Raw genomic sequence first — 144179 nt, 5'->3', positions numbered from 1 at the left:
AGGGGTTTTCCAGGGAGTTCATATTTAATTCCGATCTCATAATTATCATTCTTCATTGTGATTTTTGTTGTTATATTCGAATTGTTTACTCAAAATAAATCACTCAATTGAAAAAAAAAAGCGGTATGTAATATTTAGCACATTTTCCCCTCAAATTTGAGTTTTTTGCGTTTGAGATGATACCAGAAAATTTGGCAAAAAGTACTTCGCATGAAAAAAATCCATTTAAAGGTGGATACCGTTTTATTAATAATCAATTTTAAAAGTGTTATACGGGCATTATATGAGGAGGCTACATGTATGTATTGATCGGTTTATCGGATGTCAGTAAATTCTTTGGATATATGGAATCCTCAAAGTTGAATGATGAAATGTACGTTTCCCCACCCACCAGGGTGACTTTTCTGACGCCGAGCTGAGGAAGATGAAGGGAGCGTTGGGTTCCCTGGAGCCGGAGGACATCGACAAAATCCCGGACGCCTCCTTCACCCTGGACGTCCTCAAGGACTTTGAGGAGGCCTTCTCCTCGGAGGACAACCCCAAGAAGTCCCTCAAGAGTAAAATCGTCGACAAAGTAAGTCAGTGGTTCAGCCAGATCAGCAGATAAATTATCAGTAGATAAACTAAACTGAAAACGTAACGATATTCAGTGGAGCGATGAGTTAATGGTTCCACTAGATTTGACATATATAGCGACACGTTAATCGTTCGGCTAGACTATATCTGTAGCATTAAGCCATTGGTTCATCTAGACAGGCTATGTAGCAATTGGTCTGTTATCATAAAATCTATTTAGGTAAAGAAACAGGCGGGTGGTATCGCCAAGTTGATTGAGAACGGCCTGGGTAAGGAGCTGTCCCCCGCGGATCTAGAGGACGCCCCCCTGTCCAGCTTCCCCGACCTGACGGGAGAGAATGGAGAGAGCACTATCAAGTGTAACCGAAAACAGGTACTTTTACAATGAAAAGAACTTGTTTATCAAGTGTTAGCAGGTACTTAAGTTTTGTCTTTATTTAAAAGGAAATATCATTATCATGTGTTACAACCAACAACAGGTACATGTAGTTATTCAAAACGTAGAAAGAGCACCATAGAGTGTAATCGAAAACAAGTACACATACGCAAGAAAACTGAAACCAAGTGTAACATTGTACTTATTTTTAAAATCGGAGAAGGTACAACCGCATAAAAAAAACGCAGTATCAAGTGAAATCGAAAATGGGTATTTCAGAAAAACTTTAAAGGAAGCAATTTATTACGGATGTAATTAAAAGTCAATTACCCATAAAAACTTTAAGAATGTGCAATCAAATGTATCGGGAAAATGACCAAAACATTTTTTAAATTGAAAACAAGTACTTAATTATCTGCAATATTTTCAAAATCCGGCTTATTTCAACCGTGTCTGTCGTCACATCATAATCATATTTAATTATTGATATAACAAAAAATATGAGGTGCCGGTTGCATGTCTGTTAATGTGAGGTTCCAATACCTATACAATAGTTCAGTCCATCGATTATCAATGTACTTCAGGTAAAAACGATTTGTTTTCCTTAGGCCCGTGTTTTGATGAAGAAAATCAAGAGCACGCTAGGGGACATTAACGGCACGGACTCCAACTTCACCCTGAAGAGACTGGTCAACATGAAGCCCCTGCTGAGTGGCCTGGAAGACTCTGATATCAAGAAGATCGAGCAGGACGGAACCTTCTCCGACAAACTCCACACCATCGCCAAGGCTCCCGACATGTCCCGTGAACAGGTAAACCAACGGGCGCTTAATAATCATAACACAGGTATCAAGTGTCTTATTGGGAGCCTTTGACCGTTGGGTGGTATCTCTTTGACAGCTGAAGACCCTGGCTGATATGTTCAAGTCCTACTCCAAGATAGAGTCCACGGACGAGGCGTCCTTCTCCGCCTCCATGGACAGTACGACAGTGGACAACATGGCGCCGCAGATCCTCGGGATGATGAGGTAAAACAGTACTCACTCTTTTAGTACAGGTAGTGTAGTTATCACAATGGACAGACACTGGGTAGGGGACAGCGGCAGGTCAACGGCGTTTGATGTTAGAGTTTGAATTGATCTTAGCGTTAAACTTGTTGATTTCGGGAACGTTTCAACCTGTGGCGAGGTATTGTCATGCGAGTGAAGTACAAGCACTGAGTTTGATTGTGGTTGATCCAAGGGCAAAGAAGCAGAGAAACAGATGCAGGGCTTTAACCCTGCATTTGAATCTTTATCCTAGAAGGCCTTTTGCGTAGAAGTTGTCGAATGAATGTTTAATTAAGTAAAATAAGTTTTTATTTACTCCTTTCAGTCATGTAAGAATATATATTGTTTTTAATTATTCGTTTCTAAAATTACCAAAAGTAAATAACCCTTAACAACTTAAATACATGTATGTATTTTTAGTTATGAATTAAGTTTACGGCGGTCATGGTTAATTCCAAATGTCCTTTTTCTCGTAAACGCAAAAATTATTTAAAATCCTGAATACAGTTATGATTTATATGATAAAAAAGTCATTTTTATCACAACAAAATGATATCGAGGATAATTTTTATTGTAGCAAAGCCATGCTGAAAAAATTCGGAACTGCTAACTGTGAAGCTGTGGTGCAGCGCTTGGCGGAGGTTGATAACAAAAAACTTACTAGGGACGAATTAAAAGAGAAATTCGAGTTCGTCAAGGAGTGCAAGGTATGGATACCGTTTAATACCTGTCCATTGAGTTTTCATCGCTTCAAACTTAATACTTAATAAAAATTCTTGGGTTTTTTAAGAGTAAAACTTCCGGTACGTTGACCTCTGATGACCTTTTGGAAGCCGGAAATGTATTGTGTGGAATAGACTCGGCCGCACCGGACAGAATGGATGCCGATGCTTTTGAGAAAATGGCGCCAAATCTCCAGAAGTGTAATCTTGACCCTACCACAAGAAAGAAGATTGCTTCTAACATTGTCAGCAAGATGTCGCTGTAAGTTGAATTTCAAAAGAATTAAATACTAGCTAGAATAGGGCATACACATACATGTCGAAAACAGAAATACATGTATTTGGAATATCGGTATAAAGAATTTATAGGACTTTCTATTGTCTTATAGGACAGACACGAGCACAATCACTTCCTCCGGCTTCATGGTCCTCGGTAACTTTTTGACGGAGCTCGGTGACAGTCAGCTAGCGTCCATGGATAAGGTATGTGGGCAGATGTATACAAAACTCACCATCAACTCAAACGTTCCTTTCTGTCTCGTGCTTTTGAATTACATGTTTCAGAATTTTTTTTATGAGAACATGAACCAAGCATCAGAATGTTAACCTCTCTGAATAAATGGCGTTTTTGTTTCTTATTTAGGAAACGGTGAGCGATGTAACAGACAAAATAATGGAATCCGTCAAAGACAGTGAGGAGACGAGGAAGGAGAGGAAGAAGTCCGCCGTGTCTAAAGAGGCCGAGTCCTCAGAGGAGGAGACCTTCAAACAAGGAAAGAAACGATTGGCTGAGTTTGTCATTGGCGTTAAAGAGAGTCTGGGAGGGCAGCAGGCGTCCGGCCGACGACGAAGATCTACATGTAAGTTCATTAGTCCCGACTCAAGTACGAGGGCAGACCGATGACACGTTTCGGGATTATTGTTTAAATGTTTAATATTTAGGTACTTGAGTAAATAAAATCAATTTAGAGATATACAGTGATACCTAATAGGTATAACTGTATATCTCTAAATTGATTTTAATGATTTCTCATTTATCAGCTTCCTTGACCTGCACTGATATGACGTCAATAGGAGCTTCCGGTCTGTCCGCTCTGACCACCACACAGATCAGCAACATACAGGATCAGGATTTCCTGGACTGCGCTGAGCTGTTGGGGTCCGTCACAGACTGGACTGTTGCCCAGAAAGAGGCTCTGGTGGCGGTCGCCAAGAGATCCACGGTAAGTTTTTACATACACTAGTACATGTTATTGATGCTTTATACCATTGCCCGTGCCGAGCGGCTTTGTAGTTCAGTGTTTACTATCACTAGGTTTGGAACACGCCCTCCACTTGGGCCACGTCCAGCGTATACTCGGCTGGGTCTTTCGTCGCTGGCCTGACCACCTCTGAAATCAACACCTTAGCCATAAATCTGGACGCTGTGTCCCGCATGGGAACGTTCAGTGATTGGACTGACAGCAAGGTAACGCGGCGGAAATCCAACCAAGCTCTATAAAAAGAATTATCGAGCCGTAGAAAATATATGCAATAACTTAATTTCTGTTTTTAGAAACAAGCGGTATTCGATAGATGGCTATCATACGAAAAGTCTTCAAATGCCGCAACAATCACCTCCAGTGAACTGCGCTCTCTTGGTCACCTGACCTGTGGGGCTAGTACCAGTCACATTGCCAGCATACAGTCTACTGTTTACAGGTAGTGTATCTACAGTATTATTCGTTAACAAAAAACGGCAGTTTTAAGGAATCGAAGATTGTGTTAAAGTGGAGTTGTGTTCTTTTGATTGATACAAACTCTGTCTTTGTTATTCCAGAGCATCAGCTGATACGGTTGGTGAAGTTACCACTTGTTCCGAATTCCAGCTGCAACAGTGGGTCGCACATGCAAAAACCGAATACGGAAGTGACGTCACTCTTTGGGACAGCGCCACTATTACCAGTGTTGGAATCGTTATCGGTATGATTGCTTTGTTAGACTCAGTACCTTAATAGTATTCCTGATGGAACATTGTTAAACATTCTCCCTTAATCTCCTTGTATCAGGTGGTCTGACGTCAACAGAAGTCTCCACGCTGACAGAGTCCCAGATTGACAGCATCGCCGCCTCCGACATATCATACATTCCACCAACGGCTTTTGCAGTAAGTCATATCGAGGTTGACATGGCTATAACTTAATGAATTCAATATAATATCAGCATTGAGACAATGAGCATGTATCATGGTTCTGTATGTTTGTCCTTCAGGGATTTACCACTGCCCAGATCAACACCTTTGACCCTGCCCAGGCCCAGGCCTCCACTACCTCCCAGCGGGCCGCCCTGAGCGCTGATCAGCTATCGGCTCTGTCCTCTGTAGCTGGAGTCAGCTACAGCAACACCGCCGGTACGTTCACATCTCACAGTATTACATACAGTGAAAACATAATCAATATGTTCACACCTGTCAGTAGTAAAAACAGTAAGCACAGTTAATATATTTAAAATGAATTTACACTTACAGCGAAGTTAGTTTGATTTGTCAAGTCATGTAACTTAATATAAAAACGTATCAGATGTAACGAACTATGTGTATAACGAAATACGCATTCGGCCACTTTTTTGACTCTGGACCCTAACGTTCTGTATTTCTCTGTTTCAGCCGGAATCCAGGGGTCCGTATTGTTTGCCGTCCTGTTGTCGGCCCTGGCCCACTTCCTGCGCTCCTTGTAGACCGTCCAAGGTGTAACTACTCTCTTTCCTATCAACGAATGTGACCGCTGTCCAAAAGTGATTGTTGTTTTCATGTGACTGTTATCTCAAGTGTCTTTTCAATGTGACTATGTCATCTCAATGTAACTATGTCTCAAACGAGTTTATCTTTATAAATATACTGTTTACAGTTAACCTTTTGTAGAAGGCTAGGTACTTCTCTGTTACGTATGCTTTATAAGTAACGCTATTTCTGCTTATATCTTGATTAAAACAATTTGTTAAAGAGTTATCTTTCTTTATTTAATGCTACACGCAGTCATTTCGATACACATAACTCTTCAGATATAAGAACTTTATCTCGTCCTAAGTCAGAACTTTCTAAGTCGACCTAAGTCAGAATTCTCTAAGCCGTCCTAAGTCAGATAGAAGAATTCTATGTCAGATAAAAGAATTTTATGTCGTTCCAAGTCAGAATTCTCTATCTGTTTCTTGGTCAGAATTGTCTAAGATGTCCTAAGTCAGATAGAAGAATTTTTTGTCGTCTCCTAAGTCACAAAGAGAAATTAAGATATCGCCCTTAGTCAGAAAGAATAAACCTATGCCGTCCTAAGACAGATATAAGAATTCTATGTCCTCTTTTTGTCGTTCTATGTTGGGTGAAAGACTACTCAGAAATGTTTTAAGTTACATAGACGACCCCTACATCATTTTCGTCTGATTAAAGCCATTTCATCTATATAGTGTCATCATAGAGAGTCCTTCATTTATCATACAGTGTTCTTGATGAAGTAATGATATTGTTTACAGACAAGTCATTCAATTGACTAAGCAATATAATGGGAATATTAGGCTAAATTACTATATAGCGTCTATTTAGAAATACATGGTAGATGTCAGTGCACAAAAATGCATGTATACTCATCAATTTTAAATTCAAAGAACTCAAAAGATGCCAAATCATTTTTAAGCATCACATAACCCGCTCTTAGTTGTGTGAACGGGAACGTTGTAAATTTCAATTATTAAAGATGCTCAAAATAAATGCGATGTTATTTTTGGTTGAACGTTTTCACATCAATGGTGAGAAAAGATAGAGAAAATGAGATTTCTTCAGCTTTTCCACCTCCTTAATTAAACCGCATCTACGTATACTCCAAGAGCAAATTAGTGTAGGTAGGTAACCTTGGCGATTACATCATCACTTCCTCGTCAAAGGATAGAAAGAAGAACCAGATGTGGCGACACGGTCTTCTATCACCTGACCTTTGCCCTCTGCACTGCTTTTTCCTTCTATTTGTGTCGGGTTGCCTCCTGATAGGAAAATACAGTTAGGCCATTAGGCCATGCTAATCTCGTTCAATTGATGAAAAAATCTCATTGTGTGCGCGCTCTCTCTCTCTCTCTCTCTCTCTCTCTCTCTCTCTCTCTCTCTCTCTCTCTCTCTCTCTCTCAGATGCAAACATTTTTTATCAAACTGATAAGAGATAGCATGTCCATAATTTAAGTCATCTCAATTTTTTTTAAATGATAATTTCGGAAGATATTGGTTTAAAGTTTCGTTAACTGTTGATAATCAGATGGCGACTATTATAAAAATACAGAATTATTCGCACACAATGAGAAAAATATGTTTTATGTTTTAATATAATATCATAGTAAGCATAATGATTAATATGCATAAATGTAGACATTGTAGAAAGCCTTTCTGGTCATAATGCAGTCAATATCGGTCGATATCCCCTTTTGATGGCGTATCTTGGGATCCAAGGGCTTTTTGTGACTTTGTCAAATAGTGATAATTTTCTCTTGAAGAGAAAAGAAAAACGCAGTGAAAATTGTTTTCTCTATCAGTCTCTCCTACAAAATCAGGATAGACATTTCTAAATAATTACATAATATATCTATAATAATTACATTCTACTGTGTTTTTCCATTAAATTCTGTGATCTTTAAATGCCTCTAGATGCAACATCCGAGTCACTACCTATGAATTTACATGTAATTCACATAAGTAGTTCCCAAAATCTGATTTCCATGTTATCGGTGATTAAAACGACAATTATTCAACACTAAAGTTAATTATATTGTTAAATGCAAAATTTTAAGTGTTATATTCTTCATGAATTTTTTCAAGGCTCATCTCAACAGTCTCTGTGATAACCAGTTTTAACCGGTTTTGGGTGAACAGCTGTTCTTGCTATTACTAATTTACTCCCTCTGTGATCTGCAATCTATACCAATTTATTTAATAAAATGTTGATTTCATCAATAAAGAAATGTACATAATTTAAATATAAGCAATATATGATTTATTTTTGACCCCGTCGTGTGAATAACTTCCATTATTGGAGCAGACAAATTATCATAACGCACGTTATTCAATTTGTCTGCTCACCTGACGGCAGTAATTCACACGCCGACGTCAAAAATAATTCATTCACTGTTACAGCGTCCCTATAGTCTGTCCCAAGATATTAATGCAACACATTTGGACGATTTTTAACATGTGACAGAAGTGCAATTAAAATCGATGAAAGGGATAATTTCCAAGACATCTTCATTGACACATTATCATTTTTCACTCGAAAAAATAATCATATGAACGACAACAGATTTCTAAGGAAATTTATAAAGGGGGATGTTTACAGCTTTTCTCCATTCGGAAGTCACTTGGAATACCTCGCGCAATTTTTCTACAATATCAACCGGGCTACTGCAATACAAAGGCATCGGAGATACCACGTTTTATAGCCGTGTATTGAAATTTGATAAGCTAACGGGGGCGTTTCAACTGAGAAATCTTTGAAATTTTTCATACTTTTGAATGAACATCCTATAAAACCCTAAGGTGTTTGTAAATATCGAGTACTTAAGCAAAATGTGTGTCGAGGATGACTTGGGACAGAGTTTAATTAACTTCTATAGAGCGAAGTGTCAAACCACCAAAATGTGGACGAGTCTGGAGCATACATGTAGCAAAAATCTTAAATGATGTTTTATAAAAATATCCGTCTTTAAGGTAGATCACTTTATCGAGACTTTTTAGGATACAATGTCTTAAGGAAGGAGTCTTCTCGTTATCAAACATACTTCTATTATAAGAAATTCATGAAATTTTGACACAGTCAAACGGATCATATTACCGAATGATTCTATCAGTTTAATCAAATTTGACCTTTTAGTTTTTGCATAAATGTCAGGTCAAGGTCACTACCCTTTTCCTCAACGTAAAGGATGATAAAAATAAGTGTAGCTCTTTGTAGTTCTTTAGACATTTGTTTAAGATTTGAAGATTCTATTCTTCAATGAAATTATAGAATATTAGAATGTCTATCAGCTTATACTACTAAATTGGAATAAATATTTATACTTAAATTGATATTGCCTTAGCCCGAATTTCCTCTAATTTTCTTAAATTTTGAAGATTTTGATTATTTTTTTATGCTTTCAATGATGAAATATTTCTGATTTTTTTGTATAATGAAGACTTTATATAAATATATAATTTGACAGAAAAGCTAATATATTGACCATTTAATAAGAGAGAAAAACTGATTTTAGTGATTTTTTCACAAAAATCAATGTATATAATGTGCGCTTTAAAAAGCTTATAAAAATGTCATTTGATGGGCAAATCATATTTTAAAAACTGATTCTGAAACCCAAGTATCATATCATTAGTTCATATTAGTAAAAAAATCCAACATTAATGTTATTGTTTTTAAAATGCTAAAACAGACTCACTAATCTGCAGCAATTCTGAATTGCGAAACGTGATATTTTCCCACGCCAATATTACGCCAAAAATATAGTCCTTGTTAAATTCTAAACATTGATTACTTTTTCTATCCCAAGTTGTATGATAATGAAAAAGAAAGAAACAATATACTATTTTAATTTCCTTTCATCTTGATTTAATGAAAAATTAATCAAATTTACGTTTGACAAGTCGAAAACTAAAAAATGACTCCTTCCTTAAGATGGCGATTTAAATGTTTTGTTAAAGTGTTTGTATCAATCAATTTATCACAATTTATATTTAAGTGATTACAGTATCGGGCTTGTGAACCGCAAATCACAAGTTTAAAAAAATCATAATTTCTTTATCCAAATTTATATATTTTCTTATGCATCATACTATCTTTCATGATCCAGTAATTTTCTGCGGATTTGTGAAACTATTTCAAGGTGTAAAGAGCCACCTTAATTTAATAGAAAGAACTTCAATATATCACAGTTAACATTCTTAAACAAAAATAAATCATAAAACGACATTCTGATATTGAAAGATCCAAGCTTCGGTTTCAATTCTATGGTTTATTGACATCGCCAGGTTGGCATACAGTCAAAATGAAATCAAATGACAGACAAAAGAATATTATAACATAAAGGCTATAGCATGCAAGACAGTTTCATACAATAACTTTGGTTTACACACCGTAAATTACTGGTTATGGAGGCTGGGTGGTCAAATAATACCAGCTGATACATGTATTCCTATAAATTTTAGATAATATTTTTCAGCAATAAAATGTTAAGTAAAGAATTGATTTTTTAATCTTTTTATATTAAAATTTGAATATTAACTTAATATATCTTTATACAAAACTCTCCTTCTATAGGAGATTATGTAGTCTAAAATTCCCATGACCATCCAGCTCTCTTGATTTCCGGCCGTGTTACCCAATCAGGTCCCGCGCACAAATTCTGCCCGAGATTAAACATAGAATTTCGTGGTCAAAATAGCGAGTGATCTGTAGTCCAAAATCTTAAATGCTTTTCACGAGCGCATTCGTAACAGGTTTCACTTAAGATTTCAATTACGAGTTATCCTTTACCTAGAAAGAGTCTCAATTCTCCAAATAATTCTTATGAAGAGGAGAAACATATAAATAAATCACTAACAGGACGCACAACGGAAATTATACACCACTTGCATCGAATAAATTTTATTTTGTGATAGAATTCAGAATATAACGTCACCATCTTTGCCGTAAGATTTTTTTTGATCGGATTTGGCCGATCACAGTAGTTTTTTTTTGTTTAAGTACTGTGCTACTGAATGTTAGGGATGTGTTTTTCTATAAACTTACTTTGACGGGGAGCGCCTATGAGCAGCACACGAATCCCAAGGAATTGAATGTCCCCTGTAATAAAATTATTGTGATCTGAGCTGATAAAGTCAATTGCTTAATTGCGAGAATTTCTGGGGAAAAAATGATACAGATATTTATCGCAGAAACTCGGAAATTTGAGTGCACCATGGAGATGTCGGATGACATATGTGGTCCTTCAGTATACGGACTCTGCTGAACTCTTGGTTCATTGAAACTCGTGGGAAGACTGGGTTATTGGATTAAACAGAAAGCGAATCTCTGGCCCAAAATCCATTCATGGTGCTTTTAGTTTTGCACACCAAAGCCAGGACGGACGGTAAAGAACTAAGATAGGTTATATTCTACATGATCAAATTAAAGCTGTATGTATACTAACCAACCTATAAAGAATTGAACAAATAGTTTAGCATCCAGAAAAAAGAAAGCAAGACAATTATAACCCCCTCTCCCAAAGTAGCCAAAAGAAATACAAAAAAAAAAACCCACACAAGATAACTGGATGGTTCGATGTTATGAAGTATTACGTCAATTGGTAAATTTTGAAGGAAAAATTGGGCCCAGAACAAACAATTGTGATGATGGTTGTTATCACTGGGAACACAAGCTGTTGTACTTTTGTTTTATCGGTATCCTGGATAAATTTCTTGATTAATTGATATAGCTGGATGTTCAAGTGACAATTTACTATTTGCACAGACGAGGAAATTCTTTCCAAGCTTAAAATTTGTTCAAGTACCAAGAATTTGCTCCATGCTTTCAGTCTATTCTGCCGACATGTCTTACATATTTTATCAATTTTCAAGAAATTTTTTAATGAGTTTTAGCACTCTGTTAACCTTTATGTCCTTAACATGTCTCTTTAACTGGAACCGCGCGAACTATAATTGAAATTTCCTAAGAAATATTTTTCATGCAATATTTTTATTCATCACTTTGCCTTATTTGCTAACAATTTTTATACGTATCGTTTCGTTGAGTGCAGAAACTTGTAAGAATTTATTTAAAAACTATTCTATAGTAATGTAATAATCATGGCATCTGCCAATAGAACATGCCTAGTTTTTATGAATAACAACTCGAAAATGAACACACAAATAAAAATCAGTGCTAAATCTAGACGGTCGCTTAAAAGATTTTTTGGTTCGCTGGGGAAATTCGTTTCTCCGCGATTTACTATGGTCTTTGATTGTTGTAGTCAGGATACTGATCGCTTGCCTTTTATTGTTTATGGCCATAATATACATGTCAAGTCCAAGCAAGACAATCGTAATGTAGATAAAATGATTTTCCAATAGCTATTTTCTCGTTTTGCAGTCTCTGAGACATTACCTCAATAAATAGCTTTCCTTTTTTGCTTCTTAAATAGGTTTCTGTTGATCATTCTTTGTAGATATTCGTCCCTTTCTTATTATTTCTTTAACGTTTATTACAAGAAAGCCATTTACTGTAAACTAGAAGAACCATCCGATGCAATTTCTCCATTGATTTACTCATTATCTGCTAGATAGCGCGAGCTGGGGTCGCCATTGCACCCCGTCACCGAGTTGCGCTCTTTGATCGGGTGTTGCTCGGAGTCCGTACCCGATCGTAAACACGATACAGCCTCATCTTCTTCCTGGCCTCGGGTCAGAAGTTAATTCAATTTGCTGCGAAGATTCTATTTTCATATATCATGAACGTATTATTCAAAAATAAATTAATGTGTATCAATTGATACACAAAGGCGGGTTATTGCTTTAGATCAGCCGATTTTGTAGATAAGGCTTAATTCTATTTCGATTACACCATGTATATGAGTGTAACGTTTTCCGGGTTCGAAGATTCGGTTGCTCTGCCTGAGCAATTATAATACAAATCAAATTTCTCAATCAAAGCTTTAAATCAGTAATATATACAATTCACTTTCTACTAGAGCGCACGCGCTTCCTCAACAGAACTTATTCTGTTATCAGCCGACACAACACATACAATAAAACCTCGAAAGCCTTATGCAGGCACGTAAGGTATTTATTTGTGTTCTAGGTTTCACCCTAATTACTGCTTCCTTTACAGCTTCTTCTCACCTCGGCTGTCTGTTCAGAAGTTCGACTGAGAGCTCAGAAACTCTCCTTATATACCCTAAGTCACGTGATACTTGGGGATCTAGAAACAGGAAGTAGTACTCTAGTATGAGAAGGGAATATGATTTTGATTCCGACTTTCGTTTCATTACCCACGCCTCCAGGAATGCGTCCCGCATTTAAAATAACAATATGATCTGGTAATGCGCGTGGAACATATAAAACTAACAACAAAACAACTTGATTCAATAGAGGGTCATGATCAACAAAAATAATTCAAAGACAGTGCGCTCATTACAAAAATCAGTGAAAAGATCTATTAGTATGAGTAAAAATATGCAATCAGCAGATGATCTAGGAGCAGTCCGCATGCCTTACAAATAATGAAAAATTAGCCAATAAGGAATCTGCCTTAATCAAAGAAAAACACATCAACTTAAATTTATCTAAAACCAACTCTCGTCTTCACGCGATGTGCCAGTGGTCTTCCTCCTAGCTGCGACCATAAATCGGCTATGATTTACAACAGGTCAACTATATCTAACCTGTTCCCGTACAAACAAAAGTCAAGATATCGCTTGCACTCTGAACAACTATTCAAGTTTAGTATCTAGCCGCTATAGTCGACTTCATAGTCTTGTAACCACTTTGGCGCATTTCTATCGCGTCTCGGTCGGCAGTTTCCGCTCGCGCCAGTTTCCGCAACGGAACTGAATGGCTCCGTTTCTTCAATGTGAACATCGTCATGAGGTGAACTGTCACCTATCTGTAAGTCACCTTTGTTTTCAGGCTCGTGGTCAGAATTGTCCTCTCCCCTTAATGTCTGAGCATGGCTCTTTCTCATTCGGTCACAATGAATGACAGTGCTCTTTTCTCGAAAACCACATGCAACTGTGTACAATACATCTGACAGCTTATTCTCTACTTTATAAGGACCCCTCCAAAATGAAGTTAGCTTGGGAGAGCATCCGCTTTTCCTTACTGGGAAGTATACATATACCATATCGCCTGGTTTAAATGACGACCAAGATACTTTAACATCATGGTACTTCTTCTGACGAAGCATCTCTCCCTTTACATTGTCTCTGACAATGGCATGCGCCTTCTCCAAACGTTCGCGCAATATCCAAACCCATTGATGAGCTGGTATTTCTTTAATTTCTGTCGGCATCTCGTACATTATATCTAAAGGCGTCGTTGCCTCTCGACCTAACATAAGCATATTAGGAGAGAAATTCGTTGTCTCATGCATCGTTGATCGATAAGCCATGAGGATATAAGGAAGACACAAGTCCCAATCCCGTTGGTTGTCTCTGACATAGGCGCTCAGCATTGAAAGCAAGGTGCGGTTGAATCGCTCAACCATTCCATCGGATTTAGGATGGTAGGGCGTTGTCCGTGTTTTTGTAATGCCCAGCAATTTGCACATTTCTGTGAACAGCTTACTCTCATACTGTCGGCCTTGATCAGAATGAATGATGGATGGAACACCAAACCTAACGATAACTTGTTCCATAATGGTTCGAGCAATGGTCTCCGCTTCCATATCTGGAAGAGCAAATGCCTCTGTCCATTTTGTAAAGTAGTCCGAAACGACGAGAATGTGACGATTTCCTCTGTCCGTCTCGGGCAACTCACACAAAATGTCAGTTGCTATTCTCTCCATAGGCACACCAGATGTTGTGATTTGCATAGGAGCGCGGCGTTTCGGAATAGGATTTTTCCGCTTAGTACACGTGACACATCCCGCTATGTACTGATGTACATCTCTCTGTAGACCTGGCCAATAGTATCGTTGTCTTATTTTTGCCAGCGTCTTTGTCACTCCTAGGTGACCTGACGTCTTATTGTCGTGACACATCTCCAAGACATTTCTCCTCTCACAGTCTGGCACTATGGCTTGATAGATCTCTCGATTTGACGGAAGCAATACCCATCGACGCACAAGCAAACCATCCTGGATGCTTAGTCTTTCAAATTGGTTCCACAACGATTTGATCACGTACCCATGCTGCGAAACATCAGAAAATGAGGGTCTTTTACCGAGGTCAATCCATTTGCGAACTAATTGAATGTCTTTGCTCTCATCTTGAGATCCTCTTAGACTAGCGCTCACCAACTCATTTTTGTTCTCCTCGACCTCAGTAGATGAGTGCAATACTCTTACTAAAGGTTTTGAATCTTTTGTCTCCCAATTTGAATCAAATCCACACTGAGTGCATGGAATTCTACTAAGAGCATCCGCGTTCCCGTGTTTTCTGCCCGGGCGATGCTCTATCTCCATATCATAAGTGCTGATGACTTCTAGCCATCGCGCTAATTGTCCTTCCGGGTTTTTGAACCTAAGAAGCCATTTCAGTGACCCATGGTCTGTCCTTAACAAAAATTGCTTTCCATAAAGATAGTGCCTAAAGTGCTTTATGAAATGGACAACAGCGAGCAATTCTTTTCTCGTCACACAATACCTTCTCTCTGTTTTAGATAGTGCACGACTGGCATACGCTATCACCCGCTCGTTTCCGTTGATTTCCTGCGAAAGCACAGCGCCTATTGAGCAGTTACTTGCGTCTGTATCAAGAATGAATCGTTTGGACACATCAGGTAACGCCAGTATTGGTGCAGATATTAACCTGTTTCGAAGATTTTCAAAAGCGCTCTGTGCTTCTTGCGTCCACTGAAACTTTCGCCCCTTTTCTGTAAGACGATGCAATGGTTTTGCCTCCGAGGCAAAATCTCGAATAAAGCGTCTATAATAACTACACAACCCTAAAAATGAGCGAATGTCAGACACATTGGAAGGAGTTGGCCACTGGGCAACTGCTGCAATCTTTTCCGGGTCTGTAGCAATGCCCTCGTGAGATATTATGTGTCCCAGGTATTTCACTTTAGTTGCAAAAAGGTTGCACTTCTTTGCCTTTAATTTCAGTCCAGCTTGCTGAAGTCTTTCAAATACCTTTCCCAAGTTGTCTAGCATGTTCTCAAAGGAATTTCCGATAACTATTATGTCGTCAAGATACACTAGGCAAATGTCCCACTGGAGACCCGCCAGAACAGTCTCCATCAGACGTTCAAACGTCGCAGGCGCACAGGTTAGACCAAAAGGCATAACCTTAAATTGAAATAAGCCTTTCCGCGTTACAAACGCTGTCTTAGCTTTATCCTTTTCTTCCATGCCAACCTGCCAATACCCACTGTTAAGGTCTAATGTGGAGAACATAGCATGACCCGAGAGATGGTCAAATGCTTCGTCAATATTTGGGAGGGGATATGCATCTTTGATAGTTACTTCATTCAAGCGGCGATAATCAATACAGAATCGCATTGTCCCGTCCCTTTTGCGCACTAGAACAACAGGCGATGCCCAAGGGCTATTGGAAGGTTCTATAACATCTCTTTCTAGCATTTCATTGACTTGTTTGTCGACTTCATGTGACAAATGCAAAGGAATCCGGCGCACGCCTTGCTTAATTGGTTTCTCAACTGTTCCAGTATTTATCTTATGCTTAACTACTGCTGTTCGTCCAAGGTCAAAATTTGAACTTGCAAACAGATGTTGATATTTGCGTAAGAATTTTTCAGCGTCTTTGGCTTGGGAGTGCGTAAGGTTATCTTTACCTCGATCTAGGAGATCGCGCAAATCCTCTCGCAGCTCGCCAGATGACTGCTTTTCAAATCTAGCCGTGCTCTTCTCTGCATCAATAGCCGTCATCTTAGCTATGGTTGTGTCCTTGTATATCGTTTGCAGTACATCTGTAATATTCATAAGTCGAACAGGTATATTCTCTCCACCTTTAACTAACGTTCGCCCAACTAGCGCACGACCCCTTTCCAGAAACTTTTCTTCTGGCTCGACAATGTAATCTATGGTACCGCATTTATTTTCTCCAGAAATTTTACCCTTTATGACTAATTCACTTCGTGGAGGAATATGAACATCGTCGGCAGCAGTGATACGATAACAGCCCATAGCTCCTTCACAAGAGACTGTGCATTCCTCATCATTTAGCCGCAAAGTATTAGTTCCGAGATTTATAATACCATTTCCCATTTTTAGGAAATCAAGGCCGAGTATTCCATCGACAGTGATATCCGTCACTATAGCTGGAATATGTGTTTCAGATTGACAAACCGCGATACCAAATATTGCTCTTCCATACTGAGGGAGCGCATCTCCGCTTGCATTTAATACTCTTTGCGAACTTGCTTCTAGAATCGGCCGCGTGTGTTGTGGCATCAAATCGTATATCTTCTTTGATATTAATGTCAACGAAGCGCCTGTGTCGATCAACATCTTTGCTTGGACTTCATTGACCTTAGTTTGTAGAAAGATACCAGCTTCATGGTTTGAAGTGTTTGCGCCTATGTTTGCGTTCATACACTTGTTTTTCCTGCGATTGCTACGAATTCGTCGAGTTTTCCCCTCACCCGGACTTTTTCTAGAAGGCTCACTTTTCTTATCCGCCCCTCTACTCTTCAAACTGGGACAATTTCTCCGAATATGGCCCTTTTCCTTACAGTAGTAGCAAACCACGCCATTGCTGAGGTTTCCGCCTGAAGTCTGTATAGGTCGTCTTTGTCGTGCCCCATTTTGAACCTGTTTTTCTAATTCATCTAATTTAGTCTGCATTGCCTTCATTAAATCCATTAGCTGCGTTGTCTGAGGTTGTGCGCTTTCATCACTCTCAATCATGCGCAAGTCTCCTCGCTTTTCTGTTTTGAAATACGCATCTAGCTCCACAGCAAGGCGAATTGCGTCATTTAGATTTCCAGGTCTGCTCTGTTTGATGCGCAGTCTCATATCCGAGTTGACTAATGCATCGATAAACGCATCTTTACCTAGCGTCTCCCTAACCTCAGACGGTGCCGTCGGATAAGCTAAACAAGTCAACCTATGAATAGCCTGACCTAATTCCGACAGGGTCTCAGACGCTTTCTGTCTTCTTTCCTTTAATTGCGCTCGATAGAGTTCCGTCTGGTTTGGCGGCGCAAAACGTTCCTCTAGAGCTTTTACCAGCACATCATACCGTTGTCCCATTTCATTAGAAACATTCCCAAGTATACCTTGAGCTGCCCCACGCAGCGAAACAGCTAAGTATAATCCTTTCTCCTTTTCTGACCAATTGTTAAGGGCAGCGCAGGCGTCAAAATGAGATTTGTAGTCCAGCCATGAATGAGAGCCATCAAATGTTGCTGGTTTGATGTTGCATCTAGTGCCCTTACTTCCTGGATCTGTGCATGCTTCAATATCTCCTCTCGGAACCGCTGACTGTCTACTTTCAGTTTGTAGCTCACGAATTGGTGCGTAATTGATTCTATTTCTCCTCATCGCATCAGCATTTCTACGCTCTAATGGCGCACGCGTCAATGTCGCACTCGACAGTATTCGCGCTCCCGCGGCTGGCGGCGCGCTCGCTGTTTCAGTGCCTAATATGTGATCACCCAGCGCATCCGCAAGCAAAGCCTCACTAGTATTACCTTCACTGTGTGCCTTTGCCCGGCGCACTGTAACATGGCTTGTGCGCTCAATATCATCAATACCATCCCTTTCTTCATTAGCCTGCAATACAACTGTATTCTCAGGGTCGTAATACTGACCTCCGCTCGCTCCATTCAGTGTAGCGATTCCAGAATCGCGCGCTTGCGTTCTTCTTTCCCTAGGTGTAGAAAACCTCTCTATTTCTTTGCGCAATCGATCGCAGCTCTGCTCTAAAAATGATATTTCTTCATCTATCATCTCATCCATGTTAATTGATCACAGCTGATTATAAAGAAATAAATAAATGATTATCTATAACCGAATCCCGACGCTGCCACCAAATTTATGTAACGTTTTCCGGGTTCGAAGATTCGGTTGCTCTGCCTGAGCAATTATAATACAAATCAAATTTCTCAATCAAAGCTTTAAATCAGTAATATATACAATTCACTTTCTACTAGAGCGCACGCGCTTCCTCAACAGAACTTATTCTGTTATCAGCCGACACAACACATACAATAAAACCTCGAAAGCCTTATGCAGGCACGTAAGGTATTTATTTGTGTTCTAGGTTTCACCCTAATTACTGCTTCCTTTACAGCTTCTTCTCACCTCGGCTGTCTGTTCAGAAGTTCGACTGAGAGCTCAGAAACTCTCCTTATATACCCTAAGTCACGTGATACTTGGGGATCTAGAAACAGGAAGTAGTACTCTAGTATGAGAAGGGAATATGATTTTGATTCCGACTTTCGTTTCATGAGTATTGCTATTAGACGTGTAATTTGATAAGAGCAGAGCGATGCGGGATGATAGCATTAATAATCAGCCTTAGATTGGACATTCTATGACTTTATTACTAAATATCGCTACATTAAGGACTCTATTGTTTCAATCCATTGATTAAAAGACACGAGAAAATTGGCACGACAATAGAATAATGTATGTATCTTAAATCCTCTATATTACGATTGTCGTAAAACACGAGAAGGGCTTTAAGCCTTGAATTTCCCGTTCACTTCTTTGAACAGATTTATCTTAGCTTTAACATTGATTTCATGTCTAAACAATGTAATTTGTGCCTCAGAATTATTACACCTACTGGTAAAATGGGACACTCGGTCTTTAACAAGATTTCTGGCCAGCAACGTTTTTCGGTAGAAATTGGGGAATTATATGACAGAGTCAGATTAATGGACTGGTTGTGTTTTGACTGATTGCTATTGATCCCTACTGTAAGTGGAGTATTATTCTGTTGTAAATCAGTACATCGGGTATTAAAAGATAACTGCCATTCTACTAACTGCGTTTTATGGAACTTTCATTCGGTTACCCTGACATTGTTATTTGCTATTCACTCACAGATAAGTTCTAACTGACGTATATGTACACTAAAATAACTTACTGGCTCCAAAATCACCAGTTGTTTCTCGTTGCAAATCTAGATAATTTGTCGTTTGTTCCTCAATTTGTAAATTTAATCTGAGCCTCTTTGTCACAATCTTTAATCAAATGACCATTGATGTATAGCGATTTACCAGTACATGTACATGTAGAATACCCACAGGCACAGTCTGTACGATGTGTGTACATGATGTTCCATATTTGAAGCGGTGTTTGTGAGCGGTCGCCATTTGTTGTTGTTTCTCAATGATGTCGTTTGTGACATCAAATAGTTTTGATGAATCAACATCTGCAACTGTGATGTTTCCCCCCATCACGTTATACTGCATAGAAATACCGTACTTGTGAGAAGAAGGCACGGTTGAGGGACGTGATGTGGTGATCAGTGACCTTGGAAATGGATTACCGGTAATCATTGACCTTGGAGACGGTGCTGAGTCAGCAAAATTACGGCAGGATTTTAACCTTCTCCTGTTCCTTAGGTTCATCTTATTAACAAGTTGTTATTAATGTACATATACATATGTTAATATCAGTTTACACAAAAGACACAGTTTCAGTTGGACGTGTCTTTTAGTGGGTTTTGGTATTTTGTTTCTCGGGAATTATTCTTCTATATGATGCACAGCTCAGTGGGCGGTTCTATTCAGCGCTTTAACTTAACTGCACACCCGTGTTGAGATTTCAATCTATTACAACATGAAGGTCTAATTCAGTTGTCGACAAAGATGTCGAAAGTCTCATCATGTCTAACTTACAATTGGACTGTATCAAATTTGCAATAAACACCATTGGAATTTGTTTGTATCTGTAATAGCCATACTTTTCCAGGACCTTTGGTTTTTCCGTTTTCTTCTTATGCAATTGTGTACATTGTGTTTAAGGTTAATAGATACGTTTAAGAGATAAGGTGAATAACCAAAACAAGATGCATGTCTGAAGAATGGGGAAGAAACACCAGGTGTGTCTCATTAGGTGTTTTCCGACAGGTGTAAGTCACACGGCATGTTACTTCTTATCACGTTTGTATTCTACTTGTATTTACAGTACATTGTATTGATGACTCCATCTTCTAGGAAAAAAAACACTTTGATTAAAATCATTGAATATTGCAATTTGTTTATTGCATGTAGGTTATATTCTTATGTACCAAAATTGAAAGTCTTGGTGAATATAAATTCAGAATTAGTTCTTTATTTCAGCAGTTCGTGGCTGAGTGGTTAATATTAAATGGACTTGCCAATGAAACCGGATAGAAGTGTGTACAAACAGCTCGACGAACCCACTGCTTGGAATGGACTAAATGACTTGCTTACAAAACATAGTCTATGTCTAAACTAAACTAAAGTTTTATTCTAAAAGATAAGAAACCGTTGAGATTTGATAAATAACAGAATATTTTTGTTTCATATTCATCAATAGAGTTTGATTGAACATAGTTTTACGGTTGTCATGGGGACAAAATTAGCAACAACAAAAATGACGACGACAACAAAAATATCATTAGAACAATTACAAAGCAAAAACAAAGAAACCTCAAGTAAAATGATAAAACAAAATTTAAAAAAATATATCAACAAAATAAAAATACTGGAAACAAAAAAAAAGGGAAAAAGTACAACATGTCACCAAAAAAAATTCAATTTCAAAATCTTAAAAAATTGGAGTGGAACAAAAATTTAAAAGCATTGATATAAAAACCAAAAGGCAAGGCCGACGAAACAAAGGTTTAAGAAAAATGTGGAACACAGTTAAGATAAATTTGACGCAAACTCCCAAAGTGATCATTTTCTGAATTAAAATGATGAACTTCCGGTTGATAGATATCCTGACATTGCACTTTTCCTCTTTTTTGTAGCAGGTAATTAAATTTTGGAAAATATATACCTTGATTATCATCATATTGGGGAACAGACCAATACTATCAGATAGAAAAGATGATTCTTCAAAACAAATTCGTATTTCAGGGTTCAAAAGAATCGCCGTTACCGTTACCATGGCGATATTGCTCTCGAATGTTGACAAAACTTAAGAAATATGAGCTTATTGTCTTGTTTTGCAATGCAAAGTTATTTTTAAAACGAATGATCAAATGTTTTTGTTTCTTAGTTTTATGGGAAAAGTTATGTAAAGATGTTTGCGTAGCATTTCAGATACTTGTCTGTCCCAGCTATATGGTGATGTTAAAACTCCATTCTCTTAAGTAATTGGCTGTTAGTCACTTTAAAAAACCTGTTACATAATGTGTTTGTAGAACAGAGATGAAAGGAAAAATAGGCTGAGTACATTATGTTTTCATTTGTGATAAGGTTTGTAGCCGTCCTGTGTGTAGATAGACAGCTACGATCCTCGCGGCTTCCCGAGGGATGTTGTCAAGATAAAAATGAACTCTCCATTACAGACTACTTAGAGTACCATCTCCTTTCCTAATTAGTATGAAATACTTACTCTCTTGTTGTTGTTGGATTTCTCCGTAAGCAAATTTTGTCTAAATGACTCGCGTTAATAAATGAAAAAATATACAGAGGAACGGTAATGCCAACCACATGTACGTTTCATTTCTTTGGAATTACTCTTGTGATGGCTGTAGAAAACTCAGATTAAGGCCACTAGAGTGCGAAGAAGAATATCTTCAAAGTCAACAAAAAATATCTACCTCATTAAATTCAAGAGCATATCTTGCTCTGTTTTTATTTTTATCATTTATTTTCGAGTTAATACTTTTTTGGGATAATTTACCGGAAGTTTCTAATCTCTATTTTTCTAGCACAGGTTCAAGAAAATAAGAATGTTTATCACAACAAACTTAATACCAGAAAATAAATTCATAATATTGTCTCTAAGAGAGAGAGAGAGAGAGAGAGAGAGAGAGAGAGAGAGATGTACAACGCCTACAAATTCCTTCAATATGGTTAAAACATTTAGGATATGAATTCGGCCTATAATTTGGTCCAGAGCGCCAGTCTCCCGGTGCTTCCTGTGACTCGGTGGCTCCCTCTGGACGGTGATTTGTGTATGTAGGTTGTGTATCGGACGAGTTATCATACCGCCGTCTCTCTGGAATAGCAATGAATTATATTTCATAGAGGATATAAGAGTACTGCAGAAATACTAACAATGTAGGCGTACACACTGCAAAAGTGCATCAACATTTATGTGTAAAAACTTAAATAGATTGCAGATGGAAACTTAAACAGAACTGATATCAAAGTATCTATTTATTTGTTGAGATGATGAGCCATGGCGTCATAGGATTTTCTGAATTAACATTTATTAATTCATTGTTGTGAAATCTTCGATCGCCATTTGGTGCTAACCCTTTCTGTCTGATTATTTCAACAAGCAACTGCTTTAGTTATATTCTCAACTACGTACTGTAGATCTTTTTGTAATAAATATAGTTTGAAGTAACAGTCTGGGGCTGACGAAATCAAATTTGCCATTTCATCCTATTTATTTGGAGAAGTTCTCTCCATCTTAATCCTATATCTAAAATAACCAAATGTATCTCCTTTAGCTGTATAAATAATGAATAGAATAGATCTGATCAAATATGCTATGACTAAGATATACAAAGACCATGAAGTAGGCATGCGCAAATAAGTGGCCTTGTGGCGTCCTTCTGGTATACTCTTACCCCTGTCCTGTCGGTGTCAGGAACTTAAAAACCTTCCATCATAGGGGCATATATTGTTATAGGACAAGGGCTTACCCCTGCCACTAAGTTTTTAAAAACCTGCATTATTTTTTTACAAAAGGTCCCGTAACAGACACATGTACAAAATGATCCCTTTTATGGTGTTCCTCGGGCGATATATCATTTTCAAAACCCCAAAATATCATTAATGACACCGTGTTTGATCACATGATAATACACAGGCAATCAAAAGTCTGGGTATTCGATGGTCTTGTGTCACGAAACCAATCATACATCAATTTTTCTTTAATTATGTATTAATTCATATAGAGAGCATCGCATGAAAACAAACATGACAATCAGATCCCGTTTGTCCTGCTGAATAGAGACTGTAGACTCTAATGATACCCAGACCAAACCGAACCCAGGTCATAGGGTACTAAATGTCTTAGATTAGTTTGAAAGGTGCTTTGATAAAGGAAATTGTTTACAAAATAATCGAGATTAACACTTACGTAATCGACAATTGTCGGCGTTTTTGCTTCTATAGAAAGATATTTTTTTTGCAAAGGAATAAATAAGTCTTTTGATCTTGGAAATATAAAAATATATAAAGGTTTGTTAATTAAAGACATAAAGAGAATGTGTTTGTCTAAAGCCATCACACAGTCGTGTACTTAATAGGACCGCTGCAGTCGAGCAGAACTATTTAATCTGGCCATGAAGATTTAGTTGTCATTATTTTAACCTCCTTGTTTTGAATAAAACATTTCCCAAACAAGCCCCATAGTCTTAATGGGTTTTTTTCATATACCCTTAAAGATTTATTTTTTGACCAAGTTCAAATAAATAAAATATGTATGCAATGGAACTCCCAATTTGTGGACAGAGCCAAATCACGTGACAATTTGATGTCGGGTATTTCCATATCAGGTGTTTTGGGGGCATTGAAGATGTCCAGTGTCTGATGAACACTGGCAAAGATCTAGCTTCTTCAGAATTTTCCTAAATTTCCTAAATTTGTATTCCTTTGATATCATATAAGGACGTTATTTTGTTTTATTCGACGATTCATACAAGGATTCATTGCAAATATGTTGTCGTTTGATACTTAACATCCCAACCCTCTCTCCCTACATATATCCGCATCCTAAGGCTCAGTCACGTATCATGGTCGGGGTGATGGGTTCCGATGAAAACCGCACCACCAGTAGAACAACTATGAACATGTTCAAAGCTTCGAATGTACACTACTGTCCCAACGTTTGGTTAGAGTAAGATAGCTATACGCTGAATGGGGTTCGTTCTGAACTCATTCGGTTCTCATGCGTTGTGCATTCGTTTTACCTGATACTTGTTCGCTATTCTAATTGTGTTACACTATTTTAATCCGTTGGACCCATTTAAGCATTATCTGATAGGTATGGCTGGCATTAAAATATGTTCTGAATGCACAGTTTGTTGATCAAAGCAGTAAAACAGTGCCTTCAGTGTGTCAGGAATATGGTACCACATTTGGGCTGTTTAGTATGGTACTGGGAAAAGATAGTATTTCAACACATTTGCCGACCTTCAGTGGCAGGATTGCATACAGGGACAGAACAGGGTAGCATTTGACTAGCTTTGAACTATAATCTGCACGTTTTGAGTGACAAATCTCTCATGCAAGACGTGACACTACTTAATCCTCATCTGTCATCATCTGTATCATCATAAGCAACATATGTGCGAATAAAAATAGACATTTTACTTTAGGCTACTTGTAGTATGATTTAAAGGGATGCTGAACTCATCGATACTCGGTAGGACAATCATGTTAACATCCAATCTATTTATAATGAAACCCGAAATATGGAACATCACAAAAACCTCGCTGGCCTTGAGCTGAATAGGTAATACTAAGTCTAGGGCTCTTATGCGTTCTCATAATTACTGGGATTTAGACACTATTAAAATGATACCAGTGTCAACCAGTTACTGCGTGGTGGTTTTGTAAACATGAAATACAAACAACAAGTTAATGATTAAAACAAAAATTTCGTTAAATTTAAACATTAATATAGATAGTCAATACTTCTTATTGTTTATGTGACGGTACTGTTCTCATATACACGGACATTACTTATCCAAACGCTGCTCGCGATGAGATCTTTATATTTGGATAACGTTCAATCTATACATATCCTCTCAATCATATTCGAAACATTTGTCAATGTTAGTAACAAATAAACAAGTGAAACTCTCTCTGTGTTCCTGTGGTAAATGAAGCGTTGATGCACACAACAAATACACCACACAATCGCTTTATAATTAGATCTTCTGTCTATATTAGTACCAAAGAGAAAAAACCCAGAAAGTTGATAGAAAATGTTTAACAAGCGATGGCCATATCTGTACTCTGTTCTTTCTCTGGATGTTGAGTCCTTGCATACGTGTTCTTTGAATGTCATTGTTGAATATTGATTGTCTTTGCCAAAGTCGTTTTCAAGTCATACTAAATATTCTATAAAGTATAAGGTTTATGTACAACTTTGAAGTTGTTGGAAACTTATAACTTATAACTTATAACTGTTGGATACTCGCTAATTTTGTTTAGCTTTGAGTTTGTTAGTTAGATGATAGTTCTGTTTTTGGGTTGTTTGTTACTTGAGAATTCTTTTAGTGTGTGTGTTGGTTACTTGAGAATTCTGTTCAGCTTTCAGTTTGTTGGTTCCGTTTTGTTTCTGTACGTCTTTAAATTTGAGTTTGAAGACTAAATGGTGTTTCTGTGCAGCTTTGAAGTTACTGGTTAATTTTTGTATTTACACAGCTTTTAGTTCGTGTTTACTTGATATTTATACAGTTTTAGTAAATACCATAGTGTTTCTTCATGTATGGCTTTAGATAATAGATTCCTGACTGTTTTATAGGTCATTAAGCTTTAATTTTAATGGTCAATTTTCTAGACTGTACAGCTTTGATTTTGTTTGTTGCCCTTCCTCTCTGTACAGCTTTACATGGGTTTATGAGTTACATTCTTATAGTGTGCTCAATGTTATTGTTCCTGAAAAGCTTTGAATTGGTTATTTACTTAATAACTTTTAGTTTGTTTGTTCTCTTTGTTTCTGTACAACTTTGAGGACTAGAGTCACAAACACACAAAAACGGCCCATTCTCAGATCTTGATTAAATTTTCTATAAATGTTGTTAAGGAAGTCTACTTTTATAATCTAGAAAGTATAATGAGTTTTGGGGGTCCGTGCAGAGGGCTATTTTGTAGAAATTGGTTTTTAATTAGTTCTTTATCGGTATTTTTGCTTTTGTGCATTTTTTTTTAGCTTTTAGATTACTTGTTGTTTCGGTACAGCTTTGATGTTGTTGATGGTTCCTGTTTAGCTGTGATCTTAATTGTTTTTAAATAGCTTTGAGATTGTTTGTCTGTACAGCTTTGAGCTTGTTTGTCTATACAGCTTAGAGCTTGTTTGTCTATAAGCTTGGAGTTTGTTTGTCTGTTGAACTTTGGGATTGTTTGTCTGTACAGCTTGGAGTTTGTTTGTCTGTACAGCTTTGAGCTTGTTTGTCTGTACAGCTTGGAGCTTGTTTGTCTGTACAGCTTGGAGCTTGTTTGTCTGTACAGCTTGCAGATTGTTTGTCTATAATCTTGGAGTTTGTTTGTCTATAAGCTTTGAGTTTGTTTGTCTGTACAGCATTGAGATTGTTTGTCTGTACAGCATTAAGATTGTTTGTCTGTACAGCATTAAGATTGTTTGTCTGTACAGCTTTGGGATTGTTTGTTTGTACAGCTTGAAGCTTATTTGTCTGTACAGCTTTGGGATTGTTTGTCTGTACAGCTTGGAGCTTGTTTGTCTGTACAGCTTTGAGCTTGTTTGTATGTACAGCTTTGGGATTGTTTGTCTGTACAGCTTGGAGCTTAATTGTCTATAATCTTGGAGTTTGTTTGTCTGTACAGCTTTGAGCTTGTTTGTCTGTACAGCTTGCAGATTGTTTGTCTATAATCTTGGAGTTTGTTTGTCTATAAGCTTTGAGTTTGTTTGTCTGTACAGCATTGAGATTGTTTGTCTGTACAGCATTAAGATTGTTTGTCTGTACAGCATTGAGATTGTTTGTCTGTACAGCTTTGGGATTGTTTGTTTGTACCGCTTGGAGCTTATTTGTCTGTACAGCTTTGGGATTATTTGTCTGTACAGCTTGGAGCTTGTTTGTCTGTACAGCTTTGAGCTTGTTTGTCTGTACAGCTTTGGGATTGTTTGTCTGTACAGCTTGGAGCTTGTTTGTCTGTACAGCTTTGGGATTGTTTGTTTGTACAGCTTTGAGTTTGTTTGTCTGTACAGCTTGGAGCATGTTTGTTTGTACAGCTTTGAGTTTGTTTGTCTATACATCTTTAAGTTTTCGGGTTCCTTGATAGATACATATTCATTGCCATAAAATTAGTCACTTTCACTGAAATTATCTGAATTCAGTTTGTCAGTGTAGTTTAAACCAATGGAAAAGTGGGATGTGACAACATAATGATCTTTTATGCGAAGGATAATTTGTGACCAGTAACCGATCCGCTTTCGTCGTTCAATATTTTCATGATTTTTTTCTGAATCCAATTGAGTAAAAGATACATGAGAAAATGAGAACATATCGAAACAAAACGTGGTGCTGTTTAATCAATGTTAAGGTTAAATTACTCTTTATTTACATGAAAAATTAAATATATATCCGGTGCTCGCGTTTCAACTTAACTCATTTAAAACCTAATGTGTTCAGCAGACTTCATCAATTTTTTATCAAGTTATTGTATTTTCCTAGAAACCTTTAAACATTTTCCAAGTATGATACAAAACTCTCTTGCTTCCGAATACATATGTTATAGTGCTTAAGAAGATCGATGAGAATTTATTTGTAAATTATATTTTGCGTGACTTCCTTATAACTTTATTATTTATGTTACCCCTTTATTGTGGAGGCTATAAGTAATAGCACCACCATGATACAAACCACATCATGTCATCACTTTGAACACTTTAGCACCACTTTGAAACTTGCAACTATCATCTCTCATCCCTATTTTTGATCACTTTATGATAAAAGTTAAAAGTGGCGACTCGTCAATCTTTGTGATAAAAGAAGGAAGAGAGGGAGAGAGAAGAAAGCGAGAAGAGATATAGATACGCCTTTTGCTGAATGACTTTTGTAGCACGTCACTCGAAGAAGTCGATTGTTTGGCCTGAGGCAACCATGTGTGTCGCTAACTTATTATGAAGCTTGTATATTAAACAGGCTTGTGTAAAAATTTGCCGCTCCGTAAACTTGACAAGGATGTTACAGATTTCAGAGCAGTGGTAAAATGCTGTGTCCGTGAATTCTTTGGACTGAGCGGCATAGAGTAACGCCGTTTGAGGTAGGTCCTTTTTCTGTCAGTCCCTCCTTCCCTCTGTCCTGATCAAGAATCGATGTAATTTTGAAAGGGTTTATGTTGCTAAGACATTGTACCATTTTGTCTCAAAGAACTCAGTGATTTTTGAATTATATTCAGAAATCTTCAAATGTGTGTCAAGGATTCTATATAAAAAGAATTAGTTGATGTATGATAAAAAATAGTCATTTTAAATGGGAAATTTAGCTCCAACTTAAGATTGGGGTACAAAGTTTATCAAATAATGTTTCGTGTTCCGCGGCATATTGTAATATGATGTATGTAATAGACGGCTATCAGATCTGTAGTCAAACTTAGCGAGGATTGAGCCACGTTAATCACTTACATAGAAAACCCGCAGGAGTGAGTTAATATAGGCGTAATCTAATGATACGATGGGAGCTTATCGCTCGGGATCGGATTGACGTGCTCCTGAAGGAACCAGATTACGTGGTATTGGAGAGGGTCACGCCATACTGATCAGATAAGTAGCCCGGGTCAGCCACCAGTTAACGGAGAGAGAGAGAAAAAAAAGACAGAAAAAATACAACTCAGACACTGCAATACTAGATGGTCGGACTCATCTTGGTTTTTAATGCCAACTTTTGAAACAGTTTGTTGCGATTTTAACGCTATCGACGTTTATATTTAAACATTTAGGCAGAATTTTAATATTTTCTTAATTTCCATGAATTTCAACACAATAATCCTATTTCCAAGGCCGTCTGTATATGATGAAAACACCCATTTTTAAGATGCTTTTTTAAAACTGGGAGAGAAAAAAAGAATAACAACTTGAAGCTTCTGTCTCCTTATTGTTGAGAACGACAGTATCATGTTTGGGTTGAGTCGGATATATGTTATTGTTAGTAAAGCAGTATTTTGTGCACAGGTCGGGTAGCTGCCTCCAGTCGGGCGTGCGGCGTAGTTCTAACCAAGGTCTTCTGCTCTCTGTGCAGGCAGTGAATTGGATGGTGTTACTTTGTATCATAATAGATTGTCGGTTTTCTTCGTAAAGTGATATAATACGGCTGCTTACAAAAATCTAACTTTGTTGCCAAGGTTTTTTTTAAGAAAAAAAATAGACAAAGTTACCGTTTTAACTCAGCTGTCATGCTCATAACACGTACATTCCAAACTTTTTGCAGAATTCAACCTGAACATTTTTGTCAGTGCAAGAAATAATTTAATGGGTTTATTTCGGAAGTAAATGCTCAGTTAACATGTACATTACTCTAATTGCCGTTAGGTGGCTGATGTAGGAGTATTTACTCACGTGACGTTACGCGCTAGGCGTCACCAGGCGACGCTCAAACACGCTAACTTTGTTATAGTTGGCTTATAAGTACTCACTTTTTCAAACACTTGCTTTTCAATTTCGCCATTCATTATAACAGGCAGTCTCTACGGCTTCATGCGAATGCTTAGTAAAGAGTTATGGCCTCAAGTAATTGGTTCATTCTCTAATCGTTCACTTAGCAGTAAAATGATGAGCGTCAGAGAAAATGGTAATACATACTGTTGAAGAGTTAAGTCAATTCTCCAGTAATTATGTCCTTTGCCAGGGTGTTGACTTTATGTTGGTGTCCTCATTCGGGGTTTAGCTTCAAACCTCACTTAAATGAATTCTAGTATATTCTCGTTGATTAAGTGATCCGGGTTATTTGGGGTAATTCGGGTTAAGTAGGTGATCGAGGGTAATGAAGTAATCTGGGTTAACTACGTGTTGTTTATTTTGTCTCTGACAGCAGATTAAGATGACGGTTACATGTCCCCACCAGGGGTGTCTAGACTATCATCTTCATTATACAACGGAAACCGGGCATGTCGGGTATTATAGGAAAGCACGGGATGAGGAGAATCGAGCGTCATTATATCAAGAATCAATCCTCATAAAACACCTTTTCGTGTCATTTGAGTTGACAGTGGTGTGTGCGGAAGAGAGTCATTTCAATGATATGAGCATTGTTTATCATTGACTGAGAGTTCGGCATGTTGACTTCTGACATTTATGTAACAATTTGTAAGTCTAAGTGTTAGTGCTGTGGCGATGTGTGATTTGTGGGATCTGTGGTCAGGTGTATCAATGTACTTATGATTTAGGGTCATAGCATGTTTAATAAACTTTAGAACAATCTGTTCTATGCCAGCTATGTGAAGGCCACTTACACTGTCCCATCCACTTCCGGTAGTCGTAAGTTCTAATTGGAAATCTTACATAACTTCACGTAGGATTCTTCTATAGCCGGTCTGTAGCCATTGTTTAGTCTTAACACAATTCAAAAACAATCAAGGCAGCAAAACGTATACACTCCCTTTCTTTCAGAAAAATTTTCAATGTTATTCGTGAATCACATCATATAATGTATGGAGCTTGGCAGGCTTGGAAACCCTGCTATTACCAAGGAAGCTGTGACGATTTATGACAAATCGGCACGAAACGTCAAAAACTCTCATTCACTAAACGGCAGAATCCACGTTGCTGTAGGGGTGTCACTAGACGGGCGTGTTATAACACGTGGCGGTGAGAGCGACGGTACTCGGTCATCGGTCATCTGTCTATTCTACTTTTTTTTTAAGAAAACGAATCTTTAAAGAAAATAAATACGAAAATGCCAGACTTAATGAAGGTCATGAAGGTGAAGGTGTACTTCCGTGAAATAAATTGTTTATATTAACACGCATCTGTTCTCTGATTAAATATCATGACGTTCTACCTATATAGCTATTCCTTGATATACATACTGCACCAAACTATCAACGAAATTCCTTAGATTTGTGAACTTATACTTATTTCCTAAAATGATGATTCGTATGCCTCTTTAAATCAGTAAATTAATGTCTCCATCAATCTATGCCGTTAATTTTCACCTGATCGCCCCATTAGATGTAAGAGTAGGTCGTCTATCTCGTGATTATCCGCAGGGTCGGTGTTTCTTGCTTGTCGATCACATGCAGTACCTTATTTCTGTCCACCGTTATTCTTAGGGTAGCAACACAGAGTCCCCTAAATCAACCAAAACAATATTTGTATTGATAATTAAGATACGCCGAGGGTGGGAGATGCTGGTTTGACTGTATATTACGGAAGCTTACCACTTGGTCGCCGGACCAATAAGTAATAAATTGTATACCTAGTTACCTCTTCAAAATGTCAAGGTTATTCTTGTCGCTTGGAGCAATGCATACTGACGAATTATAATGGTTCTTTTCTGTTTTATTTAAATTAATTCCTCAGTAATTAGATTGCTGCTGCATGCGAAAGCGACTAAAAATGTAGTAAAAATCTTCGCCGTTCATCACAGAATTTACCTGAGAATTTTGCCGAAAAATTCATCAGAGAACATAAAGAATTTTTCTATTGAGGAAATCAATGAGAAAAAATGCTCTGTGAATCTGTTATGAGATATTTTCGATGGGAGTGCTAGAGTGCAAATAACATCATTATTTTTGAAAGAGCTCAAAGTGTCCGTACATATTTTGGGGGAGGTCGTATATTAAAGTACAAACACGAGTTCCAGACGACGGCTTGAGTGTTAAAGCTTCCGTTCTGTCTGGCCCGTGACTAGTGTGGGGGAGGGGAAGGACCGCCAGCAATGTCCGTGATATGACTTTCATCTCTGTGCCCAGGGCCTTCTGCTTGCCTTTGACGGGCCTGGACAGGTATGAGAAGTCACGCTGATATTTCCTTTACTCGTGCACCCCCAGCACGCATCACTCAGCATCAAGGAGGCAGGTAATTCGTCAAATAAGGAAATATTCACTTATCAGGTTTTGTTCATGAACGCCGATATTCCAAAGAGGAAGTGTATTAGAGGGCTTTATGCGTCCTCCCATCAGTTCCTGTATCCGTTTTTCTACACTTGGTCTCTATAGGCATCTTAAGGCGGCCGTATTGTTTCATGAAGTCATGCAGGTAAACATTAACTAAATGAAATCCTGAGTATGACATTTTTATGACAAATGTACTTATAGATAGACGTGAAAGTAATTAAAAGAATTGAAACATAATGTTGCGAAATTAACGTGCATGTTTTAGGGAGAAGACAACTAAGCTGTTGTGAACGCCCAGTAATTGACAAAAAAAGCAGTGGTCGTCAGAAACAGCAAGGATGGCCTTGGATTGTGGTTAATAATCAAAAATTAGACGTTGCTAATGTCCTCATTCAGCGGAACGCCTTTCTATTAGTAACCAAAAATAAATGGTCATACCGACCCCCCCCCCCGAAACTTCGAGCCGTGTTGCTTATGTAATGGCACAATACGAAGTACATTCCGCATTAACAGCTGTGTCCGTGTTAATAGGGGCGATGTTTGATGGATTAGCCGCGGATAATACGGATAAACCCAACAGGTTACATCCATCATACTTGATGCTGTCAAAATATGACATCTGATTCTTTTCATTTTAATGACATATTTCAATGCTGGTTCCGATTAAGTCTGATATGTAAAATTATCTCTTCTAGCTCACCCATAGTGAAGTATTTGGCTAGATCTACCTTCTGCTAAATCTTCGCTTTAGGTTAGATCGAGAAAAAGTTGTAATTATTGTATACTAGTTGTCAGTTTTGTTTGGGGTTTTGATCTAATGCCTTGTACATCCGACCGGAACTCGCCCATTCAATTTACACACCATGAACATCCTTTGAACGGGGAAACTACAGTAGCTCTGAAAACTACTGGAAACTGGAGGTCAGGGCAAAGCGAGGAATGTCAACGAGTTTGGTCATTTTTAAATTAATTTTTAACGAATAACCAGATTAAAAATCTAACCGTACATGGCCTTAATTTCACAAAATGTAGTCGTTCTAATTCTGTTTCAAAATTATTTCAAATTGATTCGATCACGGTCATGCAGCTAATACTTTACTTCTGGTCAGTGGGGATACTAGTTTATAATTTTAGTCGGGTCAAGGACACGAGGTCGGGTAGATACAATATCAAGGAGAAAGGAACGGTAGGTAGGTGATACAATGCAAAGGACACGGGCTTTGGTAGATGATACACTACCAAGGACACAGGATCAGTTATAGATGAAACAAGTTAAGCGAGATTTTGTTATAGAATCGATTATATTTCAAATAAAATGAAATCAACAACTGTAACTTAAATGTATATCTCTAAATCATGGAAGATTTTTTTTACCTCGTTCTGACTTTTTTTTTTTACCAAAACTTGATAACATCCTACAAAACGAATATCATTATATCACATTATATAACAGGAAAGGTATCTTAATCTATGACTTGACAATTTACCTAGGTTACAGATGTGGAATGAGATAGGGATGACAGTTGCATTTAGGTATTTGGTATAAAAGCTTTCTACCTCTGGTCTATTTTACAGCTGTTTCCATTGGTTTGTGAGCCGGGGTTTAATTGCGGGCTGTTAGATGTTTACTCCTCGGTGTAACAATGCGGCACTGACTGATTACCTAATGGGGCATGTGTCTTTGAAGTCGAACAAAATTAACAAACCATTAAAAACATCTCATTCGTTATTCAATCTTAAAGAAAATCAGCAGTGAAAATTTTACGGATAACATTTCATTATAAACTGTTATGGGTGTATTTTGCATTAATAGGTGGTAGGTGACGTCATTATAAATACTTTGTTTTAAAGTAATTTGCATATCTAGAATCATGAATTGCAGCAAGGAATTTTTTACTATCATTGAAATTTTGTTCTTCTACGTTCTTCAGTGGAGATCACTCCATCATATGTCACTTTTATTTCTCTCCTTTTTTACCATAAATTATTTCAAAATGAGTTCCAATAAGTTTCTAACAAGGCGGAAACATCTCCCAATTATCATTAGCTCAGATCGATCGCCATTCTTTAAATCTGACAACTTCTAAATATTATTTCTTTGTATAGATGTTTTTTGTGATATCTTGTGATGTGAGGCAGAAAGTGATACAGGGCGAATACATGTCCCTGTCACATACCATCAAAGTGGCAACCCATCCATCACCGATTTCCTTATATTGACACTTACTGCAAAGAAAAGGCTCAATTAAAGTTATATATCACTTTCGTTCCCTTTCTTTTTTATGATCCTATTGTACACTGGTACACAGATATTTCAGGTCAATGTTTATCGTTTTTTAAAACAAATTGATGGCTTTAAATCTTAGAAAGGTTCTGTTTTACTTCTCACTTAAACAGTAAAGCGTTTGGTGGAGTTAAACATAGTGCTGTAAAAGTGATTATACATAGTAGGGGGAAATACACCGTGGGTCTTAGTATAGTCAATTACCGCTGTACTGTTAGACATGAACCGACGCTTTTGATTGGTGACATCTGGGTGTCCTGAGTGACCATCAATGGAGTCTGGCTGAGGAATACTTCCGGGTGTCGACAATCATACACAGATTATTTTCAGTGTGATATTGACTGTGAATTGTTTGTAAACTTTTTACTTTACCTGCTGTACGTTACTAGTATTTTGTTTCATTTTGGAGTGTTGTGAACTTGATATTTTGACTTTTTGGCGGAATTTTAACCCTGTGTTTTTAACTTAATCTCTCGCGGTTTTTGGGACTCTTGAGTAGATAAATATATCTACATATGGTAGCTTATCAAGTACTTGCCGTGAAACGCATCTTGGGGGTTCCCAAAGATAACGTCAAAACAACACTATAGTTTAGCGACTATCAACTTTCAACAAGAGGTAAGTGAGATGTTGGTTAAAACAATTCAACCAATGTAATTTCAAACGTCTCGTTTTGAATACTTTGTATAACATAATGAAACAAATACCGGCGAGTGATTAATGAAATGGTCACTTTTAGATAAGACAAATATGCATCATTTACAACTTGCTTAACTATTGTGATTTTCTAAGTTCAACGTGCAAAATTGAGCGCAAATCTTAAAAAGAACCCTCTTCATTATCTTTGATATAAATATATCTAAACCACTCACTTACATGTGTTGTGGAAGTGTAACTTTCACCTCTTTATCTAATTTTAATTCGTAGCACGAACAATAAAAACATCAATATATTTTTTTAATATGTACTATTGATCTGTGTGCAGATTCTTAGAAATCAAATGTTGTTAGATGTATAATTTGCAGTAAAGCGCGGTACATCTGTCTAGCAATCAGTCCCCGGACAAAAAATTCCCCGTGTAATCCGGTCCTGATAAGCATGTCGGCATGCAGTAACGGAAGTTTATCAGTTTCTGGGTTACGATTTCATTACAGGTTGCAATTGGCCGGCAGACGTTGGCTTTTATCGTAAGCATTCATTAAATCATCTTTATCGGTTTTAGAACGACCAATAAAGCCCCCTTAAACATCTGTTGAATTTAGTTCGATCCGGTCTCAGAATTTTCCTGCAGTTTTCCGATTAGAATAGGCACATGCTTTCAAAACAAAGATAAACTTTTTAACTTTACGAAAGATAGAGACCCTTGCTTTGAACAAAGTTTTTTTTAACTAAAGAAAATACCCTGGGCTGATTACAGCTTCCAGTTGTATATATGAGCGTACAGTTTGGTCGCAGTCAAAGGTAACACAAGGGCAGGATCCAATGAGATTGGGTATAAACAGTTAAACCTTTGTGGCGTTTGGCATCATAGAGTCTACTTGTTTAACTTTAGATATGAATGTACATGTAGCGTGAAAGTGCTAATATAATGCCAATTACACACAAATAAAATGTAGTAATTTGAAATATAAACGTTGTTAATTCATTGTTTACTGGGCTTGAAGTCCAAACTAGTTTTAGTATTGATGATTTTACTTTGTTTGAACCACATTCCTTTCCCAGGAAGTCAAACACTGAGCTAATACATCTTTGTAATGATGACGCCAGCGCTGGAGTCAATATTTGTGAATGGAGCGACAATGTGTCTCACTCTTTTTGTTTAAAAATCATACTTATTTACTTTTGGTCCTGTATATACCTAATTAGCGCATGCGTACGCTTGACTTAATAATGATATACTCTTCGGTACCTTTTTTAGAATCGACGGATATTTGATTCGATATTGAGATACGACTCTTTAATCTTTATTGTTTGTTTGTGAATCATTATTCGGTGGTCAGATCTTACTTCGTTGAATTTTTAATCATCCCAATAAGATTTCTTTTTAGCTTAAAAAGTCCAATCTGTGCCCGCAACCAAAAAGAAGTAAACTTATATTCATATACTCAGCGCAAAAGTATTTGATATCCAAAGTAATTGAAAAACATGTCATAACTCTTTTGGGATATCTTCAGTACAAGGGGATTTCTTTAATAGTTTTCGACTATCCTTGCTGTTGGACATCAATAAGTATTTCAGTGGAATAAAAAGTATTATGTAACAACCATATGACATGTACCAAATGACATTTTATCGATAAATTGTGAAATCTCGTACTGATCGGGTTCGAAATAATGTGAATAATGCTGTCTGGTGTACATCAAAATACAAAAAGTAGGGGCTGCACGGTGACTATCATTTTACTGAGAAAAACAATCAACAGGGGTTTATGCATGACATCCCGAGGACTCTGATCCTGCAAACGTCACTAATTGCCATAAACAAGCAAGCTTTGATGGGGGTGTGCCGCCATTACTCACCACATTACCAAATGACCGTAGCATCCGCCAATAGTATTCAGACATTCAAATTACAGACGCTTTGGCATCATAATCTCTATGGTCCGGAAGGTAGCGTCAGTTGTCTCAAGACTTAGTATCAGGTGAAGAGTTAGTGGTCAGTGGAGAGGGTGGTAGGCGGAACTTGGTCAATCTGTCAGAGAATGTGGTAGGCAAGGCATGGAACATGTCGGTCATTCAATGCAAGAACACACATAAGACGAGAAGATCTCACGTAAAAAAAGTTAACAGATTGTAGATATGTGAATAGATGTACGCTCTTAAAAAACTCATCCGGACAATATACTGTTCTCTCGTTAATATTTATTTTGTATAACAAGTATGATATTAAAGGTGTGATCGTAGAATAACTTTTTAAAAAATAGAATATATTTTCATGGCCCTTGTCCAGTATTTGGTTTTTATATTCATTTTGTGCATAATACAATAGTAATTGGCATTTATATTGATGGCATTTTCCTATATTTACTCTCTCTCTCTCTCTCTCTCTCTCTCTCTCTCTCTCTCTCTCTCTCTCTCTCTCTCTCTCTCTCTCTCTCTCTCTCTCTCTCTGGAGTTAGGTTCCAATATAAAAATATAAAACAATGAAATTTCTGAATGCTGTACGTGTGGTTGTTTCAATGCTTGTCAAGATGTATCAACGTTCTGACCATAATTGTTTGAACTCGCTAATTTTCCCAGAAAAACAAAGTGAAACTCGGGGGGGGGGGGGGGGGGGGTTCCGTCATCTGATCTGAGGAGCAGTGGTTAGTGGGATGACGGGCACCTGTTGTGACTCAATGGCGTCAATTCTGCAAGTCATATTTATTTACATGTCTTTCCCCATGAGACCTGGCTAATAATAATTATAACTAGTTTCCATTAGTTGATTAGTAATTAGAATTCTGTAAGAAAGGCGCCGGAGGGGTACCTTTGATGGTTCGTAACAGTAGGGGTTTAGGTTAGGGGATCGATGGCCAGGAATCGGTTACATATCACACACAAATTGATGTCAAACACGAGGCGAATCTTTTTTATCCAAACTAAAATAGAGCATATCAAATAAATGCTGGCGTCCCGACCGATATTTCTGATATACTTGTTAGTGTAGCCTGAAGCAAGAGCAACGTCCACCAGAAGACAATTATTGGAAAAGACAGTTGGATATAGTGTATGACCAATTCCCATTGGAAAAATAAAGGGAAGGTCGTTACCTTATTGCTACGAGTCAACTGGACATAAGGAGTCGGTAGTGTAAACTTTGTAACATTTCCTCTTTCTTGACATGCATTTCTAACTGTAAACTTTAATATAGTACCGGGGTATGTCCCAAGTTTTTGCTTCCATCACTTTTTGATGGTTTTCTGATAAAAATACACATACCTGTAAAAGATGAAAGAAATACAGTTGAAATCGATAAAAGGGAAAATATCCAAGATATCTTCATTGACAAATATTCATTTTTCACTCATGAAAGTAAAACAAATTTCTTACGGAGATTTATAATGGGAACTGTTTACATCTTTTCACCAACCGGAACTCACTCGGAATACCTCGCACAGTTTTTCAACGTTATCATCTGGGTTATTTAATAGCTGATGCAAAATCCTCTCTATTTTGGGTTGTTTATTGAAGTCTGAAGCGGTGTCAAAACAGATAATCTGGACAGTTTTTATATTTGTGGATAAACGTAGATTGAGCACAAAGGTATTAATGATTATCGAAATATGAAGCAAAAAGTAATGGAAGCAAAAACTCGGGACAGAGTATAGTCATGTAAACTTGTAAATATGTAAACTATGTAAACTAGATGGCGCGAATGTTACGTCATGATCAATCACAATAACAGGGTGCGTATTCTTGATGAGACAACCAGTATAAATTGTGTGTAAACGTCTCCTTACTGATTAAAAGACATTTTCAGTTCACATCAATTTGACACATAAATCAATGATGATGAAGAACAATTAGACTAGCGTGGTTTCATTAATATTTATATGGCTGCGTGTATTAATTAATAAGATTGCACAGGAAAATCACCGTTACGTCATAATACCGAGTGAAGAAGTATAAAGATAGACGGAATATCCAATTCCAACATCAGTTCACCATAAACTTTTATTGGGTTTTATTCACATAGATTTGTTCTCCGCCTAATTTTATTCAGGAGTGTGGACTTACTTTTTTATTCAATTGGTCTGTGCTGCGTTATTTTTGAGTAAGTGAATTGAAATTAGTTGTTATTCTTGTAATCATTTCCTTTTGGTTCCGTTTCGATCTCTGGTCAGGTTTGTCCTCTGTCACATTTGGTCAAACTATCAATAAATGCCGGACCCTGCATAACACATGCTGTTTAAACTGTCCGAGCTGTCAATCACCCCAAGTTGACCCTGCATGGTCACTGCCCACACTGCCTTACCTGACCAACACAGAGTGGTTTGTACATAAGTCATTTACTGTGAAACATGTATAATTCGTGCAAATATTTTCTACTTATATTTAGCAAAGATAAATGAGTATTTGTTGGAAGCTTCCGCTTCATGTATATATATTGATCATCAATCAACGGTGAAAAAAGAAGGGTTTTGTAAAATGATCTTTGTAGATGACAAGTTGATCGTTATACCGGTATATATCTCGACTCTTCCGTTTTGAAACAAATGTTATGGCATCCTCAAAGCCGGGGGACCGTGTAACAGAGGTTGACTGGGGAGGGGAGAGGTGGAGGGGTCCCGGTTGACGGGGAAGGGGAGAGGTGGAGGGGGTCCCGGTTGACGGGGAAGGGGAGAGGTGGAGGGGGTCCTGACTGACCAATGACAGAATCATCCACATAGTTGACATTTCTCTCTAAGGGGGCGGCTGCTGGAACAGCTGACGAGCAAGAAAGATCTACTGAGTACCTTCATTCATTGCGGCGCTCTCCTCTCAATGGGCCCCCAATAAACTACAAGTGCGATCTCCTTGAAAGCCCTTGTATCTTTGATAGGTGTAAATAAAGCCAATACTGAACAAAAATGATTGAGGAAAATGAAACAATTAGAACTTAATAAAATACATTGTGCATGGCGTCTCAAACTGCACTGAGTCTGAATGAAAATAGAACAGGGATTGCTTCTTATATATAGACCGACCATGTTATGTCAGTCGGTAAATCGGTTTCCTTTAAACAAGAGTCTGCTTTGTCATGCATCAGAAGGGCAGATCTTCCTCCTTGGTCGTTTATGTTTTACTTATCAGTTATTCTAGGTGGTTTTAAACCTGCTGGTAAATAAACACAATGTCTTGGGTCTCGACCCTCGTTCTGTAGCGGTAATTTTTGACCTGATATCTGAGAAAAATGTGATTTAAGAGTGAACTTTATGTAAATAGAGAAAACCCTTTATCAACAGCATTATTTCGGGGAGCTGCTGTTGTGATAGTCTGCCGCTGGTCTGTTAGAACTAATTTGCTCAAATGCTCGTGAAATCATCACGCCAACAGGACGTTGTTTTTCTTTACAGAAAGGCGGAAGCTGTTTATCTTGGAATGATTTGGAGTATACACAGAAGTGAAATTGCGATTAAATAGATAATGTAAAGATTATTTTCAACTGTTTGATGATTCTATACTGATGTCGAGAGTTGACCAAGTGCTTCAGCACTTCTTTAGTTTCACACTAGTCCACACTAATCTCGGGCAAAGTGATTAAGCTTCGAATTATACCACAAATGAATTGAATTAAAAGTTTAAAACTAAATCTTTAAACAAATATTGACCATCATTTTCGCAGGTCATTAGGCATTGTAAACAGAACTTAAGGGTTCTGGCTATATCAACATTATTTTAACAAAATCAAAAGACTTCGGCCGTCTCCTTTGACAGTTCATTTTCCGTGGTCCAGTTTGTCGATAAGCAGTGAAGTCTCCCGGCCTTCTGACGGTCCGACACCGAGTCCGTGCGAGCTCACAGGGGCTGTCAGATAAAGTCTGAATGCCCAGAATGACCTTCAAATAACCTAAATGGAAGTCTTATGATTGTCCGACCAATCAAGCAATCCAATAGTATAACAATCCTCCAGAAATATCGCCGTCAAGTTAAGAGGCAATATCTTTCTGACGCGTAGTGATACGGTCAGTGTGGTGTCACATTCCGCCATTAAAACCTTTACCACTTCCGGCGGTGTATGCACACCCCGTCTCGCTTCAAGCCAGATCGTCGCGGGTCCACTTAAAAGAAACAGAACCCAGATTAAACCCCGAATATAAGATTCATTGATTGCTAAACAATATCAGTTATTATGGTAATGTCCGAGGGACATAGAAATTTAATAGAATTAAGCATACCAGCGTACATTGCATCTCCTTGACTATCAAAGCATATTATTGTTCTGCATGTAAATCCATCTTGATGAATTGAGTGAAAAATCCGTAAAACAAATACCCAAAATAAGGTTGATTTTTCAGAGTTATTATGTATATAAGAGGTGTTAACCTCTAGTCATTTTGATTTGTGGACATAAATAAGATGTTACGAACTTTCAGTGTTTTCATTAACTCCAGGCAGTTTATATGCATGCGGTTTCTTAATTGTTCTTATTTATAATAATGTGCCACTGAAACGGAAATTTTAAAAAATATATAATTAAATAGTAATTTGAAGCGATAGTGCATGGTCTGTGTTATCGCCTGGCTACGTGGAGCAGTTCAGAGTTGTTTCTTTGCTTATCATCCTGGGTTTTTTAAAGGTAAGTCTAACTCACTCCCTCCCAGGAATGAGAGATATCAAATCTTTGCGAAATAGTCTAGAGTCGATACGCGTCTGAATTTTATTATACTCAGAAGAAAATGTCACCACAGGGATGAGCCAGAGCCCGAGGTTAAAATCGTCATTCCAGTTGGGTCGTAAATGATGCATTTCTTCAAAAGACCAGCCAATTGTGTTGATTCAAACGTTAAATCGCCCCCTCCAATCAATATCGAATGCACTGATGGAGAATGACCATTTCGTAATCGCTAGTCACTTAACTATATAAACTTTTTCTGGAAGTTTATTTTGTTTGTGGTTAATATTGGTCCCCGTGTTCGAATTCGCCGTTGCCTTTTCTATTGGAGAATATTCGCCGAATCGATAGGGTATTATAAAACAAACAAACTTTTCTCCACTTATCTCATAAGCAAAAAGCGCTCATGGTTGGATGTTGACAATTCCTGACTAATGCATGTATGAATGGAGTTCAGTCTATAGTAAACTTGTGTATTCTCAGGAGGTTAACTGGATATACAAGTAGGAAAAGGTAAGTGCGCGAACTTTACAGAACAATTTCCTTCTAATTAAGTAAAAAACTTTAACCTAAGTAACTTACTGTCCTCGCTGGAATCCGATACGGTTTTAAAGCTTAGGTAACGCCTGGAAGAAAGTAAACTCATTCGAACAATTACAGTCTATTCGATAAGCCAATGAAGTTAACAAGATCTAATTATTTTTGACCAGCTGCATAAAATGACACGTTGTGCTCCACAGCGAGTATTCTATCGGACGGGTCCCCTCTGGACGCGTCACCGCAAACTGTACCACCAGTATAAACAGTTGTGGGATCGCACGGCACAGCTTCCCGGGTTAACGAGCAGCTCTAACAATTACTCAGGAATTTACCGAATTGAGCTCCTTCAGAGTTTTAGTTGATTTTTTTTTTAAGATTTGCGGTGAATCTTATGGTAATTTTAATCGGGGAAAAGTTCCATTTTAAACAAGATAATATAAACAGAGGAATTAACTTTTCTGTTCGACCTGTAGGAAATTATCTATAGGAATGTGGACGATATATCGACACGGTAAGATTCCTATTTTATTTTATTTAAACAAACAAAAAAATATGTCTTCCTTCAAAATCTGTTGCTTGTAAATTATCTTGAACACCCAATTTCTGTTAACGAGGAGTAAATGACCAGGTCTAGACCATTAGATGATCATAACAGTGAGAATGATAGGTCTATAATTGAATCTCATTTTTCTGGCATCTTTTGAGAGGTTTCCTAAGTATTGAGTGCTAATGAAGGTAAACATTTTGGTTAAATATATTTAGCATTCATCTCGCTCGCCAGCATATCTGTACTCTATGAAATACAGGGTTCTGTTTTTTTCTTTTCATAAAGATAACTTTATCTGGACGATAAAATAAAGATTTATAAATAAGTTTTCTGATAGCTTAGAAACACAGACGAAGGCACAAGTGATAATAAAATCTCGCATTTCTTATATATTGTTTGACTTAATCTTGTCACTTTCTTGGTTTTAACCTACTGTTATTAGCTTTGCAATTTTCGCATTAAATTTCAAAATGTGTTTAAACTAAAATGTTTGAAATGTTTATTAAGGTTGTAGGTTTTTGAGGGGTTTTTATAACTCTAACTTCTATTTACTGAAATATTTTTTTATTTTGTTCACGTTTCAACATTTTCGTTTTTCACTGCGTACTTCACAAAACATATTAAAAAACTTTTAAAATAATAATATTAAAAGTACGTTAAGTTCAGTAGGAAATGATAATGAAATAAAATCACGAGCTATTTTAGATACTAGTACATGTATTTCTTTAACAAGGCCAATAGACATGCAGTATACACATAATTATCATTGCATGGATAATTTACGAGTCGTGGTTTTTATTCGTAGTCCATAATTTATCTGTGTCTCGTGAAATTAAATATTGACAAAAAGTTCAGAATAGCATGTGAAGGTTATCCTCGGTCGCTGCCCAGCCACCGGTAACCACGTGACTGGGACTGTAGATAGGGGTACTGGCCGTTAACACGGTACCCCCCCCCCCCCCCCCTCCAATAACTTTCGCTGTCTATAGAAATGGTGGTTGGTCCCGTACCGTGACATTTTATATACATGTATAAGATAATGAAAGTCCCTATTTAGACATCCGAGTCAGCAACAGACAAATTCCCTGAGCTTTGTTGGGACAATAAAAAAGCGAAATCAAAATTAATTTGGAGACGATGGTTGTGTAGGGTCTTGCAGTATGATCCTGGCTCCCCTGAGATCGTTGATTGGTTCAGTTCAGGTCTTCATCGAGTGCTGTCTTCCATCAGCTGTCCAATACACCGCGATCTCGCGTACCTACCCCACCAACGCACTGCCTGTTAAACTCCAGGGCCAGCATTTTCAATTATATTGATACAACACATGGAGAAATGAACCGAAGAAAACTTGGCGACTGTAAACTTTATCATCAGATAGTTTGATACTCAAATAAATCTTTACTTTTATATCAATAATAAATATCCTCATAAATTGCTGAGTATATGTTTTTTCCTGGATCATACATGGCCTGGATAAGGGGAGAGATCATTATCTATGACAGAAATAATCGTGTTCGATCGTAATTCTCGCCGCAGCGGTGCTTGGTGAGGTATGGCCCTACAGCGGGGGACCTGTATCTGTCTCGGTGTTTTACAACATAGGATATTAGCGCTGTAAACATCTATACTGTTTATACTTCATTGCGATAAACAATTTGATCTTGGATACAAAAACTTCCTAAAAGATAGATACCTAAATGCCGGGATTAGGCAAGAAAATCTGATCTCCCTACAAACTTACGTCCCTCGTGAAATGCGATCATAACAACCTCAGAATTCTGATTAACGCGTTTAAAATTGAAATTTTAAAACAACTTTGAATTAAACTGGAATGTTTCGGATAAACAAAAATTAGACCAGGACCAATCGATTACTAATGCTCTGGGAGACCATGATGGATTAAGGTGTTAATCTTGATCAGGTAGATAACATGTTGACGCTTACGCTGCTGACATAAACAAAGATTGGATATTTTGAAGTCTGCTAACTTTGTTTGTGTTTTTATCTATTAGAGTGTGTATTTTGGTGTTTCATAAATTTAGCCGCCTCTCGATCAGGAATAAGCCCGAAGCCAACTACGTGTAGTTTGAAGGGAAAATGAGGATTCTGTCAAAAATGATAAAGTTTGAAAGAATTGATTAAAACACGGCATGGATTCAACCCCGTTGATCGACAAGCCCAGTCCATATGATATGAACAGCTGATATGTATAAACAAATATATGCTTGTGATTTGCCACATATTCAATGTTTTAAACACTTTTAAGTTCAAAAGGGTCATACGGAATATCCAAAATGAAAACTCGTTTCATTGCGTAGAAACTGTGTGTAAATACGATAATTTGAAAAGTTGGTATTGATGCGGCAAAATAATGCTGATGAAATTGATTCCTGAATGTAAATTGATCCCACCTCCGACTTTATAATTAGTGCACCATTTCACTCCTGTCCCGGGGCAAATTCTCCAGCTGTCCTCCCAGGAATACTTCCTGCATATTTTCTTGGGAACATTGGAAATCGGCGCTCTGACGTGTTATCGCAGGCTGGAGACGCCATTCTTCCTCTAATTTTAAGTTCACACCTTCAATCTTAATTTAAGCGCCGTAGCATGTGGCCATTTTGGCATGGCAAATTAGTGGTGATTCTGTGTACAAAACCATAGTTTGCCAACAACAACCGTTGTTTTAAACATAAAGGAAGTTTCTCTTGAAGGGGCGTAGTGTCTTGTCTTGCTCTGGTCACAGTATGTGTGCCCCTATTTAGAGAATCAAATGGTACTACTACCAAGAAAACTGTTCGCTTATTCAAAGTCATGTTCTAATTAGCAATCATCATGCCTCACTAGGAAGCTCTATTTAAGTAAAAATTGCTGAACTAATGTAAACTTATTTTCTTTACAGAGACTGAGGCACCATGAGTCTTAGAACGTAACTTCCTTCTTTGAGAACCACCGTCATGGTAAGGGGTGAGATCAACTTCGCGCTGAACCTCTCCTACGGGGACGCAATCTTCCTCCAGGACAGCGCGGGAAACAACACCGCGCTGCAGAACGCGTTCTACATGCAGTACGTGGTCAACGGCATAATCCTCCCGATTCTGTCCGTGTTCGGAGTCTTTGGGAACATTCTGACAATGGTCGTACTCTGGCGACGGGAGATGCATTCGACTACCATTTTGTTCCTGCGGGCTCTCGTGTTAACGGATACCGGAATCATTGTAGTAGTCGCGCTAACTGTGACCCCGTTTACTTTGTCTTTCTTTCACCCAGGGCTGTGGTATTTTAAAGATGTGATATACCCCAATGTATTTACCCCAGTGACGTATATTGTGATGGTCATCCAGCAGTGCAATGTGTGGATAACTGTGTCGGTCAGTGTGGAGCGATATATCTCTATCTGTCATCCATTCAAAGCAGCCAAAATATGCACAAAGCGAAGGACATGGATTATTCTGTTTGCGATATGTGGAATTTCAATTATTTACAACATTCCAAGGATTTTTGCGAACAGGTCTAAATCCCCGTGTTCCCCTACAGACGACAGAGAATGCTACATGCTTGTGGATACTACATTTGGCAAAACAACATTTTACACCAAAGTGTACATGGTATGGATGTACGCTGCTTTAATTTACATTATTCCACTGACTCTTCTAGCGGTCCTTAACTGTTTGATTATCATGGAATTGATGCGCATGCGTGCAAGGAGAATCGGCACAAATATTCAAGATGACAATGAGGCAAATCTTAGTCTCATTTTGGTTTTAATTGTGATAGTCTTCATTTGTTGCCAGACTCCGGGACTATTCTCACAGTTTGACTTTCTCTTCGATCCCATTGTATTTATTCAGTGGATAGCGTTTGGGAACACTTTGTTTGTGACAAACTCGTCCGTGAACTTCCTGATCTACACGGCCGTCGGGCGGCGGTTCCGCAAGGTGTTACTGAAAATGTTTAAGAAAATTTTCGGACAATCTGTATTCTCGCGCTCAAGGAACTCTGGATCAAGCTCCGACCACGAGCTTTTGGAGACATTAAGATCTACTGTACATTACAGAGACTCGGAAGTGACGCAAGTGAACGACATACACAAACTCGAGAAAATCAGACTTACTTCTTAATACGGTGTGATCTTTTATCCGCACAAGTGTCTCGTTATGGTGACTTACCTGTCTATCTTATTGTTATTGTGATTCATTAATCAGTTGTTTTATTACGTTAAATTGTTAAAGGATGTTTATATGTATAAAGTTTCATTGACAAACGGTTCTTTAAGTTGATATAGTTAAGTCTTGTCCTTCAAGGTATGATAATGAAATGAGAAATTCCTTGCATTAGAATTTCAAATTCACTGTTGCATTATTTATATATTAAGTATTTTAGACTGGGCCGTGTGATGGCATTAGTAGGAATTCTGAATACAATTCATACTTGGAAATGTATAAGTTGTTGGCGTAAATTAATTTATTAGATATGCTCCATTCACAGTTCTCTGGGTGCACCCTCACACGGCATGAATTATGCAGTGGTTTCCTCTGGATATTTCATCACACATCAGAAACAAATATATGGAATACCCTCTAGATAAAAAAAAAATCAAGTACATTTGTATTACTCATTCGAACACCTCGTTTTATCACGATGGACCCGCAGCCAAATCTGACTACTTTTAAGTAACTACTGTTCAATATCATCCCAAGGTAGTCTTTATGTTATCGCAGGTCTCCAAACAAAAAACGAAAGACCTGTCGCAAGACCGACACCGGTGATAGCTCTGGTGCTCATCATGTTACAACAATAAGGTGATGTATACCAAAAGTAAGTCGAGCATGCATGTTTAATTAGGTAATTAGTAGTTTTCTTAGAAATAGAATCAATTTTCCCCATTTTTAGATAGATATTTTTTATAGAATTTTTACACTTTGAAACAGTGCAATACCCTGAATAATTAAAGGAACTGGATGTAAGTTGACTTTGTGGTTTGATGCGATCATTTTCAAACTTACTACATTCACTTATTAAACTATGAAATCACCAGTGACATTTTGACACTCTCATATATATTTAATATCATTCACTCTTCATCATCAAGAGGTAGAAATATACGATAAAGAGGCGACGACCATCGATCTTCATTAAGAAATTCATCGATTTGTTGTTCTGTGTAGCTTGCGCGGAGAAGTATTCCAAAAAACGGTGTTAGTAAAGGTGAAGTACGCCGCTCGCCAGGTGTTCACAGATCAGTTGGGTTTTTATAGGAAAGTCCTTGTATCGTATCATCTGATATATTTAAATTTGAGGCATAACCCATTTTTACCATTTTAACATATATAAATATATGTATATGTATAACATTCTTCAATACTAGGTAACCTTTCTACGCTCTTAGTCTAACATGTACGGTGTATTTTAGGAACAAGGAATGTTTTTAGCACAATTCAGATACAGAAGCCCTTAATCAAAGATTCTAAATTATTGGAAACGAGTCAGTATGAAATATAGACATACAATGATCAAACGCAAAACTATTTTATATCAAATATTATCAATGCTAGAAATCTTGAACTTGTCACTACTGCGTAAAACAGAATTCTGATGTCAATTTCAATTTATAAGTGTCTTATATCTGAATCAGTGAGGATATAATTTGGGTCCCTAACCCTTTAAATTTTTATTCTGAAGAAAGGATTTGAGACATGTTTCTTTTAACTTAATTGCGGGTGCTGATAAATTTTTTCCAAAAGAAAGATTTTTTTCTCCTGAGATACTATTATTTGGATAACAATAAATCAGATGATTTTGTAAATCTGCAAAATTTTTGCGTCGTTTTCTTTTTGCGAGTGTGGGAAAATATATATTATTCTAAAAATAAATTTAGACGTTCTGGGACGCCTAATTTTTATGAATTAACATCAAACCTTAAAATTGAAAACGCCGAAAATGTTAATATTACCGTATTTGTTTGCAGGTTTCAATGCGCTCAACGAGGATTTTTGTTTTATTACTTCCCTATATGAAGAAAATACCTGACACTTATATGTATACATACTATTATGCCAGTCGTTCACTCGGTTTGTGTAACAATAGCGCCAACAGACACGTGCGTATTTTCTCCTACCTTCACACCTTCTTCTATTTATATCTTCGCAACAATTGAAGCCATCAGAAAATGGCACTTTATTTTTTATATTTAATTTGAGTTCTAAGAAATGTGTTCAGATACGCAAACTTGCTATAAATATCTAATTGTTATTACAAATTTCCAGGTTTACGGTAAACATTTCGTACTACACCTGCACCAGGTACGTTAAAATTATGTGATAACACAATCTTTGAGCAAACAAAAATTCATAGGAAAAAGTTTCTTTGCTGTAGTAAAATTATTTTTCTTATTATAAGGTAAAGTTCGGTAAACGGATGTAAGGACTCTTAGCACGAAAATATTACTTACTGAATTAGTTGAAGAAAGCAATCAAACTCAATCAAACTTTTATATTTATTTCACATTAAGTTATTTGTTTAACATAGAATGCAGTCGTAGTGGATAATGTCATATTATCCCGGCAACACTAAAAACTTGCTCTCGTGAATGTCATACATATTCTTATTTCAGACTATTTCACACATAAACGCCGCACAGAATAAATGAAAATATATGCTCATAATTCAAACACTGTGGAACAAAACGTTAAAAGCATCGCCTATCACCGTAAATCTTTAAACTTAAAAAAAAAAGTTCAATACGTCGACTTTTTTGGCCCGGAGAGAGCAGACCAAACAATTGACGGCTCTTTTCGTGTTTATTGACTACTAATTAGCGACCTCGGCTCGCACTCTAGTCAGCAGGGCGGGGGAGATTGGTCTTTTATCTATAGACTGTGTCACAGCCAGCCCAGGCTTGTTAATACGTCACGGGGTCACTACCGGAGCACTGACCCAAAGTCTCCTCTCGAAAGAACACAACCTCTTGTCGAAACTAATTAAAAACATACGTTAAAGAACTCCCCCAAGTCCACGTGTTAAAATTAATCACCGTTCTTAAGCCGCCATCAATAATACATTGAGGCGGACTATTGTTTCTTACCGAATCTTAATTAATTTTTTCACTTTCTAGTGTGTATGGACACGATAGGGTCCTATTGATTACCCTTGGAATGGAACCCACCCCCCCCCCCCCCTCCTTCTTCATCCACGGACTTGTCACCAGTCAAAAGACCAGTTATTTGTTACACCGTACCGTCGCGTTCAGAAACCGACGAAAAGCGACCACTCGATTGGATTGATGCAGTAGCAGCACTCTATCACGTTTGATGAGATTTACCCACACAAAAAAAATCCATTTTCTGATATTAAAGTATAAACTAATAAACTCCCAATTTGAAAGTTTTTTCAGAGCTTTTCATTCAATTATTCTAAAGTTTTTTAGGTTCCACTATGCAATTTTCCAGATGAGATAAAATTGTTTCCATTATCAAATATTTTTAGGTGGGCTAAGATTGCTTTTCAAACGGAATTGTAAATCTCTTTGCTACACGAGTGAGTGTACACGTATTTTCAAAATCTTTTGAAAACTATATATGGTTCATTATGGTATTCATTTAGACCTCCATTATTTCCAGATAAATGAAACGTATCAACTATATATGAAATGTCTAGATCAGTCATAATCATTACTTACCTACTTAATAAATTGCACAAGAAGTTTGAAGAAGACTAATAACTCTACCTCAAATAAAATCACCAAACTTTCTGATATTTATCATGGAAATTTAATAATGCAAAACTCTATTCTTATTTTTTGGTCAAAAATGTGTTATGATACTTCGTTTGATTTTAACCGAATTGCACAAAAGAATCACTTAGATGAATTATTCTGGGATAATCAAACACTCTTTAGTGGTAATCTCTCTTACATGTACATGTATGTTCAAATCATTGTACAAACCCACGATGCATGCACAGCGTATTTGATACACACTAGGTGTAGGTTTTCTTGGAACGATGTAGCTTGGTCCTGCCAATCAAGTTCTGCAACACAAAAAACGACCGAATGAAATTATCCAATGATATCCGATTACAAGATTTGTTTTGAAATTACATAATTTTGCTAAAAATCATGGATGTTATCAATTCCCTAAAGAAAACACATCCTTGATATTTTACATGTTTTCAATCTAAAATTTCAAATCTTCATTTCAGAAAATGAGGAATATAGATTTCAAACACATTTAAGAAAACTGAGAAAAGGGTGGTTTGAAATTGTTATCATATCCCGGTAAGAAATGTTTTTAATATTTTTAGCTGTCTTGATTTACTCGGAGAAGATCTTAAATATCTGATATAAAAAGATTCAAAACACACACGCCCATAAACTTGTTTTTCCCACTGGTCAGACGTGTTCGGAGCAGAATAGTGCCCACGTGGCGTGATAGTTGTAAAGCCCGGATGTTGATTGGATTTTGTGACACTAGTCGTTAGATCGGACAGTTAACATTCAACCTCGAATTGGTTTTTCACAAAGAAAATAGTCATGTGTTTAGTAAAGTTAAAAACCATGATTAACTACATGTTCTTGCAGTCAAGGGTTTGGTGATTTGTGTATCTTTTTCGAAAATTAGCAAAACATAAAACAGTCAATCAGTGAAACAAGCAAAAAAAATGTACATAGGAGTTTTTGATTTGTCGGTTAATCGTGTAATATTCGCACTCTTATGTATCTTTTATCAACGTGGAAAAAACCACACCAATCTTTCTGCAATCTATTTTAGAGGGCCTTTCTCGGAGACTTTCATCATGTTCTCCCGGCATGCCTGTACTCTAAAGCTTAGCATGATTAATGTTTGATATCTACATCTAACCAGGTATCAGTCGGAGGTGTCAATATACACCAAAAACTGGATAAAACTTTTGTGAGTCTGCAAGAACGTCACCATCTAGTCAGAGAAAACAATACGGGAAAAGGCCCGAGTAGTAACGAAAGTCTCATCAGTCCGTGGGGACCATTTAAATCAATTACAATCTTCTCTTAAGAACCATGTCTATGTCAGCTCCTTCATGCTGGGTTGTTTTGTATTGTAATTTTGTGAATCAGGAAAGGATCGGGTCTGCAGGACTTTTACTGGAACGGAGGAAACACGCACGCTTCCGAGAGTCACGGTATTGCACGACCAACGGCAGAGGGCGCTGTCAGCTCTCGTTATCTTCTCGATTCATCATCCATGGAGAGATCTCAGATTTATGGAAATCAAACAATTAAGGTTAGAGCAGTCCTGGGTCTGAAAATGTTTACAGTATCCTTACTTGTGTCGTTAAAGAATTGTTTGCAGAAATTCTCAAATGACACTGTGAACAGACAATTACGTTACATTGATTGATGACTCGGGTAAACCGAGTGTCATTAGCGGCCTGACATCAAAACGATACTTTTAATTTTCAGTCTAGATACAAAACAAAACTAGATCATTATAAAGTTATTCGTAGACTAGCATCTAGGTTTATCTGCAATACTGTGTATTCTAATTCCCACGGTTGAAAACATCTGAAAACCACCTGCAAACGACTTCACAACTGCCAAACTTAAAACTGTTTCACTGATAAAATTTGCATCGTCACTAATCCTTTTATAAATGCATGTCAAATATACATTTAATTAAGAACATTTATCTAAAAGACAACCCTATATATCTCCTTTTCAATTTACTAGTAGATACAAAAGCAACGTAATATTTCCAGTGTTTGCAAGACATAAATAAACACTATATCGTGCTACGTTTTTGTACGTTATAGAGAGATTCTGCCATGTTTTTACGCAATTGATCATGTCACTATTTCCAGGTAAATTAAGAAATTTAATACACAGCATTACAAATTAATCAAAATGTTCTATGACATTATTTCTACAGTACAAGAATGCTCATAATTAATTGCTACAATATCAACCAATGTAAATTCTGCAGTCTAGGTACACTAAATATGAAACCTAATTCAACAAGTATATTAAACCTCCTCGTCCAACACACCGTCTTCTATGTGAATTCCAATGACGTAACGTCGGTACAGCTTCTTGAATCTACTGAAGAACCTTCCTATTTCACCACAACAAAACTCGCACCCATCCGTAACCGGCTGGGGTGCCGTCTTCCTACAGAATGCGGCGAACGCCCCGGGACAGAACTGACGAAATAGAAGCCTCAGTAGGATGAGAAAGAACACTGTCCCCGTGACGATCCAGAGCACTGCCATCAGGTTTCCAGAATCCTCGGGGGTCTTGGCGTGAACTACCCGCTGAACTTTGTCGTTATCCAACAGAAAGGAATCCTCGTGTATCATCTTTTTATAAGGTTCATCATTAAAAGACTGTTTGAGGTTGAACGCCTTTTCGTGGTAGACTACCTTGGACAATTTCTCGGCGAGGGAGACGTGTCCCAATTGTCGCAGGCGTAAGGGGAGATCATTAAACATTTTTCCTCGTCCCTCCGTCCTGTCCCATTTTAACAGAAGATATAAACATGACTTGTTTGACTTTTCTGGGACTATCTCTTCCTTTTTGATGAAGAATTCCTGGTGGTGGAGAGAGGAGATTAGTTTTAAACAATCATTGTACCTCAAATGTTCGGCAACTAGTCGCAGTTCCCGTAAGTTAAGGTCCTTCGTACTGTCACAACATGAAAGAGCTCCAAGGATAAATATTGCAAAAAACAACATGACAGCAGAACATGAGAGACTTGTGACGTCAAATTACACTGCATGCAGATTTCTTGCTACGTCATAGTTGATTACGTCAGGTTCTTGCTCTAGATTTGATAGATGATTTAAGAAATGAAGATAATAATTTTTCTATTGATCGACGTATCAAAGAAAAAATTGACCGGAAAACTTCATCAATGCGCGTAGCGCATTGATGAAAAAGTTTTCCGGTCAATTTTTTCTTTGATACGTCGATCAATAGAAAAATTATTATCTTCATTTCTTATCATTTAATAAAACATTTTCAAATAAAAAATTGTGAAGTGTCATTGATCAAAAATGTAAATAATGTAAATGAAGCGGCGCGTATGAATACAAAACAACAACAGCAACAATGTTCAAAATGGATGCGCCTTCAGCTGATGCAGACCCAAGCTATTGAGCTGAATTTAATGGATTAAACACAAATAGTGAGTTAAACTCTGAACCGGCTGAATTGAAAACGAAAGGAAAATACATGCAATAGCTTGTGATATTATTCAATGTGCAGAAAAACTCGTAATAAAACTAGTTTTCATGTGAGATCGCTGGAATATGCAACTGGACATAACCATCCAAGGAAAAGCGACCGTGGAGGAAAATAGCTGATATGTCGACAAAGAATAGTATGTATAAGCGACTTTTGTAAACGTTGTGGTAACTAGATAGCCAGTGATATACTTAAATGGTATATCTGCCGCTTGGAATGCGCCGAAGGAGTTGATGCATTACTCATAGCTTTTCTTTACGACGCTTATTCTGATGACCGATCATGTACGTGTGTAAATTTAAAAATTATCGTTACCAAATTTGAACAGCAGTGTTACCGTGAAAGTTTATAGGCCTCTATGTTCGTTATAATATTCCTGGAAAAGGAACAGCCAGCCTCGCTGTAAATGTTGATTGATCTCAAGCAGACGAAATCGTGAGAAGACGCTAAATTTTCTATTTCGTGAATCAAATAATGTGTTTTTGTTTATTTTTGAAGGTTAAACTTTCAAGTTTTTATATTCACTAGGATGCATTTTGTTTGCTGACAATAAAACAGACACAACTTTACATTTTGTTGACTGTGTTTATCTTGGAAATTCCCGTTCTATAAATAGTGTTAGATCAGAACAGTTGAGAAAAGTAGATCCGGCAAAATTTTATTGATGCAGGTATCAAAGAAATTTTTCAACCAATCAGAAGCGCCGATATCTCATCAAACGAATAAATATTAAATGATTTGAGTGAGAGAGAAATAAAGAAAAACAAAAACATTTTGTAAAATTTAAAATTTGTGAGCTTATTTTTAGTTATAAATATTTTTTCAGGAATTATAACAAATAAAATATTAATCAAATGTGGTATAATTTTTTAATTCAGGTCTAAAAAACCATCTTTTTCATAATAATATCATTATTGTTATATTTCAATGTTATTTCAAATTTTTGTTCATCGTTGTAAGTTTGCCTGTAGTTTTTGCTTTAAATTCCTTTTAAGGAGAAGTTATAACAGAATACCCTTTTCAATAGTAGATCAGACCATTGTTTTCAATAAAAGTACATTGACATGTAATTTAGGAGACTAATTTAATGTCTTTTTAATGTTAGATATCAAGTTCAGTAATTGGATTTGACGTTATATGATTAAAATTTTATTTATATCAATAATTATATCTCATCGTGATTGTCTTATAACCATTAAACTTTGATAATTGATTAGGTACGAGACAGTGACTTAAAATGGAATAATACCGTCCATTTTTGTGTGTTTTGTTCTATTATTCTATTATTATTAATTTGTAAAACTGCTATAAATAAAAGAAGTATGTCTTCTGCAAAAAAGAAATTGAAATGAATTGATTAGCTTTAGATTATAAGTAGATAAGAAAAAAAGCAAGGATGTTTGATATTTACATTTTTTTAAATATTTTAAACTAAATTCATTAAATCAACGAGTACTCGACTAAAGCCCCCTAATAATCGACTAGTCTCTCCGAGTAAAATTGACAAGCCTACTTTTTAGCATTATTACACAAAAGTCTTTATGTATAAACATGCAGTTTATTACAATTCTTGACATGCACCTCGCGGAAGAGCCAAACTATAATTAATATTGTTCCATAAAGTACTAACAAGACCGCCAAAAATGCCGAACCTACATTTAAAACCGTCATTTATTGTACAATTCAACTCATTTATTGTACAAATCAACTCATTTATTGTATAATTCAACTCATTTATTGTACAAATCAACTCATTAATTGTACAATCGAACTCACTTACGGGGTTAGGGAGGGAATGACATAAAACACCTTGATAAATTCTGTTTGCTCTAATTTTATCTTTTTGTTAAATAAATTTGACTTCCGACTTCGGGGCACGAATGTACCCCGGTACTTGTATATTCAGCGCTATTCAAAGAGAGATAACTTCAATATGCTCGTCCGTCCTCTGGCTGCTCGTTTAAAAAAGACATGGGAAAAAATATTTTTGGGGGGATTAACTGTCTTTCAAAGTCATAATAAAGACATTAAATAAAAAAAAATGTTTTACCCTTGCTGTACCATATAAAAATTCTAATTTCTTAAATAAAACACACACACACACACACACATCTAGCACGTAGGACTTTTTATATGAACTGTTGGGTACCAATATTTGGTATATAAATTGCATTTCATTATATAATATAATATTTGGTATATGAATATTATTTCTTTTTTGGTTTTTTTAACACTCCTTTCCTTTGTGCGATGGTAAGCAGTTTCCTAAATCATATTGTGATACGTTAAATCGTTTACGTGGTGCGCGTGTCCGTGAAATAGTTACAAACTTACAATGTAAGGCAATGCTATTTACTATAGCTTTATCGCCGTATCAGTTTGTAAATCTATATTTATGTTTATCTCCCTGATAAACAAGAGTGTTAACCGCTCGTAAAGGACTCCCAAGGATAAAAACTATTTTACAGGTAAAGCTCATCGACATATTTGGCATAAATTTATTACATTATGGTTTGGTAATTCAGAAAAATCGCAACCTCCTTGTTAAATGTTAAGTACATGTATTTGTTGTTTTTTACAATGAAATATATTGAGCGGGATTTTATTTTATAGTTCAAATTAAGAATTTGTTTTATAAGAGGTAGCCAGTTTTCAATCACATCATCTACGATTGAACAAGAAATCGGTTAAACCTCTCTACAATTTTTAAATTCTTTAATCATATAAATTCATGTATTTGAAGCTGATGTCGTTTATTATAGTAAAAACAAAAGTTTTGCATCATTGTCGGTATTCGTTTATGCATTACTGCAAATGACAAGTTAAAAAGTTGAAATTGCGAAAATTGTGAAAATTTTATGGCAGTGTGGCTTCCTCGGTAGAAATGCCCATGTGACTGGCACGAATTGAAAGAAATTGCAAAAAGCGCCGACATTTTTGACCTATTTAAAAACGACTTTTCCTGTTGTTATTGTATTAGCTAAGAACGGAAACATTTGAATGAGCATCCGCCACAGTACAGATCATATGGGTTTTGGAATAGTTGGTTGGCTTTGGTTCGTTTGCTACAGTAATGAAACAGTAGCCTCATTCGACACAACAAAAGAACACAAAAATAACAATGGCTTGGCTTTTAATATGAATCACATTCACTATACACACAGAAATAAATTACAGGTACACTGGCATTTAAAATGCCGACTTCCATGCTATAATATGACAAATACATTGTATTCATAAGATATATAAGAAGCTGCCTTTGACCTGACGCGGTCTGAGAAAGTACGTCAAATATTTCGTTACTGGCGGTACTTCGCTTTCGCAATTTTGATGCATTTTGCACGGAACGATCTCTCCGTGTATCTCCGTCTACACATCCGAATTTCCTTCAAAAAGTTTTCTTTGTTTACGCAGCATTTTTCAAAGGACATGGAGAAGCTGACAGCGCACTGCGTAATCTTGGATATGAAAGTGTCTAAGTTCCCGGATTGGACCTCGCCGCCGGCGGTGTGAACACTGTTAAGAATGCGCTGACTGCTGTAAAGACTGCATGACATCATCTTCCGGGCTGTTCGCTGTCCCACCCTGCAGCATCTGGCCGCTGTGGGTCGGAATCTGTGCACCACGGCTTGTTCCCGCTGTAGCTGCCGCTGTAGGTACGGAGGAATGACGGATTCCGCTGAAAGTAAAGGGAGATAACGTCAGTACTTCCGTCGGAAAAGCATGAACTATACAATATATATATCCATAGTAACAAATATCTTCTTGGTATACCAGTTTAAACTGGATTAGAAGATGCAAAAAAAATAATTAAGATAAAATAAAGTCAATTTTGCGCAAAATACGGCGTAAAAATTTTCTCCTTATATTTTTCTGTTGATCACTCTATCAAAAGTTACATTTAAAATATGTGCTTGTAGTAAAATGGAAACATCAAAGGCTACGATTCCTGTGACATTTTCACGGTTGGCGGCGCGTGTAAAAGATTAAGACACCGATAAGACGGTTAGCGCGTCTTTAGAGGGATTACCCTTAGCGGTGGTTTCCGGTAACGTACGTCTCGCGTCGTCAGCCCATGCACTGTGTCAGTGAGACGATTGGTCCCGTACATCGGGTGATTGCCTTCCTGAAATCGCCTGATGTTTTGTCACTTTAAACGTTTTAAAACGCAAACTGAACTTAGCAAACCGCAAACGAAATAAGCGAAGTATCGGACAAAACATTTCAAAGTTATATAATTTTGAATATCGAGTTCTGTAATGTATGTTTAGTTTTAATTTTGTTTCATTGTAAGGAAATAAATAATGAGATATATAAAAAACAAAAACAACAAGTTTAAAATTGAAAGACACAAATTAATTCCAAAATAAAAAAAAATCCTTCCACTAATTTTGATATATTACTTTTTAAAATCTTGTCTTTAAGAATTAGGAATTCTTTGGAAGTTCTTTACATAAGAAAGGAACCTTACCTGATTTGATTAGCAGAAGACAGGCCAGAATCCCAACAGATGTCACAAGGGTCTTCATCTTGAATTTTTCTTACTCTTTTTCGGAAAATAGTTTCAATATCTGAATTTCGGACCGTTATTATACCGTTCTTTCCCTGTGCATGGGGCGTGGAGATCACGTCAATCGTTGTCGCTGACCAATCAGATCCGCCGCCAGTGGCTGTGTGCTCCTCGGACGACGATCGCATCATAATTCTTACACCTCGTGACCAATATAACCTTGTTTTTTAATTGAATGGCAAAATCGCACCATACCATCCTGATCTTTTTGTTTGTTTGTTTGTTTGGTTTCCGGATGGGTGTGGGTAGATAGGTACAAAACAAATTTCTGTCGTTTTCTGAACACTTGCCTTCATAATTTTGTTAATATTAGAATAAACATATATTAAATATATAGCTATACGTGTATATAAATCTAAATTTTTCTCTCAAGAAATATTTCATATATATATTTTTTAAATAAAGATTATTAATTAAGGTCGCCTAATTTTATTAAACTGCGAATTATCCCAACATCTAGGCCAGATAAGGTTACAATATTTAGGTTACAAAAGATAGTTTTATCTGATAGTTTGTTTATATACTTAGAGTGACCAGTATTTGCATAACCTGACACATAAACTGATATAAAAGTCATATGTTTTGGTTTAAACCTTCCCCAATCCCAGAGGATCTTTTGTTTGCTATCCCAATCCCATGTACTATTGCATAATGTTGTGCTTTAACTCCATTAAACTCCAGGGTGTTTGTAAGGGAGATTATTTGTAAGAAATTACGTATGTTGTCACCACGTCAACCTGATTAACAGCCCAGAAGTTTCCCTGTGACTTTTTTCAACAATTTTCTTAAATGGGCATGGACATGATTTTGGTCAAATTTCATATATCTGTTTTTATTATTTACAATTTAAAATGCTTTAGGAATGCATTTCTAATGATCAAATGAAATTAGAATCAGCCGTAGAATTATAAGTAAGATACATGGCTCGTACCCTGTTTTGTTTACAAAAGTTCAATATATCATTAAAAAAACTCCTTTTCAAGCTGATTTGTCTATCTTCTTATTCATTTTAAGCATAAATAAACAGTTCCTAACGTTTAACCAATATTTTAGGTCTAAAACTGGAATTTTCACCTCATTAACTTTCAAAATGTAGACAAAAGCTTTGTTTACATAGCAAAGAATTCTAAGCTCTGCAACTCGCTTAAAACTCAACCAGTGACTCTCAAATTTTGGTTTTTCTATTCAACATGCCTTACTGAAGCAAATCGAAAAAATATATATATATATTTTACTAAAATAGTGACCATGTCCCTTTAAAATGTCTTTCTATACAAAAAAGGGGTAAACATATCTTACTAAATTCAAAAAATAACAATCTCCACGAAAACGGATTCAAATAGTAGGCAACTAAGAATTAAATGACAGTATCAACTTTTAAGTATACGTATTTGATATTAATAATAATTAATAAATAAACACACAGTGTTGTTATTGCCGAGTGCATCAGTATCACAGATTTGATAATCAGGAATTCGTTTATCGGAGCCTGATTATCGATATTAAGGTCAAATTTTCCTAATCACAGTAATTCTGATAATGAAGTTTGTGTTTAAACTCTACATAAATATAGCATAAACATTTTATGACGTCACGTGACTTGTGTTGATTTGCACGTTGATTACGGAACCTCTTCGCAGTTTTACAAAGTAAAATAAATCCCCGATTAACAAAGATAGATAATTAACAGGTTCTAATAGGTATAAGATCGAATCACTGACACTACTGACTATATGGGTAAGAATGATTCAATCCTAAACTGTGTAAGATTGAATACAAGTATAATATTTATAACATTGGTAATAAATTCCCAATGCCTCTATCCACGACCAAGGAAAGAATCAGTCATTGTTATAACTGATAAATTTGATTCACAGATTGTTGATATGTTACACTGAGTATGATTAATTCAGAGAGATTAAAACATTAGTTTAAAGCTAACATGCTGGTAATGATTTAACTATAGACAACTGACAGTTAATAGGTTATATATTCAATTCAATGGTTTATTGACATCACCATGCTGGCGTACAGTCAAAATGAAATCAAATGACAGGCAAAAGAAAATTATAACATTTATACAATACTTCATAGTCCCTGGAACTGTACATGTTTTCTCTGCATAAAACATTTATCCAAGTAGATACATAGACGTTTTGTAGTATTATAATCACATGGATTAACAATTTCTTTTATGGGATCAATACCACAGTACAATTTATCATTGAAAATATCACCATAATGAAATCGAAGATTGTCATGCACAGGACAGTAAAGTTCAAAATGTTTTTCATTTTCGACTAATAATTTACAACTAAGCATAAACGTTTTTCCTTTGGGATAATTGGTTTACAATATCTACCTGTTTCAACGAATAGTGAATGTGCACTTACTCTTAATCTTGTTAGCGCGGATCTTTCATGCAAGTAATCTTGCAACTTGTACTCGTTAGTACTTAATATTTTACTGTAAAAATGAAGTTTTCCTGAGTTAGAGGATGAGATTTTGTTCAATTGCTCAAAGGTCGTATCAACAAAAAATTTATTTAACTTAAACCTCAAATCCTTATGGGAAATATCTAAAGATGTTAAGTTTAGTGCATTATTATATGTATATAAGATTAATTTAGCTATGGGCTCTGGCAGTTAGTATATTTTTTAGACAGTTAACAGGTTATACCGGTAAAGTTTAACTATAGACAATATTGACAGTCAACAATTAACTGTTAAGGTTCATTTCAATAAATGCTACCTTAGTGATTCATGCGGGAAATGAAGGTGGCGACATTGCAGAATCAAAGTACTGAAGTACTGATGGGGGTTGATTTTATCGATTATTATTTATTTTAAAATAAACGATATGTTATTTTGCATGCTAAGTATTTTCCTATATGTATTTGAATTACGCACATTTTTTATCATATAAATTCTCCGACAAGAATTTCGTGAAAACTCAATATGAATCTTGTTGTGCAATATTCAAAGAATTAATTCCATCAAACTACGAGTCAGTAATCGAAATAGTTCTGAGAAATTGTATGGATTTAGGCAATATTGAACTCTAGTCTCGTTCAACCAGATCGACATTCGTCTGTCTCCATTAATTTCCGACAAGAGAGACTCTCTGCTTGTCAGAGATTTACGGAGACAGCCGAGCATCTGGTTGAACAATACTATATTGACTTTTGGCGTAAGAATACATAGAATGTAAGACTACAAAAAATATCTCAATTGTTCGTACCATTTAAAATCTGACTATTTACAAGGTATCTATAAATAAGTTTCCTTGTAAACAAGGCTTTAGAATATACTACATTGAATTTATCGATAAGAACTAAATGTTATCAGCGATGTTGATCTGTGCATCGGTCCAAACACTGTTTCACTTTCGATTTGCAAGAGTAACTGCATATGAGAGTTGATTAAAATCAACTCCCAAAAAATAACAGATTATGCTGGTAATGTTTAACTGGACATTTGACAATTCACAAGTTATACTGTTAAGGTTTTTACTGTATTAACTCTGGCAGTAAACAAATTATATTATTATACTTTCATGTTAAATACTGAAATCTGATTGGTTTAGACGCAGTTGGTAATCCGTTCTATTAACCTCAGCATTAGCAACACACTTGGCAACGGTAACACTATATAAATAGTGCCTGTTTGGGAGGGTAACAGTTGAAATTGACACCCCGAGAAAACCATTGTCAACCGACGCGAAGCGGAGGTTGACAATGGTTTTCGAGGGGTGTCAATTTCAACTGTTATCCTCCCAAACAGCCACTATTTATTTTGTTATACTGAATGTCTTTTTTAAAATTTTTAAGAAAATTTTACTGCTTTTATATAGGAATAACGTGAATTCTACAGCGAACCGTACGCGCATAATTTTCGCGCATGTAACAATTTTAATGTTACCCGTTGCCAAGTGCGTTGCTAACGCTGAGGGTAATAGAAAATATTGTTATACTTTCATGTTAAATACTGAAATCTGATTGGTTAAGACGCAGTTAATAATATTTACTATTACCCTCAGCGTAAGCAACGCACTTGGCAACGGGTAACATTAAAAAATGTTACATGCGCGAAAATTATGCGCGTACGGTTCGCTGGAGAATTCACGTTATTCCTATATAAAAGCAGTAAAATTTTCTTAAAAATTTTAAAAAAGACATTCAGTATAACAAAATAAATAGTGCCTGTTTGGGAGGATAACAGTTGAAATTGACACCCCTCGAAAACCATTGTCAACCTCCGCTTCACGTCGGTTGACAATGGTTTTCTTATTATATATATATTGTTAAAGTTTTAACTGAATGAACTCTGACAGTAAACAAGTTGTACTGTTGAGGTTTTTTTACTGTATTAACTCTGACAGTAAACAAGTTATACTGTTGAGGGTTTTTTACTGTATTAACTCTGACAGTAGACAAGTTATACTGTTATGGTTTCAATTGTATGAACTCTGATAGTACATAAGTTATACTGTTAAAGTTTTTACTGTATTAACTCTGACAGTAAGTTATACTGATAATGTTTGACAATTAACAAGTTATACTAGTAAAGTTTGATAGTTCAAAATAGAATATACTAGTCACGTTTTAACTAAGGACTTACACATTTATTTAATTAAAGATTGTCTAAAATATTTATATTGACTGTAGTTAAAAATTATGATTTGGCAACGCTTTTCTGATCAGTATTGTTGCTCAAGTGAGCCTCTTGTTTTTTCATTAAAATTTATTTTTGATTATATAATACAATTTTGCCAAGTCATAATTTCATACATAAATAGGTACAGGCAATAATATTTCATTCATGTTTTTATTAATATTGGATCGGGAATTAGGTGTATTGAACAAAAAAAACGTGTCTGCTAGTTACCTTCACTTTCAATGTGCCGTATTTTCTATCAATTATTTCAAGACTACTACCCAAGAAAAGCTTAAGACCATCTTTAAAGTATTAAACCACAAAATATCTAAACAACTTAGTAGAATAATCTTGCTTCATGTAAAGATTTTCAGGTTTTTTCCTCCAAATATTCTTAAATTAATAATTGTGCTTTTTTATGTTTCAGTTTTTGAGTATAAGTTTTCAAAAGGTTTTTCTCTATTTCTTCCAATACACAACACCTATTGTGGCCCTATCCTGCCCCCAAGGATCATGTTTTAAACAAACTTGGACTTCCCGAGGATGTGTCCACACAAGTTACAGATTTTTGGCCAAATAGATTTAAAGAAGATTTTTAAAGATTTTTCTCTTAATATTTTTATGTTTACATTTGACCCCCACGTTGTGGCCCCATCCTAACCTCATAGGACCATGATGTAAATAATCTCGAATCCATACATCACCTGGGAAGTTACAGGTTTTCTAGGTAAATAGTTTTTGAGAAGAATTCTAAAAAATAACTCCAAAAATTCGACCCCCCCCCCCCATTATGACACACCCTACCCCCTGGGATCATGATTTGAACAAACTTAAATCTTCACTATCTCAGGATGTTTCCACACAAGGTACAGATTTTCTGGCCAAATGGTTTTACAGATAATTTTTAAAGATTTTTCTTCTTATATTCCTATTTGAAAAATTCGCTCCACCCCCCAATTGTATCAGCTTTCGTCTTAGATGAACTAAAAACTTACGTTCGTAATTTTGAGCAATAGTAACATTGCCTTCTATAGATCGTTATGACTACCAGAATTAAAATTAACCAATTATACAAATTGTTAACATAAAACTTTTGGCAACTTACACAAGTTTAAGTATAACTATTATTAAACTCTTGTCAATTGAAAGATCTACCATTTTATTACATAAAAAGTTCTTCACTTCCAACCATTGTTTCACAAGAATAGAAAAATAATGGCCCATGAAAATACTAAGTATGCATGTTTACTGTAAATTGTAATTGGGTGTAATTTTTTATTAATCTATATACGATGTGAGTACGATGATCAAAATAGTAATAAGAGAATAAAGCTACGCACATTCCGCCACGACTTATTACTTTATAAATTTTGGACGTAATTACGTCATTTTCTTCAAAGCAAGTACTCTGTCATCATCCCCATCCTTCTCTCGGTATGAATTGAATGCACACTCGCGGGTTGTTGACACTGTTTGTCATGTTTAATCGGTGATTGTAGATTATCATTTATCAGCAAGGCCGCTCCAATGCAATGGGTGCACCTTCCGATCCCAATGTGACATCCCTAATAACGTACGTCACCCGTGACCGAGGACAGCGTTACAAGGCCATAACGAGGCCGCTCACTTACCGTACATCCTCTAATACGTGCACCACATTCCACACCGTACGCCCTACCAACGTCAGCTCGTGGTCAGAGCACGACACGGAATACTGACTGAATTGTCATAACACGCGCAAGCATGCTTGATAATAAATTAATGACCCAGTAAACTAAAGAAAAAGGATAATTTCCCTTCCTTTAGATTTTATCAGTTACAACGTGATAACACCGCCTTGTGTGCTAACATCATTGTGTGATTAAAGAGAACACTTAGATAACAGTAGGTTATATTTTATTGCACGTCAAAACATATATGTGGGGTAATGATTGTCCACTGATCTTTACGAAGAGCATAATTATTAAATAATTTCATGAAGTATTTCATAAATATAATAAAGTAGTTTTGAGGGGTGCAATAATCAACTAGAGTTACAGAAATAAATCTGTAAACGTATTTATCACATATCACAGACATATAACCCATAGCTGTTGAGAAGCCTTCAACTCTGTTGTAGATCCGTTAACCTGGAGTCAATATCCCTCTTTGTACTGAATAATAAACTCACAACCTTGAGTGTCCATGGAGGGAAGGGCAGTACACAGGGACACAGAGAGCAACACACACTATACCAAGGCTGTGATTACATATACATGTAAATTGCTGGGGGTAAGAAGAAGGACATTTAAGATGAAAAGAATACGACTCATTTATGGAACCTCTAAAACTTAACATCTTTTTAAAAGATCTGAACTGGAAACAAATTCCACTAAACTTACAATTAATCCAACTATGACATCAACCACCAAGAAGATTGGATTTCAGTTCTAACCAATCACAGAAAACTCCGGCATTAACCAAGAGAGGTGGACTTCAAAACTAGCCAATCATAGTCGACTTCCACTTAACCAATCATAATGGACTTCCAAACTAACCAATCATAATGGACTTTCAAACTAACCAATCACAATGGACTTCCACACTAAGCAATCAAAGGCGACTTCCATTTCATTGATTCACAGTTATCATCTTCTTTAACAAATCATAGTGGACTCCTAAACAAACTAAGCACAACAAAAATCTTTATAAATCAAACATAGTGGAAACAAACGTGATTGTATTTTAGTCTCCTTTGAAAAAGTAACTAAGCCACATTATTAACTTGATTTCAATTATCAGTAAATTCACATTAATAAATCTGCAAATTAACTAAACACAGAAACTAAAGTTAAGATAACAATATCACAACTTACAAGGTAACAGAATGTAAGAAAGTTAAATATATGTGAATTCTGAACCAAACAAATGAAAACATCCCTTCCTACACCTTTGTCTAACAGATTCTAACTGATGGAATTAAAGATCCCAACTGAACAGATGATGTTTAACTAACATATCCTTGACTCCTTCCTTTAAAGGCTTGTAGGACTCTTTAGTCTGTTGAGGGATTTCCCAGTCTCTCGAGAGCTTGAATGAAAACTGGGATAAAAGCCTGAAAAATATTGCAGCAGCAATATCAATTTACCTAAATTCTAAGTACATTTAATTTCATTTCAGAATTTTATGAACAGGCAAATTATCATAGAGTTTATGGTATTTCTTTCTGTTTACTGGTAGAGATTCATAAATCAGAAAAAAAAAGTTTTGTCCACTAAAGAACAACACATGACAACATCCTATTGTATAACTATTTAATAATTGAAATCAACAAATATTGTATAAAAAAAAACAGACTTTAAAATAAATAAAATTTTGTAACATAATATGTTTCAAACAAAAAAGAATGACAACATAGAAAGAAGTGGATTTCTTTAAAGAGATCAATGTCAGATGAAAATCTCCAAACATATACCAGTAAATAGTTTACATGTATTGAAGGAAATACCTCCACATGACACAGTCAATAGGAAATAAGTCCAATGAAAAAGGTCAGTTTAAAACAATAGTTAATTTAACACAGAAAATCATAGAAAAGAATGAAATATGGAATATTCATCTGACATTATCTTAAAATTTTGGACAACATAAGGAGTTTTGTTTAAATGACTGTAAAACAAAATAATATCAACAAGTGAACATTCAAATAATGGATTTCATATTTTGCTAAAATAAAGTATTCCATAGCACATAAACCATGTATTTGGAATTCAGCCTCAATTTTTCTCAGTCTAATAATAAACAACTTCATTATGCATCAATGAGTATGGAGAATGTTCTACAAGAGCTAATAATGTAATATTGCTGTGGAAACAATTCCAGACCTGCTAGGTGTTTCTCTACACAAGTATAATTTGACCTTATCTAACCTGCTAATGCTGTTATGTGTTACATTACAATATGATAATATGTATCAGTAAGTCCCTCAACCATCATTATCTACAGTGACATGTATTTTACTTATATCTCCCAGCTGAACAGGTGATGCCTAATCAGCATATCGCGGACACCTTTTTTGACCTGGACATTTTGTGGCATGCTTCTTTTTGGTACTTCCCAGTCCATCGACAAGTTGAAAGCCAATTGAGACAAAACTCTGCAGAAAGGGATACAATATCAGGATGACAATTTTTCCAAGAAATGATATGTTTTGGTTGTAACACCTTCCCCTTTTCATATGTGCACTACTATAGGTATCGCTCCATCACCACTCAGCATGCATTTGTTCTAATTATTTGTACAGCAGTATATGATACCAATGATATCTTTATCTAGATATGGGGGAGCTCTGTATGAGTGTTCCTCATTCACATGATTGATGGGTGAATAGCTGAGGGTTTGCTAGTTATTGAAAGTTGACAATAAATTGTCCCTACAGGTAATATGTATAGGTGTGCCACACCTGAGATTGTGACATTGCTATCAATGCGTGATATCACTGTCCTATCAGTGGTTTGTTAACATACAAAATATCTGTATACATGTACTTGACAAGGTGAACACTTATAGAATACAATAAAAAATTAGTACAAAAATTGAAAATTTATGAAAACAAGTGCAATTATGCAATAAATAATTGGAATTCATAACCAAAATAATAAATATTTTAATACCGGTAGTAGTTTTGCTAGTAATGGGGGCAGGGAGCATTAGTTTCATTGCACAAAACAATTAATTTAAATCTTGTAAATAAAGAATGAAAACTACTTGATTATGAATGCGTAAAGTCTTTGAACATTAGATTTCCCAACTAAAAAGGTGATGTTTGACGAGAATGTCTTGAACAGATTTTGTGATCGAGTAAGATGGAGATTTCTTTTTCTTGATTGGTAGTTCCCAATCCATGGACAGATTGAAAGCAAACTCTGACAGAAGCCTGCAATAAACCACATTACATCAGGTCAGAGATGATCAGAGTCGTAGAGCCAAACACTCTATTGGGGCAAACTCTCAGGTTTGTGAAAAAATTGTTACTATGAAAAATATCTAGGTATAAAATAAAATTGACACAGCAAGTTACAGCTACATTTTTCTTACAAAACAGAAGGCCCACTTAACTTTCAAAGCATGCATTCACATCTATCTGTTTACAAACAACATGGGGATACACATAAACAACAGCTCATGCACAGAAGCAGGGGGTGACTACATAAAGAGGATCACAGACTTACCTTAGTTCACATTTGATTTGTACCCAGCCTGGACTACGCATGAATGACCAGGGGTGATACCACTTCTCTACGATGTCCAGACCAGAACACAGAGTCTCCAGCCACAGATGTAGTACCTGCTCACTGCAAATAAACAGCCACTTATACAATTACTTAAATTCATTGTGCTTAAACTAAAAAATTTCATAAATAAAAATATACAAGGGGGAAAGAGGAGAACAGGGTTTACAGCAAAATACCAACATGAAAGAATACTAAATGTTAATGTTTCTGTGTCGCCTGACAATTTTACAGCAATCCAGTCATAAAATAACAGTCTCCACTTTAATCCAAAAATACAATGACAAAGATGCCAAACAACATCTTGAATAGAACAATTGATGTTTGTGAAACACTTATGCCCCCTCCCTTGGAAACATCTGAGAAGAAAATGAATGGAAACTGCTAATAATTGGGATTTTTTTAAGTCCATGAGACATAACTGTCAAAAATTGCTCCATCGTACCCACAATTTAACTTTTCTAGATATTCTTGTGATAAATCTGTATACCAAATTTTATTTCAATATATATATGCATCCTCTGCAAAGAAAATGAACGGAAACTGTTGGTGGATCGACCAACCGACCGACAGACAGCAGCAAAGCAATATGCCCTCCCTTCCTCGAAACAGAAGACTAACTGTAGCTTCCTATGAACAGCATGTATAAACTAGCTTTCACCAAAGAGGACATATCAAGGACCGTACTTACTTAAGGCCACAACAAATGAGTGACCGGAACTTGACATCCATCTGAGCATGGCAAGCATCATGTGACACATTTACAGCATGGACAGCCTAAAATCAGAAAAAACACAATAAAATCAAGCACGTTGAACTTTAAAGTACCTAAAATCCATGAAAGTAGTGCGTACACAGATTGTTATTATTTTTTTTTTTTATACATGTTTTGCCTTTTTATAACATACCCTGTATAAAATCTCTTCTGGTGTAAGTACTTTGCCATCTTCATCAAGTCTAAAATAAAAGTTTATAATAGATTTGGTTCATAAATCTAAGGTTGTACCCTAAATAGTATAATCATTACTTAAACATTGCTTAGAGTACATAGATTAGATGGCAAGATTATACAGAATGTTTATCAGTTACAATTAGATCAATAAATCTCAATACACATTTCCCCTCTGAACTGAGTTGCCATATAATTGCTACATGTGCTGCTAGGTGACTTCTGAGAGAGCTGTGCACTTATTCCTGTATATGACCATTACAAAGCCTTACCTGTAGGTTTTACACAACACTAGTCTGGAGTACACAGACTGGAAGTCCTTCTCCACTTCCTTGGTTGCTGCCTACAAAGACAACATTTTGCCAAATCATAGCAAGGACATTTATTTTCTCCTTCAGATAGTAACAATTAGTACTGAATAATTACAGTTTCTTCAACAAAATATGGTAAACATAAGACATTACATCTCTCATTATACCAAACTGACGAGATTTTTTTTGTAACAGCCTTGGCTAAAGATAAAGGAGAAACATTAGAAATAACAAACCTCCTCTAAAAACAACCAAGGATGACAGGGGGTCCCTAGAATAGATGACCTCTTCAACCCATGCTCAAACACAGCCTTCAATGCTGGACATAATCTGAAATAAAGCCAATGTTGAGTTGACAAGAGACGAACCTGCTACATGTACATAAATTAAACCATTGTTTTATCAAATTCATTGACAGCAGATAACAACTTTATAATCAAGTTGTGCTGTATCTGTTTGTAGTTATGATGTGCATAGACAGCAAAACAGTATGCTTGTGCGAATGCTACATGTATGTACTGACAGGTGAACTTGTATGTTTGCTGGATGAACCCCAAGTCTATAAGACTTTAAACATCTAAGCTGTATACTGATGGGTGAGGCTGTTTGTATATTTGTGTATGTCTATAAGAATTACATCCCTCTGACCAGGTCTGTAATGGCCCGAGTGTATACTGATGGGTGAGGCTGACTGTATATTTGTGTACGTATATAAGAATTACATCCCTCGGACCAGGTCTGTAAGGGTCTGAGTGTATACTGATGGGTGAGGCTGACTGTATATTTGTGTATGTCTATAAGAATTAGATCCCTCTGACCAGGTCTGTAATGGTCTGAGTGTATACTGATGGGTGAGGCTGTGTGTATATTTGTGTATATATAAGACTTACGTTCCTCTGACCAGGTCTGTAATGGTCTGAGTGTATACTGATGGGTGAGGCTGTGTGTATATTTGTGTATGTATGTAAGACTTACGTTCCCCTGACCAGGTCTGTAATCGTCTCTGTGACACTGTCGTCTCCAGCAGAGCTGTAGTGCTTACTTCTTTCATCCAGCAACTCCACAAACTTGGCAGGGAACCAGCCTCTCAACCCATTCAGCTCCCCCACCCAACAGTGCTCATCCTTCTGAGATATGATCTGAGGAAGAAGTCAAAAGAACATCATATTTTTGGAAGAAAAGAGTGTTTGATTGTTCACATCAATCCTGAAATTATTTTTATAAGGAATTTCCAAAGAATAGATTAAATTAAAACAATTCGATTGTGCACCATTTGTAACCTGGTCTCCTGTATGTACCATCAGTTTTGTTTTCTGTATGAATACTCACTGTAATGATGTCATTCTTTCTGAAGCCTAACTCATCATCATCATGCCTCTCGAAGTCGAGCAATGCCTTCGCTCTCCTCCTCTTGTTCCTTGCCACATTTAGATAGTTCTCTAGATCCCTGGCATGACTTTCCATTGCATAGTCTGCTGTTAATATCTGAAAGAAATTATTAAACAGGGATTCAAAATAGGTAATCAAACAGGGGGAAAAGTTGAACAAATATTCTAAATATAATACAATGTACATGCAAGTTCATAGTTCGTACTTTACATACAACACTGATAGTTTAAAAACTTGGAAAAAACCTGTTCATATTTCCGCTTACAAATGCATAAAGAATTTAAAAAAAAGAACTTTTCAACAATAATTAATTACCACTTTATTATTCTTGGGGTCCAGGGACTGGAAATGGCGGGCTATTTTCAATATGGCCTCCCTCAGGTCCACAAGAATTTCTGTTTGGCGTATATTTTTAGCTTTACCAAAGTCATCTTCTTCCATCTCTCCCCAAAGTAAAGTTGACACTAAGGAGCGGGATCTTTTCAAATGCCTTTTGTTTAATTGCTGAAAGAGATTGATCAAAATGTCATATCATGCATGTTAAAAACAAGCTTAACCAATCTCAGAGAGAGATACTACAAAACCATACCTGTTTGGGCAGGTTCTTTGCTGAGTCTGGGTTAACTATTGCACCTTGGTCTGCCATTAAGTAGGCTAAGTGTTTCCTTCTCTGAGATTCTATCACCATATCTGTGAGCGAGCCAGCCACTCGGTATGAGACCTACAACACAAACAAGGCTGTCAACACTACTGTTTTGGCTTGTTTGGATGTGCTTTATTGAAATATGGGATCGTGAAATTCTTCAGTAAAATTACACTGTTTTATGATGTTGAAAATGATGATTTAAGTACCTCAATTAGTTCCTCTACATCCTGAACATCACCTGGCACATCTGACAGGGAATTAAAGATCTGAGCTGAGTTGTCAAGGGTACGCAACTCTTCTTCCTATCATACAAACAGTAAGTACATTACTTTACATAATATGGATATTAGGCCAGCATTTATCAAAATCATATCACTTGTTACATCAGCAAAACAATAACAGAGGAAAAATTTATCATAGATCAGCTGGGTAAAACACACTATGTTATTGCATACATGAAGATGATTAACAATTCACACTCAGAGTATAATACATGTCTGTGTATATAAAGACATTAAAGCAACACAAGAACAAGGTATACTTTCTGGTTAATTGACATGTTATAATGAATTTCACAGCTGTTTGTAAGACAAGTGTGAACAGCCTGACAAACCTTCATCTTAAGCATGCCCATTGTGATTTGGAAGAGGACGGTGGAACCCTCATAGAAAAATAGATCCCAGATCCTGAGGAGCACCTTCATGTGAACCACACTGGCGAATATAGTGAGGAACCAGTGCAGGCTGATCAGGGAGAGCTCTGTAATGACATGCATGGGGCTACAGCTGTCAGTGTTAGCTAGCATTGGACCATTGGTTATCATGCAAGCAGTCAACACAGGTAGAATATAGAAGTTTGCATCCAAACATATACAGTTATTTATTGCCCTGGGTATTTGTTAATGAGAAGAATTATTCATGTCAAATTGGGAAAAACTTATATATTATTCTAAATAAGCTTCATAAATTTTATTAAACTAGTACATGAAATACATGTTTGATTTAATTTAACAAATTTCAACTTTTTTTCTTTACAATATAAGCTTCCATTTTTGTAATCTTTTAAAATTATTAAAAAAAATAATCACACAAATATTTTAGATTCTATTCCAGTTCTTTTCCCTTTCTATTTAAATTCATAACTTGGCATTTTCAATTTCTTAACTTGCTGAAATGGAATAAATGCTTACAAAAGTAACATGAACACGTACTATCTGTGCTAGTACTTTTTCCACATTCCCTACATACATACAAGTACATAAAATATAACCGTCTTTTCAGTGAGCATTTTCTTTCCCTACTAAGGTGTTGTAACATGCAACACATGAAAACACACTGTCTCTGCATAGAATATCTCCACACTAACCTATATCATGTTCCTTCAGCACAAGGTCTATGTCTGGTAAGTAGCTTATTATCAACTGCCTCATCACCCTCTGATCCGCCTACTTGGACAAAAGACATTCATTAAAATGTGTTTTGTTTGTTAATACACCACAAATTATGATTCAGTTTCCCTTACTAAGTCACTGAGTGGTGATTAGTGTTTCTGACCTGAATCCCAATCAAAGTACTGGAGTAGTAAGAGGCCGGCAGTAGGTCCTCAATGATGGCACACATCATCCAGAACGTGTCCTCCTCCTCCATAAACAGCAGCAGGGAGCCCGCAATCTACACAGAATAACAGTGGTGTTACAGTACAACATAGCGGTGTTACAGAACAACACAGCAGTGTTACAGAACAACATGACAATGTTACAGAACAACACAGCAGTGTTACAGAACAACATAGAAGTGTCGCTCTTCTACCACAAATACCGTTATTACAGTATTATTGAAGAAAGCTATTTAGATTGCTATCCACTAAGTCCATTAGATGTCAAATTACAGACAATCATAGTCTGTATATAAAATATTCCTGTTTAATTCCAGTAAAATTTCATTTAACCATCAATGAACTTGTGGTCTAATAAACATACTACTCCAGTGCCCTGACAGTAGCCGATGTCTGGATACAGCCAGGCCAGACCCCTCAGTATCCTCCTAAGCCTCGGAACCCCAGTTCCATGGATATTACAGAAGCAAGCATTGCTTGGCATTGTTCTTAGTAGGTCCTAGAAATCAAGGGGAGCACATCCATAATTTTCATATCTAATAATGTACATTTGCGATGTTCATGAGAAATTCTATCGTTTACACATTTCCTAATACATGTACCTGATACATGGAAAACCATATATAAACATGTCAATCATATACTATAACACATTCATGTATAATAAGTACTGTAATTCAAGGCAATTCTAAAAATCAATACATATACATGTATTTATATGGTACCTTCTCAATCTGTTTTGATGTCATAAGTAGGTCATTAGAGCTGGCCTTGACGATGTCTTTGTAAGTCAGGTCAGACTTGAGTTTCTTCTCCATTCCTCCTGATAGCCTCATCCAGATGTGTGGGCGGAGGGAATGGGGAATCCCCTGCTTCACCATCCCTCGCAACTTCTCAGATCTGGGCAGTCTGGGTTCAACCTAAACAAAAATGAAACAGGAATCATTCAGTGTGACTGAATAGGGCCTAGACTTGTTTACTGTACAAATACAGCATTTCATTGCAGTCATAATAAAACATGTACCTTGTCCCATGTCAAATCCCCCACTTCATTGTTATGTGTGAACTCTAAGTATGCTGTCCACTTCAAGCGATGCTGAGGGTCTTCCACAAAAGGAGTACTCAGAAGTTTACTTGAATTCTCTTCAGGACCATCTACAATAGTCATCACATGTTTAGCAGAAGTGTTTGTAATTACCACCGTCTGAGGAAAAAATAAATCTACCCTAATATGCTATTTAAATTTTACACAATAATTTTATTTTCCATACGGTTAGATTAATGTTTGACTTTCATCAGCAGTTTTAAAGGTGTTCTTACAACTCCACAAAATATTACACACCTTCCTCCTCTACTTTAAATCCAAACTCATCATATCTGTAATCAAGCTGGCCATTGGGATCTTCTGGCTATTGAATGCACAAAATACTACACGTAATTATAGAAAACAAACATAAAGTAAACATTACATATACAAGATTTAATAAGGCAGTGCACATACTTTATGTATTTGATGTGATGTTTCATTTTATAGTGTATTCAATAAATTTAAACTTTTCTGCAACAGTTTTGAATGCTTTACAGGTATAACAAAATCAGATACAACTGACTTCAGAGCTTTTAATTTTGACTCACTGGATTTCCTAACTTTGCTAGTATATCTTCTGGCCACATAGATGGAGTCAATGCTGAGAATGGCCCCCCAGGGGTGGGAACAAAGTCAGATGAACTTGCGTACTGACCAGTGGAGACACTGACGTTTTCTACGTGTCCAGCCACCAAGTCGTCTTCATCTTCTGACAATGTCTCAACTGCAAATGTAAAGATAATGCATAAATTAAATAACTGACTTTAAAAATGCCTTTACTTGAATCATGTCATACATATCTGGTCAAGTGCTTCAGCATCTATCCACATGTAACGGGATGGGGAAACTACTGATGGACTTAACTGGGATTTGTATCTGTACCCACAATTCTAACATCAGGAACTCTAGTAACTGAACTTACTGGCACCAGCAATGTGACCATCACATTCCTTTCCAATAAATAAACCTATAGTATACATACAGTCGTCTACCCTAGTCTTCCTTGCTCTCATAGATCAACAGCCAAAGTACTTTCCCTGGCGCAAGTTAACCTTCAGTTCAAGGGGTTGGTCAAAGGACCAAATCAGGATGCAAGAAATAATGAAGGATCAGACCAGAATTTGAATCAGGGCTCCTTAAATCTCTAGTCAGGTGCTCTACCAACTGAAATTTCTTCGAAAGATCCAGTCTGACTGTCACACATATGTGGTATTTACTGAATTGCACATTTGATATTAAAGAGAATCGATTCAATCATATCCACATGTAACTTACAGGACCAGGGACGTATATACTAGTATATACGTCCTTGACAGGACACATCAAATTTTAACCAAATTTAAATCCATACAAAGTTAAAAAAACCCAACATATATAACCCCCCCCCCCCAACTCTCCCAGCAAAATTTTCCTTCTATGGACTGTAGCTGAATTGTGGAGCAACGAATATCAAATCAACGTTACGTTAGCAAAAGTCTCCTAACTACTTTTCAAGTGGGCCGAAGTAAACATTGCTTATGTGGCATATGTTCGCCATGTTTCGCTCAGCTTCCAATACAATGCAAAGAAAATAAAGCCAAAATGCAACAAACCAGTTGTAGCTTTACTGCTATATCCATCCGGATTTCTTGAGCCAAACACTGACTTAGCCAGTTCCATGGCGTAATACAAAAAGTCTTATTTATCCGAGTACAAACATTAAACCGTCTGCACAAATCGCATCTCCGCCATTGTTGTTTTTACATTATGATTTTTTATGCAAATTAGGTGCGTAATAAAATATCGATTTTTATTTCCTACAGAACTTCTATGGAAACCTAACATTAATACTTAATTCTTAGATTTATTTCATTTTAATTGATACGTAGTATTACAATGTGTTAATTATGGAATATTTAAGCAAGATCATCGTGCAAACATTGGACTATATTTTTTCATAAAATAACTGTTATATCAAACCCGATATTTTTATTTATTCGAACCCGATCTCTTTCCTAGACCTGACATTATAAATATATTTTTTCATTATAAAAAAATAATTATATACAGTACACTGATGTGTCAAAAGTATGTCAACTTTTTCCCCCTATATATTTCATTGAAAATAAGACTTATATATAAAATGTTTTTTGGTGTTATTTTGCGTCAGATTTAGAAGAAAAATAGATTCAATTCAAGTTGCACTTTTTGGCATACCGTGACTTTGAAATAGTTTTTGACGACTCATTTGTAAAATTTGATATTTCAAACACAACACGGAGATATTTTTAAGTGTTCTTCTATATATCTTTTGCTATATACGAGCCAAAAAATCTTACTTTGGCTGGTGAATATCAAATCTCAAGAACTGAAGGTTGGAAAAATATTTAAATATGATGCCAAAAAAGCTAGAAAATTCTGAAATTCAATCCAAGTGTTTTCAAAATTGGTCAAGGGTAATTTTTTAACGAGTCTTTGAAAGATGTTGGTTTGCAATGATATAGTAAATAGAAAAAAAAATTGACATACTTTTGGCACGCTAGTGTATATACCCCTATCTAACATGATATGAGAAATATATAACGTCAGGTGCCTGTTAGGACCCTATATACAATATATATGTGACTCTAGTTTACTGACATAAAAATCATGATTTCAGAATTTTTAGAAACCTATGTATATATCTATTGATTAAAAGATGAAAAAAAAAATGATGAAAAATAAAATAAACCGGCAGAAATAAATTTTAACCTTGGCCCACAACGGGACATTATTGGGATGAATAGAAATATATAAAATATTTTCCAGGAAGTATTTGAAAATATATAATCTTCATATAGGCGCTTGTTTCTGTAAAATTTAATTTCGCGTTAATTTAGCGAATAAACGCGTGACTTTCGTGAATAAAGGAGACACTTTCGCGAATAAACATTCCCAGCAAAGAAACAAAAAATCGCGAAATTTTGGCAGTCTTTCAAACTGGAACAATTAAATGAAAACGAATAGGATTGAGTTTTCTGTTGTTGCAATCAGATTTTGAATGTTTGAATTTACTTTGCTTCTTTTTGAAAATCTATCAAGAAGAAGTACATGTTCGTATTGTATTTTTAATATAGATATGGATAACTGACAAATAAATCAGATTTCATCATAATTGTTAATAAAAAATAGTGTGATGAATAATCCTTCTCCGTTGATTTATATATATAAACATCGTAATTAAGTTCTTTATAACTTAACATATCTTTAAATGATATAAATTCATGAAAAAAATATATCAAGTATTCATATAAGTATCAGTATTCTTGTACATGTACATATGACTCATCATTCACAGGTTAAGAATTTTTTAGACATGTGGAGGCACGTGTAGAGATATAGATATCATTCATGTAAGAAAAACTAATACGTTATACGAAAAAAAACCAATTTGATCGAACCAGCGACCAAACACACATTTTAAAACACACACACATGAAAAAATTCCATATTCAGCATTTACAAACGAAGATGAGCACTAAAGCCTTTCGCATCGGCACATATATGAAAACGTGAAGGACGGGGAAAAATTGGTTTGGTACAACGGGCAGATAAATTCCGTAAGAGTTACGAACCTTTAAAGTGTAGGAATATTTTGTTTCGTCTTAGTAACGACAACAATTTAAAAAGAATTTTACTAGAATATTTATCTATCAGTCTTTCTAAATTTCTATAAGATAATTATCAATTGTAAGGAAATATCACACCAGGTTACATTTTTTTTCACCCGTTATTAAGCAAATTAAAGAAAATAATATGAACTATATTGACAGGTACTCTTGGGCGTAAGGTTTTGTTTACACGTAATGAGTAATCCGCCATTCTCCAACATGTGAACGATGGTGTATAATTTAATCCAATGACATATGAATTTGCTTCTCTCGGATCTTAATTTCGATTTTAAACAGTAGGCATGGCATCAGAGGCCGTAGTTAAAACTGTTGCCAAGAAGTTGTAAGTATTGATATCGCAGATATTTAATAATCGTCGTTATTTTACCAAAGCTGTGACAAACTCGGAAAAATCGGTTTTATTACATTATTTAGAAAATATGGTTGTTAATTATTGAATACAATGGTCTTGTTGAAAAACATAGTTAATACCACTATCAGACTGTATACAGCTGTGGAAGATCAAAGATGCTTGATGTATATTTTGCTGCAAACTCACAAAGTACAGTTTATAATTATTAATTTATTTACATTAAAAGATACTGAATGTGTAAAATAAATCTTCTATAGTTTGAGGGATTTCTCTTATTTTAACTTTCCAGTTTTAAGCAAATTACCGGTAATTTATTTTTATGTGTTAGTACCACATGTGTACATGCTTGGGTTGTGGGATTGAATGGTTGGATGCATACATGGAGATCTCTCTGAAAGACTTTTCATGTGCAGATGTTTAATACATTCACAATACACAAATAAATACACACAGAAGAAACAGGTATGCATATATTAACAGTACAACCATGCACACTGTCCAAGGGATGACATCCTTAAAACAGAGCATAAAAAATCATATAGATAGATCTTCGAACAACAAAGACAGCTGTGTATCAGACGCTATGATCTCTAAGTTATCATATTCATGATAATTAACATTAGTCTAATTCTTTTTCTCCTTTTAAGCTTAATTGACATGGGTATTTTCCAAATTGAATTAACACCACCAAAGGGCACTTTATTATGAAGAATAATGGAATATACAAATTACATAGACATGGATACAAATTTCAATTAAGTTAAAGTGATTTACAATCTGATGGTTAATCTGACCAATTGATTATACTTGAGTTATTTCATATTCAGGCAAACTTTACTATACATGATACATAGTGATACATGCAAATTTATAAATTTCTAAATTTTATAAAACAATACACTCTTGTTTTTATACAGTCATATATCATTGCGAAGGGATTGGAGAAAAGTTCTTAGTAATAGCTAGCTTGTTGATTCTTATGCACAGGTACATGTTAGGAAATACTTCATACTTTTCAATGTTGTAAATAAAGGAAAGAAAACTGAAAAGAGAAAAAGTGTTGTGTGGACATAACTTTCCTTAATGATAATACAGTACTGTGGTTTCATTAATTTTCATGGGTATCAATTTTCGTGGATTTTCTGAAAACCACAGTTTCAAGGATACATCATTTCGTGGCCAATGATCCTATCAATACAAAATGTTAGTTGAAATTGAACTTCAATGAACATTTAATTTCTCGGATCAACTTAACAATGAAATCCACGAAAATTGGTATTCAACGAATATTGATGAAACCACAGTACATGCCTGTAGCTTATAACATTGTTTATTATTTGTGTCTATTTGTGGAAATCTTATTTTGATGAGATCAATACCATTTGTTTAGGAAGTACTACTTTGATGTGAAGAGATTGGAGGATGGCTTTGATCTCTCGGGAGTAAACAGTCCCCAACTTGATCATCCTCCCCTAAAATCAGTAAGTATAGCCTACAAGTTTGTCCTTCAATCTAAATAGCACCAGCATACTATTCATTCACCATGGTATATTTCTTATAATTAAGTTCAGTATAAACCTATAAACAGCAGAAAACCCACATTTCATGACACCTATATGATCTATGTTGTTGTCCACCCTTGCATTTATCAAAGTCTTCTACATTGAACTGTCACTTTCTCCCTCATAAAAGTTGAGCTATATGCTTTAATATGATTTTAAATCCATTTGCCTCAATGTGGAGCTTCTTCAAAGCCACTTCAGCTTAATATGTTAAATGTACAGACATCAGGAACACAAATCCAGACACTTCAAGTTCCCTAGAAAAATGTTCTCATGCACGACAGAATGAATGGTATCATTGATGAGATAGATTATAGTCGTATCAATGTTTGTTTGATAAGATTACCAGTACAAATGTATGATATCTAGCCTTCAAAAAATTCCTCTGCAATGATCTGGTTATGTACTTTTTTATTAAAATTTAAACTCCAGCTCTCAGAAAAGTGATGTAATTATTAAATGTCTTTAACTGTATACTTTGATAGAATTGTTTTTAATGCTGATGAAGTATTTTCTAAAGATAAAAAAAACATTTCAACTGTACATGAATTATGCACATCTCAGATGGTAAAACATACATCTTTGCATGATCGACGTAGACATAGTAACTAAGCAATACTAGTAATAAGAGAAGTTGAAGGTATCCTGTTATTGATTTATTGATGATATAATGACTTATTTATGATGCTGACCCTAATTAGTACTGATAAGGGTGAATTGCAGCACCCCAAGACTTTTGACAGTGTGTCTATCTGTGCTGATGCTATGTATTATTATTTTGCCCAGAGGCCGACTCTTCAATATGATGGCTTACATGACAGGGCCCTCAAGCACTACTTCAGCCTACCAAAGGTCCGAGTCAAGCTCACTCAAATGGATCCGGTAAGTAAACACTGTGGGTATCTTAAAGTATGTATTGATGAACCACGGAAGCTGACGGCAATGGAAAAGTTTACAAATGATGGTGCCTGGTCTTCTGAATTCTGTACACTGAGTAGAGAATACATTTAGTTACATGCTGATTAGTGAATATTAAGATAAAGTTTAACTTTGGATTTATTCATTTTTAAATTTTTGGAGTTAAAACTCAGTAGATAAAAGCTAAATTGTGATCTCAAACTGACGTCATCTTCGTTAGAATGTTTTGTGATTTTATTTTGTTTTATTCAATCATTTCAACAAGATTAAATCTATTTGTTTCCATACATTTAGAATTATTGAAAGTTAATAAATTTTTCGTAGGTTTAAAAATATTTTTTCAGGTAATTACATGTAATGTAGAAACCAAATGAAATGACATCACAGTATTACACTAGCGATGTCTTCCAGTCTGCTTTAAATCTCCTGGATAATCAGCCCGTTGAGGTGTTTTGTGTTGTGGGAGTGAGGCGTTAAATATTTACTGTTGACGAGATTTTTGTTTGTCTTGTATAACTCTCCCAAAAGTTTGCTTTAACAACAGATCAACAATACAACCATTAGGCTGAACCAGGTAGAAAATACACTCAAATTGCTGTTAAACAGGATCCACAGGATAATAGAGATTTACAGTAGATATCGGAATAATCATTGGTCATGGAGCATTTATCATTATCATTTAAATACAATTGTTTTAAAGAAGGTTTATGTGTCCATTAATGAGGAGGATGTTGAACAATATGGTTCATGGCTTCAAGACACATGGTTAGATAGAATACAATCAACTCAACTGAAGAAAAGCTAGCTGTGAATTATTGCTGAATTATTAATGAACTGTGAAAATAAATCATTCGTTTTCCTTGCCCTGGGACTTTATTGACATCACTTGATGAAATATTCTGAAATTTCCGAAAACAAACACATATTTCTAGGCAACGAGTGGATCTCTTTAAATATCATCCAAACATCCATGCAAATACATGTAATGAATATGGTAAATAAAGACTAATTAACTTAAATGTGGTATATTTAATTTTTTAAAAGACATTAAGCAACAAGTTTTAAAATCTGAATGCTTGTTTTAGAAGATGACATTTAAATTAGTCTTTAATGTGAATTTAATTGTTTGTCAAAGTGAGTCAAATCCCCGGGTTTTTCATCTGTACTTTATTCCTTAAAAGTGTACTACTGCTGGGGAATGATAAAATAGCAGTCATATAAAGGCATGTCTGTAACAAATCTGTCGTAACACAAGAGGTCTGCTTCCAGCCCACGAAGGTCTTATGGTAACTATGTATTTGGTATACACTGGAGAGGGCTCTTAACTAACTATTGATTTTTTAGAGTTTTTTAGACAGAAAACAGGCAACAATGAAGCTTTTATCACAGTGTAAACAACGTAATAAAACTCCGCTTACAAAAAAATATGAAGGTACTCTTCGTAAACTTGAAGTTAAAGGACTAAAGAAAGTCACGAGTCAGCTCTGCATGTTCTTGTCTCATAATCCCCAAATAATCAAGTTCCTTGATTCATACCAGGGCTACTTTTTAATTTTTAAAATAATGAATGGATACAATGATTAATTTATTTACCAATTCCACATATTCTAGGGTACATAAATTTGCCTAAATCTCATAAACCAAAATTTATCATTCATTGTCACCGAAGAGATATTTTAATTAGAGGTACTCTGTTTGAGAATTTAAAAATCCCATACTTGAGTTTGTTCTTTGCTTAGATCAACATTCTTTGTTGCATGCAATATACTCCACAACTGTGTAAAAAAAAAAAACCTAGTACATTGTATATTCAGACCCAGAGGAATTCTAAGACAGCTAAAAAGTTTGAAACAGACAAAAACTCCAGCCCTAAGGGAAGTTTTAGACCTATGATTCACTCTCAGTTATTTATTTTGGTTGTTGACAAAATATGACATTAGTTCATCATCCTTCTATAGACCTCTGTAAGGGCTGTGTAAAATTGTCCTGAAGTGATTATGTTTTTTAAATAGGAAGTCACAATCATAATTTATTAAAATGCACATTATTGGCATACAATACACTGGGCAATTTTTACAGAAATCACATGCACATTTCTATAAAGGAATATAATTCATCTTAAATTTTTCTTTCTTAATTGTTAGATGAGCAACATACTTTAATAATTTTTTTTAAGGATTTCAAATCTTATTTCTGCATGAATAAAAAACTGATGAAAGATTGAATTGTCTCTGTTTTGCAGTATGCTGATTTCATAGGGGTGGTGTGCCAGATGTAAACATTGTTTATTACAAAATTAAAAAGATATGTTATTACATATAATTTCATGAATAATCAGCCAAATATATCTACCGTCCCGTAACAATGAACCTTTAATTTTGATAAAGGGGCGCTATGAAGTGATTGCATTTAAGCTTTCGAGAGCCAGTGTTCATGGATTATCAACTTTTATTAGTTTGTTGATATATTATCTCTTGGAATCACTTGTACATTGGATTATGAAGGAAGTAAATTATAAAGACTCTGTTTCATTATTTGATGGGGATGTTGTTTGTGGAGGAGGAAATACCCAGAAAATCCACAAAATTGAGTCATCATGAATGCTAATGATATCCCAGTTTTGGATGGGGTTGAGCAAGTTTTCATACCATTGCTTATATTGGTCTGCTCACATTGGCCTGGTTGTTATAGGGGGAGTGTGAATGTTTTTTCATTATACATGTATCTGCTTGCTCTAGCTGTTGCAGAGGGAGAGTGAATTGTCATTGATTGTATCAACTTGCTTTGTTGTAGGGGGCAAGTGAGCCCAGGCAAAAGATTGTCAAGAAGAAGCTTAAGCGCAACATGATAAATTACCACTTCCTGGTAAGTGACATTTAACATTGTCAATTACACTGTAAAACTTTATTGTAAGTGTAACATGACCAATTTCCACTTCATGATAAAATACCACTTCATGATACGTATACCATGGTAAAATACCTCTTCATAATAAGTGCATCATGATAAAATACCACTTCATAGTAAGTGTAACATGATCAATTACTATATCATAAGTGTACCATGATAAAATTTTACTTTATGAAAATCTACCATGATAAAATACAACTTTGTGATAATTAAGTCCATCATGATGAAATACCACTTCATGATAAGTGTACCATGATAAAATACCACTTCATAGTAATTGTAGCAATTTAAAATACACGTACCACTTTATGATGGTTTTATTAGTCCCCTACCGGTTTCACCGGAGGGGACTATAGCTTTCCTCTGCGTTCGTCAGTCCGTCTGTCCGTCCGTCTGTCTGTCTGTCCGTCAGTCCGTCTGTCTGTCCCACTTCAGTTTTCCACACTTTTTTTCTTTATGCATTTGAGGAATGATATGAAACTTGCTGAACAGCTTCAAAATGTCAAACTACAGATCAAGTTTACACTTTTGTAGCGTCTGATTGACATATTTTCGAGAAAATTAATTTTTTATATTCCAATTTTTTAATATTCGGGTTCGTTATCGGGTTCGGTGTGTAACTGAATAAACGAGGTCAGTATGTAGTCAGTAATAATATCGTGCGTTACTTGTTCCAATCCTTTTCCTGTACCATTCCTTTTATAATCATTTCTAACAAACAAATAAAATCTATAAAATAGTGTCAAGCATTGTGTTGTAAATTTAATCGGCAGGGTTTTTTTGTATTATTATTACAATCGGGTTCGTTGTCGGGTTGGGCTGTTTAACTGTTTGGTTTGATTTGGGGTTCAGAAGAAGAGGGTAAGAAATGATATTGTGCATAACAGTTCATTGTTTTCACAAATTTTTACCAGCGAATATAGAATAGACTTGGCGAAATTACAGGAGATGAAATAAAGAGTATTATTTTACCTATTTCCTATTTAATTTCTATATCAACTATATAGTTTTAATTTCCTCTGTTCTTTTATCTCTGATTAAAGCATGACATCTCGTTTTCAATAGCTCTGAAATAGTTGTGTGCTTCACTGGCGTCGGAAGCAAATTGAAAGTGGGGGGGGGGGGGGGGGGGGCTAGACTAATCCTCTGAAATATTGAGAAAAAAGTAATTCCCAAAATTCATGGAAATCCTAATCCGGGGGGGGGGGGGGGGGGGGGGGGGGGGGGGGAAGTATACCTTTACTTCCAATAAAAAAAAATTACTTACCCAAAATTCTTTTTCCAAAATCACGTGATTCCTAATCCGTGGGGGGGGGGGGGGGGGGGGGGGGGGCTAGTATGCTTCTGAATCCACTTTTTCAATCCTCAATGTAAATTTAGAAACAGTCTTTCCTGCGAGAAAAAGTGGGGGGGGGGGGGGGGCTGAACCCTCTATTATGCTATGTTTCTAATGGTAAGGTATAAATTTGCAAAAAAAGTGGGGGGGCTAAGCCCCCCTCCCCCTAGCCCCCCCGGTTCCGACGCCTATGTGCTTGGAAGCTTTCATAGAATAATACAAACCGGTAGGGGACGTGTATTGCTTATGCAATACTCTCAGAATGCTTGTTATTTTAACCTCTTTTTAAAGTGAAAAGAACTGGTGCAATGCTTAGCACTAACTGGCTTTGTTGAATTTCGAACAAGTTTCTGGGCCAGTACCATTATACAAATTACATTATATAAAATCTTGATACTTTTATGTTACTTTTACATAAAACTTTGCATTTTTTTTAGGTATTTGAACAATTTAATTTTGTAAAATCACTTTTCATATTAAAACAATGTCAACAAAAATTAAAACAACATTTTTAAGTAGAATATTTCCTTAATTTTGTTTCAATCATTCCTTAGAGTTCAGCGATTGCTGTCATTTCACTTACAAAAGCAGCAGTATGCACATTAAATAATGGAGTAACTCCAGTCTTCCTATAAGCAATTGAATATTGTTGATTGATTTATGGAAATGATTTAAATGCAACATTACAACACTTCATATGCTTTGAAGTACATGCAGGTAGCCTGATCCAGAGAATAGAAATGATTTTGATGAGGTGGTTTTGGCTACTCAGTCATTAATCAGCAATTTACTTCCAAAAAATTAAACAAAGTAGATGAGACTGAGAAACTAGCAATTATATATTTCCAAGCTTACACGAGACCCAGATGTGGAGCCATTGTCTGCTCTCTACAGACCTTCAAAATCTGCGGGAGCAGGTACCCGGGTAAATAGTCCACTCTTTGTGTACACCACCATTGTTAAATCCCACCAACATTATTGTGGATGTGCATGTATATAAAAGAAAACAATTTGTGTTGTATACTGTGCAGTATATTTCAAGGCTCTCTCTCACCTCTGATTATGGAGACTGTTTTCACAATGGAGAGCTCTGATCTCCCACCCACTTGTTACACAATGTTGTACATGTATTTGTTTACACCTCACCCTGTTCATGTTACTTAAAATTTTGTGAGCATGTTTGTGAAGATTTCTTTACATGCAAGTAATGTGCATGAGCAATCAACTTGCATCAATTTTGAAATTTTTATTTTTATGGGTTTTAGATTATCAGTAAAGCTATTATTGATCGTTAGAAATAATCTTTGAGTTGTTGGTGAGATTTTAATACACTTTGTAATTCTTTGTTTCAACAGCCTTCCCCATTACCAGAGTATGCTTATGCAGACACCAGAGAAGGGAGGCGACTGCGTAGAGAGATGACTGGGTTTGGAATTCTGATGGAGTCTCAGAAACCCAAGTAAGAATTTAAGCCTGACTTTTGTATAAGAGGACCAGGTCCCTCTCTGTATTGACCTACAAAACTGAAATCATCATCCTACTCAAGGGACTCCGCCTTACTGAATGTTTTATTTATTCAGGGCCCTAAAAGGAGGCTGGCCCCTTCTAAGAAGTGTCCCGAGTCACAGTGTGCCCAAGTCAGAGGCCAAACGCCTGGTGGATACAGCAGCCAAAGTCCTCATTGCAACTGTAAGTGGAGAATTTCCTATCCCTTGTTTCACTGCTAGCTATCAAGTCAGTTGAGATTTTCTCAGGATTACTGTAATTTCCTGATTTTAAATATGCTAGCCTAAGGAATTAAAACTCATGTAGATTGCAAAGCATAAAGAAGAGAGAAGCTCAATATATGTACTCTTAAATCTCTCTATTATTTTTCCTAGCTGTATACTATATGGAATCATAAAAAATATTATCTCTCACAGTTTTATGTTCTCAAGATTGGATACAAAAAGGTGGGATTAAGGAGTTCAGTTTTTGTGTATAAAAAGAAATCCACAGTAATACATCAAATAGTGTTCAGATGTAAATCCAGAATTTATTTGATTAGGGTATCCAGTAACTGGGATCTGATTTTATATTTCCATCTGTTTGACACAGAAAGGTTTTAAAGAATCGTCCATATTTGTTTTCTAGGAAAAAACAAAGGAGGATGAAGAGGAGGAGCCAAGAGGAAAGAGCCCCAAAAGACCCCAGTCTGCTCCCAGACCCTTTGAGGTATATGCATGTAATTTTACAGGTCTGATCATTCCTGGAGCATTGTTTTCTCCATTCCGTACTGTAGATTCCTATTTAAACGTGAAGAATTAATTTCCGCATAAAATCGTGAGAAGCTACCCTGCGGATTTTGAAACTCACTTTTATTTTTCAGACAGTTTTGAACTATAGGTTATTATAAAAAGAAATTGGTGATCGCGATTTTATATTCTCTTGATTTGATACAAAACAGTGGAATTAAGTACTTGCGTAAAATAAGGAATTTACAGTATTTCTTGCAATATGCGACGTACAGGTCAAACCTAAAGCACCTTTCATTCAGTCGCTTTTGAAGGCTGCATTTTCATCAGTAAGCATGAAATTTGATTTTAGACAAAAAAGCATTTGCCCCACCACACAGAGATGGATGAGAACAGATTTAAGGTAGGGGGTGGGACAGTTGTCGCCACTCCTCGTGTTTTGTGCTTTAAGTAAATGTGTGGCTTTGTTAACATAATTTTTGGTTATCTGTATATTTTAAACAGTTTTGAATATTCAGAATTGGTGTATGTATTATAACAAAAAATATACTGAACCCCTATTTTCTTTAGGGAAGTTGACAGGCATACTGTGCCTGTCCAATTCTCTGAAGAGAATAAGTTAACACCGGTATATATGATTTATCTATATTATGAAAGTAAATTTCATTATAACCCTTCTTTAAAACAAGATTTACCGTACTGTATTGTGTTGTTTGTAATTTTTATTTGTTTTTAGTTATTCACTACACTTACCATTTCTCATCACAATCACAACGGACCATTTTGTGTTTCAGGATGTATGTAGTGAAATGCCCACTGTTTATATTAAGAGTTGGAGTGTGGTAAACCCCATTGACATGGCCACCACTGTAAGATTTCATGATGGCATGACCTCTGATTTAGGCCGCTGTCTTCTGACTCCCCCTATAGACCTGTATATCTCTGTATCTGATCTGTCGTTCAGGGACGAGGGGATCCTCTAAGTTAGACATGCCTCTAGTATAAAAACATTTTGTAGAACCCATATTTTAATTATACATGCATGAAATCTTGATTTCTCTCTTTGTCTAACAATTTTGTAATAATTTAAGTTGTTGGAAGGGGGGAGTGTAAAAATGTACCTGAATGTATGCATATGTATAGGTTACTTGCTAACAAGGTTCTCAGACATCAGTCGTAATTTCTATAAATGCATGAATATAATTATAACCTTACTGTATCTCTCAAAATTTGTGTCACTCATTCTAATGATTATATATATAATCAAGACAACAACTTTTTTTTGTCTATGTAACAAAGACACTTCTAACTTTCCTCATTAATAGGGTTACCATATACAGGGTTATTTTCACCTCGTGTAATTTTCGTCCTTCCACACTTGCAAACAGTTTCGCTTCGTCTTGAATTCAACCCAGACACATCTGTTTTTTAAGAGTGATAATTTAAGACATTGGAATTTGCTCAGTCTTAAATTTGCCCCTGACAACAAGGGTGTACGGGGCGAAATGAAACGGGGGCGAATTTTTCCCTGTATACAGTATGTATAAGGATTTTTTAGTTGTCTTAGTATCTAATGAGGAATTGTTAATTAGAGTGTAATGACAGCTAACTCTCAGATCTTTTTAATACAAATATGTACATTTTTGTGTGCAGAGAGAGAGAGAGAGAGAGAGAGAGAGAGAGAGAGAGAGAGAGAGAGAGAGAGGTGATCCTGTGATTAAGATGTTCATGTACAAAACAAAAAAATCAAGATGAAATAAGAATTTTTAAATTAATATAAAGCCTTTTGGTTAATCAGATAGTTTAATCTATAATAGAATTGACTGAGCTAATTTATTTACAAATGCATTACAAAATTTTCTTTCTTTTTGTTGTAGCCTTTAAAGAAAGTTGATCGAACAAAATATAGCTGGGATATTCATGGTCGCCGTCATAGAAATTCCACGGTAACAGATGATTAAATTATTAAATTATTAAGATATTATTAAAGAGGCCAAGTTCATTTGAGACCCCTGGAACAAACCAGGAGGTAGAAGGTTATTTTTCATTTTATTATTTGGTGCTTTCTAGCAATAACTGTTATATGTGGAACAGAAAAAAATTCCCTTGGGAGGAAGTTTAAAAAATGTAATAAAAAAAAAATGTACAAAATTGATACATTTCAGGCAAAATCGCATAGGGTCCTATCATAAAAATTAACAAAGTTTGAGATGATCACCTAAGCAAACAATGTTGTAAAAGTCTAATTTTTTATCTTAAAATAATAAGTGTATCAGTTAAGATTTATGTAAAAAATTTCATTAAAAAATCTAGGGCAGAACAAATTAGACCCTGCCTTTGGTAAAAATGCCATATCATAACATTATTACATATCATGTCTTTATTACATATCATGACATTATTACATATCATGACATAATTTCATACCAAGACGTTATTACTTATTAGGTTAGTAACTGACTCAGTAACCTAATAAGTGGTTTTTTTTTCCCGAGGACTATCCAGCGACATATTTATTCACAAATAGCGATGATCAACGCAAAGCCATATACAAGATGCCTAACATCTCATTCAATTTAACTCATTTAAACTCTTCAAAATTTTCAATTTCACCTTTCAAATACTTTTTAAAAATCTTTGCTTCACCCATGTTTACTTACAATGTTTTGTTGCTATTCAATTTTAAATGTTTTCTCCCTTTCCTCTGCAGAGATTTGAGCAAATTTCAATGCTGCCATTTTGTTCTGTTCCAGACAAAACAATGTGATGTGACGTGTTCTAAGGGCAACTACTCGAATTTTAACAAATTTCAATTGGCAATTACTCCAAATACTTAATGAACTTACGGCATGTGGTTTATGTATTAAATACTATGAAATGTCGAAATGAAGCGTCGGCCAATGACGGCTATATTGCCTTATATTATTTCTCACCGAACAAATGTAGAGATATATGAGGCAATCACGTGCTATGTTTAAACCAATGAAAGTGTGACATTTCAGTCCAAGGGAAAACAATATTACATATCACGACATTATTACAAACCAGAACATTATTAAATACCACATTAAAACATACAACGACTTTATTACATCATTATATCATTATTACACATCATGACATAATTACATACCATGACATTTTTACATATCATGACATAATTACATACAATGACATTATTACATATCATTACATTATTACATATCATGACATAATTACATATCATGACATTATTACATATAATGACATTTGTACATATCATGACATTATTACATATCATGACATTATTACATATCATGACATTTGTACATATCATGACATTTGTACACCGGATGACAATGCTTGCATTCTATAGCATTCAGTATCACAGGATAAATATTGTGTGTAAGCAGTGATAACTTTGTAAATGTTCACTCATTGTTGGAGAAGATCAACAGTGCAAGGTTGTCAGGGGATGATAATTTCCAGTGTTACACACACTTACATGCAATATTCATGTTTTATGGCATTACTTAATTTACTTTTAATGAAATCCTTGAATATCTTCTGGTAACAATGCTTCTTGTAATGATTATAATATTAATAATACATTATTTACATTATTATATGTGATGATGCTATTAAACCAAATTTTTTTTCATTTTAGTACCGTTATAATGATTCATACCTGAGTGATTCTTCGGACGGCAGGTAATATAAGAACAGCTAATCTAGAGTATTCAAGTCCAGGGTTTGACACTAACTTTTTAAAGCATTGGTCAGGCCAGACTAGTGCATGATTATTTTTACTAGTTTGCAGGCAAGTTTATTTGTCCTTCCAAAATAATTAATTAGTAATTTTAAAATAAAATATTTCTTGATATTTTAAAAGATATATCCTCAGATTAGCACATCCAGTGATAAAAGAACAGGCTTTCTCTATAGATCCTTTCCAGTTTTATTTACAAATTATACCAAAAATTAGTCCAGAGCTTTTTGAAAAAATATATATAACCACTCACGATTTTTCTGCCATGTTTCAAGGAAGTCACAAGATCGACAAGTTCTTTCGTACTCACAATTGCGCTCTCAATGCTGTTAGACACGTCTATCTTTCTCCGTTTCTGCGGGGCCTTAAAAAGATCAGATAGCTTTTTCTGCTTCTCCATATTATGCATGACTGTCAAACTACATTATGATCACCGAGACATCAATCAAATCGTCAATTGTAATTCCAATTGAAATTGTTCAGCTGATTGTTTTATTAGTCCGGTCCGACTGACTAGGCTTAAAATATTTGTCCAACTTGAAATTCTTTAGTCTATGCTAACAGACTAAGGTTAATGTCAAACCCTGAAGTCATTGTTAAAGCACTGTCAACTTCCTGTCAGGTTTTGTCCAAGAAAAATATTCTTTTATGGTTGACTTGTATTTAAGGTCCGAGTCCCCTGTACATAGCCCAGCTCCTCCCCCAGAATCCCCTGATACAGAGCCCAAGAAAGTACGACCCCGGTCAGCGAAGCGTAGACAGAGACAGAAGACAGTGATCGAGGTCGACAGAGCACGACCAAAGGAGGAAGTTAGTGTAGACGAGGGAACTCAGACCATGGAGAATGGCAACCAGACGGACAGTCAGCTTCTGCGGCAGTACAACCATGTAAGTCACCCAATGTAATCCACGGTAGTACAACCACATAAGTCACCCAATGTAATCCACACTAGTCAGCTACTGTGGCAGTACAACCACGTAAGTCACCCAATGTAATCCACACTGCGGGGGTACAACCATGTAAGTCACCCAATGTAATCCACGGCAGTACAACCATGTAAGTCCCCCAATGTAATCAACACTAGTCAGCTACTGCGGGGGTACAACCACGTAAGTCATCAAATGTAATCTGCGGCAGTACAACCATGTAAGTCACCTAATGTAATCCGCGGCAGTACAACCACGTAAGTCACCTAATGTAATCCACTCTAGTCAACTTCTGCGGCGGTACAACCACGTAAGTCATCAAATGTAATCCACTTTAGTCACATTATGAGTACGGTACAATAGATATGCAATGAGAAAAAGATAATTTTATCAGCTTCTACTGCAGATCAATCATGTGAGAACTTTAACTCAAAATCTATGCAATTAAGGCTGTAATATCCTCAATATAATTATTGTCATACTGTTAGGATATGATAAAAAAGAGAACTTGTACATAAGAGATCTATAAACCAAGAAAAGAGACTTTGATCGTGATGTAGGGGTAATAATGACATTTGGAACAATTTTCATCTGAACAGTTAGATGAGGAAGTAACTTCTGGAGACAGAGCGGAGTATCAAATTTACATACGGACAGGAAACAGAATTGGTGCAAGTACAAAAGCACAAGTTAAAATCACATTGTATGGAGAGAATGGCCGCACCAAAGAGATTCCACTAGATAAATCAAAACGACACAAAGTCTGTTTTCAAAAGGGAAAGGTTAGTACAACATATCTAAAAAAGATGATTTTTCTATTATGACAATTGTAAATACATGTACTAATTCTAACTAAATCTTTTGAAACTATATTTCAAGGAGGACATATTTATAATTGCTCATCATCATGTTGGTAAATTGCTAAAAGTGAAGATAGGACATGACAGAGCAGATGCAAGTAAGTGATTCTACAAGATTCCAAGTCAGATAAGGGCTTTAAGAAAGTTTACAAAGAATACAGAAAACTTTTATTCTAAAGTATGTTTCAATCAGAATTCTATGGATAATCTTGATTTGACTTTGATTACAGGTAACGCCTGGTTTTTGGATTCAGTGGCGGTGTTTGACATGCTCAGTAAGAAGATTTACGAGTTTGTGTGTAAGCGCTGGCTGTCTGGAGTTGACGGAGATCACAAGACGTACAGGGATCTACTCGTGGACCGTGAACGGGCATTTATACAAGGTCCTGAGGATTTCAAATATATGTCTGATGAAGAACTTGTTAATTTTATTTGCTTTCCTGCTATATAACTTTGCTTGATTGCTTCGCTGTGTTACTATACAGACAGTATTGTTCATGCTAGCATAGTACATGTATATCCTTGATTCTACTATGTACATTCTACCTCACTCTATTACTGTATGTCTATTTCAGTGACTTGCTGTATTTATTAATACAAATATTGATTGTTCTGCTTGCTTTCTCTCTTTTCTGTGTCCTAGACACAAAGTCAGCATATCAGCTATGTGAGACATGAGATATGCTCATTGTGTTGCTTGTACAGGTTTGGGGGTTTGTTTTATAAGAATTGTTCACCTGTGAAATCACCTGAGTAATTACTGGCTCTCTACCTGAATGCAGGTAATGCTATTACCCAATTCTCACATACCTGATATGGGTTGATTTTTGTTGTTGCACCATTATCCTTCTATTTTCTGTAGATCTAGCAACAAATGCTCTGCAAACAATTTACTACCAGTTTTCACTTGTTTTTTTCTGATTTTTTTTATCCTCAACTTTATTACATACTAGTCAAGCTTTTTTTGTTTGATAGTTTCTTGACTAATAAAACTTACTCTGCAATCCTAAAATGTTGTGCAAAAGATATTTGTAGATCTTGAGTCTTTGAACTTGAATTATTGTAATTTTATCACACTTCTAAAATTGTGTGCCCAACTCTATGTAATTAGATGTTATCATGTTGCAGCACTGGAAGAGGAGAGTGATAAAGAAAGCCATAGTGACAGGTTGAGGAGGCGATCTCCATCCCCAGCCTCTCAGGGCAGTCTCCATGATGACCGCCTGAGTATCAGGTCCAATCAGGGAAGCTACTCGGACAGCAAGTCCAAGTCTGTTAGGGTGTCGCGACAGAGAGATTACTCCGAATCGGATGACGACTCTGTGACCAGCGACTCCAGTAGTTCCTCGTCCTCGTCGTCAGAGACCGCCTATACCACAACCACTACCACTACCACCACTGCCCAGAGGGAGAGGGACGATCAGTTCTATGATGACTCCAGAGGGCCAACAATCACACTCCGCTCAATTAAGGAGAAGCGAGTCGAATCAGACTCTGACCCACAGAGGAAGGCTGTCTCTGTGGAATCTTCCTCACAGGATGATGGGAAGGAATTTGTTCATGGATATGAGGTAGGCCTTTATTCTACATTAGAATTTTGTTCTTCAAAATCAGCTCTTCCTTTCTCAGAATTTAAAAAATGTCATATTTGGTATTGCACTTCAAACTTACTGGTATGAAATATGATAATGATTTTTCTTATACCTTTTGTAACAGACTGGTCTGAAGGCTGTTGAGGAAGAAAAAAGAAGACAAAGAGATGAAGAAAATGAAGAGAGGAGGAGGCTCTTAAGGGGGCCTACAATACATGAGGCTGCAGAGAGGGGCAATCTAAATCGCATACAGGAGCTTCTCAATCACTTCCCAGAGATGAAAGAGTATGTTAACTGTTAAATAAATGTGAGATCTGTCAGTTTTCAGTATCAAAGTACCTTTCAGAAAAAGATAATAACCATAAATAAAATCTACTTTTAGTCACACAAATGAAGAAGGGCTGACTTCTCTTCATCTTGCGGCCAAGTTTGGTCGAGTGGAGATTGTGAAGTGGCTGGCCGTGAATGAGGTCAACCTAAACAAGGAGACTCCACAGGGCTACTCCCCCATCCACCTAACAGCCATGAACGGCCACGTCAACTGTCTCATGGTAAACTCCACATTCCTGAAGCCAGTTATGAAAAACTTGTTAAAGCAATGATTAACTATAGAGATTTCTTAATGTTTGTCTCTTCATTTCATCCATACTGTTTTAGGTCCTTCATGCAATGGGAGCTGTTATAACATGCAGAACTCTAGACAAGAAAACACCTCTACACTTAGCCGCTATGAAGTAAGTAACTTCTAAAAGTGTTTAAATAGGTCTTTATACTGTATATACTTGCAAAAGGTTTGGCCTCGTCTTAAATTCGCCCAGACATAGTTGTGTTTAAAGAGAGTTATATATAATACATTAGAATTCGCCCAGTCTTAAATTTGCCCGCTGACAACGAGGACAAAAGAGGGGAAAATAAAATGGGGGACAAATATTTCCCTGTATAAAGTATTAACCAGATTGAAGATCTGGAGACATATTATTTTTGGTCTGTGTCTTCATCTGTCTTATGAATTATAAATATTTTGTCAACCAAAAGGTCAAAGTGACCAGTCGGAGGACAATTGTAATAAAAGGTCAAGGTCTTTTATAGAGGTCATACCTTTATGGCACATTTGTCATTATCTTATACATAGTGTGGTGTTACCTCCTTGATTTATACTCAAGATTGAGATGTGATGCATTTGTATTTTCCAGTGGCCATATTGAATGTGTGAAGTGGCTGGTTGCTAACAGAAGCAGTTTGTCCGTCAAAGATGACATGGGGCGAACACCTAGAGAAATCGCCGAGGAGTTCCACCATGAAGATGTTGTCAAGTTCCTGAAGGCTTGTGAAGAAGAATTAGATAATCCTTCCAGTGGATTTGCACAGCTTAGAAATCCCGCTGGGTATGGAAATAAAGAGAAATATTAGTCTCTCCTTGTTACCAAGGGGAAAGCTATCAAGATTGATGAAAATGATAAATTTAGGATGAACTGTTTAGAACTGATGAATTAATTACTGTATATTTTCATTACTATTTCTTTCTTTTCCAATACAGGAAAGGTCTGCCCACAATAGAGGAGGATTCCAACAGCGAGGACAAACCAATTTGGCAGGATGATAAGGTCAGATATTATGATATATTGATTTTTTATGAATTTGGTTAGAATTCCTGACAGATCTAGCTGAAGTAATTATCTTACCAGAAAATTACTTGCTCAAGAATGAAAGAAATTATTTACTTGCATTATCATTGTTATTTATAAATATCACTGGTTGGAATTACAAAATTAAGCTAATCTAAATCTTTTATGTAATTTCCAGAAACCAGGACAGGATGACGAACATTCTCACTCTAGTCAAAAAGAAAAAGAGGTCAGTATCAGTACGGGCAATGTGTCCTGACTTGTACACAACAAGAGAACAGATCTCTCCTCTCTATGACATAATCGTATAATTGTTTGATTGTTTGTTCCTCCTTATGTAGTTAATGTCTAGTAATGTACCATATTGCCAGCTAAATGTGAATGTTGATACAACATAGTACTGATTGTGTGCTGTTAAAATGCGAAACATTAATCTGAATTTTATTTGTCCTATTTTACCTTTATCAGCAGTTACAGGTAAAATCCCAATGTCCCACCCTCCCACTCTTCCCCTCAGGTTTTAGTAACTGTCAAACTGAATAACATTTGCACACTAAAATACAGGACACAAAGTTATCCACCTCTTTGTATAACCATCAATCTCCTTGACACAGTATATAACAAAGGATTAGAGGGATTCATTTTATTAGCAATTAATTAAGAAATCCATATGTACACTTGTAACTTTATTAACCTATATCTTACCAATGTTACCCCATTTTATGGTTTATTAACAGATATAAGTTACAATATAGGAATCAGATCAGGTAAAATTTGGCCTCAGTCAAGCAATGCTTGTTGTAAATGACTGTGTCTAACACTTCATCGTGTTCATGGTCGTAACTTGGTGCAATGTATTCACTTCTGTCAATTCATTCATCCCCACCTCTCTGTTTGCTGTCATTTTCTAGCTGTGATTGAGATTTTTAATTCACATTTCATACATATTGCAAATAGGTGATTACCCTAATTCACATATTCTTTACCAATTACCGGTAAATGAAATATGGTAGTCCTACAGTTGTGCAGTAGTTACATACACTATTATGGAAAACCTGACAATGTATATTTTTCTTTGAATCATGAGCCCCTCTTGGCGTCTTTAGGCATCTCCAATTCATTAATATTGTACATCTGTACATGTATATTTACTTCTATCTACAAGCTTCATTTTCCAAGGGCTTGCAGGCATGATGAGATCGAGCTAGTTATCCTTTTAACATCCGTAATTAGTGCTTTAAATATGAACAGTTTGAGTATTCATGCTAATTTTTCGATTGGCCACAGAAAATTGTTATATGATTTTTCTTATTTTAACTATAACTTTTTTTCTTTGTGCTCCCTTCTGAAAATGTTATACAATAGAGAGTACTGCCCAACTTTTAGACAAATGGATAAAGCAGGTGAACGAACCATTAAAAAAACCCATAAACCATTGAACTATTTTTTGTGTGAAATGATTCTGCTTGTATCTAATAATTCCAGCTTGTACATATTTTAAAAGCTTTTTGCAAATCCACGTATAATTTCATATGACAGAGGATTAAAGTCAAGAGAGTTTCAGAAAAATGATGAGTGACTACATGTTAATACTAATAGTTATTACTTAACTTTGATTTAAAGTCCGATATAAATAAAAAGGGTTAAAATACCAATCTTCCCAGTATTCATAAAGTTCATCGATTAATATTGCGTTGTCTTTTGCAGGAGAAGAAGCGATTGTATGAAGACACCCACCGCAAGATGGAGAAGAGCGGGGACTCGTTCCTAGAGAGCATTCAGCATGAGTTTGAGGGAGGACCTGGTCCATAGCGACCCCAGACGTGACCAAGAGTTAGACGATATAAAGCTTGTCCTGTGATATTGTAGACTTGCTAGCTTTGACTATTTGAGAGTGATGAAATACAAATAAGTAATGTGGTAGCCTAGCTGGGAGAGACTATTCAAAATGCAATAAAGGGAATTAATTTTGTATAAAAAATTGTTAAAGTGTCGATTCCACAAGGGCATTGACTGTTCATTTGGTAAAAAGTGGAAATTGTTTTCACAAAATTCTTTTTATATCACCGATTTGCAAAGTGTATGTAGAGGTTTTGAATCACTCTTTAGGAAACAATTAAGCAGGTGTTTTCAAGTTTTTCAGTATTGTTGACACTTTCTGCCAATTAAGAGAATATTCTGAAATTATTAACAATATACAGCTGTGTGTGATGTGCATTGTCAGCACATATCTTAATCTGTCTATGATGAATTATTGTCCGTCCATTCTGAAAGATTTTTCTTGTGCTGATCTGGAAGGGAGTGGGGTCTAGACCCCCCCCCCCCCCCCCCTTTGGAAAATTCAAATTTCTTAAATTTTCAAAGTAATAATATGGAAATTCTTCTGGGTTCGCACATGTTGTCCTCATTTCATTTTGGTGATATTCACAGTCTAAAGGAGTCTGTTGTAGGTATTTAAATATAATTGGAATGAGATAAAGTTGTTGTCAACCTAGCAATGATTTTGAAAAACATTACCAAAATGGTATGTACATTTAAAAAAAAAATATTACAAATATTATTGCTTTTAATAGGCTGCATAGTTACTGTTTGGTTTTAAAATGTATATTATGTTTCTTGTAATAAGATATCATGTCCTCATATTGTTTGTATATTTGAAAAAAAATGATGAAAGCAATCATTTCTTCTTTTGTTTATACTTGTAATGCTTTAATAATTGTACCACCATTTTTTTAATTTAAATTATTTTATCAGTACAGTTGAGATAGTTATAAGTTTAGATGCTTGTTATTTATTATTCAGAGTTTCTTTGTTAGTTTTAACTCTTTTTGAATCCATATGAAGTCAGCATTGTGCTATATCTAACACCTGGGGTAATTATTATGTTTTGTTATGTAGATGCCATTGTGATATTGTTAACTGTTTCAGACTGTTTTCAGTACATTTTAAATTAACTAGGTATTTTCAGTAATGCTTTATTAAAGTATTTTACACAGAATGTTAATTTCTTTGTTTTAAAGTGGAGTAGACAGCAATTTGAAAATGAAAATATGCTGGTGTCGTAAAAGTACTGGAGCCATCAATGGCACACTTTAAAATCGCGTCCACCACCCCAACTCAATAAAAACCTGGTACACAAATGAACATCTCCATAGCATCAATACAAAGTTGTCTTTGATCCATACTATACAAGATAATGGACATACATGTAGTAGCAAGATGGTCAAGTTCAATCCCTGACTCCACAATGAACATCAAACACGAAAACTATAACTGTACTCTTTGTGTCACAGTAAATATTAAGTATGAGAGCAATGTTTCTCTGTTTATTTAAAACAATACATAAAGTTATATATTTGTATATCTGAAAACAATACATGCATGTATAAGAATTGTTTACAACTTTCCAATAATAATAATTCTTGTTACAACAGAATTCATTTAAAGTAGAATTGGTTAATGCTTTTGAATGCAGAAAATGTTTTGTTTTGTGGGATTTTTTTTTTTTTTTGAGATAGAGTTTAATGACAATACTTTTCTCTGATCATAAACAAATATTTGACTCTAACAAGCATGTTAATGAACAAAATGGCAATAGAGTTGATATAAATACCTATCATGTATTACATAACCTAACATGAATTACCGGTAATTTATAGAATTAATTAATACAAATTCATTTCTTATGAAACTCCCACTGCTCAGTGAAAGCTATATATTCATAATCAAACAAGCAAGACGAATTTAAATGAATTATGTTTCAACGAAAAACATATAGCAGCAATCATATGTTATGTAAACCATTGCACTGTGTTAAAGAACACAATTTAATCTGAATAGCAATAAATAATGCACCACAAAATCCTTCTGAGGTTTGTAGATTTGGTCAAAGTCTTTCATATGAAGTGGGTATAACAATACACAAGAAAAATGAGATTTAATTGTATGATACAACATTGAAAGCATACCAGAATACTGGTAATCATTAAGTTTATTATGCATCATGTAACATGTTGGCTCTTGTACAGAAAACAAGGAATAATACAAGTCACTGTATCGATCATCTCTCAATATACAAACGATATTGTTCTTATTCCTTAATTCATTATTTGTCTTAAGTAAAGATAGGTTTGGTACAGGTGAAACACTTTAATTAGGACAGGAAAGCAATGCCCTAAGACATGTAGTTTTGCCTTGGTAAGACTTATTAAGAAAACTATCACAGAATATATTCAGAGTATAAATCAAAATTGACTACCTAGGTACATGTATATATACATGTAAATCTGTAAAACTTGGACCCAATGATTTACCCATACAAAATTGTAATCAAAGAATAACAAAACCTAAAACAATCAACCAATGGTTCATATGAGAATGCCGATCGCTGGATTTCTGAAACCTTTGTGTCTGTGCCAGATGAACTCGTGCTCAGCGTAACACACCATTCAGATTCCTCATTCTGGTGTTGCCGGGCGCCATAGAGGCCACTGTGTCTGCGGCAGTCCTTGCAAACACACGGCGACCTACACCAATGAAACAGAGTCAATCAATGCTTCATCATACATAGTTATCTATCATATACTGTAAAATCCACTATCAATATTTAATATATGATTCAAGCTAAGGAACAAAGAACAGAATCAGTTCTGTTTGCTTTTAAATAAATTAGATGTACTGAATGGTGATCATGATTTTCTTGTTTGCCATGAAAATGATAACGAAGTAAGACTTAAGTTTTCCATCGATAAAAATTATTGAACTCTTGAACATGAAATAAATTCAAGTTTTAAAATTGCATTCTTGAAATACAAATCAATAAATGTATAACAATTATTCTCATGCACATAACTTTGAACAAATATCATGCATTTTACATTCATATATCATGCACAGTCCACAAGCTTGGACTCCCATTATTGTAGGCTATATAGCTGTGCTTCATACACTGTAGTCAAAGTGAGGATTCTCACTGGCCTTGGAAATGCCATGCTTCAACAGTTTGTACAGAAATCCTTATCTTATAATATTAGATCTTTACGGTAGATAGGGTAGAAGTTTGCCCTGTGAATGTTCATTTGTACAGAGAACAGAAAATGAAACAATATTAAGTGAGCAGTTTTTCAGCTTTTAAAAGAATCATTAAAACATCTTTTTGAACGTGGCTATATATGTAGTGATTGAGAGAAAGTACAAGGCAGAAAAATGTCCAGGACTTGTGTGTGTATGACAAGCAACAAGACAATACAATGGCAAACATAGGGAACAGAAAAACCTCTAAACTAGGCTACTGTGGCTCGCTTCCTCTCCGCTGTTAAAATCAAACATCAAAGTTAGTTTACACTGGAGTTAACATTACCCTAGTATATTATATAAATAGTGCCTGTTTGGGAGGGTAACAGTTGAAATTGACACCCCGAGAAAACCATTGTCAACCGACGCGAAGCGGAGGTTGACAATGGTTTTCGAGGGGTGTCAATTTCAACTGTTATCCTCCCAAACAGGCACTATTTATTTTGTTATACTGAATGTCTTTTTTAAAATTTTTAAGAAAATTTTACTGCTTTTATATAGGAATAACGTGAATTCTACAGCAAACCGTACGCGCATAATTTTCGCGCATGTAACATTTTTTAATGTTACCCGTTGCCAAGTGCGTTGCTAACGCTGAGGGTAATAGTAAATATTATTAACTGCGTCTTAACCAATCAGATTTCAGTATTTAACATGAAAGTATAACAATAAATGTTATTCTCCCTCTCTCTCTCTCTCTCTCTCTCTCTCTCTCTCTCTCTCATATGCCTACCATTGCCTTGTGTAACTACATATAATTCCATACACATGTGATAACATAAGCCATAACAAGCCAAAAGCATGCACATAGCCACATACATTCGGTCACCATACTCCTTAATATTTGCCAGCACACCATAAAACAATCAACATACTGAGAGGGGTATAACTTAGGTAGAGAAGTCTGAAATATTGATGTCTGGGACAGTTCCTGGATAATTCAGGGCAAATCCAGCTGGTAAAAAACCAAGATTATATGGATATTATTTACGATACAGAGAATGGGATTCACTGATGACTGGTCAAGTTCTCTATGGTCTAATGAATGTACCATACTGGGATTTTAAATGCACAAATGTACATACTAGTAGATTTTCAATTCCAACCTTCATCTATTGCAAGATACAATACTAGAACCATACAATTGTTTATCATAGAGTATATAGATTGTTCATATTCATTGAGTACCAGTAATAAAATTCAGACTTCAAATACTGAGCATCTTGCTGAATTATGCCCCAATTAAATAACTATTGAATGCAATTCAATAATGGAAGTGTTCCTAAACATTCTGTGCTCTGAAAAGGAAACACTTTAAAAGAAATATCAGACACCACAGTGCAAAATAAAAAAATTGAAATTAAAAGGGGCAAAAATTGTGGATCTGGTGTATTAATCATCTTGTGTAGTCCTCAAAACAATTCACCAAAGAAGAACAATTACTGTGCTAAATTAACAAAAAAAAATATAGATCTGATGTTGAAATCATCTTGTGTAATCCACAAAACAATTCGCCGTAGAGGAGCAATTACTGTACAGAATTAACCTACCAGCTGTCCTCTGGCCGGCCTCTAGGGTGGAGTTGGAGGTCGGAGACAGCAGCCTGTTGACATTGGAAGGTCCCAGCTTCTCCTTCTTCTTCTGACTGACATCTTGTAACATTCGGAGTAGGTAGGCTTTATCCCGCCCTTCCTGTGGTGGGCCCAAACCAAAACAAAGATACAATAAGAAAGACATGAAAACCTCTAACTGAAATCCTACATCTACGCTATGGATTGAATAAGTGCAATTAATCATGACTGAAAGCCTATGCCATTGTAGCAGACTCGGGAATTTGTCATTTAAGTGACATTCATTTTGGTTTATTTATACTAGTAAGTGGTATTACTGACCATATGTAACTGTTGTCTCAGTAGAGTCACCATCTCTTTATGGCCAATCATCACAATCCTCATGTAGTATGTCCCAACACTGAAAGTAAAGACACAAATGTCAGTCAGTGCTGATCTAGTCACAAAAATCCATACAATTAACCCTACAATTATTTTATTAATAAGGTAGAGTGTAGTAGTTTTTCATCTATAGGATTTTTTTTTCAAAAGGTCCAGTATGAATGATGAAGAACAGCCTAGACCATGAATCTGATTATCTATCAAGAGCATAAAACGGGGGATAAAGACTTCCAACAAAATCAAAAGGAGAGGTAGAGATGGAGGTTATATATACTTAATTTACCAGACCTGAAGTGGTGGGGGGTGGGGAAGCTGAATACAGACTTACCATAGGGCAACCAGAATACTGGCAATACTTCCTGGACTGGAGATAAAGTTGATGATGTCATGAAGAACTTTCAGGTCTCCTTTCCAGCTGTCAATCAGGTTTGTTACTATAGAGTAGGCCTTCTCTTCCCCTCGGAATGGACCACACACTTTACTCGGCTCGATTCTAACAAGTCAAATAAAGCTCATTCATCAATTTCTAGTATACAATTCACTGTATTCTGTACTACATATATGTGTATATGTACCTCATTTTTTTCTTCTTCTTTAATTTACGAAAATAGTTACTGTAAAAGTATTACATTTGGCATGTACAATATTTGGCGGAAAATACTTTTTGTACAAGTACAAGTTGGCGTGGATCTAAATAAGCCTATTCCTGAATGTTACTACCAGTATTCTTATACATATATCCATGGCATTTAGCAATGTACTTGATTCAGCAGAAGTTGTATTCTGCCCAAAACACTAAATACAATACACAAGAATTATGGAGAAGGGTTACCTAGGCACTACCTGCTGCCTAATCCATTTATGTAATATATTTACATAATAAAATATGTTCAAATCAAATCAAATAAAATACATAGCCAAATGTAATACGTTAACAGTAAGAGTTCTGCGATTTTCCAGCAGTATTTTCATGGTTGTCTTACATGATGACCCCTACAGCCACAGCTACCATCGCCATTAGGAAGAAGAAGAAGAGGAAGCCCATGAATATGGTGTGGGACTTGGCAGCTCTCCAAGGCCGCAGTGAGGGCTGGCAATTTTGTAGAACACTGACCTACAAATAGTTCAAAAATGGTGTTCAAAATTTGTAGAAAATTCAAAATCTAAAAATTTGAATTAATGAATAATTATTTGAGATACTGAAAACAAATTTAATTTTGCATGTGAGATAATTTTACAAAATCTGCATATAAAAACCTTATTGGGAATATTTTTTTTGCAGTGAACAAGTCCTTTTTAGACTACGTGTACTAGGTTCTGTCATGAAGCACTGGTTAATGGTAAAAATAAAGTTCTCACAAGTTGGTTTACAGTAAATGAACCTGATAAATAATACATACCATTTTGACATAGAAGATAATGAATAACTTGACCATCATGACCAGAGATAAAAGTGGAGAATAAAAGGTGCCAAGCCTGAAATACAGATTTGATCAGTTTATGAATAAAATGGATCACAATAAAACAAAAGTATATTTCCATTAAAACCTACGGAATAGGACAATAGGTTAGATCTATAACTACGGTAATACTTTGACCTATTGATATGACACTAGACATTGGGTCATTTATCTATGTTAAATTATGTACCGGTAGATGTATTATTCTGACATTATGCATGGAAGTGCAACAGACAGCGTTTCTGCAAAACACTGTACTAAATAAATGGTGACTTACTGACATAACACATGATTGTGTATAGTGTAATATGAGATTAACATGTTTAGACCAGCACAGGGCCTGGGAGTAGATTTACATGTATAGTGTATGTAACTGACCAGCACAGGGCCTGGGAGTAGATTTACATGTATAGTGTATGTAACTGACCAGCACAGGGCCTGGGATCAGATTTACATGTATAGTGTATGTAACTGACCAGCACAGGACCTGGGAGTAGATTTACATGTATAGTGTATGTAACTGACCAGCACAGGGCCTGGGATCAGATTTACATGTATAGTGTATGTAACTGACCAGCACAGGGCCTGGGATCAGATTTACATGTATAGTGTATGTAACTGACCAGCACAGGGCCTGGGAGTAGATTTACATGTATAGTGTATGTAACTGACCAGCACAGGGCCTGGGATCAGATTTACATGTACAGTGTATGTAACTGACCAGCACAGGGCCTGGGATTAGATTTACATGTACAGTGTATGTAACTGACCAGCACAGGGCCTGGGATTAGATTTACATGTACAGTGTTTATAACTGACCAGCACAGGGCCTGGGATCAGATTTACATGTACAGTGTATGTAACTGACCAGCACAGGGCCTGGGAGTAGATTTACATGTACAGTGTTTATAACTGACCAGCACAGGGCCTGGGAGTAGATTTACATGTATAGTGTTTATAACTGACCAGCACAGGGCCTGGGAGTAGATCAGATCCAGGGTGTTCCTGCCAATGTCAAATTCTGGCCCCATGGCCTGTCCCTCCTGCTCCTCATTGCCTTTATTGCAGCAATACTGACCACATATTCTGGGAATCAGAGAAAAAAACCAATACTTATCACGACTTACAGTAAATATAAATGTACATGTAGCTCTATGTTTATCATGGGAAGGAGGAACAAACCTATAATTATAACCAAATTTACTAGTACAGAGAAATTATATCTCATCATTCCTGATAATCTTAAAATAAATTTCTTTGTTGAACAAATTAACAAAAATTCTCATTTTTACATGTATATGTATTGTGTAAGTTTAAGGTAAAATATTCAGTATTTAATTATTACCTGCGTAGAAATTCAAGGAAAAATGTAGCTCCAAGGATGAAAAAGAAATCCACCAATACAAGGCGGTAAATCTCGCTACCGACTGCGGTCTCCCAGCACTGTCAATCATAAAGAGAGACTTACTCTGATATATCAAGCCAAGGTAAAAGGTATGGGGTACTTCAGTGTGGATACCATTGCAACTGATACATTCCATTCAATACCCCATAAATAAGAAACAATTTGACAATGAAAAGTTCCACATGCTGTCTGGACAACTGACGGTCAAACTTACAGAGTACTTATCTTTGGCTGTGTCTGTGAACCAGAAGTAAACCAGGATCCCCAGCACACACGTCTTCAACAACATGGTTCTGGGAAAGAAAGTATCAATCTCTATCACATGCTACCTTATTTTGTACATTCACTTGTTTTCACTGTTCTACAAATTTTTGGTGGTAATTTTTCTTTTCTAATGATTAAGATCAAAGAACATTGTGGGCCTCTGAATAAGTTTACCTGATCATGTTGATGTACAGTTCATTCTTTGGTTCCTCGTATTTTTCAAACTGTGCAATCTTTGAGAATATGGGTGGGAAGACCAGGAAGATTGCGGACACACATAGAGAGAGAGCCAGATCACTGAGAATGTACACTGAGCCCTGAAATGTACCATACAACTCCATCAACAGAACGATACATGTACCATATGCGGTACAATCATCTTATACACAATTTGATTCAAGCATACAAAATTATACTAGACAAAAGTTCATCTACCTCAAGTTAAAAAATGTTCAATTGATTAAACTACAAATATGACGTACATATACCTAAATGCAAGAAATAACAAAGGAAAAATCAGAATTGAGAGATTTCTGAAGATCATGCCATGCATTGAAATACAGGCATACAGAATGTTGCTGTGTCTCATGATCATTGTAATACAGGCATACAGAATGTTACTGTATCTCATAATCATTGTAATACAGGCATACAGAATGTTACTGTATCTCATAACATTTATGTATTGTACCTATATAGGATCAACTATCGTGCCTTTGTTATTGTTACAGCTTACAGTGTATACACGTTTATGTAATGCCTAAAATTAGGTTTTACTTAAACGAAAACTCTTAATATCTAAAACCTGCTTTTTACATAATTAGTACACTTAATAGAATGAAGTGACAAAGATAATGTACATGTATCATTCAAATATTTGGAAATCAGATAGTATAAACTGCTAGACATGCTCTCTTGAATTTGTATTCATGTACATGTATTTACTTGTACCTTTTTCAGTATCTGAAAGTATTCATGAAACATATAAACCAACGTGAAACCCAGTTACAAACAGAAAATCACTACAACAATGAATAACATGTATACCTGTAAAAATATTTTATTTTCTAAAATATCAACAAATGAATTTTAACAACTAGTAATCATTAAAGTACATGTATCTAGCAAAAATACTAAATCATTTACCATGCATAAAAGCTAATCCGTAAAGTTACACCCCAAAGACCCATTCAAAAGTAATTGTAAAGAACTAAAATTAGCTTGGACCCTGCTAGATTTGCACAATTCTTCACTGTTACAACAACTATTTAAAATTAAATGTACACCATAAAATTAGTCCTTCCTTAATTTGTAAATTAAGGTCATTGTAGAATTATAGATTTAGGCATTTCTACACCTTTTCATTTAAGCCTTGCTAATTCTACAGCATTAGGTCCTGCTACAACTTTTAAATGTTCAACCTTGCTAAACATTATTTTTAGTGGTAATTTTTTAAAATGTCCCAGATTAATCCAAAGGTTTAACCTTGCTAAACCTGTGGGGTTAGGCTCTGTTATATCTGTATATTTCTACAGACAGATTACCTTGAGGGTGCCACTGCCCGATATCCAGAATACCAGATAGGAGAGTCCGGCTATGGAGCCGAGGATCAGCAGGTTGGTTAACACTCGCAGGAATAACAGCTTACACCGCTCCTCCATGTTCTTTTTATGACTCTTCTTCTTGCTCCCAGACAAGTACTCCTACAAACATCACTGTGTGTATTATTTAGAATTCAGTTGAGACATAGGTCTGCTGTTTATTCCTAGCAGAAACTAAGCAGAAAATTGGTTTACTATCATCTCAGTGCAGAAACCCTTGTGTTTTGGTCTTACCTTTTATTAATTGCAGAAACATTTTGTGATTCAATTTGGAGAATTTTGTATTTAACTTTACATTACCTGAAATCTGAAAAAGCTCTTGTGTTTGCGTGTAAAACTCACCTTGTCTTTATTTCATTGTAAAAGCTCCTGTGTTTTGATGTGAAATTTGTATTACCTTTATCTCATCATAGAAGTACCTAAAGTGTGTTTGGGCACGGAGTTGGTCTTACCTTCATCTCATTGTAGAAGCTCTTGTGCTTCAGTCGTGCTGCTGCTTTGTCTGTGATGTTGTAATCCCATCCACAGAAAACTCTGCTGACATTATAAAATGTGTGGGTCCCACTACCCTCAATGTAGTTCATTTTGTAGGATTGTGAAATACTGAAAAAGAAACAGTTTATAATAAATTTGAGTAATTAATGTATATCATATACCTAGTAGTGTATCAGCCCTGATACACATGTTTTGGACTAGGTGAGACAGCAACCGGAAGCTAGAGCTGTATCGCCCTCGGGGCTGATATTTCTCTGTCTCAGCCCGTCGTCAAGGGGGTGTATTGCCCTCAAATTTGAAATTGATAATTTCTATATATCTCTGCTTTAAATTAAGACTAGTTTGTGAAAAAACGATAGAATAACGAATATATAATACAAATTATCACCTTACACGTCTGAATATTTTGATGTATTACCGAAAATTGAAAAATAATAATTCAAAAATAGCGCCAAAGAGTGATGTGTATCTAAGTAAGGGGAGGTAACCTACACAACGGTTGTGTATTTAGAACAATAGCACGATTTATTTAATATCAATCAACGTTTAAATTATGGAGGATATAGAGAAGGATCGAACGAGACTTAATCTTAGAAAATCAGAGATTAGACTGTAAAAATTAAGGGGTTAAAGTAATGGACGCGCTTATGAACGTTCTCCAATAACTTTCTATATAACAGTATGGATCTTTATGAATGGAATCTGACGGGAAACTTACGAAATCCCAGTGAAAGAATTTGACTCATAACGAAGCTGCATAGGAGGGAAGTTTATCTCGCGATAATTTTGAATTCTAGAAGATAGTCCTTCATTTCAGACGACAGACTCTCTTCTACTGTATTTTAAATGACGATGGTTTGTCAACAAAGTCCGACAACTCTTTACAGTTTTAACACATACAAAAAGAAATAAAAACGAACAAGTTTTGTAAATCCGAAAAAAATCTATAGCTTCTTCATGATAAATTATATTCCTTATTTGGAATTTAAATTTGAATTAAAGTCTTTGATTTTAGATATATGATATAAACAACATCACACTTTTGTTTTGATCTCGTCCCTGGTATCAGCCCTCGGATGGTATCGGCCCGCGCCCTTCGGGCTTGGGCCGATACCAACCGCTCGGGCTGATACCAGGGCCGAGATAAAAACAAAAGTGTGATATTCTATATATAACGTATACTGTAAAAGTGGTTATTCAGGCATGGGGGAAATTTAATCTAGTTATGCGGTAAGCTTAAAATTGCAGCCCCAGGCGTACGGTAAAAAAATTTAGAGTGGTAAATCACACATTCACATATCTAATACCCACAAGTATTGTTACACTAGAGAAAATGCGCTCTTAACCACCAGCATAAATAACCACTTTTACACTATATGCCAAGATACTGAGATAATCCATGACCTTTTATCATAGCCAGAACTGTTCGGAGTATTATTTGTGTTTACCTGATGGCCAGTGTAATGAGGCAGAGGATGTAGTAACCACCACAGGTGAACAGGTAAGCATACTTCATGTTGTAGCTCGTTGTAGAATTCACTGGAATCTCAATAACCTGGTCCGTGTAAAATCCGTAGTACAACTCTGTGTTGTTGAACCAGTTCTAAAATGTGAAAAAATTAAAAGTAAATGTTTTATTTTATATATGAATCATTGTTACCACTCTTAATTTGGTATGTTTTAGTTGTTTCTTCTGTCAACTTTTATGTCATCCTGCAAGTCCATTAACTTTAAATTTTGTGCAAGAAATTCAATGAATCAGACTTACTCCCCCTGTAAGCAGTTCCTCTCCAGTAAAGGATACAGAGGTTTCATTGACCGAGAATCCATATCCACTGGGGACCTTGATGTTGTATCTGTACAGAATCTGGGGCACCACAACAAAGCCGAGGGTCAGAGTAAACACAGGAATGTTCAGAAGGAAAAGCCACTTCAAAAAGAGGAAGTAAGAGGTCACCCCAGTCCCAAAATGCCCCTCAATTTTTTTCATGTGACTTCTCCATAGTTCCAGAGAGTAGGCAAACTCTGCCATTCGATGCTTGAAATGCATCCAAGACTACAGAAAATAAATATATTTAATAATATAAAAAAAAATTCATGAATTGCAACCCATTGTGCATAAAGTAAAATAAAAGCTACACTTAATTCATAAACAATTCCTTATTTATACTTAGATTTCTAACTCATTATTATACTCACTATTCCAATGCTGTATTTTGTCCTCTTCCACCATCCAATTTTCTTGTGTGTTTGACCTCTCTTCAAGGTCATTTGTTTCCTGGTTTCTGACGTGGTTCTTCTGCGAAAATCACAGTCAAATAGAACGAAAAAATGATTAATAAAATACAGAACAATTGTAGTGATTTTTTGCATTTTTATGTATCTTTTACAGTTATTCACTTCAATTTCAACAAATGGCTTGGCCAAATTGTAAATTAAAAAATACAATTTTCAAGCATGTCTAATAGGATGAATATTGACATAAATAACTTTTAAACTGAACAATATGTAGGAACAGGAGGGACAGGAAAATAAGAATACAAGTTACAGTATCTCTTTTAATTATCATAAACAATTTTATGTATGTTCTTTTACATATTACTATTAGAAAGTCCTACTTGATAGAGAGTTTATCATGCATGGGTAGGACCATTCTTCTGAGGGTCTCTGTGGTCCTGGCCTCTCCATCAAGCTCGTCCATGTAATCATCATTTCTAGTGAACGAGTCGGCCACTTCATTGGCGTCTTTCCCCCGGGCTGCACGCAGCGTGCCATGAATCGACCTCCGGCTGCTCTTCCTCCTTCTGATTGACTCCTTGGCTGCCACTCCACTGGCAATTTGTTCTTTAATGTCAATTATAATGAAATGTATATTAAATTCATATATCTTTTATGAAACCTGTTTATCATGCAAACTGTAGTTTATGCATGATTACAGTAAATTTTTGGAAAAACCCACCAAGTTGTCGACTGGGGAGGGCATTAATTAGGTCAGCTGTATCCCTGGGTTCAGCAGTGGCAGCCCACCTCCTACGCGTGCTTCCCTCTGGACAGTATTCTCTAGAGCCATCTGATCCCCGACGCTCTTCCATTCGTATTCCCTCCATGTCTACCGCTACCCTGTCACGTTGTAGACTGTCATCACGATACGCAGGGTTAACTGAAAGAACAACCCTCTTAATCAAACAAATATTTCAAATAAACTCAAAAATTGCAATTTCTTAAAACTATTCATAAATCTGAGTGTGTATGTATTACAGTAGTCAATAGGGTGAGATGATACACTGATATACATTTGGTGAATGATGCAATTATCATTTGGTCCTTCAGAGTTTTCGCATGCTCAGCTTGGTAAGAGAATTTATGCAACTTAACTAAGTAAGGATTGTCATAGGAGAGAACAGAGAGGAAGTGTATATCTTTAAGATTTGAGTACAGCCTTTTATGGCTCACATGTTACAGATATAGTGCTGTTTTTTATGAGATCAATTTACTTACAGCGCACTGTGTCTAAAACAAAACAAAAAGCAGATCTGTTTGGATGATTGATGAAAGATGGATGAATTTTAGTAAATGTGGAAACCCAATTAAACCTGGACCTGTATTCAGCCCAGCACATAATCATTTACTGTACCATAAACATGACAAATGAACCTAAATAGCCCAAACAAATTAAAGCAATTAAGATATCAATTGTCTGAAGCTGTTACCTGAGTTGAGCCTAGAGAAAGTTAAGATCAACAGAATATGATATTTAAATTTCATTGATGAAAACTAATGTTGGCATAGAATCTTTCAGAATTGGTGCATTTTTAGAGTATGATAAACAGCCCACCCATTTATCGAAATGACGTACCCCAAAAGGCCAGGAATTTCACAATATTTGTGAAAACTTCCTTACAAATTAAACTTGTTAAAAGAATACAGAATATTTTTACACAATAAGTTATGATTACTAATACAGCACCACCCTTACACCAAAACCCCTGACAAATGAGTCATAAATTTCACAATTTAAGGTAGAAACCCTACTCCCATTCATTTGTTTTTGTCAGGTGCCTAAAGCTAGTACAAAAAAATTTAAAATCATTTAAAATAGGGAGGTTTTTATCAAGAATCTTTGGTGATAAGGAAGCAGAGAGCATGAATTTCTCAATTCTAATGCTCCAACTATTTTCTTTTATTGGTTATAAAGAAAAAGTTAAAATATGTTGAAAAGTTGAATATGCATGGCACACAAAGCAGAGGGGAGGGGCAATAAAAGTGATCAATGTGACAAAAAAACACTATCAAAATTTTATGGATAAATACAAGCCCATAAATGACAGAAGTTTGGGGGTTATCTTACATCATTCATTAGTATAACGAACTTCTTATCAATTATATCTAAGAAGCACTGTTCAATTAGAGAGTCTCAATGAAAAATATAAAAATGTACATCTTTATTACATGTCAATATACAAATTGTCAATATACAACACACTAAAACCAAATCAACTGAAGCAAGTCAAGTTTCAGCTATTGAAAAAAAATGAGCCATATCAAATTGCAGAGCTTGAGAACATTTCAATAGTTAAGTGTCAAGTAATAACAATTATTTGGCTTTATACTCTTGTCTACCCACAATAACAAGGACATTAGGTGTGGTCGGTCATGCCATGATTTGATTTGTTCTATCCTTACACCCTCAACCCCCTTATGCCCTATAGACATTAAATGCATGATTTGTATAGCTAGTAATTTTAGGACAGTTAGGTTTGCCCTTACACTACTGTGCCTTTTGGCAGCGACTCTGAAATTCACATGTATTTCAGGGCCGTAATGAGGGTGGATACTTACAGTGTGACCTGTCCTGCATGGGGATATCCTGACCCTGCCCACTGGGCCCATATCCGTTTCCATAGCCAGCCATGTCCAAAGATTACCAATAGGCACTCAACACATAATGATCAGGCATCCAATGCTTTCTCTTTATGTGCGGGTATCAAATGTTATCTAAACACAAAAATGACAAATAAAAGATTTATACAGTACATCAAGATATACCACAGCTTGATATTTGTCTCCGATATCTCACAGACAGACCTTGATTCACGGAATCCTTTAGATGTATTGATTTGTTCACTAATAACTCGTGTAAGGTATTACCTGTAGTAGCTGTACACTGGTAACTGGTTCATAACAACTCAAACTTTACTTCCTGGTCGTAACTTTATCTTTGAGTTTCAACCAAACACATGTGGGCTCACAGCAGAATTTGAGACTTATCAGAAGTCCTCTTTGTGTGAATTACACATAGTAAGGTTTTAGCTAAATCAACTTCATCTTTGTCCAAATGTCATTCATATACTGGTTTATGTTTAAAAATATATATATATATATCAAGAAAATTCTCAAATCCATGTTATCTTATTCAAAAACTAATTGATGTCAAATATATGTCTGTGATAACACTAAATCAAATTTGTAACATCCAATACATTTCATCAATAACAAATTTAAGTGATGTATGGTAGGGGGCAAGTGGGATTTGCATACCGGTAATAATACGAAATGAAAATAATATACATCTGTCAATACCGGTAATATAATTGAACAGTTGCTGAAAATTACCTGGTATCTACATATAAGTAATAGGGTATCATTCTTTGAATATTATTTAATATTTAAGGACTTTATTTATTTTACAATGATTAATAAACATGTTCAAAAACTTTTTATATCTCTCATTGGCATGGATGTTAGCGTGATGGGGTCATTAATGTGGGAGGAAGCCGGAGTACCCAGAGAGAATCCACATGTCTATGCGAGCGACCGCATACCCTATTACATACAACAGCTGTCAATCAGGGGATTGAACTCGGGTCGCAGCGGTGAGAAGCGAGTGCATTAATTGTCCACTACGCTACTGGAGGACACTTTGATATTATGAGGGGATCATTATGGTCGAAGCATATCAAATCTATCATAAAGCCTTTCAGGCTTTATTGGATTTGATCACACCCCAGCCATAAATGATCCCCTCATAATGCTCAAGAAATGATTCCTTACTCCTTGATTAAATACATATCTATTTAAGTAAATTGATGATAACAGCCATTTACATTAGACCACTGTATATTGAAAGTTATCTGTTCAACGCGATAATTATGTCATTTGATCATTTAAAACAATACAAACAAGTGATCATTCTCAAACTTGCCTCAATACACACAATTAAGTGTATCATACACAACAGGACAATATCAATTTTGATACTGATCTTGATTAGTTACATTATAAATATGACGTTGATATCAACAGTATCATATACAAAATGACAATACATGTACAATATATCAACATTGATACTGATTCTGATAGGTTAAATTAAAACTATAAGGTTCATAGTGACAATGTCATACATAAAATGACAATATTTATGTCGATATCATTTCTGATTATTTGTATTTTGTGTATTTAGCATAATAAAATCAATATTGATACAATATCATTTATCATTGACATCAACACCATTGTAAAACAAAGCCATGTTAAGACAACATTAATGCAAAATAATGTCAATGATTAATATGTATTTATGATGTATCAAAATGGTGAGACAAAATCAATACGATATCTAAACATAAAGTATAGATATGCAAGATACAAATGTGCAATGTATTAATAGGTATAGTTGTTAACATTGGCGAATTGACATCAATACTATATCATCGATAAAAACAATATCGGAGTCAAGTGAAGTCGTATCCAAACTGACTCATACCTAAACAGACTCATAATCCATTTTGCCGTGGTAAACAATGATGCTTGGATTGTTAATAAAAAGTTAAGCTGTTCAGGTTAGCTTTTGATATAATTACAAATAATTAAGAAGTTATGAGATAGATGAATAGAATTTTGGATATTTTCAAAGAAAGTTTAATGCCATCTCCTTAACTTTGCCAAAGAGTTTCCTATATCAACATTTGATAGACAATTTCTGTTTATGTGCAATTTTATCTTTAAAAAATGGATTAATTTGTAAATTCTTCTCACTTATTGAAGGTAGGCATAATAATATAATTGAAGTCATTTTTCACTCAGATTATTTAATTACAAGTCTGTTTGGGTACAAGTCAGTTTGGTTATGAGTTGACTGTAATTCACGATATCGACTTAGATTTGAAAAAATCAAAGACATCCTATATTACCTAAGGTTAGCTTCATAGATTTTTTTTTAAGTTGTGCATGATCTGGTGTATGCTATTGTCATATAGAATGTTTTTACAATATTTGAAATTACAATGAAATAAAATTGCAAGAAAGTAAAATTGTATAAATTGTTTAAAACTAAATAACTTTATTATAATTCATTTTATGTCTTAAAGTTAAAAATAATTTGCTAATTATAAAATAATTTTTAAACAAAGTACTAGTATTTGAATCATGATGAGTAAAACTACCCAAAAACACAACAGGTGTACAGAACCAGGAACTGCAAACCTTTTCTATACCTTGAAATGTTTAAAAGGTGTTTTATTTGTTAGTTATCGTCTAGCTATATGACATGGAGTTAAAATAAACATATGTGATTGCATTATATATAAAATTAACAACCCACGAGAGACATAAATAAGTTTTTTTTACCTGAGAGAATAAATGTTGAAGCCATTAAAGAATGATCGTTCGTTGTTTGTTTTGACATTCGTTCATAAGAATGTCGTACATGTGTATAAAAATTAGCTCTTAAATCTGTATCGATAATTTTATGATATTCTTAAGTTTTTCTTATATAAAGACATTCAATTAATCAAAATGTGCGAAAAAAGCAACCGATCGAAACTATTATTGATAGGAAAGGCGATATTCCATAGAACGAATTAACAATAACATGTTCATTCCAGGTGGCGCTGTATCTTGAACAGGTAGAGACAAATAAACACACAGGTCTGACAGGTATATACTTTGGGAAAGAAAGAAAAAATTAAAACAGGTATGTAGCCAGTTAACTAGTCCATTAACTGATTTGTTATATGAAAACTAAATAAAAACTACCGATTAGGATGCTTAAATTTTGATATCACGTGTAGTTTGCTTTGAACAGTTGAATTTTATCTCAATTTTATGGAGTTTAGATCTAATGCAGAAGACTGTGCAATGGGTATTGTCTCAAAGATTTTTTATTGACAACACTGAAACTCATTTACATCAACTAGTGTCACAAAGTGTCAAACTTGACAATAATTGTTTTAAAACTGACAACTCCTTTTTTTCTAATTGATAAGTCCTTCTATAATTTTATTTATTCAAATTTTATCAAGTTTGAATGAATCAAACAGACAAATAGAAGGACCAATCACTTGGTGTCACCATCATTACAGATATGTTTGCACGGTGGTAACACATAGGGTGATCTATCCACAGTGAGTGGCACACTTCATTGGTTTAATTTCCAGGAAATAAAGTTGGTATGTTAGGAAAATTGGTATAGTACATGTAAATCTATTAATTGTGGCAACTTCTTCCTGTCCAAAAATACCCAACTAGAATCAACTTATTACCAACTTTCATGGGCATAGCTGATCACCTTGATGCCGTTAAATCATGAACAAGCTTAAATCTCTCTTGGAATGATTTCATTTCATATAATTCTGATTTAATTGAGGGCCTTCTTCTGCCAGTAGTATGTTTTACGGTGTGATCGCTGGGGTTAGCACAGCATACATTGAATTAATTACACCAGGGTACATATGTTTCAAAATAATAAATTAAAGCACTGGTTAATACCAAATGAATGCATCAAAGTGATAAAGAAACAAAATAAAAAATATTTTATGCTCCAGTATACATGTTTAAACATTTATGTGAGCAATAAAAAACTACCGTAGTATATTGATGATATGTATCCAACTATCCATTCTACTTTCTTTACTGTATGACCTTTGACACATGTGCAGCTTTGTGGAAAAGAATCAGGTCTTGATGTTAATGTTGAGATCAATTTCACTTAAGCACAATCTAAATGCAGCAGATAGATTTCTGATCTGAAGTTTTTTTAAAAAGTACAACAAAACTTACCTTGCAAATCTTTTTGTGAGGTACAGTGTTTGAAATGCAGTCATAACAAAACACAAATTATTCACTATAAATTTACAAGTGTATATTTGATAAACAGAAGTCATTCAATTCTATTATGAAGGTAATAATAGTCTAAAAACTTACTATTACCTCATTATATACCAAATGTTATCTTTCTTTCCCAAGATTGTTTCTATTCATGAATTGTAAAAATTTGATGGGGAAAATAATTTCTCAATTACAAAAATACACCAAAGATTGATTAAATAATGTGTTGCACTTTATTACAAGGACTAAACCAATTCTTTCTATTCTGTATTAACAGTTAACAGACATGCCTCTTTCACTCTTTGGAAACAAGTTTTCTCCCAAGAAGACACCCCCAAGGCGAGCACACTCTCTGTCCAATCTACACCTAGATGCTTCCCAGTCCAGGGAGGAATTCGGGCCTGATGTGGGACCAGTCAAATTGAAACTAGGGGGCAGTGAGATTCAGTTTGAAAATGGAATGTGGGTTGCAGGTAAAAAAAAAATGAAAATTTTGAAATCACAAATATTTTCACAATTTCAAAAATGTTTGTTTTTGATGAATTCTTTCTAAGATTTTTACAGATTCAATATTGATGCATTTGATTATTGAGAAATATTTTTGATATTGCAGAGAGTGGTGCTGGGGGAGCTAGTCACAAGGAGGTGATGAAACTTCGCAAACAGAATCAGCTGCTGGCCGAGGAGAACAACCTACTCAAACTAAAAATTGATGTCCTCCTAGACATGGTAGGTCAAACTTGTCCCCATATTGAAATTACTGGATACAGGGAGTTATTCTATTTTTGGACCATTGGCTCTCACTCTCAGTGGATGGATTTAATAAAATTACATTTCCTTAAATTGCAAATTCAAAGCTTTACATTACTCTCTATATTTGCAGCAAAACTTATGTATTAAAATGAGATTATACAAAAGAATAATGAAAAAGTTACTGGTAATTGTGATGGTAATACAACTACCGTATATAGAAGTTGATACTTCATGATAATGAAGCTGAATCTTATTTTACAGTTAGCAGAAGCTACAGCTGTTTCACATTACCATGAGAATGAATTAAAACAACTAAAAGGTCAAGTGGGAAGGAAGAAATAATTTAATACCTCTACAATCTAGGAATTCATAGACAATAGCCTGTACCATAGATATTCATAGGAGTCAGTGTCCATGTGTTTGTGTAAAACTCCATCACCAGTGCCAGTCGTGTGAGAGAGGACATTTGTTATGATGTATGAATCTGATCTTGTCATCCTGTGCGTCTGTTACACATCATTTTGTAAAATAGATGTACATGTATATAGAATCTTTTAGAATAATTTTTACCTCTATTTATTAAAATTGTATTGTTAATTTTATATTTAATAAATTTTTTAACAATGGAAAGGTTTTATCTTTTCAAATTTGAATCATTGTGAGATGAGAGGAACTTGATTGAATCGGTAATGTGAACAACAGAGTTTTATCAAGAGTTATTTCTCTTGAATTTAGATTGAACAAGCATAGAGACGCTTTGCCTGATGGTAAAAAATAAAAATCCGATCAACAGTAGCTTACAGAAATGGGCTGAACAGTTAACATCAAGGAAGCTATATCATACATACTCTCTTTTCTTAAAGTTGAGATTAAAATTACCGTTAAAATGGGGGGAAATCATTATTTCTATCTCTGCTTCAGTGAAAAAGTATAATGTAAGCATGTTAAATTTCCTTTTTTATTGTATAAATGCATTACTTGTATGTGTACAACTTGAATAAAAGAAAATAATAAAACAACAAACAACACTTTATAATTAACAGAATGTCTCAAATATCACAGACAACTTCTCACTTCATAAAACAACAGTTATTTGTGTGGGCAAGTTCGCTTTGTGTGACCTGCAAGACAAGGATGAAAATATTTTAATATCTGGACGTTTCCAGTAGAGTGGTCAACATTTGATAAATTCTCTTTATATATCACCTTCCTCTCCACAGAGCCCACATTTCCTGGCTGCCCGCTTTTTGGTGGGCGTGACACCACTGCTGTCTAACATGGACAGTGTTCTCTTTTTGCTGACTCCTGTAAGAGGAGAACATAGAAATGGTGTACTCAACAATAATGATCACCGGTAACTCAATTCTCTGACATTTAAACTATCTAAGTAATCTACATTTGAAAAAGATTACTGGTCCTGTAAGGGTAAACTGTTGCTGAAAATGATTTTGTAATTGCATGTCCATGCCGATTTGTATGGCAATCACTTTTTTCATTTATTACTTCATGAGATAATATTTCCTCCAATTTAAGATATAGTCTCTCTTTAATGTAAAGAGATAGAATTAATTATCTATTAAAATATTCCTTTAGAAATATAATATGCATTTAACTGTTTTATAAGTTACCGTATAAATATTTAAGTATATTACCTGTATTTGTGTTTCCTCCACTAGAACTTTCATCTGCCCACTGGAAAAATTTACAACTTTGGTCTCTGGGATTGGCACAGGCGTAAAATGTACGCCCCTTGTTGGGACCTTCTTTATTCACCATTAACCTGCAGATGAACGATCTAATGATGCATGAAGCGCTAACACACATTTGCATTCATTCTACAGTACTGTATATCTCAGTTTGATAAACTTACATTTTGGCTGGATTGCCACAATTGCACATGACATCTGAATCTCCACCACTTTGAGTTCCTTGGTACCTGCTAAAAATATACTTTACAGATGAATCTTGCACAAAATTCTATAAATGTTTTTAATTTTATACATCAACAGGGGTTACAGGACAATATATAGAGAACAATTCATACCCTTTTCCATAAATTGCAGCCTGTATCAGCCCAAGACACCAATATCAGCCTTCTCTCCTCTGGCTAATATTGGTGTCTCGGGCTGATACAGGATGCAATGTAGAAAATGGTAATATGTATTACCATGGTATTACCATGGTACTTGAGCAAGCATGCATTTGATGTTTCCCTGTCAAAAAACCATCAGAAAACACCCATATTTTGCTCCGAAATATCAATTTATCAAAATAAGACTATCTCATCACTCGCAAATACCCTGTATTAGCCTAGACCTTGACATTTAGCTATTGCATCAAAAATAAACATTCAGACTGTAATGTATCTTTTTAATTCACTTAGATTTGTTAACAGAATCGATGGTATGTTATAACAGTAATTCCTTTAAAATGTTATTATAAGACATGTTTTCATTAAATACATCAATTTTATGGAGTTGGAGAAAACACATGATGTATCGTACAGTGGTTTAAATCTATAACGTCATGGAAAAGTATATGAGGTCACACCTTTATGATGTCATAGTATACAGACAGAGCAATTGCGATTAGGAAAATATTGAAAAATAATTGCAGTTCCTCCGAATGGACTTACTGTGGGAAAGAACAATGGATATGCAAATATAGCTTTATAAGGGACAAACATGATTGTAAAAAACATGAAATCTGGCTATTAGAAGAATAAATAACATTGTGTATGTAAATGTCAGAGATACATGTATATGGCTATAGATATACTGAGTGCCCCGTAACATTGTACAGGTGTATCTCCCTCCTCCCCCACCCCATCAATCTGTCCTCCATGATCAATAACATTGTGTATGTGAATAACACAGATGACTCCGAGAGTGACCCATGACATTGTACAGGTGTACCTCCCTCCTCCCATGCCCTCACCAATATGCCCTCCATATCAATAACATTGTGTATGTGAATAACACAGTCACATGACTGACAGTGACACATGATGTTGTACAGGTGTACCTACCTCCCTCCTCCCCCGCCACCCCCACCAAACTGTCCTCCACTGTTCTCATCTGTAATATATCAATTCAGAGTGCACTAACATTTGGAAAAGGACATGTATAAATACACAGTTCAAGGATTTAAAGTAATGATTTACTGATAGTTAAAGTCTGAATGAAAGTATATAATTTACACTAATTAAGAAATGAAGGCACTGATACCATTTGTAACATCTGCCCACTGGAAGAAGTTGCAGCTTTGTTCTCTGGGATTGGCACAAGCGTAAAATGTACGCCCCTTGTTGGGACCTTCTTTATTCACTGTCAACCTGCAGACAGATTGTTAAAATTGATTTGATGATTAATAATACACAAGTGCATTAGGCCACATAAAATTAATATTTAGAATCTCATCCTGATTTGCAAAAAATATGGGGCGGGTGGGCAGATTTTATTTGTGATTTTTTTTAATCACCTTTTTTACCGTTCATGTTCTAGAAATAACAACTGCTCTATTCTTTTAAATTGTTAATGCTAATATGAGTACACAAACCCAATTTAATCTTTTAATTCCATTTTTTTTTCAACTTAACTGTTAATGCACATTGACATTTATATCCTTATGATAACAATCATAAAGGTAACAATCAATTAAACGGTAATCCACGTTTAGGCAGCCATTAAAATGTTTTGAATTTTTGGTATACCGAGCCCTATTTTTTTCACCAAAATTTTTTTTTTCAAAATAAAATAAAATGCATCGGGGCGGCCCATTTTCAGAGGGGCGGGTAAGGATGAGAATCTAAAAATTAATTTTATGTGGCCTTAGTTCTACATCTCATGATAACAAACTTACATTTTGGCTGGATTTCCACAATTACACATGATGTCAGAATCTCCACCACTATGAGTTCCTTGATACCTGCTCAAAACAAAGGGTACTCTATAAAAAAAGAATATTTAGCAAACATGTACTGTATGATGCTAACACAAAGACTACACCAACAAGGTGCTGAACACTGTTCTTACCCTCCTCCTCCACTCAAGTTTCCTCCTCGGTTTTCGTCTGAAAAGTATTGAATTTTTTCAAAACCATGAATAAAAGGATATCTGACACCATTTACATTTGTATAAAAAAAACCCCACTTTTATGGTATACAAAGTACATGAATACAAAATAATAATTGAATGAAAAACTTATACCATTTGTAACATCCCCCCACTGGAAGAAGTTACAGCTTTGATCTCTGGGATTGGCACAGGCGTAAAATGTACGCCCCTTGTTGGGACCTTCTTTATTCACTGTCAACCTGCAAACACACAAAACATACTTAAATATTCATTAATAGTGAGCTTGTAGAGAGCTGGAGTTCAATTATTTTAATTGTTTTTCTTAACACAACTACAAAATCCACTCACAACTTTGCCTGGGTTCCACAGTTGCACATCACCTCTTGATTTCCATTATTTGTTATCCCTTGTTGTCTGAAAAAAGCATGCTGAGGTGAATATATGCTATGTTTAAGTCCTAAGTAAGAATTTTATCATATACATTGATATACATGTACATGTACAAGGTTTTTCTGAGTTAGATTCAACATACCAGAACAATAAATTATGTGTACATACATGTAAGTAGTTTGTACATGTATAAAATCCTAGCATTGTTGCAGAAAGTTGAGCAAGGAATCAAAATACATGTCCATGTATCTTAAACAGTAAACCTTTTTCACAGTTATCGGTACAATATACAGATTGATTTTCCATGAAATACATACCCTCCCCCACCACCTCCTCTAAAACTTCTGTCACCATTTTCATCTGTTTTGCATGTTCAAAAGAAAAAATTCAGACATTTTATTTTCACTAGGGCTGGGACGATACTGTACTGAGCCGATTCGGTACATATCACGATACATGAGATGCGATACGATACACATCACGATACATTGCAATTAAATGAAAACATGAATAAAAGTTTAAAATTTATTCAACCTGCCGATGTATTACCGCATGTCCAAAGTTATTTTGTTATATTCACAATGAGCGTTGCACAATTTACAAATTACTTTAGTCTCGTGTACACTTATTTTTCATAAACAAGTACTCCAAAAGTTTTCCACACTCCATATTTAGCTTCCTAACAGTTTTGACAACTTTACGAGGTTTTCCGCCATCTTTGTACCTTTATATTAGGCGCGCGGACTAAAAATAGCCGATATATGAAGCTCGGATATTTTTTTAAAAATAAAAAAAGTTCGGTAAGGTATCGTTGTATTAATGGTAAATGTTTCGATCCAAATATCGTCAAAATAAATACCGCAATGCACCGGTGCATCGGTGGATCGTCCCATCCCTAATTTTCACAAATATTAATCAAAATTAATAGCTTCTTGAGTTTCAATAAAATTTAGACCAACTTTTATTTGAGAGCAGGATATTTTTCGTAATGTTCAAACGAAAGAGATTAACCTTGTATCTACATGTACATGACATTGGTTGCAAAGGTAAGTCATCGTTAGGCAGTTTCAAACCAGTAAATTGAGATATTAAGTGATCACACAATACCTGTAGCATCTGCCCACTGAAAGAAATCACAACCTTGACCTCTAGGTAGGGAGCAGGAATAGAACTCTCGGTCCTTATTTGGACCCTCTTTGGTCACTCTCAGTCTACAATAACAGATAATCAAATTCAAAAGGAATCCATAATGTACATGTGTATGTTTCATTCCATCAAACTGTATGTAGTGTACATGAGATTTTTGATTTTTTATATAAATGTTTCATTCATTATCACATTAAAATTCATCTTATAGTTAAAAGCAACTTTCTAAAGTCATACAAACACACAAAGAAAGTCAAGGAAAATCATTATAGGGCAGTTCACTTACAGGCGAGCAGGGCCTCCACAGTTACAGGTTACCTCTGGGCCAGGATTCTGAAACCTGCAATAAACAGACCAATCATCATACCAGGTAAGTGAAGGTGAATATGGTGACCTTGTGATTTTTACCTGTGATGTCTCACCTGTCTCCTCCCCCTCCTCGCACTCCCCCACCTCCCCCCAAGGGTCCTCTACTGTTGACTCCCCCGCCTCCCCCTGGGGGTCCTCTACTGTTGTTCAGAGTATTGTTCTGGGATTCATCAGCCCACAAGAAGAAATTACATACAGAACCTCCACACTTGTAGAACTGCCTTCCTGTTAGAAAATTTATGAACGTCAAAATCTGTTGTAGCTGTAACAGATCTTTAATTCTAAAAAAGAGTTAGCTTCGAAAAAGAGTTATACTTCATGGCAAAACAAGATTTTTAATCTCTAACAAAAACTAAACTTAACATCTTCAGATTTTCCCATAAGGATTTGAGTTTTAAATTAAATAAATTTTTTGTTGATAAGATCTTTGAGCAATTGAACAAAATCTCATCCTCTAACTCAGGAAAACTTCTTTTTTTACAGTAAAATATTAAATACTAACGAGTACAAGTTGCAAGATTACTTTAAGTTTTCCTTGAAAAAGCATGAAAGATTCCAGCTAACAAGATTAAGAATAAGTGCACATTCACTATTCATTGAAACAGGTAGATATTGTAAACCAATTACTGTGGTTTCATTAATATTCAAGGGTATCAATTTTCGTGGATATAATGAAATTCACAGTTTCAAGGATACATAAATTCGTGGCCAATAACCTTATCAATACAAGATGTTAATAGAAATTGCACTTCAATGAACACTTAATTTCGTGGATCAACTTAATAACGAAATCCATGAAAATTGGTATTCAACGAATATTGATGAAACCACAGTATCCAAAAGGAAAAACGTTTTTGCTTTGCTTGTAAATTATTAGTCGAAAATGAAAAACATTTCATGCTTTACTGTCCTGTGTATGACAATCTTCGATTTCATTATTGTGGTATTTTCAATGATAAATTGTAATGTGGTATTGATCCCATAAAAGATATTTTTAATCCATGTGATTATAATACTACAAAACGTCTATGTATCTAAATGTTTTATGCAGAGAAAACAGTTCCAGGGACTATGACGTATTGTATAAAACTGTCTTGCATGCTGTAGCCTTTATGTTATAATTTTCTTTTGTCTGTCATTTGATTTCATTTTGTCTGTATGCCAACATGGGAATGTCAATAATCCATTGAATTGAATTGAATAATTAAATACAGAAGAAAAATATGTCTTTTATTCTTGTGGTACATGTACAATGTACATGTAGATGTAGATTATTTTAATATTTCGTTATCTTCTGACAAGCAAAAAGTTCTCATGATTTTAATTAAAAAACAGTGGCATAATGGAAAACCTATCACAGATTAATTACAAGGTTTAAGTGGTTTTTGCAATTAAGAATCTAAAATACATGTTTCTCTGAAATTCAATGCTAACCTGTGAAACTCTACCACTAGTAACCATATTTTTCAAGCTAAAGAGAACACACAAATCAGATCTTACCTTGATTAGGACCGTCTTTTTTAACTGTGAGTAGAAGAGCACTTGTCCCACAGTTACACACAACTTCCTGTCCTGTGGACTCCTGGTTGTCTGTCTGTCTGTTGAAGGGTTGTACGGTCACTAGGGGCACTCGCTGGGATTCCTGGCGGGTGTGACCCCCCATCATCTGTTGTGTGGGTCTCTGGCTAGAGGGTGGGGCTACCCAGATTAAAGGAGAAAGTTAGATTCTCAGAATTCACAGAACTTGTTTTTATTGAAATGGGCATTTTTACAAACATTTCATTAATGCCTAAATCATTTTCAAGTACAGTCATCAATAATTTCAATAAAGAAATGGTTCTAAAGCTAAGTAGTAATAGTGTGTTAAAGAGACAAAGTCACCTGAATGGTTGATTTGAAGAGACTCTGCCAATAATTCATCACAGCCCGCCACACATCCAGCGTATCTGTAAACAGTTAACAAACCCAGGTACAGATACAGGGTACATCTGTTACTGAGAGATGACTGAAACCCACGTAGACGTCATTTAATCAATATGATGTATTAACATATGATGTGAATACATGTAATGTTAGATGATGTTCATATACTGTAGTGTAATAAAATGAAACTAACTTCCAGATCAAATGTCAAGCTAAATACATCTCCCTCACATTGTTTCTAAATTGGGATCATTTGACTAATGATTTGGAAAATTTTGCTTACCAGTATTTTCAATATTGTATGATGTAGATAATGTACAGGTAGTAAGGATCATGTGATTTAGATAGTATAATATGAAAGACAAGGTGGATAAGATATTGCAAAATGACAGAGTCTAGATGGACTATGTTGGTCTCTGCAATTGCATACTCACTCTAAAGGCAGCATGGGAGGAACAGACCCCATCTTGAACTTAAAATTTACCAGGTGAGCTTGACACTAAAATATTATACAACATACATGTACAGAAAACTTACAATGTAATAAAACATGTTTGAAATTCATATAAAAAATTATACAATATAAAAAAATGTCATTTGATTTCTATCACCATCTTTTAACAATACATTTTTCTTATTCATGAATATGTGAGTCAATACTTCTTTAAAAAAGTATTCTATTTCTTGATTTACAAGAATTTACAAACATACTTCTGAACATGAAGACATAATCTGTTAATCTAATTATCAATGGAAATAACATTTACTTGTAGTAAACATGGAATTATCTATATTAGCAGTTGAAAGCAAAAAAATGAAATTTTATGACAAATAGTGCATTATCATCTCACAGTTTCACACTTGATATCACTAACGCTGGCATCTAACACAAAGTCTGGGAACCAGATAGCAGAGCGACATGAGGGATAACCCTGGCATCCTATGTAGAACCTGAGGAGAGAAGAACAAGCCGTTTTTAAACCCAGTGTCTGACCAGATGCCCAGCATCGAGTCCAATTGGTTCTTACCCTCCTGATTTTTTGGTCTTCAAGGTCATCTCTAGTCCACAGTTTGAACATTTCTTCACAGGGACAACTGACAGGCGTTCTAGCTCTACAATTCAAAAATGTTCTCATATAAATATAAAATATAGATATGTGCATGTAAAATTTCATTTGTGCACTGTGTCTATCAAACATTCAATTTCTCATTACTCAGAAATGTACTGATTCATGACAAATAGCAAACTTTTGTGATGTTTGTTTCACACTGTATTTATAGATCAACTCAGTATTCATAGTGAATGAAATACATGTAGCTGAGATTGAAGTAACTGTATCAGTCCCAGTAGTATGTGAGATTGGTTTGTACCAACCCTCTCCCACGGGGATTTCCTTGGCCTCCCCCAGGTACTGTGACAGGGCCTGGTCAATCTTGAGGGCCTGCTCACACGCCACTTTGAACACATCCCGGTACTTGGCCACTTGTTGCGTCAGCACCACTGTCAACACAACACAGAAACCCATGCTCAAACTGTTTCACGTGTTAATGCATGTAAAATAGATAGTATTTTTAAAAAGAAACAAGTTTTACCATTTTTATCTTTTTTCCCTTCACATATTCTGAAAAAAATATATACATAAATGTAATTTTAAAAAGACTGCATACATTACTATTTTATTCCTGCTATGTTAACCCGTTCAAAGAAAAATACATCATTATAATCCTTTTGTAACTGATAAGAGTTTACACTGAATGTGGTACAGTATACATATACATGTATCAGCAATTAATGCTAGAAGAACAAACAAGTTTTCTTCATACCTTTTTAGATCTGCCTCCAGTTCAGCACGCAGGTGAGGCTTTGACATTTCATATCCCATGGCATCATACCCTATAAATGGCAATGAAATAGGATAAACTTGTATGTGATGTGTTAACACGTAATATGAACTAACTAATCTAAAGTACCAAATAGCAATAACTCTATCCTTTTTAACTCTGTACAATGCGTTTACATCTATAAAAGGATTCAAAGTACATTGACAATAGAGACAATCTAATTCTAATCTAATACCCTGACACATTTTTTAGACATCTACCTTCGACCAGTCCCATCCCCAGCTGACCAGGAACAAAACGGCCATCGTTGTTTACCCCTATGTACATTCTTGTTTTGATTGTCTCTATGTGCTCTGCATGAGTCGCATCTGTTCCTAAAAATAGCAAAACAGAGAAGGGAGTAATTTCTTGTGATGCATGCATTTGTTTCACCAGAAATAAAGAATCATACCATGCAAGAGCATATGGCTCGTATATGGCAAATACTTAGTATTTGACAATTCTGACAATTTTTTAATACATTAGGAGATAATGCTGTATTCTTGATAAAAGATAAATGTAAATCATACCATACATGTTAACCTACAGTGATGAAAAATAGGTAGATTTTAAACCGAAAAGCGGTAGCATCGCCCCCGGCCTTTTTCGCGTATATTTCAAAGCCCAGATTTTTATGTACTACATATGTAATAAGGGTTTCTGATTAGTAATTAACGATATCAACTAAAATATAAAAGACTTTTGAAATTTAGTAATATTAACACTAGCAATAAAAATGTTCGTATGCATTTACCATTATAATGATTACCGGTAAGCTATTTTTTAGGAAAAATATTTGAGTGCAGAGCCCTAAACAATTACCTTTGTTCAGAAAAATAGGTTAAGTTGCCAAAATTGATCATATAAGAGAAGTAAGAACTAGTAGGAATTCATATGTTCTTTTTCAATATCAAAACGATGTTTACATGCTTATTTATTACAAATGCAGCATTCAATAAATTGCAAGTCAAGTTTACTGTTATGGCCAAGTTAGAAGATATATTCAATCCTCGTTAAAGCCACGTGTGGAATTGCAAAGCTTCTTTTTTCATTGCGAGGATAATATCAACATGTCTTGTAACTAATGTAATCACGGGAAGTGGCTTCTTTCATCGTTCAATGTAAAACACATGCTTGAAAACATGTCATCCAAGCGTCTAAATAAAGCCTTTGTGTGCCTCCAATTCAAAGTCACGCGCTAATTTCAAACCCGACGAGAATTTTTGACCACAATGGCTTCCAAAATGGTAGTCTCGTTCAACCAGACGCTCGACTGTCTCCGTAAATCTCCGACGAGATTTATGGAGACAGCCAAGCGTCTGGTTGAACGAGACTACCAAAATGGCTATCTATCAAAACAAGGAACGTATTTTGAAGAAAAGCGGTAGATTTTAAAATAAAAGCGGTAGGCGGGAGACAGAGCTTAAAAGCGGTAGACTTCTGCGTAAATTGGTAGAGATAACATGTATGAACATACTCTGTTAAATTAAAAGAAAAGCTAGTTCTCCAAAATCCAAGCATGTTTTCTTGAATGAGCTTCATTTATCTACATATAATGAACACTCCATACCTATGCCGTGTTTTTCCATTAAGGCAATGAGGTCAGCTTCTGTCAATAATGGGGGTGGTGAGGTTTCACTGAACAGCATCTACAATATCAAAGACCATCATACTGAACAGGTACTTGACATATTAATTTGACATTTACAGTACCTTTGCTCATTGTTTTACAATGCACCCTTTAATAAGTTCAACTTACATCTATAGAATTTGGCTGAAAAGAGTCTCCCTCCTGGTACACTGGAATGGTCTGCAAGTACAAACAGGAGTAGGTTACAAAGCAGAAAAACATGAAATTGTAATTACCGGTATAAATGAAATCAGCCATCAAATTTTAAACCGAACCTTAGCATTCCATCTGTCATAGGGGTATACATCCAGATAATTCCTGGCAGTGATCATCAAGCCTTGGGCTGTGAACTGAAATATGTAGACAAGTACAGGAATTAGTGAATATCCAAATGGAAACTAGTAGAACTTTTAAGTAAAACTCTACATGTATAAAACTTATCAAGTTTATCAACAATTACAGCACATAAACTGTATTGTCTCATCAGCTGTTATAAAACAAGATTACCATTTCATCAGCAATATTAATCGTCACTGTGGTCTCTTGTCCTTGAGCATCCTTGGAGCAAGTAGCCAAGAAATGTCGAACAATAAACTCATAAAGTCTGGCATCATTTCCCTGGAAATTTTTTTTTAAAAATATTATCATTGCTCTTAGAGAAAATGTTGTGGCAGCTTGATTTAACACAAAATTTTCTTGATATATCCATGAAGAATCTGTAATGATGTGTAAGTTTACCTGTAGAGTAGCGGTGTACTTGATGGGGTGTATGGGTGGATGGGCCTGGTCTGACTTGTTTCCATTCCTGGGATTTGGTCTGTCCTGCAATATCCCACTAGCAAAACCTTTTAAAGGATAAATAAATGAAAATTCACCATCATAAAGATCACTGATCTCAGCTTCATGCTATTCTTTTTAAAATGAAATATTATACTTAATTATTTTGATTTTATTTGTTCTAAGAGAAAAACCTTCTTCTATCCTCACACAACATGAATGGGTATTTCACTCAATTGATTACTATCTGATTATACTTAGCAGTTTACTTCAATTTGCACTGACTTAATTTAATGATTTACCAGTGACAAATTGGTGTGCCAATAATTTTTACAACTGAGCCAATGTAAAGACAATAAAGCACTGGTTCCTGTCAAGAATGTTCCAACAGGTTAATTGCACATTTACAAAATTTTCTCCCATGCCTGAAAAAGCATGTTTACAGCATTCATAAATTTTCTTTATATCAGACTGATAGGCTGTTTTGATTACCTCCCCAGTTTGGATCACGACTTTGTTCCTGTACAAGGGCTGCTAGGTCCAGGTCTTTGGGAAAGATGTTGGTTTCTGTTCGGGGATAGCTAATGAACCCCTTGGTGTACAGATTCTCTGCAATTCTCATGGTTTCCTTGGCGCTCAGGCGTAGCTTTCTAGAGGCCAGCTTCTCCATTTCCTACAAAGAAAACAAGAGGCCCATGGGCCACATCGCTCACCTGAGGAACAATAGGTATGATAAAGTCAGCTTAATGGAGTCATAATACAATCTGGACAATGTACATTAATACATGTAGATCCTGTATAAATAAAATCCATTTTTCCCCCTTGGAACTCGGATAGCCCTGATTGCTGAAAATATTTACAAGAGCAGACTTTAATCACCGCTCCTGCACATATATAGGGACTCAACGTTATGCAGGCAGGGATGACCGCACACCTACGCAACTCAACAGGTACCAACGTTAATGCAAGCAGAGATAACGCAAGCAGGGATGACCTCACACTTGCGCCAACAGCTCAACCTAACGCAGGGAGTGCCACACACTTGCACTAGAAAGGCCAGAACACCAGCAGGGATGACCATACACTAGTGCTCCGCCGCAACCACCACCAATACAAGCAGGTATGACCGCACACTTGTATCAATGCGATACAGGGCAGAAATGACCGCACATTCTGTATCGTTGGTTAGAAAAACACGAAAATTAGAAAGAGCAGGGATGTCATCACCCTCAATCTCTCCATACCTGTTCAAGTTTAACCCCAAACAGTCACTCGTTGCAATGCAATAGACACTGTCCCTATATATGTGCCAGCCTAAAATAATTCATAGTATCTAAAAATTGGAAATCAAAAATAAACAAACTAATCCAGCCTAACCCAAAACTACTTATGCAGAACAACTTATATACATTGAATATTTATTATTGTATAAAAATAATCATCACATTAATTGGTTAACAGTGGATGCATTAATTAAAATAATCAAGAATCAATAAATCAAGGGCAATAACCCAAAACAGTAATACAAAATGATTCTAATGAAAAAATAGCTGCCTGCTTCAATTTTATAGTCATATCACATGTTGAGTATTGCAGTTCTCAAAAAGATCCTTTACAATTGTTTATATATGGGATATTTAGCTACATCAAACTCTGAACCTTCTTGTGAGGCCGAAGAATTGTCCTGGAGCCAAAGTCTTAACAATTAAAAAGAATCATCTTGCTGATTAGTTTCTGAGAAGAAGATTTTTAAAGATTTACTCTTTATTCCTATGTAAAACTTTAACACCCCCCCCCCCCCCATGTGGCCTCACCCTACCCCCAGGGGTCATGATTTTCACAACTTTGAATCTACACTACCTGAGGATACTTCCCACAAGTTTCAGCTTTCCTGGCTGATTAGTTTCTGAGAAGAAGATTTTTAAAGATTTACTCTATATATTCCTATGTAAAATTTTAAACCCCCCCCCCCCAATGTGGCCTCACCCTACCCCCAGGGATCATGATTTTCACAACTTTGAATCTACACTACCTGAGGATGCTTCCACACAAGTTTCAGCATTCCTGGCTGATTAGTTTCTGAGAAGAAGATTTTTAAAGATTTACTCTATATATTCCTATGTAAAACTTCGACCCCCCATTGTGGCCCCAACCTAACCCCAGGGGTTATGATTTTCACAACTTTGAATCTACACTACCTGAGGATGCTTCCACACAAGTTTCAGCATTCCTGGCTGATTAGTTACTGAGAAGAAGATTTTTAAAGATTTACTCTATATATTCCTATGTAAAACTTTGACCCCCCATTGTGGCCCCAACCTAACCCCAGGGGTTATGATTTTCACAACTTTGAATATACACTACCTGAGGATGCTTCCACACAAGTTTCAGCTTTCCTGGCTGATTAGTTTCTGAGAAGAAGATTTTTAAAGATTTATTCTATATATTCCTATGTAAAACTTCGACCCCCCATTGTGGCCCCACCCTACCCCTGGGGGTCATGATTTTCACAACTTTGAATCTACACTACCTGAGGATGCTTCCACACAAGTTTCAGCTTTCCTGGCTGTTTAGTTTCTGAGAAGAAGATTTTTAAAGATTTACTCTATATATTCCTATGTAAAACTTCGACCCCCCATTGTGGCCCCAACCTAACCCCAGGGGTTATGATTTTCACAACTTTGAATCTACACTACCTGAGGATGCTTCCACACAAGTTTCAGCTTTCCTGGCTGATTAGTTTCTGAGAAGAAGATTTTTAAAGATTTATTCTATATATTCCTATGTAAAACTTCGACCCCCCATTGTGGCCCCACCCTACCCCTGGGGGTCATGATTTTCACAACTTTGAATCTACACTACCTGAGGATGCTTCCACACAAGTTTCAGCTTTCCTGGCTGTTTAGTTTCTGAGAAGAAGATTTTTAAAGATTTACTCTATATATTCCTATGTAAAACTTCGACCCCCATTGTGGCCCCAACCTAACCCCAGGGGTTATGATTTTCACAACTTTGAATCTACACTACCTGAGGATGCTTCCACACAAGTTTCAGCTTTCCTGGCTGATTAGTTTCTGAGAAGAAGATTTTTAAAGATTTAATCTATATATTCCTTTGTAAAACTTCGACCCCCCCCCCCCCCCATTGTGGCCCCACCCTACCCCCGGGGGTCATGATTTTCACAACTTTGAATCTACACTACCTGAGGATGCTTCCACACAAGTTTCAGCTTTCCTAGCTGATTAGTTTCTGAGAAGAAGATTTTTAAAGATTTACTCTATATATTCCTATGTAAAACTTCGACCCCCCATTGTGGCCCCAACTTAACCCCAGGGGTTATGATTTTCACAACTTTGAATCTACACTACCTGAGGATGCTTCCACACAAGTTTCAGCTTTCCTGGCTGTTTAGTTTCTGAGAAGAAGATTTTTAAAGATTTACTCTATATATTCCTATGTAAAACTTCGACCCCCCATTGTGGCCCCACCCTACCCCCGGGGGTCATGATTTTCACAACTTTGAATCTACACTACCTGAGGATGCTTCCACACAAGTTTCAGCTTTCCTGGCTTTCTGGTTCTTGAGAAGAAGATTTTTGAAAATTTCTCGAAATTTTTCATTAATTTCTAATTATCTCCCCTTGAAAACGGGTGTGGCCCTTAATTTTCACAACTTTGAATCCCCTTTGCCTAAGGATGATTTGTGCCAAGTTTGGTTGAAATTGGCCAAGTAGTTCTTTAGAAGATGTTGAAAATGTGAAAAGTTTACGGACAGACAGACGGACAGACGGACAGACGGACGGACAGACGGACGACAGACAAAATGTGATCAGAATAGCTCACTTGAGCTTTCAGCTCAGGTGAGCTAAAAATGATTCATACACCACCTACTGCTCATATAAATGTACAGTATTCATTTCATAACATATGCTTTTTTTCAATGACTTTAAAAGTAAAGACTGTTATTTGTTTTAGTTTCTTTGAGGTACTCTGCAGTTAATTCAACTGTAGCGAAATTCTTTGGACTATGGATTCGACTTTTATCAAATCTGTTTAATGACCTCTTTCAATACAAAATAATTCAAGTCAATTAGTGGTCATTTCACAATTTATTTAATCAGCAACATTAAAATGTAAATTTATTGTTTATACTTGTAGTACTGTAGATTCCTAATTAAACGTGAGGAATAAATATCCGCGTAAAATCGCAAGAAGTACCCTTCGCAGATTTTAAAATCTCGCCATTATTATCTGAGAGTTCAAAACTGTAAGGAATAAGGAGAAAAGTTCCACATTGGCGATTTTATATTCTTGCGATTTGATACAAACCAGCGAGATCGTGGAATTAAGTACTCACTTAATATAAGGAATTTACAGTATGCTGTTATACATTGTACAAGATGAATATCCTTCACTACGGTTAACAGAGATCTCTGTAGTCTACGTACCACCGTGTCTAATGGAGTTGGTCTCCACTTGCTCTTTGGTTTACATTTCACTTCCATCACTGTGGCTTGGGGATTCTTGAAAAATTAAACCCAAATTACCATGCAATCTAACAACCATCATTGCTACTGTAGTTTGTCTGATCATTATAGAGTCCAGATAAGGGAAAAGGAGAATTGTTGTTGGCAAAAATAAATGTACTAATCTTAAGCAATAAACGACATACCTCTACACATTGTTCATACAGGATCAGACAGGCATTGTGATCAAACAAACGGTTTCTGGAAGAACATTAGAAGTCATAAATTACATTTCAAATGGGGAACAACAGACTTATCTAAATCCATCTACAAAGACTTGGTTATTGTTTGTTACCTTTTCCAAGAGAACTCACACTTTGTTTCTTCATCAAACATGTGTGTCACTGTAAAGAGTTCAGTACATAGTGTTATTGTAAATCATTACCAGTCATGGCAAAAACAAAATTGTTTATTTGTTTGTAATACAAAGTCAACAATGATTTTCCTCTCTTAACTTTTTACCACATTAAGGGCAACTTATTTATTCAATTTCTACCTGACACAGACTCATATATCTACAGAACCAACACACACCACATAGTTCAGTGATATTCAAATACCCCATACACTATGTATGTACATGTATATCTTCTCCCATATATACGGTAGTTGAATACCTTTTATTTTCCAGAAAGGCTCTGGGATAAAAGCTTGGACCTGCTTGTATCGCTCCACTACAAAGCCAAGTGTAGGAAATTGACAGCTGCCATAACTGATCAACTTATCTGCCAATGCCTCCGGGAATATTTTCTGGAGTCTCATCGTCTGGAATCTGGTGAAAGCAGCACCTGTGGAACAAACATTTAAAAAAGTAAATCAGTGTAAAATGTTCATCATTTTATAGCCTGTCCCTCATTATTGTACTGTCATATTTAGACAATTTTTAACAAAAATACACATACCTGTGAGAGTAGTACAATTGAAATTGATGAAAAGGGATCATATCTAAGATATCTTCATTGACACATCATCATTTTTTCACTCAGTAAAAATCACAGGATCAAAAACAGATTTCTTATGGAGATTTATAATGGGAAATGTTGACACCTTTTCATCATTCGAAAGTCAATTGGAATACCTCCCACAACTTTCCAAAATTATCATCCCGGTGCCAGTACTTTAAATGTTTGTTGCAATGCAAAATCCCCAAAGACATCATATTTTTTTAGTCGTGCTGAAACCTAATAAGCTAGAGGGGGCGTTTTATAGGAGGAATCGTGGAATTTTTATATACTTTTGAATGAACATTTGAAACCCGAGGTTTTATAAATATCTAGTAATTAAGCAAATGCGAATCGAGAATAGAAAGTAGTAGTAGGAATTTCATAATTGATATAGGTACATGAAAAATTAATATCAGATTGGTTTGACATTATGATATATTACACACCAATCCTCAAGTCAAGTTCTTGTCGGACGTCCACAGCATCACTGGTTCTCTGATCCGGAGGAACCAGGTTACTGCAGGCTCTGGCAACAGCCCTATGTACAAAAACATATATGCCCTTCATAAATACATCAACGTTGGTCCCCCAAGTCCACCACAATCATTCTTAATTAATATGTTTTACGTCATTCCACAAGGGAAAATGTTAACATGACTCACTGTGGGGTAATTTCAGAAAATCTTGCTCTGTATACAGGTATGTTAGGATTCACTACAACAAAAACATACACAACTTCTCAATGTAGCTGAAAAGTCCAATTTATTACATAGGGTTATCATATCTCAAAATTATATTTTTCTTTTTAATCAAGGAATTTTAATGAGATGTACCTGCTTTACACACTTGGATGACTTCATGGCCGATGTTTTCCCCCTCCCTGTCACAATCCGTCCAGATGATGAGGTACTGACTCTGTCTAACCTCCCTCTCCAGCGTTCTCTGACATTAGGAACACAACAGTCACACTTCTTCAATCAGCTCTCAGTGTTTTCCGAAAATAATGAATTACTGCACTATAATGTAATTATTCTTACCTTTATATCTGCAAATTTATCTGGACATTTTTTCTCAATGGGAAGGTCAAATAAGGACAATGGACTACAGGAATACCTGTGTGAGAATTAAAGAGACATAATAAAATAAGAAACTACGGTATATTCAGGATTTCTTGTTTCATTTCAGTAAGGTGTATGAAATTTACATTTTACATGATGGGTTCTCCATAATATAAAGAACATTGTCAATTTATCCTTGGAAATTCAATGTTCATGGCAACTGCATAGTATCTCATTTTACAAAATCATCAAAAGATCAATGTTTAAAACATTTAATTTTGAGTTCAAATTTCTTTTCATTCATTTATTATCCATCTGGAAATGAAATTCATAATTAAATTTACCATTTGTTATATTGTCCAACGAAGTCCATCTCCAACAAATGTCCACTCACGGAGGTCATCATCATCAAACAATTCTTGTTTAATATGTTGTAATTAAATTCATATATCTTGTTGAACTTTGAAAACCCCTCTCTCTGTAAAGATAATTATTTATATTTTAAAAAGAAGCTGTTAATAAATATATAAAACATGAACTTAGGCATGCCACTTCCTTTTAATCACAATTCAGATGTATTTTTTTCTGAAACCCATGCAGATAATTTCAACCTTTTTATCAAAGGGCCATGGTCACGATTTTAGTCAAAAATTATTTTTCCGATTAAAATGTTTACAATGCTTCAGTGAGGCACTCTTAATAAGCAACCAAAATTTGAGTGTCATTTGTTGAGTTTTAAGCGAGTTACAGAGCTTACAAAGCTTTTGTTTACATTTCGAATGTTGAAGTGAAAATTTCAATTCTAGACCTAAAATGAATGTGTTAAACGTTAGGAACTGTTTATCTATGCTTAAAATGAATAAGAAGATAGAAAAATTCCCTCGCCTTTAATGCTATAAGAAAGACCCCAAGACCCCTTCTACTTTTCTATTTCTTTCTTCTACGTCAATTTCTAAAAACAACCCAGTATACATTAATGTGGATTTATTTTTTTAAAAATTATAACCAAACAATTTTTTTTCTTTTTTGAACTTGAAATTTAAATCCCTTTTGGGCCATTTACAGCATTATATCCCAAACAGACTATTACATCCCATTTGGACATCCCAACCTGCTTGATGGTTTACCAGCTTTTGGTAGAAGGATCATGGTGGTACATGTACTGAGCACTAGGAGATTTTTCATGGTGGTACATGTACTGAGCACTAGGAGATTTTTCCCTTTTAGAATTCAATCCCTTAGAAATTTCAACAACAAGACTATTCACACCACTCCATTTGGTTATTTAATTTGTACAGGTTGGGTACAGTTACCCTTTTGAGGAATGATTACTCTAAACGGGAGCTATTCCCCGTTTCAGTAATAAAAAAAACTCCCGCAAATGCGGAATTTTTTCGATGTATGTTTACTAAATCAAAAATCACACTTAAGTAAAAATAATCGCATGATAAATGCAATGTGGTGCAAAATTACTTTATACAACTGACCTTCGTGGCCTAAAACTTTAGTCCACCACTGCTGCAAACGAATATAAGACAATTTTGGACTCGTGGAAATTGTGAGTATTCTTGCATTGATCGTGAATTTTCCATTGATAGTTTGCTTTTTCTGCCCAAAAACCCCAAAATTTCAGAGTTTGTGCTCAATGAGTTGGCACAACTTGACCATGCCAGAGAAATTTAATAATAAATGCAGAAATTGTTGCTTATTTTGGATTAATATTTTGATCTCGAGGAGACCATGAAAACTACGGAACCTTGTACAAGCAATTATTTTAACACAAATCGTAAACTATCATTTTAAAAAAATGATATAAAACTATGTTTATTTAGAAAAAAAAAATTCAATCCAAAACCAAACAATGATTAGAAGAAATTATTGTTCTGTATTTCAATAAAAAATGAAAATAATGAAATATTGAACAAATAATTCTATGTATGAAATAACAAATATTGAACGAATAATTCTATGTATGAAATAACCTGTGTACAGAATACCTAACCACATTATTATCCATGGAGGTTGCCGTAAGAAATTTGCTGAATAGATTCTGTTTTTCAGAGGATTTCACTTAAACGCAGCTGTGAATGTTAAAATTTGAAGTATACACAGAAGATGTGAATGGAAAAACGTGTCAAAATTCCACATTTGCGGGAGTTTTTATATTTCTGAAACAGGGAATAGTTCCCGTTTAGAGTAATCATTCCTCAAAAAGGGTAACTGTGCCCAAACTGTTGTATGGCACCAATGTAACAGGTCGTGAGAAGAATGACAACAAAGTTCAAACACTAGACCTTTCAGTTGAAAAATTGATGATCTATCAAATGAACTAAAGTATTGACCCACTAGTTAGTGCTAGTTGGTGTGTGTTAGTACTCTGCCTATCATACAAACCAATACAACTGATGACAACTAGTCTAGAGTTTCTGGGTAACAAATTTGCAACACTGGGGAATCATTCTTTCACTGTCCAAATTAAAATAATAATAATAATAAATAACTATTTTGCTTCTCTAAATCGTTATCCCGTTGGGGATATCCTTTCCTTTAAGCCTCAAGTAAATGGGCAATTATCAAACAATTTTTCTTATCTTTCGTTTCGATAATAATACCTTTCTTGCACTCCCTCTTGATATGACATTCGCAATAGTTTTTGCAGCGTCATTTTTCTCTGCAACGTTCAATACTTTCACCATATCTGCACTTGCATAAGAGCAATATTTTCTACGGATTAGTATTCCAACAAAATTTCTAATCATAGCGCCTTTTTCATAAAGATATATGTTAAGTTGATCCTGTTTGTTTTCGATTTGTTTTTTCATTATAACAATCGTAAAGAACACCTTTTGCACCTCCTTTCTCTCGTTTTTTTGTTTTGTTTTTTATTCTTTTTTTGTATTTTCATTCTTCGGTTTTTAAAAATTAAATAAATACGCAAAACAATCTACGTACGATTTACTTACGGTGTCAGGAGAAAACGTACCCAGGAGAAAACGTACCCAATCTCTAGGGTACGTTTTCTCCAGGAGAAAACGTACCCGGGTACGTTTTCTCCTGGAGAAAACGTACCCTATGAAAATCATAATTATACTACTTAATAGTTTTTAATAATTTTAAATACTATTTTGCATTATAAATATACAGAAATGTAAGAATTTCATAGATACGGAATTTAATACTTTATAATTTGGACATTTTAAATCATTTTCAAATGCTACTTTAATGCATATTTCAATGCATAGATGTATAGAAATATATTCATTTTATGAATGATATCTTTATAATAATTGTAGCAACTTTTATTTTAGTACAAAATAATGACCTGTCATAAAGTGTTTATATCAGTCTACCTCTTCTAATTATCCATTTATCAGTAGCCTTACCGATTTGAGTTTCTCTATGCAAGATCCCGATTTTAATTATAGTGATAATCAATTAAATACCATAGGCGTCGGAAGCAAATTGAAAGTGGGGGGGGGGGGGGGGCTAGACTAATCCTCAGAAATATTGAGAAAAAAGTAATTCCCAAAATCATGGAAATCCTAATCCGTGGGGGGGGGGGGGGGGGGAAGTATACCTATACTTCCAAATAAAAAATTACTTACCCAAGTTTTCTTTTTCCAAAATCATGAAATTCGTAATCCGTGGGGGGGGGGGGGGGGGGGCTAGTATGCTTCTGAAACTAACTTCTCAATTTCAACAATAATCTTTCCTACGAGAAAAAGTGGGGGGCTGAACCCTCTATCAAGCTATGTTTCTACTGGTTAGGTATAACTTTGCAAAAAAAGTGGGGGGGGGGGGGGGGCTAAGCCCCCCCTAGCCCCCCCGGTTCCGACGCCTATGAATACCTGAGGAGTTATTATGTAATATTATGTATTGCCTCCCCGCGCAGGAGGTAGAAATATTCACTCTCCACACATTATACATGTCAGTGGCGTCGGAAGCAAATTGACTGTTCAATGTTACATCTCGTAGTAGTTTCCATATATATGAATCAAACAAATATTTAAAAGACTTGGACTTGGTTTTATTAAGCAACTTTGTTTTATAGATAATTTTCAAAAATAGTTTTTAAAAACGCGATATCAACTTCTTGAGATACTCATTATGAAAACCCCTCATTATTAAGTTCTCCAAATGAAATTGCAATAAAAACTAATTATTTAACGGTTTCGTTTATGTTACAAATTATTGTCTTAATAATTTAAGTACGTGACCATTGTGACTATGCATTTAAAAACTACAGCAACAAATGTTCATTGTATATTTTATTTCATTTAAGAATATCTATGAAAACCATTATTTATTATTTCCATAGGGTACGTTTTCTCTTGGAGAAAACGTACCCTATAAATTGGGTACGTTTTCTCCTGGGTACGTTTTCTCCTGGGTACGTTTTCTCCAGCATTCTTACTTACTACCCCATTCGGCAAAATTGAATTTTCATGAAAAAGACGAGGGTATGCGAACGGGGCGAGCGTCTTCGGTAGAGGTAGGGCTTTTTCTTTTTTGAACAGCGCGAGGTGTTCCGAGGGGAAGTTCTGTGAAATAGTCTCCGAGGCATTTCGACCCAATAAAAGATTTATGATGCATTATTGTTAAAGCTTAGTTTTTATCACAGATACCAATATTTTAAAACACTACAAATGATTTTGCAAAATAATATTAATCGTTGAAACTTACGCAGTAAGAGTATTGATACACCCTGGAGAAGGTAAGATGCTTTCAGGGGCTGAAATTACATGGTCATAAAAAAAAGAACCTCACATGTGGTTACATAAACCAAGTTAAGCCAATGTCAAAACAACTCAGAGGATGGCTTCGAGAATGTGGTTATCAACTTTGCGTCATTTGAGATTAGCACTGAAAGGAAATATTGGAAGGTTGTATATATTGCAGGATATAAATGAAAAATATACGGGCATAATTCGCAGTTTCATCTGTTCATGACAAATATTAAACTGAACCAGTTACATAAGTCCTGACTTTTACCCTTTTCTATTTGTAACCAGTAACATTGGTTATATCGGTAACTGGATAATTTTCAAACTTCGATGTATTTGTGATGGGGTTAAAAAGTCGTTGCATACCTGGAGTATTTATGTATATATAAAGTATTGTATATCTGTCTTCCTATACAGTTAACAGCTTATTGATTGAAATTCAAGGGCATATGGCTACAGCTATGTGTGAAACTCATTTACCTGAAATATTTATAAACGTATATTTGTGTATGTGAATATGTGTACTATAATCTCTATTTCATTACTTTGGAACTGTGTGGTATACTATTTTCTGCTCAAAGTATTTTGCATAATGTGTTTTAACTCTATAATGCATAATGTTTAAACACTATTGGACACTAATTTTGGGGTACACTGAAGTCTTATTTTAAAGGAGAGAACAAAATGCAGTTCAATCATTTAAGTTATGTTGGTTAAAGTTTCTTTAAGACTTTCCACAACTTAATACTACATGTTGCATTGTTTCATACAGATAACAATATCTATTAGTCTTTTTGTGATGTTGAACCCTCTGGTATATTGTGTTTCATGTACAATGTATTTCTTAATTTAGCTGCAATTTGATTAGAATTTAATCTTTCATGCTCCCATATTGGATACCAAATATGGGTCTCATTGAGAGTGTAAAGGATCTAATTTTAATTTCAACTCTAAAATTTCCTTAAAGATACAGTTTTGAAATTATTCTATCATTATTGTCAAAATTGTGATGTTTTCTCTTTTTCAGAGAATGTAAGAGATCCGTTTATACTACCAGTGTGTATTATAAAACTGAACCAGACTTAAGTGTGAAAGAAGTTCCAAAAGAATCTAAGGGATTCATGGAGAAAACTAAAATTGATCGTGTAAAACAAGAAGACTTTGGCAAATTGACAAAAGAATTACAGCGATCAAGAAGCAATGCATTTTTTTCCTTTGGAGTATGTTCAGTTATAACTTATATCTACTTAATTTGCAAAGACGAAAATGACAGAGACATTATAGCTAACTTGAAGATGCTGAGGAATGAAGAGTCTATTTGTATGGATACTATTGCTAAAATGATCATCAGTCAACCAAACAAGGATTCGTTGATGTTTCGTAAGCGACTTAGGGACATCAGGGAAGAAATTGAAATGAATGAGAAAAAGTTAGAAGGACTGGATTTACCTACCAAATAACTGTTGATTTTCACAGTATCATGAAATGTATTGAAATCTCTTTTTATCTATATACTTGTATGGGTAAACAATTTATTTTTGTTTTCTTTTGTTATTCCTTGTCACTAATTGAACAAACCACTGGTATTTGTTGATTTATATTATCAGACCATCAGTAATTTTTATACTCAGTCAAATCTTGATAGAGCTGAGAATGAAGAGAGATGTCCAAGATCTGGAGGTTTGAATAATAAATATTATTTATTAAATTCAATTCGTCTCACCTGACATGTCCATGGTATAAATTTTTCACAAGGGGGAATCTGAGGGACTTGGGGGTGGGGTGGGGTGGGGGTGTTGCTAAAACGCAAAACGGAACAGAAAATGGAATGAAATTAGGAAATTGTTATATAATGTTATTTACTTGAAAGATGTGTTCAACAAGCTAAAACGATAAACTTTATGTAATTTCTAACCGGGTTTTCCAACAGAAAAATCCAGTTATTAAAATGGCATGCATATGGCTTGGATTTTGATTTCTGATAATTTTGACCACTAGTCCCAGTTTATCATACTTAACAACATATCCAGCTCTCTTTGCGGAATAAGTTGTACAATCACGTACGTAGGTAAACGTAAAAAAACCTGTCGTACATGTACCTAAAATACTAGGAATAAGGGGGCTAGTGGACCTATTACTCCAATTTTCAATATCACTATTAATTATTAATATTTCATTTGATCTTTTTAAGGTACATTTAGATACAACTATGTTTACTGTGAAAAAAAGGTGAGAGACTGGACCCTCCCTG

At 35.5% G+C, this 144179-nt stretch overlaps 8 protein-coding genes across 19 annotated transcripts in view; 5 read left to right on the top strand and 3 right to left on the bottom strand.

Moving 5' to 3' along the window:
• LOC128167499 (uncharacterized) overlaps positions 1 to 5706 on the top strand; it is a 13116-nt gene extending 7410 nt beyond the window's left edge. The window contains exons 12-26 of the mRNA XM_052833254.1: positions 395 to 574; positions 797 to 949; positions 1561 to 1764; positions 1853 to 1980; positions 2579 to 2708; positions 2792 to 2985; positions 3113 to 3206; positions 3367 to 3583; positions 3765 to 3946; positions 4039 to 4191; positions 4279 to 4424; positions 4543 to 4685; positions 4772 to 4869; positions 4974 to 5112; positions 5368 to 5706. Coding sequence (XP_052689214.1) covers positions 395 to 574; positions 797 to 949; positions 1561 to 1764; positions 1853 to 1980; positions 2579 to 2708; positions 2792 to 2985; positions 3113 to 3206; positions 3367 to 3583; positions 3765 to 3946; positions 4039 to 4191; positions 4279 to 4424; positions 4543 to 4685; positions 4772 to 4869; positions 4974 to 5112; positions 5368 to 5438 — 2232 coding nt within the window. The 3' untranslated portion in view covers positions 5439 to 5706. The remainder of the gene's footprint in view (positions 1 to 394; positions 575 to 796; positions 950 to 1560; positions 1765 to 1852; positions 1981 to 2578; positions 2709 to 2791; positions 2986 to 3112; positions 3207 to 3366; positions 3584 to 3764; positions 3947 to 4038; positions 4192 to 4278; positions 4425 to 4542; positions 4686 to 4771; positions 4870 to 4973; positions 5113 to 5367) is intronic.
• A 22531-nt stretch (positions 5707 to 28237) lies between these two features.
• On the top strand, positions 28238 to 47217 carry LOC128166842 (FMRFamide receptor-like). 6 transcript variants are annotated; one of them, XM_052832258.1, is made up of 2 exons: positions 28238 to 28500; positions 45856 to 47217. In XM_052832258.1, exon 2 carries the CDS (start codon positions 45911 to 45913, stop codon positions 47072 to 47074), a length of 1164 nt encoding a protein of 387 aa, XP_052688218.1. In that variant the 5' UTR covers positions 28238 to 28500; positions 45856 to 45910; the 3' UTR covers positions 47075 to 47217. The 6 variants fall into 6 exon arrangements, with proteins under 6 accessions (XP_052688218.1, XP_052688222.1, XP_052688220.1 ...); XM_052832262.1 differs by lacking the exon at positions 28238 to 28500 and adding an exon at positions 34829 to 35191; XM_052832260.1 differs by lacking the exon at positions 28238 to 28500 and adding an exon at positions 41888 to 42382.
• A 10067-nt stretch (positions 47218 to 57284) lies between these two features.
• On the bottom strand, positions 57285 to 58826 carry LOC128166723 (uncharacterized). Its single transcript, XM_052832046.1, has 2 exons — positions 58640 to 58826; positions 57285 to 57847 (listed from the first exon to the last, which is right to left on the bottom strand). The coding sequence occupies exons 1-2, from the start codon at positions 58695 to 58697 to the stop codon at positions 57468 to 57470; spliced, it is 438 nt and encodes a 145-aa protein (XP_052688006.1). The 5' UTR covers positions 58698 to 58826; the 3' UTR covers positions 57285 to 57467.
• Positions 58827 to 65272: 6446 nt separating this feature from the next.
• Positions 65273 to 76423, bottom strand: LOC128166390 (small G protein signaling modulator 3 homolog). Of its 3 annotated transcripts, none has more exons than XM_052831518.1 (20): positions 76252 to 76423; positions 75208 to 75383; positions 74915 to 74981; positions 74597 to 74727; positions 74298 to 74492; positions 73937 to 74071; positions 73512 to 73628; positions 73324 to 73402; positions 72572 to 72717; positions 72165 to 72260; positions 71902 to 72033; positions 71628 to 71816; positions 71253 to 71408; positions 70899 to 71062; positions 70160 to 70253; positions 69885 to 69955; positions 69572 to 69620; positions 69355 to 69440; positions 68604 to 68726; positions 65273 to 66487 (listed from the first exon to the last, which is right to left on the bottom strand). In XM_052831518.1, exons 1-20 carry the CDS (start codon positions 76316 to 76318, stop codon positions 66352 to 66354), a joined length of 2409 nt encoding a protein of 802 aa, XP_052687478.1. In that variant the 5' UTR covers positions 76319 to 76423; the 3' UTR covers positions 65273 to 66351. The 3 variants fall into 3 exon arrangements, with proteins under 3 accessions (XP_052687478.1, XP_052687479.1, XP_052687477.1); XM_052831519.1 differs by lacking the exon at positions 65273 to 66487 and adding an exon at positions 66673 to 67528 and having other exon boundaries at positions 76252 to 76422; XM_052831517.1 differs by lacking the exon at positions 65273 to 66487 and adding an exon at positions 67386 to 68308.
• A 2049-nt stretch (positions 76424 to 78472) lies between these two features.
• LOC128167688 (uncharacterized) lies at positions 78473 to 99371 on the top strand. 4 transcript variants are annotated; one of them, XM_052833545.1, is made up of 23 exons: positions 78473 to 78631; positions 80052 to 80142; positions 81010 to 81105; positions 83935 to 84006; positions 86238 to 86312; positions 86743 to 86846; positions 86968 to 87076; positions 87521 to 87601; positions 88416 to 88490; positions 89499 to 89567; positions 91268 to 91311; positions 92038 to 92257; positions 92896 to 93078; positions 93176 to 93254; positions 93387 to 93539; positions 94285 to 94727; positions 94873 to 95033; positions 95131 to 95299; positions 95406 to 95482; positions 95942 to 96133; positions 96286 to 96352; positions 96552 to 96602; positions 98081 to 99371. In XM_052833545.1, exons 1-23 carry the CDS (start codon positions 78591 to 78593, stop codon positions 98183 to 98185), a joined length of 2757 nt encoding a protein of 918 aa, XP_052689505.1. In that variant the 5' UTR covers positions 78473 to 78590; the 3' UTR covers positions 98186 to 99371. The 4 variants fall into 4 exon arrangements, with proteins under 4 accessions (XP_052689505.1, XP_052689506.1, XP_052689508.1 ...); XM_052833546.1 differs by lacking the exon at positions 88416 to 88490 and adding an exon at positions 87974 to 88024; XM_052833548.1 differs by lacking the exon at positions 86238 to 86312.
• A 314-nt stretch (positions 99372 to 99685) lies between these two features.
• On the bottom strand, positions 99686 to 140047 carry LOC128167690 (uncharacterized). Its single transcript, XM_052833551.1, is given in 55 exon segments — positions 99686 to 100899; positions 102997 to 103138; positions 103339 to 103417; positions 103727 to 103891; positions 104382 to 104512; positions 104799 to 104874; positions 105825 to 105944; positions 106204 to 106301; positions 106478 to 106556; positions 106702 to 106844; positions 108072 to 108230; positions 108581 to 108731; positions 110072 to 110226; positions 110392 to 110679; positions 110823 to 110922; positions 111242 to 111467; positions 111583 to 111783; positions 119691 to 119876; positions 120113 to 120264; positions 120355 to 120420; positions 121513 to 121561; positions 121712 to 121818; positions 122346 to 122411; positions 122519 to 122555; positions 122693 to 122799; positions 122909 to 122974; positions 123268 to 123310; positions 124058 to 124161; positions 124383 to 124436; positions 124519 to 124690; positions 125966 to 126163; positions 126347 to 126411; positions 126823 to 126887; positions 127240 to 127339; positions 127417 to 127501; positions 127764 to 127889; positions 127982 to 128010; positions 128213 to 128282; positions 128491 to 128604; positions 129840 to 129918; positions 130029 to 130079; positions 130175 to 130249; positions 130407 to 130517; positions 130638 to 130744; positions 131169 to 131349; positions 135125 to 135199; positions 135349 to 135403; positions 135498 to 135546; positions 135820 to 135990; positions 136593 to 136684; positions 136809 to 136860; positions 136980 to 137088; positions 137184 to 137259; positions 137549 to 137682; positions 139817 to 140047. Coding segments are annotated over 55 exon segments (6096 nt in total). The 5' UTR covers positions 140027 to 140047; the 3' UTR covers positions 99686 to 100804.
• On the top strand, positions 116510 to 119114 carry LOC128167689 (protein chibby homolog 1-like). 2 transcript variants are annotated; one of them, XM_052833550.1, is made up of 4 exons: positions 116510 to 116598; positions 118009 to 118204; positions 118345 to 118460; positions 118746 to 119114. In XM_052833550.1, exons 2-4 carry the CDS (start codon positions 118018 to 118020, stop codon positions 118824 to 118826), a joined length of 384 nt encoding a protein of 127 aa, XP_052689510.1. In that variant the 5' UTR covers positions 116510 to 116598; positions 118009 to 118017; the 3' UTR covers positions 118827 to 119114. The 2 variants fall into 2 exon arrangements, with proteins under 2 accessions (XP_052689510.1, XP_052689509.1); XM_052833549.1 differs by lacking the exon at positions 116510 to 116598 and adding an exon at positions 116745 to 116766.
• A 1890-nt stretch (positions 140048 to 141937) lies between the features above and the next one.
• LOC128165313 (uncharacterized) lies at positions 141938 to 143510 on the top strand. The gene is made up of 2 exons (XM_052829719.1): positions 141938 to 142087; positions 142956 to 143510. The coding sequence occupies exons 1-2, from the start codon at positions 142020 to 142022 to the stop codon at positions 143386 to 143388; spliced, it is 501 nt and encodes a 166-aa protein (XP_052685679.1). The 5' UTR covers positions 141938 to 142019; the 3' UTR covers positions 143389 to 143510.
• Positions 143511 to 144179: the final 669 nt, after the last annotated feature.

This window comes from Crassostrea angulata, chromosome 10 (assembly GCF_025612915.1).
Source record: "Crassostrea angulata isolate pt1a10 chromosome 10, ASM2561291v2, whole genome shotgun sequence".
Taxonomy (NCBI): Eukaryota; Metazoa; Mollusca; class Bivalvia; order Ostreida; family Ostreidae; genus Magallana; species Magallana angulata.
This window is presented reverse-complemented; position numbering and strand designations above follow the sequence as displayed.

What these genes read in the sequence shown, in the direction of transcription:
- LOC128166842 (XM_052832258.1), top strand. Translation starts at nt 45,911, where the DNA reads ATGGTAAGGGGTGAGATCAACTTCGCGCTGAACCTCTCCTACGGGGAC.
- LOC128166723 (XM_052832046.1), bottom strand. Translation starts at nt 58,697, where the DNA reads ATGAAGACCCTTGTGACATCTGTTGGGATTCTGGCCTGTCTTCTGCTA. An exon ending in TCTTCTGCTAATCAAATCAG is followed by an intron (nt 57,848 to 58,639) that starts GTAAGGTTCCTT and finishes CTTTACTTTCAG; the next exon opens with CGGAATCCGTCATTCCTCCG.
- LOC128166390 (XM_052831517.1), bottom strand. Translation starts at nt 76,318, where the DNA reads ATGGAACTGGCTAAGTCAGTGTTTGGCTCAAGAAATCCGGATGGATAT. An exon ending in TAGCAAAGTTAGGAAATCCA is followed by an intron (nt 74,982 to 75,207) that starts GTGAGTCAAAAT and finishes TGCATTCAATAG; the next exon opens with CCAGAAGATCCCAATGGCCA. An exon ending in CAAATCAAATGTGAACTAAG is followed by an intron (nt 68,309 to 68,603) that starts GTAAGTCTGTGA and finishes GGTTTATTGCAG; the next exon opens with GCTTCTGTCAGAGTTTGCTT.
- LOC128167688 (XM_052833545.1), top strand. Translation starts at nt 78,591, where the DNA reads ATGGCATCAGAGGCCGTAGTTAAAACTGTTGCCAAGAAGTT. An exon ending in CTGCTCCCAGACCCTTTGAG is followed by an intron (nt 87,602 to 88,415) that starts GTATATGCATGT and finishes TTTGTGTTTCAG; the next exon opens with GATGTATGTAGTGAAATGCC. An exon ending in TGAACGGGCATTTATACAAG is followed by an intron (nt 93,540 to 94,284) that starts GTCCTGAGGATT and finishes ATCATGTTGCAG; the next exon opens with CACTGGAAGAGGAGAGTGAT.
- LOC128167689 (XM_052833549.1), top strand. Translation starts at nt 116,746, where the DNA reads ATGCAGAAGACTGTGCAATGG. An exon ending in AAATGGAATGTGGGTTGCAG is followed by an intron (nt 118,205 to 118,344) that starts GTAAAAAAAAAA and finishes TTGATATTGCAG; the next exon opens with AGAGTGGTGCTGGGGGAGCT. An exon ending in TTGATGTCCTCCTAGACATG is followed by an intron (nt 118,461 to 118,745) that starts GTAGGTCAAACT and finishes CTTATTTTACAG; the next exon opens with TTAGCAGAAGCTACAGCTGT.
- LOC128165313 (XM_052829719.1), top strand. Translation starts at nt 142,020, where the DNA reads ATGGCTTCGAGAATGTGGTTATCAACTTTGCGTCATTTGAGATTAGCA. An exon ending in CTGAAAGGAAATATTGGAAG is followed by an intron (nt 142,088 to 142,955) that starts GTTGTATATATT and finishes TCTCTTTTTCAG; the next exon opens with AGAATGTAAGAGATCCGTTT.